This window comes from Panthera uncia, assembly GCF_023721935.1.
Source record: "Panthera uncia isolate 11264 chromosome C1 unlocalized genomic scaffold, Puncia_PCG_1.0 HiC_scaffold_3, whole genome shotgun sequence".
Taxonomy (NCBI): Eukaryota; Metazoa; Chordata; class Mammalia; order Carnivora; family Felidae; genus Panthera; species Panthera uncia.
This window is the reverse complement of record NW_026057584.1, coordinates 11956033-12072428: the sequence shown is the minus strand read 5'-3', so window position 1 is coordinate 12072428 and position 116396 is coordinate 11956033. Positions and strand designations below refer to the sequence as shown.

Here is a 116396-nt window from a genome sequence, read left to right as displayed (position 1 = left end):
CTCCTGCAGAAAACGAGTGAGGGAAGCATAGCCAGGGGTTCTAAACAAGATGTCCCTGGAGCAAATTCAGGGAGGGCTCTGAAACTGGAGAGGGGAAAAATTACTTCTTTCTTGTCATTGACCTCTGGCTGACCTACTCACCTCTAGCTGAAATTTAGCATTTCCTGCAGTTATGAAAGGAGGCAATGAGCCAGACTTACAGGAGCAGTTAGTTGCATGTGACTCTGTGGGCAACGCACAGCTCAGATGCTTTCATGCCGTGTGACCACACACTTCAAAGTTATGGAAGTGCGGACGTGCTCCTAGATCTCATTCTGTATCTTAAAACACATATGTATTACCTCCCAGATTTAGATTTGTGTTAGTATTTTGATAATGGCATTTTGAGAGAATTAATGTTGTCTACGGTACGATATAATTTCCTCTACTAATCCAATATATGTGCACACTGTATATGTATTATCTAATTTAAAAATATTATTCTGGGGCTCCTGGGTAGCTCAGTTGGTGGATCGTCGGGCTCTTGATGTCAGGTCAAGTCATGACCCCAAGGTCATGGGATTGAGCCCCGCGTTGGGCTCCCCGCGTTGGTCTGCTTAAAATTCTCTCTTTCTCTCCCTCTGCCCCTCTCCCCTACTCGTGCTCTCTCTAAAGAATAAAAATTAAAAATTCAAAAAAAAACATTATTCTTAGAAGGTGTCGGTAAATTTTGCCAGACTTCCAAAAAGACCCCTCAAAATCAAAGAATTTCTGCTTAAAATGAAGTGCCTCCATGTAGAAATGAGGGGCAGTAGAAACAAAGCCCCTCCCCCACCTCTGCACGCCCCTAAGAGGTGTTAATAAATAATAAATAACTGAATAATCTTGTCTCTCTGGGTTTGACGTCTCCTCCCTCCTTTCCATGAATCCTTCCATCAGACCTCTCAAAACTCAAGGCTGTGACACTGACATCTTCTTACACTAGACTGCTGGGTGGGAGATTTTGTTTCCTTCCTCTCCTGTCTTTTCTGATCACGATTTGCTTAAACTAGGCAAAAGTATTAAATGTGTCTTTTTACTTTTGCTTTATGTATTTATGCCCTGCCTTGATCCAAAAGTATTTTTAGGGATTCTTGAAATGCATGCCTTTGAGGACCGTCACACAGTAATATTCCTAACTATGGCCACTGGCAGTTCTGTGACTTGCCGATGCCCGAATACTGTGCCCCGCATCAAATTCTGCTTTCCGCACAGAGAAACGTGCTAGTTCTTCCCAGGGAAACAGGAAGGAAACTGCAGGCACCAACTATGAGGGGTGCTTCACATCTAAGTGATAATAAACAGATTTAGAAATTCTCATTTCAGACATACCACTTTGTATTTGAACTGCATATTTACGTAGGGAAGTTTCTTTCCCATCAAACTCAGAGTTTGTGGGTCTTTGCAAAAGACTCTGCATCACCCTGAGTGTCCATGACCAAGTAGAGTTCACACTTTTCTTCCCCTCACAAAACTCTCATTGTCCAACCAGGAGAAATTGACATTAAGAGAGAAAAAAAACAAAAACAAAACCCTAATGATCTGAAGCCAACCTGGTCTTAAAGTTTTCATGTGCATTTAATGTCTTATACTAGCCTCACTTTGGGAATTTCTTCTTATTATTATTATTATTTCATTAACAGCACAGATATTTGCTCCTAAGATTCAAGCCTTTGTCCCTTTTTACAATCATCATAAAATCCAGTTCTCCTCATTTATATACCTATTTTGAAAGCCTTTAGAATTTAATTACCTTTATCCCAAAACTCAGAAAAACGTATGTAAATGGGTTTCCTTCCCTATCTCTGCCAAATAAAAGCAATGAGCTGGTGAGCATGAGAACGTGTGGTGCATCCGGGTGTACCTGGGGATAAGCCCAGACTGCAACAAGCCTTTTTTGGGCACTCTGTAAGGAGAACTCTGTCTTGTCTGCCTCCTCCAAGAATCTAAATCTCCTGTGAACTTATCAATTGATTCTGCCCAGTACATACATGTCTAAAAATATCGGAACAGGCTCTTTCACTTGATACTTTATAAAGAGTCCGTTGAAAGCGATCAAACTCACGCTATGAAATAAAAAACTAGAGAGATTGACTTACTCATCAATATAAGCACGTGCTCACACACACGAGCTCGACCACAGCTGCCACACTATACCCAGAAAACAAACTGCGAACACTGTTTTGTGAAGTTCTGGTATTCTTTTCTAAGTGAATTCCTTTCTTACTGAAGGATTGGTGGAAATTCTTAGCCAGGTAAGATTTAGCCTGTCCCCAGCCGAGTTTGTCCCCACCCTCACCCGCTGTTGGAGTCCCAGTTCTGTCCCCTGAAGACTCATTTCAAGGGGCTCTAAACGTATCCTCCCTGATGAGCTGTTTCTTCGTGGCAAGATATTTCATATCAGCTACAAATGATTCTCAGTCTGCAATGCTTTCAGTGGTGATTTGGGGTGAGCAGTCTATCAACCTAGTGCCACGCCAGTTGCTTTCATTCAACGCCCTCCGAAAGGCCATCTCCAATCTGACATGTGCTTGCTGGTTCGCTTGTGAGGCCTCCCGGCCCTGCCTGTACTCTGCACCTTGAGTGATCTTGGCCACTGAGGCTCCTCCGTCCAGCCTCCCCCAAAGGACTGCAGCATCTGGGAAGGTTTTTAAAGCAACTGACTATAACTTCCAAGCCGGATCCAAACGGAAAGAGGTTTCCCAGACAAGTGGAGTTCCTGGTCATCCTGATAGTCCCTGGGCACCCCATTATACATGCTCCATGGGGCACAGGCTCAAAGCTTCAGAGTTTAACCCTTGTGTTCCCACAGACTCTTAGGCAATGCTAAGCGTTCTCATCCATGGAGCCAGGACACCACGTATACTAGGCATGAAGCACACTGGAAATAATTCATTACTGATGTTGGAAAATGATGGAGTGCTTTAATAAGTCAGAGCCTTTTCTAGGTTATTCTTATAAGAGAGGTAACTTCATTCACCCTTTCTTTAAGAAAGAGCTGCACCCCTCTGGCCAGGGAATAAAATGTTGCCTATGGCCCATTTTATCTACGCCAGGGGCTCTTAATTCTTACGATGATAAAAATCGTTAGTCCCTACCTTCCCCCCACTCCTAATTCGGTGTTTCAATAAAGTCTGATTACATCCAGTAAGTGTAGCACATGGAAATGTCAACTAATCATTGTAGTGGAGTAAGGAGGAGGGAGAGAAGAAAGAGCTACTACTGATCAATTTTATAATCAACCTGTGCGATATAAACCGAGAAATATCCATTCTAAGTATGACTCTAAGAAATGGCCAAAATTTGGCCATTTCTGACCCGCAAAACTAACAATTTCATTTGGTTTGATCTATTACTCACATTGCACTTAAAACAACCTGGGAGCAGACTGAGAAAAGTCATCCAGTCCTACCCGACATACGTGTCTGCAGTTGCTGGAAGGAGGTTGCCCGCAATGTTTTTATTCTGTTTTATTTTGTTTTGTTTTATTCCATTTTTACCCAAGAGGACTTCAACAATACACAGCGCTATAAATGCTTCCTTGTTTTTACCCATGTTTGGGAATATACATCTGAGAATAGCAATGGAATTTCTTCTTCAGCTCTGGACCCTTCATCACTGTAAGAAAAGTGCGTCAACAGAGTTTGTGAGAATGGTCCATCTAAGTCCTCTGGAAATGGAAAGCTCGTATTTTAAAGTTTCTGAGAAAGCATCCAACAGAGAGGAATAAAGTATCCTTTTACTTGAACTTTTCTGACTGGGTTTCTCCATCAGTAACAGGACACAATGATATCTGCCATTATAATTTGACCCCCAATACAAATACAAATGAGATCATGTGTGTGAAAGATTCAAGAATGATTGTATTCTTTTTAAAATTTTGTTACATTTTCATTTCTCAAGTTAATCTGTTGTCGTTGCAAGGAAGGAACTCACCAACTATATTGTAAGTAGACATTACCATAGTCAAAATCCTTCCATACGGGAAGTTTTATTTCCTTAATGTATTTACAGGTATATATGGAACCAGGTCATCCTCCATGGCCAAGAACGTAGCAATTCTATTTCAAAACAAAGATGTGGCTATTAGTCACTTAAACATTGGCAGCGTCCCTCTTCCTCCTCCTGGTATTATACTGCCAAAGACACAGAAATGCTTAACTTTGAGGCTTAACTTTGAGGGTTTTGCCAAGTCTACACATGGTAGAAATGTTTTATCAAGTGAGGACCAGTGCAGATCAGAATAAGTATTGGGAGCAATCTTTACCTGCTGGCATTTCCAAAAGACTTCATTCATCATGGAGGAAGGAGAAAAGAATATGGAGAGGAACAAAAATGTTTGGTGGGTCATTCCTGGATTACTGAACAATAACCATACAACTTATCTTTTCAACACAACAATGGCAATGCTAGTTGTATTCGCTGTCCTGGCTGCTATAGCAGAATACCATAGGCTGGGTGGCTTAAACAACAGACATTGATTTCCCACAGTCCTGGAGGCTGGGAAGTCCAAGATCAAGATGCCAGCAGATTTGGTTCATGATGAGGAATCTCTTCTTGGCTTGCAGACGGCCCCTTTCCACTCTGTCCTCACATAGTGCAGGGAGAGAGAGAAAGAGCAAGCACTCTGGTGTGTCTTCTGATGAGGGCACCATTCCCATCAGGAGGACCCTACCACCAGGAGCTTATCTAGAGGGCTTTGCTTCCCAAAGGCTCCACCTCCGAATGTGGTCCCCTTAGGGGTTAGGGCTTCAACATAGGAATGGGGTGGGGGTGGGGTGGACGATTCAGTCCACAGCCCTGGTTAATGACAAAAAGTACCTCTTGAAATTTTCTAATTCAGTTCAGGTAGTACTTTCTGGATATCTGAATTTTACAAATATTAATAAAATAACAGAGATGGCCATTTTAAAACGAGTATCCTCAATGCTCTAGACATACCTGGAATCCTTGGAAATTATGGCTACACGCCAAGAAACTTCTGTTACCTTTTCCTCTAAGTATTTATACTCCCTTCTTTCTACTTACTCTTGGCTTTAAAAAAAAAAAAAAAAGGAAGAAGAAGAAAAACAATTTGGTGAAGTGTGCTAAAAATAGCCTGGGTGCTCTGTTTCTTCTTTTAGCTTCATTGTTAGGAACTGATTTCTAATTGTCTGTCTGGAGACTCGGAAAATCTCACCTAAAAGGACTAAGCATATTTGATTGAAATTCATGAGGGGATTGATGGACCCTGGATTTGGGGCCCTAGTTCTTCTGATCCCTTCAACGGCTACCCATCCCACCCTCCTCAATCACACGCGTTTGGAATTCAGTTCGGAATTCAGTTCTGCCCGTGTAGAATCTGGGTATTAAATGCTCTGAGTTGCTATAGTTAGATAGACTCTATTTTTAGTTACAAACTGTTTCCCTGAGATACATACAGCTGCTCATTAACACTGGAAGCCTTTCTCACAAAACGTGGGTTCCCGTCCTTCCTTTTCAATGCCCAACAGGCTTATGCGGGAAAAATACAAACGCTGGTTATATTTAGTTTTCTACTCTGCCCTGTCAAGCCCTAAATGGACGAGAAAGTTATAAATACACTGCAAGGAAAATGCTCTCACTTCCTTTACGTACCATTTTAGTGCCACGCCGTGTTGTGGTATTAAAGGGGTATTAAAATAGGAGATTAAGTAAATCAAAGCTTGACTTTTTGTGAGAGAGAGAGAGAGAGAAAATAGGGAGGGGCAGAGAGAGGGGTGGACAGAGGTGCATGCTCCACGCTGCAGCACAGAGCCAGATGCGGGCCTCTAACGCTTGAACCCTGAGATCATGACCTGAGCGGAAGGCAGACGCTTACTTAACCCACTGAGCCACCCAGACGCCCCTGAAATATGAATTTTAAAATACATCGTCCAATACATGGAGTTAGCGTTCACCTTAGGTGGCTTTGAAGAACACCTGACACATAACAGGCTCTCATTCAATGTTTGTGGAACGTGGAAGGATGGGGAGGAGGTACTCAAAAAAGGTGGATTTTGCTTGAATGAATCATTTTGCACGGTTTACATAGATCCCTCGGAGATGAGAGAAAACATTCCCTGAAGCGGATTCCCTCAGAAAATAACCATTGCGAACCCACAAACGTCCAACATATTCCCAACAGTGGGTCCAACAGTCGGAGAGCGCAAGTTGTCTCCATTGTTTCTCCGTGGTAGTGAGCTTTCACTAACACGGATGCAACAAGAGGTGTTCCTGAGTTTGGATCTCCAGGCTTGTCAAAATTCTGAGACTGCTACCAGCCCCTTCTTCCATGATTGATCCCGGTTTGCTCCTCACCACCTCATCACTCACTTCCCGACAAGTAACAGGAACCACCAACACGCTCTTCAGCGGCCCTTTCCATCCCTCCCAAATGGCTCACACACATAATGACCACCCACATCTTCCATTTTTCACCTGGGGTCAGTGGAGTTGAGAAGACCGTTGTCATAATGGAAGGGCAGAGGCTTTGGCACTCAACAGGCTTGCATGTAAATCCAGACACATGTACCTTTGTACCTGGAGGTCAAAAAGCTACCTTGAGTGAGTTGTTTCATCTCTCGATTTGGGTTTCCCCACTGAGGCATAGGGGGAGAAGGTCTACTTCATAGGGTTGTCAGGAAAATTACAAGAAATGATCAATGTAAATAATCTAGCTCAGATCCTGGTGTTGGAAGGAAGTGTCTGTAAGTGGAGAGGATTATCATTCCCAAGTCCGTGAATTTCTCCTCCGGCAATCATCCTAAACTTTGGCTTTGTCCTTTCACTTTCTTTCAACTTCTGTCCACTGTATATCAGTCTCCGTTTTCCTCTCAACTTTTCTTTCTCTCTCATAGTTTTTTCCAGTCGCAAATCCACACAAGGCTACTTAATGATTCTAAGAGCGGCCCCGCTGCTATGCCCACAGACAAGAAAAGGGAAGCTATCAACTTTGAAATAAAATACTTGAAGTGAAATATAGGGCTAGGGCTAGTAAGTGCGAACACTCTTAAGATAAGCCCCGAATGGGAAGCCTGGATGGCTCAGTCCATTAAGTGCCCGACTCTTGATCTTAGCTCATGTCTTGATCTCAGCGTTGGGAGTTCAAGCCCCGCATGGGGTTCCACGCTGGGCACGAAGCCTACTTAAAAAAAAAACAAGCCCACAGTACCCCAGACACCTTCTTCAGAATGTCCCCCCAAATCTCCCTCTTCTTCTACATTTAATCTGCTTTTCTTTGACTAGCCAACACTTCAAAACAAAACAGAAAATCAACTCTTCTGCAATGTGTCAAACCTCTCAAGTATTTTTGGAGAGCAGTATCGAATAATTAACCTTGCTGTGTTTGGGTGTGGCTTTCCGTTAACAACCTGCACTCCGCAGAAGCATTTTCTCCTATTTTTTTTGCAAATATGCCATATGTCAACTCCATGATGGGTCAAATAGACTACCAGAGGTTAGCCTTGGAAGCTAGCCAGTTATAAAAGTGCTTCCATAGAGAACACGTTCCAGATTCCAAGTCAGTGAATTACAGTCACACATGGAATGACTTGGTAGCAAGTTGAAACCTGAATCGTAAAGCATTTTCCCACACCTAGCACAGCTTCCCCTCTCTGTTTTACTGTTTCGTTTTGTTTTTCTAAGCTGGGGCTTGGAAAGGAGTTCGACAGCTCTCCGACACAGATAAAAGTGCAGGAACCCAGCATCCAGAAATGAATGACAGTAGGAGAGTGGTCTGCTTGCGGAGACATTACTGCTTTTCATCACGGCAAATGTCTGGCCAAGAAATAATCATCGGTCCTTCCCAAGAGACACCTGTAACTTGAGCTTTTTTTTTTTCTTTTCATTTCTTTTCTTCTGGTTTTTAATGAGGGTGTTATCATATTGCAGGAATGTGTCTTGCTTCTATGATCGGCACTTCAGCTTCGTGAGAAAAATAAGTGGAAGCTCCCAAGCTTTAAAAACATACACCAGACATTGCATCCTTGAATTTTGTGTTGCCCGTGAAGCAGGTGCTCACAACACATCCGTGCTGCGGTCCCTCCAGAACCGTGCTACCCAGCATAGGATCCATTAGACACGTGAGACTACTTAAATTAAAATGAATTAAAAATAAGTAAACCTGGGGCACCTGGGTGGCTCAGTCAGTTAAGCATCCAGCTCTTGAGTTTGGCTCAGGTCATGATCTATCTACTGTTCATGAGATCAACCCCCATGTCAGGCTCTGCACTAACAGCATGGAGCCTGCTTGGGATTCTCTCTCTCCCTCTCTCTCTGACCCTCTCCCACTCATCCATCCTCTCTCTCTCTCTCTCTCTCAATAAATAAACATTTAAAAATAAAAATAAGTAACACTAAACTTCAGTTTCTTAGTCCCAGAAGCCACATGCGGCTTGTGGCTACCATATTGGACGGTGCAGACAGAGAACATTTCCTTCACCACGCAAGGTCTTTTATTGAACAAAGCTGTTGCAGAACGTGGACTATTTTTTTCATGGAGACCTGTACTATCACCGGGTGATGAATCTTTGGAGAGAAGCTTTGCTGTTCTGCAACAGTGTTCACATGAAGATTTCTCTATTGCACCACATGACTCTTTGGTACTGGCCACTGTATTGCACAAGAAAGTCGTCACTCTGCTTGTCTGACTTTGGGACTAGTTGCTTTAGGAATAGCTAAAGTCACGCACAGATTGAGACTGCCGACCTGTTACACAACTCAGCAGGCGGTGAGCAGTGAAGGAGTCAACCTTTGTTCTCAGCCATTCTGTTAGCAAGCAAATTAGGCAAGGACAATAACCTGGCTGTCATGTTCTCCCCCCATTACAACAGAGATCGTGAGTCCCTAACCAAGGCCATCATGCCGTTCTAGACATAAGGCCTCCTTAGTCTCCTGTGTGGCCTTTATGACACTTCTGAAAATGACTCTTGACATTTTCAAGAACCTCAACACGCAGACCGCCTGCTCAGAGAAGGAAGGCAGATAACAGAAAATGACTTCAGCCTTAGGAATAAGCCAGTCTTTCCCACTAGTCAGCTCAGTACAAGCACAGAAAATATTCTTCTGACATAAACCCTTGTATTATTCAGACGCTAATTTCCACCTTCTAAAACACATCTATTAAATTCGGTAGTCCAATAAGTGTTTTATTAAATGTGGGTTGAGCCGGCTTTCACTTAACTCTGCCATGAGCTTATTAAATTAAAAAAAAAACTGTTAAGAAGATCAAAGTTCCCTCTTCTAATTCCTTTAGATCCTTTGGGGAAACCAATGTTTATCTCTGTAAAGTTCAAGCCTGCATAACTAAAAGTCAGCCAAATCTGACATCCAACCACTGAATCTCGTAGAGGCCACTTCTCCCTCCCTCTTCAGTCTTGGGTTCCCATTCCCTGCTTAGACTACAGTTTGGAAGCCACTGAATGAATTCACAAGTACTACCATTTGCTCTTTCACGCATGGTTTAAAGGCAAAAGTATCAGGTTTCACAGCGCTTGGAGGAAGTTGGCAACCGCTTCAAAGTGATTTTGAAGCATCTATTACTTTATTAAGCAGGGGCAATAATGACCTACAAAGTGCCAACTTGCTCTCGTTCCCCTGCTCTTCCTGCCTTTGGTTGCAAATAGCACAGTTTCTTTTCCTGCTCAAACGCCAATTAGCATGTTGCCTTTAAAATTACGGATCTGGGCGGCGAGCCCCAGTAAAATAGCTAAGACCACATAGCTAGGTGACTTCTTCAGCCATGAGAACTATGGACGGGTAGGAAAGTCTGCGGTGAAATAATTCGTCTCTTGTCACTTTGCCTGCAGCAAAATGCACTGTATTCCCCCACTTGCTTTGTTTCTGCGCCGTATGTATTTCTACAGATATTGTGAGACCCAAACATACTTACAAATGGTTAGTCCTGACAGTGACTCAACATATTTAGCTGCCTGTTTCCAAATAGTCCAACACTTGCTAACCTAAGGGAAGACAGTACAAGTGCATCTTTTCTGGGCTATATCCAAGCAACACACGGTTTAGTCTTGGACAGAAATCTAACCCACCTTAAGCAGCAATGACAAATTATCGTTCAATTACATGTGAATTGTGGGAAATGAATTATTTTCCTCAGTCCCTTTCTACCTTAAAGCTCTATGTATTTGAGGACAGCATACATAGGGGGCTCCATGATGCCTTTCAGGCTGTCAGTCTTGTGGACATTAAGACTCAAGGTGACAATTGAACTGCCATTCCTGAAGCTTGACCTTGTCTCTTTTAACAAGGCTAGTCCTTACCAAGTGATCCCTTGCACTTAGGATCTATTTGTCAGCAGCTAGTGAAACTCCAGCTGATAGCGACACTTACCTCTTCTCTCTGATGGTCCGCCCTGGGATAGACGCGCGGAGGTGAATTCCTTTCAAAGTCACAGTGATCTGGTCAGCCTCTCGAATGTGATCGCATTAGCACATGGTCTTGTCAAAGTCTTCTGCAAGCTCCCATCAATGAATAATTTCTGTGGAAGCCAAATATCAAATGGGATTATTGGTCTTCCCATTTATATATAAAATAAAAATCGTTTGGTGATCATAATCCCTCTCCCACCAAAAACTCCAATGCTGAAGAACATGGAGATAGCATCTACTCAGGAAAGTGGAGGCAAAGTTTAGAGATTATCGTGCATACAGCTAGCCAGTCATCTGAGTGTTTCAGGACTCAGGCCTGAAGCCAAAGTTTGAGGCATATAGCTGGGTGTGGCAGAGCATCAAGGGACAGGAGAAGTGGAAGGGGTTACATGTGTCCCCAAACGGGCACTGTGTCTTGTTCACATGATGTGCCTACTGCCTAATTTTTCTCTTTTATTAAGGACAAAGTCAAAGTTAATTATCTCCTTTGACCACACCAATGATGCTCATATAATAATTAAATATGAGCTGAGTTTGTTCTCTTTTCCCTATGATTTTCTTGAGTCAGAGAGGTCATTTCTTGACATCACAGCTAATTGGTTTGATTACAGAAGCAAAGAAGACATTTCCATGTGCAAAGAGCCAGTAGAAGGAATTCAGAGAAATGAGAAAAGAATCCCTTTCTACAATTGTGGAAAGTGATGAATGAAGGAGTAACGTTGCTTTTTTAGCAATTATTTATCCAAATGAACAATGGCTTTCAAAACAGTCACCTTAGAAGGTGATTTACGACAGACACAGTTCTCCTCAACACATTTTTAACCCCCAACTTTAAAGGCAACCCTGAGTTGCCTTCAGCTCCAGTGTGGGAGACACATCTGAAAACATAGCCCGTTACTTTAAAATCACACTTCAGTTGAGGTTCAAACAGCATTGTCCAGCTTGATTGGTGCCGGTGTCTCAGTTCATCCAGGCTGCTATAACAAAATACCATAGATTGGGTGGTTTATAAACAAGAAATATTTATTTCTGACAGTTCTGGATGCCTGGAAGTCTAAGATCAAGGCACCAGCAGATCGGGGGGCTCATGAAAATCTACTCCCTAATTAATAGCCATTTTGTCTGTGTCCTCACATGGTGGTAGGAGTAAGGGAGCTCTTTGAGGTCCCTTTTATAAGACCACTAATCCCGTCATTAATCCCATGAGAGCCATCATGACCTAATCACCCCCAAAGCCCACCTTGAGCATTAGGCTCTCATAGGATCAAGCCCTATGTTTTCCAGGAAACTTTCCTCACCAACCAGCCTACCTTCAGTCCATTCAGCCAAGGCTGCTTACACACTCCCTGAGCTCTTTCTCTTATTCTTCCTCAAGACTTCATACTATTTTCCTGGGTTCTTAATTTTCCATGCATCGATAGCTCCTTCACCAATTACATTTTAAGATATTTGAAGGCAAAGATCTCTCTTGAGCTTCAGGTATTATCCAACACAACGCCTAATGTGTAACCAGCACTCAGTAACTATCGACTGATTAATTGCAAGATAACTTTCCTGCCTAACTTTTATCTACTAGTTTCTCCCTCAGAAGTGTTTGGCTATGCAAAGAATAAAAATAAAATGCATAGGCCATTAAGCGTGTCCTTAATTTTGTGCAAATGATAAAAGTCCTCATCCTTAATTTAGGTCAACAGATATTTTTTAAATTTTTTTTTTCAACGTTTTTTATTTATTTTTGGGACAGAGAGAGACAGAGCATGAACGGGGGAGGGGCAGAGAGAGAGGGAGACACAGAATCGGAAACAGGCTCCAGGCTCCGAGCCATCAGTCCAGAGCCCGACGTGGGGCTCGAACTCACGGACCGCGAGATCGTGACCTGGCTGAAGTCGGACGCTTAACCGACTGCGCCACCCAGGCGCCCCAAGGTCAACAGATATTTACTGAGCAACTTCTATGTGAAAGCCACCATTCTAGATGCTTAGAATACGACTATATAAGAACAGTGCTTATATTTCCAGTGAGGGGAGAGAAAAATAGTTGATTAATAATAATAACTAATAAAAAGTAAAATATATATTCTATCTAAAGGCGAGAGTTGCTGGAGAAAAAGCAACAAAGCATAGAGGGGCGCCTGGGTGACTCCGTCAGTTAAGCATCAGACTCTCAATTTCAGCTCATGTCATGATCTCATGGCTTGTGAGTTCAAGCCCTGCATCTGTGCTGACAGCATGGAGCCTGCTTGGGATTCATTCTCTCTCTCTCTCTCTCTCTCTCTCTCTCTCTCTCCTTCTCAAAATAAATAAAAATTAAACAAAAAAGAAATAAAGTACAGAAGAAGATTAGAGAATACGGGGTGGGGGAAGAGTGATCTGGGTGGATGTGAGCTAAAGATAGATTTTTAAATCTGATAACCCCAGAAGACCTCAGTAGGAAGGTGGTATTCAAGGAAAGACTTAAAGAACACGGATTATCAACCCTTGTAATATGCAGAGAGCATTTGGGAAACCGAAGAAAATAAGAACCCATATAGGTAGTTATAGAAGTCTTTGGCATTGCAATGGTTGATATTCTGAACCTGATATTTTATGTCTGGAGCCCCTCAAAATGGCTTTAAAGCTTCCTCAGCTTACTTACACCTAGACATTAATTACAAGTGCCATTAATCTTTTATTATACGTCTCTCTCAAGAGACGGTGAGTGATTTGAAGGCAGGCGTTATCTCATTTATCAATACAAACCTCATAGTATTTAACACAATTCCTGGCCAACATTGAGAAATCAATAAATGTTTGTTGAATACCGAATAAATCTTCATTCTGGCAAACAACGCATCTCGTCTGAATTCCAAGCATAGCTTATCCTAATTTGAGTCAAATAGTGTTTGCGTAGATATATTTCTTTTTAATGTAAACACTTGGCAAATGTCTTTTAAAATACAGAATTCAATTTCTTATAAAAATCAAGAAAACCTGGCCCCATCACCTCTTTTGACACCGAACTATGGAGAACTTGCCAAAAATGGATTTAAAACTGGGTAACACACTTGCTACCGTTCAATAAAGGAGGAACAGCTAGTACCAGAAACAATGGTGTAGGTTCCCAATGGAAAACTTTAAACTAGCACACACAGTACTAATTTAGCCCTAGAGTTATTAACATGAGGAAAAAGTAAAGTTGAAGCCATCCAAACACTCAAGGGCAAATAAGACGACTACTCAGTCTCTTTGGCATAATCATGGTAGTGTGAAGACAGAACTTTCTCTCTGGCTTTTAAGGTGAGAGAGGAAAGGTGAGGAGTGCCAGTTTCTTCTTACCGGTGGTCTACAGCCCATGGAAGAGAAGTTTCCTTTCTTTCTTAACCCATCTCCAGTCCTCCCCTTATTGACTGTGTGAGCCCCGGAGGCAGAGAAATCTAGCACTCTGTCATCAAGTCATCTCTTCAGAATGGCTCTTCACCTGAAAAAGGCCATCTATTGAGCAGTCCTGAAGGGTAACACCAACTCGCCTGTTGATGAGCTCCCTGGCAACCAGGCATCATGAGGAAGTTTGTTCCAACCAAATAAAATCTATTGTAACTATAGTTGATATAACAAGGCAAACAAAATGTTTGGTATCACTCAATGCTCCACTGTGAGCCTTCCACAGTGTCTCCTGTTGAAGGACTTAGAGAGAGAAGAGATGACTCAGGGGTCCTGTCATACTCCTTGGCCCTGAGCTGGTGTGGCAGTTCCAGAGAAATCTACTGCTGGCTGCTGGCCAGCCATGATCCTCTTTACCAGTACAGTTCTAGTCATTTCATAGTTGGCAAGGTCCAGATGTTGCTTTTGATGGTACCTCTCTGCTATCCCCAGAAGTGACAACGTGCCTACAAAAAGTTGCTAGAGCCACTCTCACAACTCAGGCTCCATTTCCCTTCCACTTCTAAACCCTGGACTCAACTGGGTTCCTTCCCATTGTCAGGACTTTCTTCTGATGGATCCTTCAGATGGACAAACCAGCTGGATAATTCGATCTGATTTTGTTTCCAGATGCTGCATCTGAATGGATGCTGCATCTTCGGGCTGTTCCTTCAGTGAGTGAGAATTAACACCCAAGGGCATGAGATAGCCATCCCTGGCCCCCTCAGTACCATCCAATAAGTGTCTCAGCTCCTGCTCATCTAGGAGAGGACATAGATGGAGTATCGTCCATTACCCCACACCAAAAAATAAATATAAAACATATGAAAGAAAAGGAATGTACTTGATATCTGTGCCACAATATAAATCTGTCATTCTATCATCCTAAGGCACACTTTTAACCAAGGAATAGTGTAAAAGGAATCAATATTGACTCCTAGAGGCTCTCAGCTTGGGATATGTCCAAAACATCAGCAAAAAATAAAAAATAAAAAGATGTGGTGTCAAGTTAAATGGGCAGAAGGCAGACAGGAGCCAATTTTTTAATAATTTTTTTTATTTATTTTTATGTATTTCTTTTTAAGTTTTTTATTAATGTTTATTTTTGAGAGAGAGAAAGACAGACCGCAAGTGGGGGAGGGGCAGAGAGAGAGGGAGACACAGAATCCTGAGCTGACTCCAGGCTTCGAGCTGACAGCACAGAGCCCGACCTGGCGCTTGAATTCAAGAACTGTCAGATCATGACCTGAGCTGAAGCCGGACGCTTAACCGACCGAGCCACCCAGGCACACCTATAAAGAATTTTTTTTTTGAAAGCTAGTCATAGACTATCATCTCAGGGATCTTCCAAAATCTTATATTTGCCTGTGAACACAAAATTCTGCCTTTAGAGATCAGGGAATACTACCTGGTAGCCTAGAGATCACGTCTCAACTGCTAAGCAGAGACCCTTGAAGCTTTGATTTCAAAGAAGACTGGAGGGGCGCCTGGGTGGCTCAGTGGGTTGAGCATATGACCTCGGCTCAGGTCATAATCTCATGGCTCGTGGGTTCGAGCCCCGCATCAGGCTCTGTGCTGACAGCTCGGAGCTTGGAACCTGCTTTAGATTCTGTGTCTCCCTCTCTCCCTGTGCCCCTCCTCCACTTATGCTCGTGCTCTCTCTCTCTCTCTCTCTCTCTCAAAAATAAACTTAAAAAATAAAAAGTATATCAAAGAAGACTGGAGCTGGGTTTGAAATTATCCTTCTTTATTTTAGTGAAAAACCAAGACCTTGTGAAGTTGAATGGTGAACCCAAGACCTCTGCTGGAGTTCACACATGGTTCATACATGGTTCACACATGCCTTGTACATGCCTCTCTTTTAGTCTCATCTTCCTCCATACTCGATCTGATGATGTTGAATATGCCTTCTCTGAGAGAAGAAACACCATGTGTTAAGAAGTGAGTAAATTACATGTAGTTCCCCCAAGTTTATTTCAAAATGAACTCTGAAGTCTTTCAACTCAACCTTCTCAGATGGTGCTAGACCTTCATAGGTCTCAGTCTGCCCCAATCAACTGTAAGCCCCATAAAGGCAGAGACTGTCTTCATCTTGCTTTTCCCAGGGTTTGTACATGATTCATTATGAGTGTTCCATATGCAGTTTTTGAATAAGTAATAAATCCTTCTAGTGTTAACTGTAGGGCAGTCAACATGTAGGCATAGTGACTTCACTGTCAGTATGTGACTAGTAAGCTACCTTGGTTGATGCTTGGTTAAACGATTTCAGGAAAGTCATGGTTTGTTTATCCTTTTAACTGGTTACCTATGTTCTGTCCAAAGAGATAATTTAAATCTATAATCTCTACTAGTCCTCTTGAAGGTGGGCACCATAAATGCAAACTCATTTGTATCAAGGTCCATAAATATGTTTATGCTGTTTAACTTGATATTTATACTTTTAGGAAATCAAATTTTAGAAAATGACTCCCAAGGCAAGTGATTTATGATGTGTTCAAAAGCATCCCTAGTAATATAATTTATAAAAGAAAGAAACTGCCCATAAGAGTAAACAAGTAAATTAGAGTACATTCATAATAGACAGAACCATTCAATAGCTATCAAGAGCCTACTACGTCCAGACACTATCCAGACAAACATCTCTGCCACAGTGGAGTTTACATAATTTAAAAATTATGTTCTTAAGAGTTTTTAGTTATATAGAATATGCTTAACATTTGTTGTTAAGTAAAAAAAGCAGAATACTAAATTACATGTTCAACAGGATCTTTATATATTTATATATCCACAGAAAACTATTTTATAAGTCAGATTCTGAATAGAAGTTGTCTCCGAGTTTTGAAATTGAGTTATTGTCATTTTATTTATGCTTTTATTGATTTCCATATTTAAAAAATTATTTTCAATAAGCAACTTTTATAATCAGATAAACAATGGAGTAGGCCGGACCATGAGTAACACAGCCACAGGAATCTGAAATCCTTGCTCCAAAAATTCCCACTCTGTGTTTCTAATAAGTAATATCATTTTTTTAAGTGTAAGTTTACCAACCTACAAAGCCATTTTTAGCATTCCTTCATCTGGCAGCCAAGAAGAGGAAGAAATAACCTGCCGTGAACAATGGCTGCTCAGTGTTGTATGTTTAGGTGTGATAAGTTAACACCTGATGGGTCAATGTAAATTGCATTTTGAAATATTATATATTCTAATACCTTGGAATTATTTATATAATACTACTTGTACACAAAGTAGACTGAGCATCTGTAAGAATCTCATACACACACACACACACACACACACACATCCAACCAAGGGTAACAATACAATAGTGCTCAAGTACTGAAGATTCTCTAAAACAGTCCTAATGTCATAGAATTTTCTTTCATCAATACAGCTAACTTTTAAACTAAGCATTTTTAAATTTTTATCCCCTTGTAAACTGGACCAAATACATATTTAAACACAAGAAAAAAAAATATACCACATCATGTGTCCTAATTTTTGCTTCAGAATCTAAGGTCACCTAAACAAAGAGCAGTATATAAATGTTCATGGAGCAACCTAATGGGGAGTCTTACATTTTAATCCCAAACAGATTACCAAATGTGTGCAAACATCCTATCGTTCAACTGTCATTTTGGTATATATCTGCAAGTCTTATCCATATGCGGGTGCGTGAGCACGCGTGATGTTGGGAAGGAAACGATGCCCAGCAGGAGGAGGGTGCTGTGAAGGCATAATAAGTTAGGTGAAAGTGACTAACAGGGCAACGATATAAAGATCAGAAATTATAGCATCTCAACTCTGATTAGTGGATTTGGGGAAGGTAGCATATGGGGTCAAGGGAGATTTTTCTCAACTTTGTCAAACTAATCAATCAACATCTCTAAAGGAACAAAAAAAGCCTCAAATGCTTCACTAATACCCAGAGCATAAGAAGTTTAAGATTATCTGTTTGACCAAAAGATGAGCTTTCAGGTAAAGCTAATGACTACACGAAGGGGAAGAATGGTACGTTCACCTTAGACTCCTCACGACTTGTACAAGAAGTAGTGACATATCAGTGCTCTAATGCAGTGACCGGCAGAAAGGGGTCACCATGGAGAAATAGCACTACAAAAGACTGAATTTTGCTCTAAATTGGTAGCTAAAAGAAAAGCAATCTCTTTTATCCCCAAGGTCGAAAGAGTTTCCCAACTATGATATATGAACAAGGCAGGCTTCGAAAAACATTGAGGTGTCAGATCTCAATGAAACAGGGCTCTGAAGGGCTGGATTCCAAAGACACAGGTGGTAGGAAGAGGCCAGCAGTCCCTGGGGAGTGTATATATATATAGATTCCATTCCCTACATAGCTCCACACTGCCCTATGTGAGGAACAGGGGGAAGAGACAGCGACTCAGATTGTGTTTTTCTGTTGTGTTCGTTTTTTCCCATTTGTCTTTGTTCTCTTGGGCTAATTTCTTAACATAACAGCAATACACAGTAACACGTGCATTGTAGAAAACACAGAGATGCAAAATAACACAAAAATAGAAATAAATGCCCCCTCTAATCACATCCTCCAGAGATACTGAAGATATTTAACATGCTGACGTAGCTATTCAGCTTTTTTTTTTTTTTTTTTTTTTACAATGCATGAAGATGTTTGGGTTTTTTACATCAGAGATCATTATGAACCTACTGCTTTGTAACCTACCTCTTAAATTTTAAACAATGTCCTGATCATTTGGCAGTGTTATTAAATATTCATTTAAAACGTGATTTTTAATGGCTGCATGAAATGCTATCATACGGACACCCTCTAATTTAACTATTACCCTACTAACGTTTCACTGATTGCGACCTACACATAGTTTGTGAATGCATATCCCTCACACATAGGTCTGTAACAAATCTTTTTTTGTTTTTCTTCTAGATGATTTCCTAGAGGTGAAGCTGGGTGAACACATGGGCATATTTTTCAGGCCTTTGAAAATTGATATAAAATTCTCCCCCAGAAAAGTCTGCTGACCTATATTGTACCAGCAGTGTTAGACTGCCTATTCTCCCCACATCCCTAGTATTAAATATCACAACATCACCGTAAAAAGAATCTGCTGGGTTGACATTTAAATATAAGTATGCATTATAGTTTTAATTACAATTTCTTAAATTATGGGTGAGGGTGTCCTTATCCTTTTTCACTTCTTGCATCTTTTTTGTTTTTAAGTTTATTTATTTATTTTGAGAGAGAGAGAGAGAGAGAGAGAAGCGGGGAGGGGCAGAGAGAGAGAATCTCAAGCAGGCTCTGCTCTGCCAGCACAGAACCCGATGTGGGGCTCGAACTCACAAAACGTGAGATCACAACCTGAGCCGTAACCAAGAGTCAGTTGGTTAACTGACTCAGCCGCCTGGGAACACCTACTTCTTGCATTTTAACGTTAAAGTAAAACCAAAATGCACTCGTTCCTAGTGCACATCCCTGTACACAAAAGCAGATGGAGCCTCCATATTTATGTCTCTTCCGTCCCAATTCCTGAGGTTCCTGTTTTCCTCACTTTTTTCCCCACTAAAGTGACAGTACAGTGGTTAATAAAAAGAAGAGAGGGGACAATGGTGGAAGAGGACATCACAAAGTTTGAAAACGATGGACTTAGCTTTCAACCTCAGTGTCCCTAAAGGAGAAGACTCAGCAAGCAAGTGAATTTTTGCCAAAGGATATTGGAAACGTCCAGAAGTCGGTGTTAATAGTTCAGTCCTCTCATTTCCTCTTCTAACCCATGTGGCCTGACAGATGCTCTCCCAGGGGAAGATGGTGGGTGGGTATCTAGAAGGTGGTTATACAGCCAGCCCACTGTGATCGAGCAAGGACACTTGACTGGCGTTCCATCCTGTTTAGCATTTGTCAATCCCAACATGTCTTGGCTTGGACAAACAAAATACACAGTCACTGTATTGGGTTGACTTGTGTTCCCCAAAAGACATCCACCCCCAACCTCAGAATGTGACCTTCTTTGGAATAATCTTTGCAGATGTAATGAAGGTAAAGATGCCTCGAAAGAAGACCTGTTTTGAATAAAGATGGATCCTAAATCTAATGAGGAGATCCCTTATCAGAGACAGAAAGGAGAAGAAAGAGACACAGGCAAGGGCCGCGTGACAACTAGAGACAAAAATGGGGTGATGTAGCCACAAGACAAGGAGCATCAAAGATTGCCAACAGCCACCAGAAGCCATGAGAGAGGTATGACATGGATTCTCCCTCACAGCTTCCAGAATGAACCAGCCCTCCCAACACCTTCATTTGGGACTTAGAGCCCAGAGAACTGTGAGAAAATAAATTTCTGTTGTTGTAAGCCATCCGCTTTGCGGTACTTTGTTACATATGGCAGTCCTGGGAAGCTAATACAGTCACCTTGATCTAGAAAGACCATCCCGGGGGTTGAAGGAGTAAGGATCTCCTGGATAGAGGATGGTAAAGTGGAATGTACATGCTGAAAGTTCTGATAACCTTCATCAGCCTGCTTTTCCTACTTAGCTCCAGAACTCAATTTCCAGGCAGGAGATAGGCAGAGGTTTTCCTGGGGCAGGCAACTGCCCTGGCTAGTGCCCGTACTGAACCCTCTCCTGTGAGACCCATGAGTCAACAGTCTCTGCCCATGCAGACACAGCCTCCAATCACATCTCCATGCAACACTCTTAACTATAAATGGACACCAAATAATCATAAATGGAAACAAATTTAGAGAATGAAGACAATGGTGTGCAGAGATTTACAAGTGATCAGACGACCAAATTCTCTACCCCTGTCCCTCTATCTTGCTCTGGATTCCTAGAGTCTGATCTAGCTGCCTTAGTCCTGTGGCATTTATGAGAACTTTTATATCTATTTCACTCTCTCTTGCAGATGCTGAGTTCTGTATCTTATACACTTCTGTCTTTCCCATAGCACTGACTTCTGTCAAGAATCTCCATAAATATGACCAAACAGAGGATTCAGAGTACGGTACATTCCCCCCACCACCACTGCCGCCCAAACACACACACACACACACACACATTCAGCATAACCTTGGGGAATCAACAAGCAAATCCATGCTCTGAAAGTCTCCGTGGCTGGACACATTATTCACAAGTGCTTCCACAGATTGAGTGCTTCTGGATGCCAGCCATTGTGCTAAAAGCTTGACTCAGGGGGCGCCTGGGTGGCTCAGTTGGTTAAGCGTCCGACTTCAGCTCAGGTCACGATCTCACAGTCCATGAGTTCGAGCCCCGTGTCAGGCTCTGTGCTGACAGCTCAGAGCCTGGAGCCTGCTTCGGATTCTATGTCTCCCTCTCTCTCTGCCCCTCCCTTGCTCATGCTCTGTCTCTCTCTGTCTCAAAAATAAATAGAAACATAAAAAAAAAAAGCTTGACTCAGATTATATTATTCAATCTTCCCAGCAAACGCAGAAGCTAAGAATTGCAATTGTCCCCCATTTTACAGCTCGGAAAACCGAGGCTCCCAAAGGTTTCCCACCTTGCCCAGGATCACACAGACCAGATTCAGACCCAGGAAGTCTAACTCCAGAGCCTGGACCCTAAAATCTTAAGCCAGATGCTTCTTCTGACATCGTCTGGATTATTCATGGTATCCAGCAATAAGATTCACTCACCTCCTCCACCATCCATAGCTTCCCTACCTCCAGAGGTTACAGGCACCCATACCTTAAATCTTAAGGCTTATGTCAAGTAGACTGAGAGAAATATCACTGGCCAGTGTCATAGGTGGGGCTCCCAATTGCACAGTGGAAAGAAACCAAACCCAGAGCCTGACACGGGACCCTTCCAAATCCAGCTGAGGTCCAGTAGGGTCCCAGACAATAAGGCTTCCAGTCCTGTGTGGTGATAAGACTTGTATTTGGAAGAGAGAAGAACACTAGAGGAGAGAGGAATAATCCTTCTCCTTACCGCCAGCCAGATCTGCACAAATGTAAGCAAACTCAGCCTATATAAAGAGTAGTAGCTGTTATGGATAAAAATTTAATCCAGTTCCAAAGCCCCTTCCTGAGTGTAAATTGGGCCTTTAAGAAAGTAGATGAATTTCTGTGGGCTTCTAAGATCCACTTTGGCACAGTGAGTGCACCCAATGGCCCTGAAGAATTAATTATGCTTAAAATTACGCTCAAAAGCAGGGCTCATGTGTACCCTTGAGAAAGCTTATTGGCCTTGCAAACTCTGGTCAGCTAAATAATGCAATGCCCTCCACCAATATATTGAGGGTGCAGTCCTTGAAACCTGTGAATGCTACCTTATATGGCAAAAGAGACTGCAGGTGTGATTAAATTGAGAATCTTGAGATGGAGAGACTACCCTGGGTTATTCAGGTAGGTACTAAATGTAATCACTCCCTAGATACTCAGAGGGAGCACAGTCCTGCTGACATCTTGATTTTGGCTCAGTGAAACTGAGTCTAGGCTTCTGACCTCCAGATCCATGGGAGAATAAACACGTGCTGTTTCAAGCCATCAAGTTGGTATTTATTTGTTATAGAAGCGACAGGAAGCTAATACACAGACTCATGCTTATTAATGAATAACCAGTTTGTTCTGCATTCATAGAGTGTGCCCAACTTTCTTTTTATTGAATAAGTAGCAAACAATCATCGGATGCTTTATGAACAAAGAACAGGCAGCAGCTGGTCAATCACATGCCGCTCATGACCGCTAGAAGACTCACTTCTCATTTCTTCTGGCTTTTGGTGCATTAGCTTGGATGAAGGTGTGATTATGGGGCAGCCTGCAACAGGATGCACATATCCCAAACTCTGTTAAGATCATCTGCTTTTCCTCAACAATAGTAGACAAGGTAAAACACCGCAAATTCACAGCAATCATCATGATGCTATGGTCCCAAACCACTGGTCCCTGAAACTCCATCTCCCCTACGTGTATCAAAGCAGAAATCACAGAGTTGCAATGATGCTCACAGATCAACAGCAAGTCGAGAAGGTTCCTCTCTCTCATCCTCAACAGGAGGGCAACAAACCTACAGGACAGAGTGGACTTAGCTACTCCAACTCCATTCCTATTGTTTCGGTCAAGTTGACTTCGCATAAGAGCTTTGAGGAAACTATTCAAGACTTTTGATAAGTGGTGTTTGGCTGCATTCGGGCACTTCTGATTTTCCATCAGCATTGGGTGGTAGAAAGTAGGCTGGTCTTAGAATTAGACAAACTCACCTTTGACACATCACAGCTGGGCCTCAATGTCCTCATCTATAAAATGGGAGAATGAGATCAGATCATTGCACCCCAGCTTCCCTTATTTATTGACTTCACTGGTCTGCACTGTCAAATAGTTTCAAATCATCACTCAATGTGTAGCTTACAAATAGTGCTGTTTTTTTAAGAATATAAATGCAATGAAAATTATTTTTCCCTTTATAGATAAAAATGTATAGAATAAGCAGCATTCTGTTTAAAGCCTAAATAGAGATGATTATTTTTTGAAGGGAGTATTTCAAGAGAGCAATCAAAATCATGCCAGCTGGCATAACTATCGTATTTGTGGTCGTCAAGTTTTATGCCATTTAACCGAATACTGTATTTAAAGCCCGTTGTTTGACCCTAGGTACAAACATGTGTCTGCACTGTAAGATCCATTCCTGAACTTTAATGAATGGTATAAATGTGTAGCATTTATCACAACATACACTTTGTCTTTAAGCATCTCCTGAAATAAAATCATGAAGTCTCTAAAATCGAGACACTCTGTAGAAAGTGCTGATCATTACTCATTAAAGAAATTAATTTATGCAGTACCATAGGTGAGAAAGTGCTTATCGGTGAATATTTTCTTCAATCGTAAACCTGCTAAGAAAATGCATTTGCAGCTCATCAGGCTGTTAGCTCTGTTATTTACTTTGCAAGGGCTTCCTCTTTTTCTTCACCTTTCAGAGGGAAGCATTTAATTTGCTGGAAGGCAGAGCCGGAAGGTTGACAAGACCCTCCACACAAATGAACATTTCCCAGAAAACTTGGGAGGTGAGAGTGATTCTGTAGGTCTGCCCAAGGCCACACTTTATATCCTTCTCGTCTAGGTGAGAGTCAGTTGGGTTAGGAATCCAAGAGATTCTGGAATATATCTTTTGAAATGTGCATATGGTTAATTTTTTCCTAGGTAAATTTGGTATCTGACATTTATCACATCCTTTTGTAAACTGAGATATAATTTAGAAACCACAAAATTCACTAAAGTGTTCAATTCGGTAGATTTTAGGATATTCATGAGGTTGCACAATTATCCTCTCTAATTCCAGAACATTATTATCATCCCCAAAAGAAACCCCATATTCGTTAGCAGTCACTCCCCATTGCCCCCCTCTCTGCAACCCCATGGCAATTACTAATCTACTGTCTGTCTCTATGGATCGGCCTATCCTGGACATCTCATACACATGGAATCATCCAATATGTGGCTTCTTTTACTTAGCATAGTGTTTTCAAGAGTCATTCGTGTTGTAGCATGTATCTCTATTTCATTCTATTTTAAATTCCACTTAACATACAGTGTAATATCAGCTTCAGGTGTGCAATACGGTGATCCAACACCTCTGTACAACACCCAGTGATCAAGACAAGTGCGCTCCTTAATCCCCATCACTTATTCCACTCATCCCCCCACCAACCTCCATTTTGATTGAATAATACCATCGTATAGGTGTAACACATTTTTTTTATCTCTTCATCAGTTGATGGACATTTGGGTTGTCTTCATTGTTTTGGCTCTTAGGAGTAATACATACAAGTTTTTGTGCGGACATCTGTTTTCAGTTCTCCTGGGTATAGACCTAAGGTTGACATTGCTGCCTTGCATGGTAACTCTATGTTGAAACTTTTAAGAACTGCAAGGTATTTTTCTTTTATTTTTTTTTAAGTTTATTTATTTATTTTGAGAGAGAAAGCACACACGAGCAAGGGAGGGGCAAAGGGAGAGGGAGACAGAGAATCCCAAGCAGGTTCAACACTGTTAGCACAAAGCCTGATGTGGGGCTCCAACCCACGAACCATGACCTGAGCCAAAGGCAAGAGCTGGACGCTTAACTGACTGAGCCACCAGGCACCCCACAAAACTGTTTTTCAAATGGCTACACCATTCTACAATCCCAAATGTATGAAGGTTCTGTTTTCTCTACATTCTAATCAACACTTGTTACAGCCTGTCTTTCTAATTGCCGCCATCCCAGTGGATGAGAAATGGTATCTCATCGTGACTTTGATTGGTATTTCTCTAATGATACTGATGTTAACCATCTTTTCATGGGCTTATTGGCCATTTGTATATCTTCTCTGGGCAAATGTCTATTCGAATATTTTTCCACTTCTTGAGTAACTTGTCTTTTTTATTGTTGGCTTGTAAGAGTTCCTTCTATATTCTCAATACTAGACTTATCAGATACATGACTTGCAAACATTTTCAATTCTATGGGTTGTCTTTTCACTTTGTTGATAGGGTTCTTTGAGGCCAAAGGTTTTTAATTCTGATGACATCCAATTTATATATTTTTCCTTTGTTTGCTTGTGCTTTAGGTGTCACAGCTGAGAAATCATTGCCTAATCCAAGATCCTACAGATTTACAACCACGTTTCCTCTTAAGAGTTTTATCATTTGAGCTGTTACATTAAAGGCTTTGACCCATTTTGAGTTCATTTTCATATATGGCGTGAGCATTTATTTTATCTTGATAACACATGAAAACCCCCAACTCAGCATCCTGTTACATAAGTAAATCAATTATATTTTTGTAAATAAAATGTGGCTAGAAAAAAAATCTATGCCATGAAAGAAAAATATTTTATGTACTTTAAAATATTTATTTGTTATAAAAATTAAAATGTGTATTGGTGTGTATGTATATTATAAATCATCCATATGTATTAAAAGAGATTTCCTAAGGTATTTATTAGGCAACAAATTATTGACTTTATTTTACTTACGATTTTTACTTAAAAGCCATGCAAGTGACATTTCTTTAAAAGCCATACTGCATAACTGAATTTGAGTTACTCAAATACTCAATAACTAATTTCTCTAAGAATTTCTCTCTATTACTCTTGTGCTTATCTCCTCCATTAGCTCCATGTTAACAACATATTAGGACTCAAAATCACTCTTGCTAAAGTATAGGTACCTGACGAAGAGAAATAACCTTGTAGCATTCTGATATCTTCTTTTTTTAAAAATGTTCCATTTATTTTTTTGAAAGAGAGCAGGAGTGGGGGAGGGGCAGAGAGAGAGAGGACAGAGGATCTGAAGCAGGCTCTGCACTGTCAGCAGAGAGCCCGATGCAGGGCTCAAACCCACAAACCATGAGATCATGAACCCACAAACCGTGAGATCACGACCTGAACCGAAGTCGGAGGCTCAACTGGCTGAGCCACCCAGACACCCCCATTCTGATGTCTTCAATAAAGTTTTTTTTTTTTTAATGTCTGTTTTTGAGACAGAGAGAGAGGCAGAGACAGAGTCCAAAGCAGGCTTCAAGGCTCTGAGCTGTCAGCACAGAGCCTGATATGGGGCTCGAACTCACAAACCACATGATCATGACCAGAGCCAAAGTCAGATGCTTAACCAACTGAGCCACCCAGATGCCCCTTCAATGAAGTCTTAGATAAGACGAAGTGTCCAAGAGCAGAACTGTTGGTAGACTGCCATCAGAGCTCATTGCATTCAGAAATTCATGAAAATATAAAGATATTTCCAAATCAGTGGGTCTGAGAGAAGTGGAAGGAAACCAGAGTCAGAGATCTAAAGAAAAAAAAAGAATTCCTTATGACAGAGGCATCTGAGAAACCATGAAGGATGTTGATTCATTCAAGAGTTAACCTTCATTTGCCTGCAACTCAATTCCATTTCTGACCAGTTCTGACAACCTGAGAGACTTCACGTCCGCAAGCCTCAGTTCCTCCCTTGTGAAATGGGTTCCATGACAGTATCTGTCTCCTAATATTGTTAAGAAGATTAGATGAGTTAATACAGGTAGCTCTCTTGCTTCCTTGCTTATAGAGAGAACCCAATAAATGTTAGCTAAACTATTTATTATTGTTATTATTCTAGGCAAACAGAAAGCTTGCACAGCATCGCCAAATTACTGAACGTTCTTGACTTACAGAATCAAATCCCTATTCTTGGGAGGTATAATGCCATACCTAACTTCAGAATAAGACCACAAAGAAAATGTTCCTGTATACAGAGGAATTTAGTTATCACTCCAGTCTTTGGCCATGAATTTCAGGGATCTAATTCCCTATTGGGGAATAACAAACTTGGAAGAACCATGGAGTAGTTATTACACAATTAATACTAAGCAAGAACCAACTAAGTAGAACAGGGGACTTAAAATAGCCTGAAAGGAATTGTATAAATGATCACTACATTTGCCAGGGAATCAATAGGAAAATGCAAGCTGTCTTAGTTCTAGCTCGCTCTGACAGTAGGTAAAACAGACCACGTCATGTCTCTGGTCGTACGTCCCACCCTTGGCCAAAGAGATTTTGGATTTCCTCAGATGATCATTCCAGATTTAAAAGTGCTACAATTACACTCCCAGCAACATTGAAAGTATTATCATTTTTTGTGAGAGCACAGATAATCATAGTAGCACAAACTTGTAACTTCTTTTTCAAATTACCTACTTAATATTTTGAATATGTAATAGATTCATGTGATCCCAGAACTAAAAGTATGAAAAGATATACTATAAAAAGGCTTTTTTCACCTATTTGCTTTCAGTTACTCCCTCACAACACACACGCACATGTGTGCCGCACCACTTACTATGATTTCGCCTTCTTGTTATCTTTTCAGATGATATTTATAAATTTATACATTCCAGATAACACAAACATATCTTTTCTCTTCCTTTCTACATGCTGATAATATGTAATGCTCTTTCCTCTGCACCTTGCTTTTTTTTTTTTTTTTCACTTAACAATGTATCTTGGAGATATTTCCATACCAGCAATGGAGATGTTCCTCATTCTCTCTCTCTCTCTTACAGGGACAGAACAGTCCATTGTGTGTATGTATCATAATTTATATACTAGTCCTCATTGATGATTACACAGGTTTCCACTTTCTATTTTACTACAAAACCTTTTTAATTAAAAAAAATGGACATTGTGGGGTGCCTGGGTGGCTCAGTCAGTTAAGTGTCCACTCTTGATTTCAGCTCAGGTCATGATCTCGTGGGTTCGTGGGATCGAGCCCCACTTGGAGCTTTGCACTGACAGCGTGGATCCTGCTTGGGATTCTCTCTCTTCCTTGCTCTCTGCCCCTCCCTCACTTGTGCTCACTCTCTCTCTCTCTCTCTTTTTCAAAAGAAATAAATAGGAGCACCTAGGCGGCTCAGTTGGTTAAGCATCTGACTCTTGATTTCAGCTCATGATTTCACGGTTCCTGAATTCGAGCCCTGCATTTGTTTTCTCTGCTGTCAGTGTGGAACCTGCTTCAGATCCTGTCGCACCCCATTCTCTCTCTGCCCCTCCCCCACTGACGCACACGTGCTCTCTCTGTCTCAAAAATAAAAATTTACAAATAAATAAATACATAAACATTTTTAAAAATGGACATTGAATGTTATCAAATGCCTTTTCCACATACATTGGGACAAATGACTCTCATAGCTTTAGCTACTGACTTGCTAAATTATGTTAAGCATCTTTTTATTTTTATTTTTTTAAGTTTATTTATTTATTTTGAGAGAGAGAGAGCATGCATGTGAGTGGGAGAGGGGCAGAGAGAAAGGGAGGGAGAGAGAATCCTAGGCAGGCTCCACACCATCAGTGCAGAGCCCAGTGTGGGACTCAAACTCAGGAACAGTGAGATTATGACCTGAGCCAAAGTTGGATGTTTAACCAACTGAGCCATCCAGGTGCCCTAAACTTTTTGTTTTCAAATCATCCTATGTTCCTTAAATAATCCCCATGTGACTATGATTTATTTTTTTAATAAAAAAGAAGTTATTCTTCTTGCTAGAGTCCTGTCTGCTAGTATGTCATCTAGGATTTTTGCATTGATAGCCATGTGATATTTTTTATGGCTTTCTTTTTGTGCTCTCTCTGTTGGGTTGTGAGATCAGTATTATCCTTGCCCTGTAAGAATCACTTAGAAGCTTTCCTTGTTCTGTTCTACAACACCCTGAGTAACCCAGGAGTTACCTGTTCTAAAGATTTGGTAGAACTTCTTTGTGAAACTGTCTGGGCCTGGGGCTTTCCAAGGATTTGCTTTCACAAACTGCTCTGTTTTATTTATATTATTTTTCCTGTGTACATTTTAGTTTAGTTTAGTTTAGTTTTTTTAATGTTCAGGAACAGAAGGTTGGGTTTATCAGACTCCTCAATTCATGGTACATCATTATCATGTGTTTCACAAGGACCCCCCCCTTTCCAATTTTTAAAAGCATCTGTTCCTGGGGTGTCAGGGTGGCTCAGTCAGTTGAGCGTCTGTCTTTGGCTTAGGTCATGATCTCACGGTTCGTGGGTTTGAGCCCCACATCGGGCTGTCCGCTGTCAACGCAGAGCCCACTTTGGATCCTCTCTCCTTCTTTCTCTGCCCCTGTCCCATCTGTGCTCACTCTCCCTCTCTCAAAAATAAATAAACATTAAAAATTTAAATTAAAAAAAATTTTAAAAGCATCTGTTTCTTTTACCCCTCACGTCCTCTCCCATCCTTTTCCCCCTAATACAGGCAACTATTCTAATATGTTGAATGAGGGTGATGGGCATTGAGGAGGGCACCTGTTGGGATGAGCACTGGGTGTTGTATGGAAACCAATTTGACAATAAATTATATTTAATAAAAAAATAATATGTTTAATGAACGACTTTCTACATATATGTGTGTGTATATATATATAGACAGATATCCTCGCAAAGTTCATTTGTGTGTGTGTGTGTGTGTGTGTGTGTGTGCAGGCTTTCTTTTATCTCCATAAATGGTGTTGTGCTATGTGTTTTATTCCTTTTGTTACCTTTTTTCTCAAGCACTATATTTTAAGACCCATTCATGTCACTTTGCAAACATGAAATCCGCTGCTTTTAACTGGTGCAATAGATTCCAAAGTGTGCATCCTCTTGATTTTAAAATACTGCCCTCTTCCAGCAATGGGCACCCAGGTGGTCCTCAGTGCCCCACCTTCCACCATCAAGTGGCTCTGCAGTGTCCTTGTACCTGGCCTCCTTGGAAACCAACGTGAGAATTCACTGGTAGAAAGGCCAGGCCACAGGGGATGTCCTGTTTCATTGAGTAAAATAGCTGAGCAGCCTACAGTCCTGCTAACAGTGTGTAAGGACTTCTCCTCTTTGAATCCTACTGATTGTCTAGTTTTCTAATTGTTGTCCGATAGGTACACACCAATATACCATTGTTACTTTAATTTTGCTTTTGATTTCTCTTCAAATACAAGTTATCCAAATACTGTCCTCTTCAGTGTCCTGTCTTTTCATATCCTTTGCCCATTTTTTCTAACGGACTTGCTCTAATTTTCTTTTTGGTTTTCAAGGGTTTCTTGATTAATCTGGATATTAGTCCTTGGCTTTAGACAGTGCAAATGCCTCTCTTATTCTGTCCTTGATCTATCCACTTTAGTCATGATGACTTTTGTGGACTAGCAGTCTTTAATGTAATCAATTTTCTCAGAATTTTCACTTATGGTCTTGCTTTTGAGGTTTTATTGGAAAGTTTTTTCCTGCTAACTTTCTGACCACCAATTCCAATTCAGGGTGGGGGGGGGGGGGATGGGTGTTGTCCTACACATCCAAGCAATTCTCTGGCACCAGCTGAATATCCAACAGTTCATCTCCATTGTGACCCCATTCAACTGGAGATAACATCAGATCCCACAGCTTAAGGGCTCAGTCCCACAAGACTGCTCCCCACTTGAGGTGCCAGTCTCAAGAACAGGTTGTCAACCTGTGCTTCCGACTGCCTGGCTCTAGATTGGAGGTTCCAGTGACCCCCTCCTTAAGCCTGATTAATTTGCTAGAGCAGCTCACAGGACTCAGAGAAATATTTTACTTACTAGATCACTGGTTTATTATAAAAGGGTATAATCAGGATAGCCCAATGGAAGAAGTAGAAAGAACAAGGTACGGGAGAAGGGTGTAGAGCTTTCATGCACCCTCTGAGTACTCCATTCACCCCAAATCTCCATGTGTTTATCAACCCAGAAGCTCTCTGAGCCCCATCCTTTGGGCTTTTTGTGGAAACTTTATTCCATAGGCATGATTAATTAAACCACTGGCCATGGGTTATTGAAACCAGTCTACAGCCTGTCTCCCCTCCCTGGCGGTTGGGAAGATGGGGCTGAAAGTTCTAGCCCTCCAACCTCAAGGTCAGCTCTCCTATAACCAGCCCTCCACCCCCTTAGCTTACCTAGGCACTTTGCAAAAGTCACTTCATTAACATAAGAAAAGACACCTCTATTGCTTTCATCACTTAGGAAATTCCAATCGTTTTAGGAGCTCTGTGCCAGAAATGGGACAAAGAGCAAATATTTATTTATTATCATAAATCACAACATCATACTTGCTCGAGGTAACAAAGATATTCTTCTGAATTTCCTTCTATCAACTTGTTTGTTCTTTTTTTCTTTGATATTTAATTATATAATTAAATCCATTTCAAGTTTACCTTTAGGTGAGATATTCGGGAAGAATCTAGTTGGATTTTCCTCCAAGTTTTTCTAATACCAACTTAATTGGATATGTAGTTATGATGGTTAACTTTATGTGTCAACTTGCCTGGGCATGGTGTTCAGATAAGTGGTCATACATTATTCTGCATGTTTCTGTGAGGGTACTTTTGGTTGAAATTAACACTTAAATGACTTGAGTAAAGCAGGCTGCTCTCCATAATGTGAGTGGGTCTCATGCAATCAGTTGAAAGCCCAAAAAGAACAAAAGATGGACCTCTGGGAAGAGGAAACCCAGCTCTTCTGTGGGTATCCAGCTTCTGTGGGTATCCAGCTTGCTGGCTCACCCTGTAGACTTTGGATTTGCCAGCCTTCATAATCATGTGTTATTACTTTGTTAAATTAACGTTTGTTAAGCAGAGGCCCAGAGAGCTGGGTGGTGAGTCCTGGTTCATCGAAGACCACAAGAGACATCGAAATCAAGAGTTTTATTACTCACGGGTGCCAGAAGAAGTACACAGCATTCCTCAAAATTCCACCATAGGAAGGTCAAGGGAGGGAGCAGGAGAGAAAGTGATGGGATCTGAGGCACATGCCTTTATCAGCATCTGTGGGTGAGGTGCTTTGGGGGTTCCCCAGACTAAGGCAAGATTGAAATTCAAATTTAAAAAGCAGGGTGTTTGTAAGCTGCATGAGGATTCTATCTAAGCAATGCACAAGGGGACATTTGGGAGTCTGAGAGACTGTTTATTACAAGGCCTTGGTGGAAGTCACATCAATAACCTACATTTACTTGTGACCTGGAGGGTGTTATCTAGAACATGGGCTTGCATGAGGGGCAAGAGTCAGTTTAAGGCCCCCAGTGGCTGTTTGGCCAAATTAAATGGATGCCAAGGCAGCAGTACCCTGGAGTAGTTTATCTATCTATCTATTTTTAATGTTTGTTTATTTTTGAGAGAGAGAGAGAGAGCAAGGGAGGGGTAGAGAGAGGGAGACAAAGGATCTAAAGCAGGATCCGAACTGATAGCATTGAGCCCCACGTGGGGCTTGAACTCACAAACTGTGAGACCATGACCTGAGCTGAAGTCAGACCCTTAACCAACTGAGCCACACACGGAGCCCATACCATGGAGTATGGTGTATATATACACACACATATATAGTGTATATATATGCATATATACACACACATATATAGTGTATGTATATGCATATATATGTGTGAGTATATATGCATATATATAGATAGATAGATAATAGATGATTGATAGATACATAAATACATACATACATACATAGATGTCCTATTGGTCTGTCTCTCTAGAGAACCCTACCTAATACTGTAGTTTTACCTTTAAACATAATTTATTAAGAATCATACATTCAGGGCTCTGTCTTTAAGCTCTTTATCCTGATCATTGGAATGATTTGCTATTAACACTCCTTTCATAAAACTAAACCTGTGACTTCTGTCATAACACCTGGTAAGACAAATGTCTCTCTTTGTCTCCTTTTTTTTGATTGACTTAACAATTTGTAGAACTTTATTCCTCCAGGTACATTTTAGGATAAATTTATTAAGTTTCTTTTTAAAAATCCAAATGTAAATTTGATGAGGGTTGCACTGAAATTATAGGTAAATTTGTTGCAACCAAGAACATGAGTATCTTTAGCATCCTTATTTTTTAAATCTTCCTTGTTTCCAAGTAAATTTATCTCAAAGTTCTGCTTTGCTGCCACACAATTTTAAAAAACCAACTTTATTGAGATCAAATTTAAATTGAATTCAGTATAGTCATTTTAAGTGGACAGGTTGACATCTTAACTTATGTATCCCACTGAGTAACCATAGTCACATTTCCACAACCTTCCAAAACGTTCCTTCATCCCCCTTGTCAGTCTTTCCTGATCCTTCACCAAAGGAACCACTGATTTGCTTTCTAGTACTATAGATCAGTTTTGCCTTTTCCAGAACTTTATATAAATGGAAACATAAGCTACTATTTTATGCCTGGTGTTATTTACTCAGCGTAATGTCTTTGAGGTCCATCCCTGTTGTTGAGTGTATCAATAGTTCATTCCTTGTTATTCCTGAGTGTTATTCCACGGTATAGATATACCACAATCTGTTGAGCTGTTCACCTATTAGTGAACATTTGACTTGTTTCCAATTTGGGGCTAATATGAAGAAGTCTTCTGTGAACGTTTTGTACAAACACGTGTGTTGTCTCACAAACTCTGAACTATGGTATTTTCATATCATTCATTACTAAATACTTTTTGTTTACAATTTTCACTTTAACTTGAGAGTTATATAATTATATGTTACCTAGTTTCCAAAAATATGAATTTTAGGCTTCTTTCTTGCTATTTTCTAATATTTCCAGTTCCCATCTATTCTGGGATCAGTTTTTATAACTCGTCCTAGAAAACGTATCCATTACAACCAAGTTCACACATTTATTTTTATGGAGTGATGCAGTGTATTCTCTGAGAGACTTTTAATCTCCTTTCCTGTGTTTCTTTTCTCATTATTAGTTTATATAGTCTTCATTTTGTGTCTTCCTTTTTCACTTATTTAAATTAGCTGACGGTTTTGTTTTGTGTTGCTTCTTTTAAAAAAAACAGATTTGGGTTTTTCATTTTCTACTGTACTCTTTATTTTCTCAATTAATTTATGTTCTTTTTTTTCATACTTTCTCTTACTTTCCTTTGATTTATTCTCCCCTCTTTGTTAGTTTATTTTCATTTTTTATTACATGTAAATGGAGTAGAGTAGAATTCATACCTTTATAACATGGTTCTGATAGGTAGTGTTTTTGTTTTCATTATTTCCTAAATAACTTCAGTTCTGCAGTCTCGGTTTTGAATCCCTGTTTGACCCAAGAGTTACCTAAGAAAATTCCAGTCAGTAGAGCTTTTGTTGTTGATTGTTTTCTTCTATTTTTTTTCCATTTATGAGCAGGAGATGATTTTTGGACAGGTTGGACTTTGCTTAGTTTTCTCTGTGTACTGATATGTGGTCTTTTTTTGTGAATGTTCCATGGACACATAGGGAAAAAGGTATGGTCTGTGTTTGTGAAACAAAGTATGAGATATACCAACTAGATTTTGGTTGTTAATTTTGTCGTATAAGTATTTTTCTGTTTTTATTACTTTTTATTCACTTGATCCACCCTGGACTAATAGAATGCATGCAAGTCTTTTGCTAGAAAGTATTTTTGTTTTGTTTTGTTTTTAATTTGTTAATGTTTTATTTGTTTTTGAGAGAGACAGAGCATGAGTGGGGGAGAGGAAGAGAGAGAAGGAGACAGAGAATCCAAAGCAGGCTCCAGGCTCTGAGCTGTCAGCACAGAGCCCAATGTGGGGCTTGAACCCATGAACTGCGAGATCATGACCTGAGCCGAAGTCAGACACTTAACTGATTGAACCACCCAGGCGCCCCTAATTTAGTATTAAAAAAATGTTTTAATGTTTATTTATTTTTGATAAAGAGAGAGAGAGAGAGGAGGAGAAGGAGGGGCAGAGAGAGAGGGAGACAGAATCTGAAGCAGGCTCCAGGCTCTGAGCTGTCAGCACAGAGCCAGATGTGGGGCTGGAGCCCACGAACCATGAGATCATGACCTAAGCCAAAGTCAGATGCTTAGCCGACTGAGCCACCCAGGTGCCCCTTGTTTTTGATTTTAGGGAAAGAGAGAGAGTGTGAGTGGGGGAGAGGGCAGAGAGAGAGAGAGAGAGAGAGACAGAGAATCTTAAGCAGTCTCCACACAGTGTGGTGCCCAACATGGGGCTCAATCCCATGACGCTAGGATCATGACCTGAGCCAAAATCAAGAGTCAGATGCTTAACCAACTGAGCTACCTAGGTGCCCTTATAAAGTAATTTTGCCTGTATCTTATATTGAATTTTTTTTCTTTATGAATATTGATACTGTGTTCTTAGGCTTCTGTATATTCAAAACCATTAGATCCTTGCTCTGAATTGCACTCTTTATCATACTAAACTGTGATATATTATAGTTATAAAGGCAACCAATAGATCGGAATTATTATAGTTCTATTTCTGTCTCCCATGGCTCTTTCCTCTGCTATCAATTTTGCTTTGTAATATTGAGTTTTACACTTTGAATATACGTTTACTTCTACCATTTGGTTTATCACCTATAAATTATGTTTTGTCTCTTCACCTGAAAGATCAGGAAATCAGCACATCTACACGACCTCCTTCGCATCACACTGTAAAAATCACATCGACATCATCTCTTTCAGTTCCCTGAAAACACACTGGTATCAATCTAAATGGAATCTACTGTGACTGGCAGGACTTTTGCTGTGCTTTCGATTCTAGTCGCCAGCCCTCCCCCAACAGGTCTGAGACTCAGAAGAGAGGAGGCCTTTGTCCCCGTCCTGTGAGGACCACAGTGTATAGGTCCAGTGCCGGGAAGACTAAGGGGAATGCAGTCCATTTGGGGACTGGGAATCTGGAGCCATAGGCAGGGGACTTGGTCCAAAGCACGGAGTCCAGCAGCAGAGAGAAGGCAAAGCAAAGAAAACAGGAAGGACTTGTCTGTGAACACAGCCGATGTGTCCCTGAAAACTCGAGGAAAATCTGGTCAGAGGCATTTCAAGGAACATAAAACCTACTAAGTAGATGGGGACACCAAATCATGAAAACTTGGGTTTAAGTGGTAACGTGGTCATATGTGACCCTCCCCCCCCCCAAGGCTAGATAGGCCTGGGAACATTTAGACTACATCTGAACTGAAGACATGACTCAGGAAGAAAATATATTTTGTTTTGTAGATAAATAGTGAGGTTTGCTTAAACAGAAATGTGAGATAATAAATGTTTATTTGAAGCTCTTACTCTAATAGATACAGATGTGTGCTTTTGTCTTTAAATAATAATCAGAGTTAGAGCTGGAGACCAGAAGAAAATACTCCCTATTACAAGCACTAGCTTCCTCTGCACTGAATTTAAAATCATCTTGTCGTTCTTGCCTTTCTGCCCTCAACAATCACGTGCGTGCTTGCGTGTACGCACACACACGCACACACACACGCACACGCAGCCCTCTGGTGTTTGACTTCAACCCACTCCAACTGTCCAAATCCCCCCGCCTCTCTCCCTTGAGTCATCAGGGGCACAAGGCCAGCAAAACAAAATCACCTTGTCACAAGCCTTCCCTGTTGCCCTCATCCAGAGGCCACTTCTTCCTTCTTTGAATTCCCATGACATTTTATCTGTGCCTCTCATGGAGCTTATCTCTTCCTGGCTTGTATGATCGTTGTTTACGTGTTTTAGACATCACGGTCAAGAGGAAAGAACAACCACTGGCCGTAAGGTCAGACTGTCTGAGGATAGATCCCAGGTCTGTCCCTCACTAGGTAGGTGGTCTTGGGAAAATACCAATGCTTGGAAGCCTCATTTAGGGGTGGGAGGGCAAAATATAAGAACGATATTCTCTCTCAGAATTGTTTTGAAGATTGGGGATAGCATCCATAAGACACAGTGCTTGGGAAAATCCCCAGAGAAGTCAATCATTGTTATCATTATCATTATTTGTGATGCTATTTCTTACATCCCCTACTGAAGTATTTATTTATCCACTTATTCAACAGATATTTATTGAAGACGAAGTCTGTGTCAGGCACTGGGGGCCACATGGAGAAAAAGACAGAGGGTCTGCGGGATAAAGGCAGAAAATAAACAAGTAAACAAATAAATACAGAGATAATTGCAGATGAAGACTGCACTGTGAAGAAACTAAACATGTGCAGTGGACGGCTAGAGAGGCAGGGGCGATGAGCCAAGGCCACTCTGGGAAGGGAGCGTTTGGACTAAGTGGTGTCCCGGGGGATGAGAAGAAAGCACCTATGAGAAGTTCCGAAGCCAGGCATTTTGGAAGAGGGGGCGTGAATGTGATGGCTCTGGGCGGGGAAGGAGCTGACAGCACAGGGAGTGAAGGGAAGCATGCAGAGGTCAGGTGGGAAGAGACAGGCAAGGGCCAGTCCCTCAGGGCCAGGCTGGCCCCGATGAAGAGCACGGATTTTATTCTCAGTGCATTGGGGACATTCTGGAAGACATGGCTCACTGGCTTGTACTCAGTGTTATATCTGCCATTGTGCTTGGAGAGCTGTTACCCAGCAGCCAGCCCACAGATTTTTATGAAAGGTAGAGGAAGGGAAGGGAGGAAGACAGGAAGGGAGAAAGAGAGAGGAGGGAGAGAAGATCCTAGTAGACACCCACACAGATGAATCTGATGGTTCTCCCCCTTGTTGGGGGCTCAAGGACAGACTGAGGCTGACCTTGGCGGGTGGAGAAAACTTCTATCCTCCTGTGAACATTTGTTGTCACACTGGTCTCTTTCCTCGGGTGGTCCCAGATGGCGGTGGGGGCTGGGGAGCTGGGAGGTCTTCGAGAAGAACAGGCTCCTGGCTGCCTCTGGCTTTCAGGTCACAGATAACAACTGTCAGATGGTCTCACTGTGAAACAATAAGCTTCCCCAAAACAAAGAGGCCGGCCCAGCTCCAGAAGAGCTGCAGTCTGGACAAAACACACAAGCCTGGAAAAAATTAAAAGTTCATGAGCGACTGAACAAAGCACCTCGGGGAAATGCAAGGGGTTAACCGTAAGTAAGCACACGATGTTCCCGAGCCCCTGAATGCACGGTGGAAAAACAATCGCGCATCCTTGGTAAAGGGGAAAAAGAAACCAGCAGAGAGACAAGTCCGTGTTCCCGTGCGAGAACTAAAAATAATGCTGTGTGAGGTTGGCTCAGCCCTAAAATGGAGGGAAAGAAACGAAAGGCAGGAGAAGGGATGAAACATGGTAAGAAGAAGTTGGCCAGAAGCAGGGTCTGCTCCGCGCTGCCTGGCTCCTTTGTCTTGGGCAGTATGCTCTCTCCACAGCGTGGGGTGGCTGAACCATGCCATAGCAGGGTCCCCTGGACACCCTCCTCTCTAAGAGCTCTGTGACAGAGACAACCCGCATTATAAACGAGGCAGAAACAGCCTCTTCTTACATATTTGTCTTCATTAATTTTGTTTTTTTATTATAATTTATTGTCAAATTGGTTTCCATAAAACACCCAGTGCTCATCCCAACAAGTGCCCTGCTCAATGCCCATCACCCATTTTCCCCTCTCCCCCACCCCCCATTTTCTTCATTAATTTTGATCTTAAATATAAAAAGAGTCGAACTTAAGCCTGGCCAACCCCAAAGGCCAAAGGGTGCAGTGGCTATTTGCTAATAGACAGGCACCTCCAAAAGAGGGCTACAGTTAGAATGAAACAGCAGTGTTTGCACGAGCGGAAAGCGTGAAAGGGTGACACTCGGGAACCATATTTGAATCCAAGGGAAAGGTTACCATGCTTGGCTGGGAGGAGAGTGTCCAGTCCCCACTCACGTCTTGAGGAGAGTAACGCAGTAGTTGGAATGGAAGGTAGAGTTAGCTAACGTTGTTCGTTGTTCTTAATGCCCAGTTTCCTCATCGGTGCCAGTTTTGTGCTCAGAGACTGCCTGAGTGCATTTCTGAGAAGCAGCGCCATGATCACCCAATTCTACCAGTGGCCCTGCCATAAACTTTCCTTGGAGCCTGGGTCTTTTTTGCCAGAAATACAGAATGAAGACCAGGCAAGGAAGACTTCCTGTGTCTACGGCCTTTTAAACTTTACAGATATAAACAGATAGATTGAACTCTTTCGGCACAAAAGAAGCGCTATTGTCCAAAAGTTGTAAAAATGTTGAGACTCAAAATTACTCTATGGGGTCTACATGTATCCGGTACCAGCTACGGGTGAAGCGCTACTTGAAATGCACTGGGAATGACAGGAGTATCTTCAATGCTTAAGAAACCTCTTCAGGGTAAATAGCATCATCCCCACGTTACAAATGGTAAAACAATAGCTCTGGGAAGTTAAGTGATTTTCCCATGGTCTCTGAGCTAGTAAACAGCATTTCCCAGTTGGCCTAGGACTGTCTAATTCCAACGCTATAGCATAGTTTTTCTAGAAGAAAAACTTACCTCTCCGTGACCACCAAAGGAAAAGTTAAATGGCAGATTTCAACTGTGTGGTCATCTGTGTTGAAAATCTTTGACTGTAGGTTGTTTTCACTGGGGCTCAACATTTTTATGGAACATGCACAGGGAGCATCATCTTCATACTTGAAGTACTATAGTGTGGTTTTCTAGAGAAGATGTTGGGAGTTGGTAAGTTCCAAAGAGAAATGCTCTTTCTAAATTTTTTGGCTGAGGGTTTCTTTGTGTCATGAAGATCAACTCCATTGCTGGGGCACGGAAGAATAAAAATAGATTTCCTGTTAGTAGCAACAAGTAGGAATTGTTTGTCTGCCAGAAGGAAATTCTTTCATTCTTTTCCTGCTTCAGTTCTTTCCCTGCCAACAAGTAAACAAAGTTCATCGTTAAGTGAGTCACAGCCAACTTCACAAATGGCTGGTGTAGGTGGTCACCTACCAGAATGACCTCAGAGACGTGAAGACAAGGGGGTTGAGCCCAGGAAAGGCTTGAGAGCACCAGCCAGGCAAAGACCCTCCTTTCACCCCAAAAACAAAGGAGGGAAAAAGCTTAACTTTGGTGAACTTACCCCAAATTAAACTTATACAAAAAATCTAGAAATTAAGGTTATCATTAGCAAACATGCATGGATTATGTCATTGCCAAAGTAAAGTTTTATTTTAATAACATGTAAGAGAAGGGGATTACCTCATCGTACTCCTTTCCGAGGCTCAGTGCCTATAAAGTATGAAATCTGATTCAACTAAACTAAACACCCCTTATTAAACATCTCCCCACATGGTTACCTAAAATACCACCATTAGCAATTAATTCCTTTTTGCCAAAGTGTTCTTTTCCTTCTGGATATGTTTTCTTTTTTGAGCCAAATTCTCTGAGGGCTAATACATTAATTTCATATACCTGTGGGAAAAATAGTTTATCAGATGTGTTTTCTCCACTCCAGGAACCTGGGCCCCCAAGAAAACATTTGGCAAAGGGGGTGGTAGGTATCCAACTTCAACCAATGTGTAGAGTTGAGGGGAGAAAGCACTAGGGGAAATTTGTGCTGGTCTAATATTTTTGCCAGTCCCTAATTCTATACAAATTGCTAGAGCATCCTACCAATTGCGAAATTCTGTGATTTCAAGAAACCATCTCTTTGCTTTGGATCTTTGGTGAATCCAGCAGAAATCACAGTCCCTTCTCCCCAGGGGGAAAAGAATGCACACAGCCATCCACATGAAAAACATTGCACCAGATTTTAGTGTTGACGGGTTCCTGAAACCCAGGTTACAATTAGGTAGCCCTCATATTTTATAAACAAAGAAGTGGAGAGCCAGAGAGAAGTGCTTTGCCCAAAGTCACACAGGTAGTGGCGAGGCAAAGACAAGATTTGAAGTATTCACACAGCCATTAAAAGAAATTCCACCCCCACCTCCATCAGATTCCCATCTGTCAAACATTTCAGCAAACACAAATGGTAGAGTTACTCTGTTCAGGAAGAAGTTTGTTTAGCTCAGACCAACTCATTTTATTTTTCAACAGATGAAGTAAACCAGATTCAGAGGTCTACATTTTTTTTTTCACATATGGGGCATGGGACCCTGCTAACTGGAATAGTTGCTGTGTGGTGGAGATGACAGGGGGATGTAAAATTAAATGGACAACTTGAATTTAACCTAGAAACATGCTGCTGATATAAAAAATAAGTTGGCTGTTTGAGATGCCTCATTAACATTTCCTCCTTGAATTGTGTTTGTGTGTGGGGCCTGTGTGTGTGTGTGTGTGTGTGCACGCACGTGCATGAGTGGTGTGGTATGCATGTGTGTGTGCATTTGTCTGCCATCTTCTGTGACAAGCAAATTAGAAGCTGCATTAACCTGGTGAGGAAAATCGCTTAATTAAGAATTGAGTTTCAAGAAGCTGAGGAACACTTTCATCTGGACTTAACTGGAAACCCTCAAAAGCACTAGAGAAAGTTGGACTTAATGGGGGGGGGTGTGGAGGAGAGGGAATAGGTTGTGTCTGGAGAATTGAAACTGTAAATCGAGGACTTTCCATATGGCATTTTCTGACAACCGAGGGTCATAAATGTATACGAGGATTTCAAAGAACGTGGATTTTTGTTGTTGTTTCCATGGCTTTCAATTATTGAAACTCCAAAACAAAGCTCTGGAGTTAACTGGGCTCAGCTGGGATTCTAGCTCTACCTGTACCCACTGAGTGACCCTAGGCAAGTTCTTTTTCTAGACCTTGATTTTTTTTTCCTCTGTAAAATGGTGTTTTATATAATATCTACAAAACCTTTGGGATGAAGGGTTACATGGGCACACACGAGCCGATCCATGACCAGCCTCAGACATGTAGCAAAAATGCCACTAAAGGTGAGCTGGGGGTGTTGCTTGGATTTTCACCATATTTGATCCAGGGGAAAGTTGCGAATTGATGGGCTGGTGTCTGGGGACCTTAGTTTCTTCACATTAGTTGAGTATAAGGAGTTGCTCCTGATGACAGATAAAGGACTCGGCTCCACAGCAACGATTTGTGATTCTATGATGCGTTCTGGTTTTTTTGAAAGATGGCTGTGGGAGGCTTTCCCCACCTCCTTGCTCTCACTCTCCTCATGCCAGCTTTCTGGTCCTCACCACTGCTCCATTTCAGTGCTGTACCTATCTCCCACTTTCCACCTAACCGGCTATCCAGGTCAACATCAGCAACCATCTAAGACATGACTTCTCAAATCTGTGCACCAGCTTCACTGCACACCGGGCCCTTGAAAGAACCCCAAACACTCGCTGGGAGGGGGGTGTTAAGGAATCCATTTAATCAACTGATATAAATTCAATTTATTTTATTTTATTTTATTTTATTTTATTTTAGAGAGGGAGAGAGAACATGAGAAGGGGAGAGGGGCAGAAGGAGAGAGAGAGAGAAAGAGAGAGAGAGAAAGAATCTCAAGCAGGCTCCAAGCCCATCATGGGGCTCCATATCAAGACTCTGGGATCATGACCTGAGCTGAAATCAAGAGTGGGATGTTCAACTGACTGAGCCACCCAGGCACCCCATTAATTCAGCTTCTAAAATAAAGTCACATTCAGTGAGGGTGGGACTGAAATACAGTTTCTTTGTACATAAAAGAAGTGGTCCAGATTTGAGAGTACCTCCAATGACAGCTCCAAGGGGACAAGAGCTGGGTTATTATGAGGGTATCTCTTACACATAAGACATAATAGTTCCTTGATAATATTGTGGGTGAATAAATATTGGGACTCTATAACAATGTTAAAAAGTACCAAGCAATTGCCTTCCTAGCTAATGACTCAATTGATGACAATGGTTCTTCTTTTTTAATCCAGCAATTCTCAAATATTTTCTCTTTGTCTCGTAGGTTTCCAGGTATTATCTTCCTGACTGGAATTCATGCTCTTGGCCCTGGTTTCCATTCTCAGCATGACAGTTGATGACAAGTTAGAAAAGGAGATTGGAAAAGGATGCCTGTTTATTGTCTCTCTGATTGGTTGAGGTCCTGCTGTTCTGGATACCACAAACTACTTTGAACTCCCCTTGGAATTCTTGAGGAAACGCAGCCCCCTTTGAAAAGGACAAACTTTTAATTTGTTTCTACCTTTTGTGGGGGAGGTTGGCTGTTAATCTAGAAATACTGAGGCACCAAGAAGAAGGTATTATCCCAGATTTACCCTAATTCAGCTGTACATGCCTAACTATAAATAAGTATTTCAGTGTAAGTGACATTTAAAGAAGTCCTTTTAGCACTTCAGTGATCAACTGTACAAGGACTAAGAAGCTCTGATAATATGATCATAAACTCTGTCCAACAGCAATATAGTGGTGGCCTCAGAGCTTCTTGACACTTTTTCAGCACACTGGGGAGAATTTCAGAAGCCCAGGGCACAAAACGTTGCTTCATCCCAAATATGACTCTTGAAAAACATCAGTTACAGGGATCAGCAAACATTTTCTATATAGCCCAGATAATATTTTATTTGGGGGCCATTTGGTCTTTGTCCCAACTACTCAACTCTGCTGTTACAGTGTTAGAGGCAATAAATAAATGAATGAGCATGGCTACATTCCAATAATACTTTATTTACAAAAACAGGCAGCTGGCTGGATTTGGCTCACAAGCCATAGCTGTCTGACCTCTGACTGATTGATCATGGCATGGTGTGATGTATGGTAATATTGACATGTGGGATTCACTGAGATTCCCACCCAACCCCCTTTGTGCTTTTTTAAAATAATATTTTGCTTTGTTTAACATTATGGAAATAAGACAGGATCATTGTAAACACAGAAAAATAGAAAAGCTAGAATTAAAATCATCTATAATGCCATCAGACATACCACTTCTTAATATTTGGGGATATTTTGGTTTTTGTTTGTGATTTTGTTTTATAGAATCAGAAGAATGCTGTATAACACTGTAAGTAAAAATTTACCTAATTCCTTTATTTTTATGCTAATCCCTATGTAAGTTGAAACTAATTTCTACTTTAGAGACTGTTTTTTATTTTTTCTTTTGTTTTCCAGAAGCAGTGAGGATCTCCAACAATATCGTTCCTTCTCTCCCATTTACAACTAAGAACATGATGCTTGAGATTTGGGGCAATATACATGTAGGACAGAGCAGAAAGGATAATGCTTATCAAGCACCAACAACACATTCCTTTAAGGTCAGGGTGTAAAATAACCCTGGAGAGATGTGTGTTTTGGGGAAACAACTGATTACTAATACAGTGTCATGAGGTCTTTGTTAAAATCTATTTGGTAAAAGCTCTTCAGGAAACTCTGTAGTTTGTGTGTAGTTCAAGCTTTGAGAAGCACTGTGGACTGGTGGGGTTCAAAGTACAGCAACTTGGGGCGCCTGGGTGGCTCAGTTGGTTGGGCGTCCGACTTCAGCTCAGGTCACGATCTCGCAGTCCGTGAGTTCGAGCCCCGCGTCGGGCTCTGGGCCGATGGCTCAGAACCTGGAGCCTGCTTCCGATTCTGTGTCTCCCTCTCTCTCTGCCCCTCCCCCGTTCATGCTCTGTCTCTCTCTGTCTCAAAAATAAATAAACATTAAAAAAAATTCAAAATACAACACCTTAGCATATTAAATATTTTAAACTGAAGGAGTTTAAGAAAACAGCAGAAGCAGGAAGATCACTCTGACCTTCTCCCCTGGAACATAACATGCTCACGTGAGTGGTGCCTGCCCTATACCCACAGGAAAAAAAAGCATACTTCTCTCCAAAGACAAAGGGGTGTCTGGAAAGAATCTGAACAAGCAGGCCTTGCTGTTTCCCTGTTTACTACCATAACCTCATACTCCTTAACCTTTCACCTTCCTCCACAATTGCCCACTTTTCATCAAACCAAGCCTAAACATCCCCATCTAGCTGTTTCTTTGGGTCTTTGTTTCCTTAGGAAAGCTCCCGTGTTATGCAAAATTTATACTGAATAAATTTGTGTGCTCTCCTCCTGTCAATCTGTCTTTGTCAGTTTAATTTTCAGACCAAGCCAGGAACCTTAAGAGTCAATGAAAACTCTTTCCTCCCCTGCAGGGTATAGCAGAGAGGGAATTCCTGTATTGGAGGAGTTTCCACCATTCTTTCACTTCACGTGAGGCCTTGTTCTTCAACTCGTTGAGACTCAGGCATCAACCTGCTCACATTTTTCCTCTGGCTAATCTCTGTCATTTATCTGATCATTGATAATCCGTAAGAGAGAACCTAAGAAGTTCTGATTTACCTCTATTTACAGAGGTAATATGTAAAGCCTAATGCCCAAAAACACAGTGGTTTGGATTTTATGCGGCTTTCACATTTCACCTGCTGCCCATGTTCATTCCTAAAATAAAGCCAAATATTTCTATTCTGCTGCTTTTGAAAAGGGGCATACCTATTGAGAAAAACAAGAGGGAACCAGAAAAAAAGACTTTTGACACAAATAAACGAAGCTAGACACAAAGGTAAAGAATGGAAACAAACCTAATAAGGCCCTGTTACTTTCTAGGGTGAAAGTTATTAAGATGAATAGAGCTTCACTTTCAAGCTCCTATGAGATCACACTCGCTCAGCAAATTTGTAACACAAGGCAGCTGGAGCAATAAATGTTTTTCATGTGCAGAACTCAAGTTTTGTTTAAGTACTTAGAAACCAAAGACTTGCAGTGGCGTTGATGAGAATACACACTTGGCCATCAAGTCACCCTCACTGCAGGGGCTGCTCTGAAGCATCCTAGCCAGTGACACACATGTGCCCCTTCTCGCCTCTGCTTCCACATCTGGGAAACAGGAATACGGATAATACCTACCTCTGGGTTGCTGGAAAGATGAGGTGAGACAATTGATGTAACTTCCTGGTACCTAACCTAGAATGAATGCAGAGTAATGTCGCTTCAGAGAGAATACCAGATACTCGATTATTAATGCTCCAAGTCCTTTCATCCACCTTTTACGTGCTCTGGTTTATTTCTGTGTATGTGTAAAAGGCAATAAGACAGTTAGGCTATAAATGGCACCATCAATTCATTCCAACTAGACTTCCCTCAAATTACTCCTAATTAGTGATGTTCACATATAATTTCAATAGGGGCTAGAGTGATGTTTGGTGTGTAATACTACCGGGAGGGCAAAGTCAGTTGCTGTCATTGTTTTTCTTTTGAAAATAAATGGACAAAGTTAATGTAAAGCAAAGATGAACTAATGACGTCAAGCATTTATTCAATCATGTTCTGTGCTGCTTCTTAGCAATGAGGATACCATTTACAATGTAGGCAGAGGGAAGAGCGTGCTAGCCTGTTGCACCAAATAAAACTCAGGCTTTTTACTCTCAGTGGAGTATCAGCCTCATTAAAAAAAACATTTTTTAAGTTAATCTTGAGTCTGCTCTAACAATGTAAAACACAACAATCACCTATTTAAATTGCTTAAGTTAGGGGTACCTGGGTGGCTCAGTCAGTTAAGCATCCAACTTCAGTTCAGGTCACGATCTCATGGGTTCATGGGTTTGAGCCTCATGTCAGGCTGTGTGTATTGGCAGCTCAGAGCCCACAGCCTGCTTCAGATTTTGTGTGTGTCTCTCTCTCTGCCTGTCTCCTGCTCACACTCTGTCTTTGTCTCTGTCTCTGTCTCTCTCTCAAAAAATAAACATTAAAAAAATAAATTGCTTAAGCAAGAAAGCTCAATTTGGGAGAAGGTAGAGGAGTTGGCTGCTTCTATATTGGCAACATGCTTTCTTATTTGCAAAAGTCATTGGTGTCCTATCTTTTCTAGTGGTGAAACAATCCAAAAGGTTCCACTTGCACAGAAATCAGGATTTCTCACTCGCCCACCATGAGTCACCTGTTTAAACACACGTTCCTACACAGCTCCAGGTAATCAGCATTTCTAAGTGACTTTAGCAATCAGATACTTTCCCTGTACTAGTGTCCTATACAGTGTAAAAAGTGGTGGCAGTAACCACGGCTGATGCCCAGACCCCATTCCAAAGAATCAGCCATCTTTGGAGTGGGTCTGGCCATTGATGTTTTTTAAAAGCTATCCAGATGACGGCAATGTGTCACCAGTGCATCTCTGGCCCCGTCCCCATAACCCATCAATGACAATCTGCATTTGAACAACCTCTTGGGGGATCCATGTGCACACTGAAAGTTTTGACAAGGCTGTTCCAGTGCCTATCAACAGAACGTCTATCTTTCCATCCCAAGGAGAATGGATTTTTGCTTCCCTCTTCCCATTTTACCACCACCAACAAAAGCAGCTTAAAATCTTTCCAGGGTCTTTTTCTTTATGCTCTTGGCCACTGAAAGCCAACTGACGAGGGACAGTGTGAAGCAAACCTATCTGTTCCAAAATCATTTATTAAAGTATGTTAAATGGTGTATGCTGCTCTTACCCAAATGCCCCAGCAACTCTTTTAATTGGCAGTTTTGTTTCACATCCCATAACCAAAAACATTAAGGATCACTAGCATTCACATCCGTGAATTCATTTAGACAATTTTCTTTAATTAACAATGAAGACACTACAGTTCTAAGTACCAGACAAAATCGGGGGGGAGGGGGGACCGAAAATAAGCATAACACTATAAAGAAAACTAGGAAAAGTGAAACACTTCTAAATAAAAATATATACCTGGCCTGGTACCCATTACATATATACATAATACATATGTTATACACATATATACAGTAAATGTTTTGGTAGCAATACAGACCATGCATTGGTCCTTTTGTACACGGATGAAGTAGCACCATGGACAGCACCACCATCTTAAGATGATAAACCAAACTGCACATACATTAAATGAAAAAAATATATATATATGTATTTAATTTGGCCCACCCTGCAGCCAAGAGGTGTAATGAAAGAACTTTGTAAGGAAAATTGTCCTGGGAACTACATTCTTAAGCCAAATAGCAAAGTTCTAAGACAAACAAACAAAAACAAACAAAAACAAACACAAAACAGCACTCAAGAGGTCTATACAAATACAGACAAGTTTTCCTGTTTACTGAATTTGTCCTATTATGTGGCAGACTGGTTCACACCAGGGAAATTAACAACAGAAGCAAGGAGAGATTTAAATGCCAGGTGAATGGCAAGGGTTGAAAACACCAGAGCTCTTGGTGTATACATCACAAATGCCAAGTCATCAACAATGAAAGGAAGGCAACTCTCCAGCTGAGTCATTTTCTAATCTTATTAACTAATTATAAGCTCTCCATTACTGATACATTCCTTAAGAATGGGGTCAAACACCTTCACTATCTTTCTACCTCTTCACCACATCGAACTAGACGCTCTGGTTACAAGAAGTGGGAAACCCAACATGCCATCCGACCCATGCTTTCTCTACCCAGGTGTAGGAGACACGGACATACAGAGCTACACTAGGTAGGACCTCCAAGATCTTCTATGGCTTGGTTTTGGAAATGATCAAAGGCACCGGTGTCTAACCCTCGATGTTCTGACTACAGGAAGGCTGTTTTGCTTTCCAGAGTGGATGTCTTTCTCTCAGTATTGGTGAGGCCAGATTTCCTCACATCCCAAGAAATGCATCCTTCTTCCTCTCAACTTTTTCAGCAGCCTTTATGAATGCAGCATTACCCCCACCTAACACACACGATGTCCTGGGAACACTAACTCCCCTGTCAAGTCATTACAAAGCAGCAATTTCATATGTGGCTTCCATCCATCTCCATATTCCTCCCAAGGGGTCCTCCTGATCTCCCCAATCAAGGTCTTACTTCCCACAGTGTCTCTGGTTTCAGCACCTCTTTGTGTGATGGACTGACCCACAGAGTTCTGCCAAAGCACTCAGAGCATTTCACATCTCTCCCATTTTTCATGGCTCTACTGTCAGTGGACGATGAGCTCCCCTCCCATTTTTAAACCACCTGCAGTAAACAAAATTAAAGTTTTCAACTACATGGTGTATTGCATTCAGGATGCGAGATCGAACAAAACGGGCTTCAGTGTTGTAAAATGCTGTTTCTTACAGGACAGTAAAATTGTTTCTTAATATGTTAAATGTCCCAAAATCAAGTTAGGAGACAACAGAGGAAAAAAGGTTAAAAATCTCTACTTTTGGCTAGATGGTGTTCAGTAAACCCACTTTTGCAGTCAACCTAGATTAGTTAAGAAAGTCCCTGACCTTTGAAAGTTAGCGAGAAATAGCCACAAATGTAACATCGGTACTGAATTGTCATTATTGACTCAGGTGGTTGATCATTAATGGATTCTCTTCACTTCTAGCTGGTTCTAGGATTTTTTTTTTCCCAGAATGAAGATATTCTCAAAGTCATGAAATATATTTGTTCTTTCTACAAAGGAGAATTTTAAAACTCTGCCTAGGTCTCTAAGAAAGAACACTATAAAAGGTTGGTCTCATGAGGAAAAGCCACTAACTTATAGGTTAACCAGAGGCCACTAGAAGCCCCATTAATGTAATTCCTTGGCTGGCCTACAAATACTTGGAAATGGATAAAAGCCAGCTCTCAATAGGAACTGAACACAGGGATTTAGCAGCTGATGTTGCTCAAGGTCAACCCCTCTGTAGTCAGAGCATGAGTTTTTGCCTTAAATACCAGCAACTTCCAGTTTTAAATTGATGAGGTTGGATACCACCACCAGACCCAGCTCAGGGACCCCTAGAAGCAGCTTCTATAAGATTTTCTAACTTTATGCTACGTGACTCAACAAAGCATCAGAGGAATTAACCAAGAGATGGCTTTTCCAGTCTGTTCATTTCTGTTCTCACCCAAAAGATGTCGATACTCCACACGCAGAGGTATCTTGGCAATACATAGTCAAAACTTAGCTTCCTTGAGAAATAATAACCAGCTTCACAGGAAAAGTGGTTGGGGCTGACTTTGTTCATTGATTTCTCTTTAACTACCTATGTCCCCAGTAGAAGACAGCAGGACAGCTTGCTTTCTTCCTACACTAGCAAGAGTATGAGTCAGAATACTTGAAACATTTAAGTTAGTTTGACAAAGAAAGTCTTTTTTATAAAAGTGTAAAAAAAAAATTTCGTATCAGATTTTTAAAATCGGTAGTGTCCTCTCCTCATAGGAAATGATGTAATTCAGCAAGTTCCTTGAAAACAATGGATTCTTACGACCACAGACCTATCCATCTTAGAAATTGATGAGCATGCAAATGATTGGAATCTGCCACAATGAACACTGTACAACAATCTGTGAGGTACATGCTATCCGGCTGAGTTAACAGAACGCAGGCCTTGCCAGCGTGAGGAATTCCATTTATGTCCACTCCCTTTTGAGTGGTCCCCCGACCAGTTGACGAGGGGCAGCGGCCACTGCACTGGCCCCAACCCTGGCCCCTTCCGGGTCGCCCTTCCCCCACCCAGGGAGCTCAACCCATGGGAGAAATAAAATGTTGCTCTTTCTCAACAGCAGGGCTGGCAATTTCTGATAGAGAGTTTACACGGCCTCCGAAGAGCCTGACATTGGCATTAGTTCACTTAACCTTTAGGAAGTTCCCTGGCAAAAAAAGATTAAAAACACTGTAGGCAATAGCTCGAAGTTATGTCCACTGCCTTTTCTTTTTCATAAGGAAAAATTCCAAGATGTGTGTACTTTCCAAATAAGAGGAGGATTAACCTCTTCACTGCTGGCTAGATGTTTCAGTAGCTGGTCATTAGGCATTGACATGCTCTCTGTACACTGGGTTTTATTAACTAAACACCAAAAGGCCAGTACCCACCAGGGCAAATGGGCCAAATTACATTCAATTAAATAATGTGGCACGGGATGTTCTCAGAAAACAGGAGATAAGGGTCTTATGGAAAGTGACATGTAGCCCTGGTCATGATAAAAAACATTTTTCTGGAGTTTTAATTTCTGGTTAGAAATGAAAGACAAGTACTCACTTGTCTTACCATCTTTCCCGAGACAATGCAGGAAATAAAAGATCCTAATGTGTGCACAGAAAAAAAAAAATGGTAGCAATGGAGCAGGAAGCTTACAGAAGTGGGGGGAGGGGGAGAAGAAAAGATCAACAGTCTCTAGTTTATTATGAATAGAAAGAAATTTCCAGAATTTACAAACACCCACATTGTTCATTCCAAAGAGAGCTTTTGATTTAAAGGAATCACCCAAGTCTCCTCCTCTTTACAGTATATACAATGGAAGTCTTTGATTTCTTTTCCTTGTGATTTTACTTCCATCCAATTGCCAATTTTAAGCTGACACTTGAAAATACCCAGTAGAATATATCCTTCTTCAGTTTAATTAACATGGCCTATTGCCTTACAGGAAAAATACAAAATTAAGGTCAATTCTTGTAAGGATCTCAGCTCAACATCAGGGCTATATTACAAGAGATAGTATCAGCAAATAGAACTATACAATTGAGAACCATCTAATGGTACTATGATTCTTATTATATTATTTTTCTGAATTACAATCTTAAAACAAGGATCGTACCCTATTCTACTCTTGTTAGCCTCGTTTTAAGTATTTGCTCCACTCTTTACAACAGAACATTGTATACCTCAGTTCCACATCCAAAAAAAAGATGTGCTGTAAGAAAAGTTACATTTTAATTAAAAAAATTACACATATAAATCAAAACCTATGTTAAATATTTAATACTCTCTCCACCCAAAGCGAACAGTTTTGTATGAAATAATTTACAATGATGCTTTGTCATACGCAGTTTCAGCAGCAGATGAAATGTATCTTGTAAATGCAGTGAGAGTAAACCCCTTCTCTCGTGGCATGGAGGTGATCACATCAGCTCACGTGGCCAGCTGAGTCCTTAAGGTTGAAGATGAACTTAATGCAGACTCATTATTCTGGTGTCACAGTGCTTTTTTGCTTGGCACAATATAGTACGTGCAGTTCAGTCAAGGAACTCCTGAGGATTGTAGAAAGTAAACAAACTGAAATGGATGCATCGTACCATCTACTGAGGAGGAAGATGTGAGGTCCTGGTTGTGAATCATGAAATATTCAGAGTCTGGGTACCCATGAGTTAAGGGAAGATTTGCTGAGGTCATTCAGGTCTTCATTCTGAAAAGAAAAATAAAAAGAGTCGTCAGCAAAGGCATCTCAAACCTCATATTCCATCATTTTCTAAGGGTTTTTCTTTAAAAAGGAGGCAGAACCAGATAAGCCGAAGTTACGGGCACAAACAGTACTGTGTACTTAAATAAAATCAACAGACTGTATTTAACTTTTTTTTTTTCCCTTTCAAAATGCAAGAGTCTAAAGCAAATACAAACTCAAAACAGTCAATATTAAGTCAGTAAACAAATCGATCTGATTTGGAGGTTTCAGAGTTTAACAACACAAAAACACAAAATACTTGGATGTTCTTAGGATCAGAACAAAAATGTGAATTACAGTTATTGTGTAAAACTACTATAAAATATGGTAGGCAGAGTCCAGCCAGGCCACACTTCATCTTCTTTTGGTTAAAAGTCAAGTGTAGATTTTAGAATTTGAAGCCGGAGGGCCTAACGTTAACAAAATCCGAAGTCAAGTTTTTAATGTGCCATTGTTTGACATGAGATGAAAATTTCAGATGCGAAAGGAGACCCAGGTGAAACAGACCCAGTTAATCATTAAATTAAAAAGGGAAGGGATTCTGATTTAGATCTAATAGAAATGTTACTCTGCAAGAAGCACATTTCTTCCATGCAATTCAAGAAGGCAGACCTCATGGGGCATTATCCATTCCCTTCCAGAGAGGAGACACTTTTTTCAACGTTATGAACCCTCCTTCGCTCTCAAGTGTTAGCATTAGACAGTCCTTCTGAGGGCCACATTCTTTATGCATTCCACGGTTATTTATAAATACCAATATTTACAGAATGTCTTCAGTAGTATATGGCACCACACAAAAGAGGAAGGAGGTAAATCCCCTGGTAAATGCACAGGAAGGAGGTAAATCCCCTGGTAAATGCACAGGAAAAAAGCTCTCGCTGCACGGAAAGAATACTTCTAACTGGGAACAGAAAGGAAGTAATCCACTGACACATATGGCTTGGTCTGGAAGGAAAGGGATAGTCTGGGGATGTGGAAATGCGATCCTATCTATGCTGCTTTGGGGTTGCCTCTCCGGAGCTCAACACAAGGGCTGGCACACAGTAAGTACTCACTAAATATGAGTGGAACGAATGCAAGGGAAAAGGCACAGTTCCCACCGTGAGCACACGATAAAACAAGGTCTGGGGAAGAGAGTGCGGCCGCGGAAAGGCCAAGGGAAGAATATAGTCGTGTTGCCTCACCAGGTATGTGGAAAGGGGTCAAGGAAGTAAACCTGCAAATGTAGGTTGGGTCGATGAAGAACTCTGAAGGAAACCCCAAGACACCTTTAAGTATAGGGACAACAAACACATGCTTCATGATAACTCAAGATGTGGTAGTTATAATAATCCATATCCGTGGCAAGGAAAGGACAGAACAGGTTCTACAATTCGTCCCAGTGTATATGTTGACCGATAGAACTGTTTCTCGCTCTCTTCTCTCGAAGGAGAGTATGGCCGGGACCCGTGAGCCTTCCCTATTTACCTAATGGCTTTCAGGTAAGTCGAAATGTACTAAACGGAGACTCTAGCTCGATGAGGAGATTTCTGTTTATTTCGAAATATTAACCCCACCCCTAAATGGCAGGCAAACAGCCTATTTTTCTCTAGACAAATAAAGACGTGACATGGAGACACCAATGGGAAAACAAGAGAGCGCTCCAGGCCTATCCCTCTCGTCGCCAGAGAAACAGGACTTACCCTCTGTGGTTCCCACAAGTGTCAGGAAAACCCATCCCTTCAGAAACCCCGGAGAACCATCGCCAGATCTCCCATGGGCTTGCAAGGTTCTCCTGCACTCACACCGCAATCTATCCGAACGTTCTGACCAGAGTATCCAGACGCAGCTTCACAGCTCTGGGCCTAAGATGAAGTGGGAAGGCCCCACTGTACTAAAGGGCTTGAGACAAACAAACAAACTGCTCATTTACAGAAAAGGGGAGGGGAGTGTGTGTGTGGTGGGAACGGAGGGCACGCGGTATGCTTGTCATTTTATACCTGGCTCTCGGCCAGAAGGGTTGAATGACCAGCTCAGCACAGGAACACACTGTATCCAGTTTTGTAGTCACGTGTGCCAACCTGCATGAATGCGGCGGGGCAGAGATCGGGGGCCCTCTGAAAAGGGAAAACACTCCGGCTTCGCCAGATGCTGAAATCTGTTGCTTTGGGGCCACTCCGAAACCCTCCCTGTAGCTTCCCGCATGCGTGTGTGTTCAAAGAGCAGGAAATAAAGGATCTGTCAACTGCACCGTAAACTCTCCCTCTAAAGTCTCAGCACACTACTTTTTAAAGCCCTTTGTCGTAAATCCTGATCAGCACACGTCTCAGCCACCAATGCTCCCTTCTGGTGCCATCACCTTGGGGATCTCTGAGAAAGTGAAAACAAGTGGGGAAAGTGGGAGGGTCTGCTGACCGTGAGTATGGGGACAGAGGCTATAAACAGGCAACAGAGGCCCAGAAAAACTTAAAGGGAAAGTCTGAAGTTCACATCTGTTTATCTCTGTTCAAGGGTGTGTGTGTGTACGTGTGTCTTTGTGTCTGTATGGACACACAGAAAACTTCGTTCCTGAGTAAATGATACAGATTTCCAACAGGCACGCCTGGGTGAGAACTGTCCTTCATTCCAGCCACCTTGGGGTCTGCATACTTATTCCAATCAGGCAGCCATTGTTGGAAGAAGCATTTTTGGAATGCCTTCTCAAGTTCCCATTTCTTTTTTTTTGCACCCGCCTTCTCAGCCTCGGGCATATTCTTTTGAAGGATTTCTATAGCAGCCAGTCTTGGCCCTTTGAGGGCACATTTGATCTTTCGAAACAGCCAAAAAGTTTTGGGAGCCAAATAGGGTGAACACAGGGGCTGATCAAGCTGAGTAATGGTTCCCAGTGAGGCATTAGCTAAAGGCAAAGAACCCCAAAACTAAAGTTCCGAAAGCATAGCTGTTCACAAATGCTCTGAGGAGTTTTATTGGAAATGAACTCTGAGGACATTACAGACAGACCTCAGCGTATGTTCCTGGGGCTTAAGTTCACTTGCCTATATCCCCGCCTCTATGCAACTGCAGTCAGGAAGGGCTGATTCTCAATAAAGGAAGTCTCTTGAAGGAAGACAAACACATGTAGTATACATTTTTGGAATATATTTTTAAAAAGTCAATACCCACAGTAGGTTCCAGCACTCATTCAATTCAAGAAACATCTGTTAGTGACAAATGAAAAGTCAGGGATAAAGACTATAATCAGCACCAAAAGGGAAGACAGGGGTATAGGTATGTTTAATACACTTTATATATACAACCCCAAGGGACTCCCACCAACCGTATGAGGCAAATATTGCGACAACGTTTTACAAATACAAAAAGTCATTTGTAACATCCATAAACTGGAAACAAAAGAGCAAAAACACTTCCTTGGAGAAGAGCTGGGCAAATACCAAATGGTGACGTTCCTATGATATTTTCTGTCTAGTTACATCACTGGGGAATAACTTCTGAACTCAGAAATACCATGCACCTGTCATGAGATTTAGTAGCAGGAAATTACATTTTGATAAAATTTCATCACCACATCAGCATCTCTGGTACCTTTCCGTGTGTCTTGTCGTAAGATAAAACCTACCTAATCCTGTTGCCAGTAATGAAAAATGCAATTTTTAAAGCATTATCAAGTAAGTCAACACTTGAGCAATGCTGCTTGAGACTTATGGATTACTGCATTATTGCATCCAGTAGGAATTTACATCTTTTGGACTCGACCCACTTAAACTATGCCTACCAAAGCTGAAAAACAAATAAAGCTTCTGCTGCTTTTCACACTCAGCCTGATTAACCTTCACCGTAAAGCAGCTGAAAACAGCATCAGGCTATATGATATGTGTACAATGAAGGATCCATACCCTTCCAACGACGAATTTTTAGTCCAACCCATTGACTAAAAGTTTTCTCTTGTTTTCAAAGGCCTTGAAACCTCCTTCCAGTTTGTTGAGTCAACTGCAACACTGTTCTAAATACCTGGTTAAAGCAGTCCTTGCAATTTCTACTTTTAGTAAGAAAACAGGAGTAAAATGTTATAAGTTGCCGGGCTATTGTCTTATACCAGAATGTAGCCAGAACGTAACTCTTCCTCACCCAACTATGCTTAGAAAAAAATGACTGTAACTACAGTAAATGGCTCTTCTTCGGTGGAGATCATTGTTTGAAATCTCATATCGTAGATCAACTAGAAAAAAAATTTTTATAAATAAATTCCTCCACTTAAAGGCATGTGTCAAAACAGCACATTTTTCTTTCACTTAACATAAACAGCTATGATTTAAAAAAAAAATTCTCGATCACAATATAGAAAATTTATACAACACAAAAAACGTAAAGAAGGAATAAACATTTCCTGAAATCTTGTCAACCAGGTAAAAACCATGATTCAGCTGTGGTTCTAAGTTCACTATTTGCTTAAAGGACTTGAACTTTTAAAATTCTACATTTAATGTCAAAATTGTTTAAGTAGGACTGGAAAATAATGTTTTCATCATATTTCGATCTTCCCCATTCTTAAAAAAAAAATCTGTGATGAAAAGATATTTGAAATGTTAACCAACTTTTAAACCTTTTCGGTATTCTATCCCTTTCCCTTCCTCCCAATTTATCGTGTATGGGGATGGGGATGGGAGTTTGAAAGTAGGAAAAGCCTCTGGCTTCTTGGCTTTGGGGTCCAAAAGCCCAAGTCCTTACGGGAATGGGACAAAGCATATAGAAGAACAGGAGGGGAGGATTCCTCTCAAAGGAGAAGACAGTTCCCTTCACCTGGGAATAGAGAGAGAAATGGTGGGCATGGTGGGTAGCTTTGTACTTGGCAGAATGCCGAATATGGAGCCTGTGACATCTCTCTAAATCTTGTCTCTCCTGGCCTGTTGACTTCTTATTTGACACAATTATAGTCAACTGCATACCACTACTGTGACGGCAGTCCATTTCTTCAGCCACCTCACTGTTGCCAACACAATAATTCACGGTACCACTAATTTAGAGAAGATCGAGTCTTCTAGAATGCCAACATATTATTAGTAAGGTACATTATAAAACACTGCCAAAGTATTCTGTCTTTAAGCAGACCTGATTCTGGCAAACAGGCCAGTAAGTTAACACACACACACACACACACACACACACACACACACACACATCAGTATTAAATAGATTCATAGTTCTGGGAGTATATGTGTACTCTAGATTTTAACCTTCACACTACTCAATCTCAGATGGAGAAAGGAGACTGCTGATCCATTTGATGGACTGTGAAACCCTTGTTAAAGACATTTCCTGGCTTAGAGTTTGGTTCTACCACCGAGGGTTGGATGTCAGCATTTAGGGAGGAAACAGAATTATCAGCCGTAATAATCACCCAAGTAAAATAAAAGAAAAGCTAACTCCAGAGAGTTTCAAGTTTGGGACACAGGGAGAATCACTCTGCTTTTTACAAGGTACAGCTGGGAAGTGTGGGGGCAAGCTGGGACTCTAGCGAAGGACAGACCTAAGTGGCGGAAGGAAGGAAAGAAGGAAGGAAGGAAGGAAGGAAGGAAAGAAGGAAGGAAAGAAGGAAGGAAAGAAGGAAGGAAAGAAGGAAGGAAAAGAAAGAGATAAGAAAGAAAGAAAGAAAGAAAGAAAGAAGAAAGAAAGAAAGGAGGAAGGAAAAATCAAGGTAGGATTAAACTAAAGAACTCAAGTTAGAGGAAAGACCAAGACGTTTGCTAGTTTCTGTTGACAAGAAGCTAAAGAAAGGAAACATCTTTGAAAATAGGCCAGAAGGGAGCTGGAAAGACTTGGTTTCACGGTCTTAAAAGGCAAAGGGTAACTGAGCAGCCAGGCCAGTGCTTTAAAGGAGCTGCTTAAATAGCACTTTTTCCTGGTGCAAGTCACATGGGCGAGAGCTGGGGAAGATAACAAGGTTGCTGGCCAGCCCTTCCAGCACACGGGGCTGCCAGGGAGGACCATTCAGGGAAAGCTGCCAACATGTGAGAGGCCACCTCGCTCCAGTTCCCCTTTTGTCCCAGCGAAAGACCTTCTGGCAGGGCCGGTGACTTCAGGAGACCACCAGTGAAGAAAGGCAACGTGTATTATGAAAAGAAAAGAAGAGGGGCTGACCCAGGAGCCGGCCATCCAGCCTTCGAGCCTCCGCTGTGGTCCACGGGGTGAATCCTGCCAGCACTGTGGACCTCTCCTGTCCCCAAAAACAAAGGGCAGGGACTTTTCGAGAGGGTTGGAAATTTATGGAGAAGACAGATTAAAACCACTACAACAACATATGGTTTGCAACAATTAAAAGTATTCTGCCAGGGGTGGCCAGCTGGCTCAGTGGGTACAGCGGGTGACTCTTGATCTCAGGGTCATGGGTTTGAGATTACTTAAAAATAAAATCTTAAGAAAAAAAAAAGTATTCTGCCAATGATGTATTAAGGAACTCTGAAGAAGCATTCAGAAATCTTTTAAGCCAGGGGCGCCTGGGTGGCTCAGTCAGTTAAGCAGTTGACTCTTAATTTTGGCTCATGATCTCATGGTTTCTGGGATCCAACCCTGCGTGGGGCTCTGCACTGACACTGTGGGGCCTGCTTGGGATTCTCTCTCTCCCTCTCTCTCTCTCTCTCTGCCCCTCCTCCCCCCTCTCTCTGTCTCAAAATAAATAAATAAACATTTTGAAAAATCTTTTAAGCCAAAGAATATTCACTTCAGTTATTTCACGGATTATTTCTTCTTATTAATATGGAGCATGCTGAGAAAGCAAAAGATAAAGCAAACGGGGGTCATCAACACCGTTAAGAGACCTCCCCCATCCCCGCGAGGTAAGTCAAAATGTCTCAGATCTCTCTTCTACAGGAATCAGAATGCATCCCCACATACGTGACAGTCAAGGTAGGGGAAACTCAGAAAAACAACCCCTCTACATCACAAGTCAGACCACATAATGTGGGACAGGAAGCTTTAATTTTAACGGAGCTCAACCAAAATAAACCTGTTGCCTGAAGACATGAAAGTAATATGATACCTTCTTCCCTACCTGAGAAAGCAAGTCATAAAATTCAGTCTTTCTTCTGCTTTCACGGGAGCTATTTCTGCAGTTTATTTTCTCTCCTAGGAATTAAATTCCAGCTCTGAGGTTTATAGTTTATACTGTCGCTTCGCATCAGTTTTTTGGTTTTGTTTTGTTTTAATGTTCAGAAATACAGGAAGTAGGTTTTATTGGTCTGGCTTTGATCCAAACCAGTAGACATAAATTCAAATCACAACTTAGTTTACAATGTGGTGTAGAGACAGTAAAAAAGTGTTTGCAATACCATTTCTGGAATTAGGCAAATGGGAATGAGGCAGACTCAGCCTAGTGCTGCTGCCTTTAATATTTCTGCTAAACACTAAATAGATTCCGCATTCTTTCCTCTCTCCCTGGAGTCATATCATAAATTGCTTCAAGAAAGCAAGGGCCTGATTTTACATTTGAGTAATTGTCTGACTACCCAATTGTTTCTTATCAACTATCAGCAGCTTTTCCCTAATAGCATAGGAACCAGAGCACAGAACAAGCATTCACACAGAGGGCCCCGAGTCTGCAGCGGGCTGAGGTAAGGATCATTAACACCACTGACATCACTTTTGGCAGCCGGGGAAAAGGGAAAACCTGTGTTTTTAATCTACTTCCTACTCACCACAAGTTTTTAGCCGGAGTCCCCGATAATATGGGTTTGTGGCTGACTGTATGGAAGAATCTGGTAATGCAAGAAAAATGCAAGTACTGAACTGAACAAGCATCTTTAACGGGAGCCACGAGGTACCTCAGCTGTGTGGCCCTGATCTTCCGTGGTATTCTGATCATGAAACGGGCCTCCCGGAGGACAGGGCCATGCCCGACTGTTCCTAGTAAGGTCAAGCTCAGTAGAAGACTCTCTGTACTGCACACAATCTAAGTGACATGTCCTGGAAACCATCATCATAAATCACAAACAAAAAGGTGTTACCCTTTGTCTTCCCTCTTGCTTTGAGAATACTAAGGGGGAAAATGTGGGGGAGAATTTAATCCAGATTCTTGGAAGTTACGTCAGCTGTTGTTGTTTATGTGCTCCAAATGATGAAAGAAAACTCTCTGAAACCAATCGAAACTGGTAGAGGGCAGCGTATTTCAAATGTATTCAGAGCACAATTGTGACTCATTTTACTGGAAGCATTCTTTCAAAAATTTTTTTAATGTTTTTATTTAGTTTTGAGACAGAGAGAGACAGAGCATGAGCAGGGGAGAGGCAGAGAGAGAGGGAGACACAGAATCCGAAGCAGGCTCCAGGCTCTGAGCCGTCAGCACGGAGCCCAACGCGGGACTTGAACCACGAGCCGTGAGATCATGACCTGAGCCCAAGTCGGACGCTTAACCGACTGAGCCACCCAGGCACCCCAAGAATTCTTTTTAAAGAAATGCAAGTGATAAGACTTCTGGGCTAGGAAACCAAGTCTTTTTTTGTTCGTTTTTTTCTTATGTGTTTTTTTTATTTTTCGAGAGAGAGAGAGAGAGAGAGAGTGTGTGTGTGTGTGTGTGTGTGTACGCACGTGGGTGGGGGAGGGCAGAGAGAGAGGGGGACAGAGGATCCTACGTGGGCTCTGTGCTTTGAGCAGAGAGCTCAATGTAGGGCTTAACTCATGAACCATGAGATCATGACCTGAGCTGACGTCGGACACTCAACTGAGCCACCCAGGTGCTTCTGTGAAAGCAAGTCTGAAACAAAAGTCAGTTAAGGAGGATGGAAAAGAGTCCCATCCATCTCAGGCTACCGAAGGCCAGGGGTGAGACCGCTGTGTAGCTGGGCTGTGTTCAAGGTAAGCTGTAACCCTGCTTGCAATAAAGTCATGCGATAAGTAGGGCTGTCACCATCTGAGTGAGGTGTATCCTGTAGGGACTTCTGAATTCTAAAATATAATTTAGGAAATTAAATCCCCAAAAAAAAAGTTATTTTGAGAACGAAGATGGTCCTACCACATGGCTGTTAACACTTTTTAAAAACTGGTCAATTTTAACTCAAAACTTATTTCCAAGTTAAAATGTGAAAGGAGGGGTGCCTGGGTGGCTCAGTTGGTTAAGCGTCCCACTCTTGATTTCGGCTCAGGTCGTGATCCCAGGGTCATGGGATTGAGCCCCACATCAGGCTCCATTGCTGGGCATGGAACCCGCCTGAGATTCTCTCCCTCGCTCTCTCTCTCTGTCTTTCTCCCTCCCTCTACCCCTTTTTCCCACTTGTGTGCTCTTCCTAAAAAGAAAAAAAAAATTGAAAAGGAGACTAAGAATTTACACGATCTCCTCTTCTCTCATTCTTTTCTCTGTGATTTTGGACAAGTTAGTAGCCCCTGTAAATCACAATATTGTCATCTGTAACACGGGGATAACAGTACCCATTTCATAGGGTTATCCTTAAGCTTATATGAGATAATACACGAAAATTTTCATCATTATGCCTGACACATATGAGCCCTCAAACATTAGCTCTTATTGTCAGAACTCTTATCAAGAACTAGATATCCTTGGGGGCGCCTGGGTGGCTCAGTCGGCTAAGCGTCTGACTTGGGCTCAGGTCATGATCTCACAGCAACTGAGTTTAAGCCGAGTCGGACTCTGTGCTGACAGCATGGAGTCTGCTTAGAATTCTCTCCCTCCCTCCCTCTCTGTTCTTCCCCCACTGGTGCACCCTCTGTCTCTGTCTCAAAACAAATAAATAAACATAAAAAAAAAGAAGTCCTAGATGTCCTTGGATCTCCCATCTTTTCCTGATACCTGAAAATACACACCAACCAAAGATGCTCTGGTGGAATTTGCCAGCAAGAATAAATCCATAGACCAGATACCAGCCAAGGGCTGAGGCTGAAGCCAAGATTAGAATGAGTCTCGGGAAGGGAGACAAAATTATTTGCGAGGGGGGGTGGTATGGAGGAAGTGCCAGAACAAAAAGAAAAGGTAAAAGCAGTAGTGATGAAGCTAAAAATAAGACCCTGGGATAGGATTTTAGACAAAGACCCGTCTACCTACACAGGGAACAGCACAAGGTAAATATTGGGACGGAAGGCGTTAGCGTGTCTTTGGCGGATCTTAAATTAATGCTATCTACGGAAACACCGTTGAAAGCCCACTTCTCTTGCTTTCTCAGAGGAATCAGAAGCCTGAAGCCCCCAGCCCTTCTAAGTCAGCCAATGAAAGACTTACCATGCTACACGAAACGATTCACAAAGAATTCTCCCGAATAGACTTAAATGGATGTTTAGTGAGATTCTTACGCACTATTTCCAGGTTCCAAAGCATGTTTCTAATTGGAGGGGGAGGGAACGGGCGGCTTTTGTTTCTGAATTCTTGTCCCCAGTCTCACATCTGAAGGAACCGAACGGGAATGTGACACAGCCAGTCAATGCTGCCTGACTTACTTGACAAAAAACTGAAATTACAGCCAGATGCACACGTCGAAGGGTGGGCAGCTGGAAGAGGAGGGGGAAAAACACTGGAAAGATCATCCGAAATTATTGACAATGTGTACATTGCTTGCATCTCTAAGGCCTTTGAAGCAGACAATGGTGCAGATTTCTAAGCGACTGCAAACACTTCTCTATTGTCCAGGATCAGGAAGCAAAATTCTTCCAGCTGACAAGGAGCAGCTGACCTTTCACCCGCTGACCCCGGGTTCATGGTCTCTGCTTTCATGTCTCAAGTCTCACTTCCACTTTGCTCTTGTTCCTCTTTCTTTTCCCCATTATCTGACATCTCAGCCTTTGGCTTTTTAATTTGGAGACAGCGTTTGCGGAGAAGTTCCCTTACCAGCCCTCGGAATTGAACCCCATCATGTTACTCGGCTGCTGAGCTGCCTGCCTGGCTGAACTAGAAGCCTCCTGAGGACAGCTGTGCCAAATTCTTAATTAAGAGGTGGGGGGGGGGGGGGTGGCGCCTGGGTGGCTCAGTCGGTTGAGTGTCTGACTTCGGCTCGGGTCATGATCTCACAGGTAGTGGGTTTGAGCCCCGTGTCAGGCTCTGGGCTGACAGCTGAGAGCCTGGAGCCTGCTTCAGATTCTATGTCTCCCTCTCTCTTTCTGCCCCTCCCCTGCTCGCTTTCGCTCTCGTTCTCTCTCTCTCTCAAAAATAAACATTAAAAAAAAGAAAAAAAGGAATAATGGAGTGCCTGGCTGGCTCAGTTGGTTAAGTGACCGACTCTTGGATTTCAGTTCAGATTCTGATCTCACAGTTCGTGAGTTCAGCCCCACATCAGGTTCTGTGCTGATGGCAGGGAGCCTGCTTGGGATTCTCTCTCTCTCCCCCCCTCTCTCCCTGCCCCTTCCCCTCTCCCGCTCATACGCATGTGCGGTATCAAAAATAAATAAACATAAAAAAAAAAAGACAATGCTGCTCAGTGACCCTGAGGGAATTACAGTCCCAGGGGAGATAAGGGGGTCTGTGAAGGTAAGCCACTGGTGAGCCAGGCAGGAGCCATGTGGACTCCACTGGAACATGCTCAGGGGACTAAACCCCTTTTCTCTGCACAGACCTTCTAGCTTCCAAGCACATCACTAAATCTCTCGTTCTCAATTTGGGTGGCCAGGAGTAATGTCTCCCTGCAAAAGGTATTTGGCAATGCCTGGAAACATTTTTGGTTGTCACAACTGGGGTTGGAATGAAGGGGGAGAGAGGCCGTTGGCGTGTGGTGGGTGGAGGCCCCAAATCCTATTAAACCTCCCACAATGCACAGGATGGCCACCTGCAACACAGAACTATCTGGCCCCAAACATCAACAGTGCTGAGGCTGAGAAACGTGCCGCCAAACGTGCCCGTTAACTGTTTCTGGGGTCCATGCCAATTCTATGGAAGTGCACGCGGGAAGAGGTAGGCGTTCCCATTTCCAAGACCCTCTTTTATTTATGACTGCCACACCGTGGCTTCAGAGTCCGAGTGGGTGAGCACTCCATGCTCACAGCCTTACCTCTGCTGTGTCCCCTTCCCTCCTTTTTTACTAGAAGATGGCCAATCTGATTAACCAGTCCAGGCCCATATTTTCACATGTTCCTCCTCCAAAGGAGAACGAGGATGTCCGGATGTGACACAAAAGCAAGGACTAAACCGGGGGGAGAACACCAGGCATCATGGAGGCCAAAGTAACAGAGTGTGGGGGAGACTAGCAGGTGCCCTGTGCTCCCCCTACATGGACCATGAAAAAGAGATCAACCCCACAAAGAGTTATGCTTTATTACTTCCAGGTTTGTATCTCATCCAACTGAGCCAATACTTTCGGGATGGTCTGGGACAAGTCATTTGACCTCGCTTTGCTTCCACAATTTCATAAAATGGAGAAAATATCTAGTCCTTACGATCATTTGTAAAACTCACTGAGAAAGAAGAGACTTTCCTTATGTTATTTGTGACTATTAGTCGTGCCCGTTGGGCTCCAATATCTGGGAGTAAAATGAAGTTAAGAATTAGGCCCCCTTTGTTCCAGAATTAGTCAACCTTTTTTTTTTTTAATTTTTTTAATGCTTATTTTTGAGAGAGAGAGAGAAAGAGCAAGCAGGGGAGGTGCAGAGAGAGAAGGAGACACAGAATCCAAAGCAGGTTCCAGGCTCTGAGCTGTCAGCACAGAGCCCGACGCGGGGCTCAAACCCACAAACTGTGAGATCATGACCTGAGCTGAAGTCGGACACTCAACCAACTGAGCCACCCAGGTGCCCCTAGTCAACCTTTTAAAATAAATCCACTAACTTTGTTCTCTAAGAGGCTATTCCTAATTCAGAATACTAGTTCCTACAGATTTTTTTCACCTTATGAAATACTCACCTTGGAAGGGCATTTATTACTATATATATATATATATATATATATATATATATATATATATATATCAAAGTACAAGATAGAAATTCCAGTTGCTGTTTCTAAAAGTATTTTTTTAATATTTAAATTTGTTTTATGTTTATTTTTGAGAGAGAAAGAGAGAGGAGGGGTGGGGGAAGGGAAAAGAGAGAAGGAAGCAGAGAGTCTGAAACAGGCTCTGTGCTGACAGCAGAGAGCAGGATGTGGGGCTTGAACTCATGAACTGTGAGATCATGACCTGAGCCGAAGTCAGACACTTAACTGACTGAGCCACCCAGGCGCCCCTAAAAGTATTTTTCTTGAATGTTTATTTATTTTGAGAGAGTGCAAGCAGGGAAGGGGCAGAGAGAAAGGGAGACAGAGAATCCCAGGTAGACCCCTTGCTGTCAGTGCAGAGCCCAGGGCAGGGCTCAATCCCATGAACTGTGAGATCACGACCTGAGCCAAAATCAAGACTCAGATGCTCAACCGGCTGAGCCACCCAGGGGCCCTAATTGCTGTTTCTAAATATAAGATGGCTTCCCAGGAAGATACATTCAGGGTCTGTTTTCCCTAAAACTTAAACTTGAAAAATGCTGGCGGGTGGGGGGTGGGGGACGTGGGAGGGTGGGGGGGGTGGGCAGGGCATATATACCATCATCAACGAGAGTACACAGGATTCAAAGTTCTAAAAATTAGACATTGAACAGAAAGAACAAGTTGATTTCCGGGTGGCTAAGTATGAAGCTTTGCAGATTGAGCCCAAAGGTAATGGTAATAAGAGCTCATCCTCCTTAAATAAAGCCCCAGAAGCTACTGTGGTCCTCAAGTATACAAAGAAAACAATAGCTTCTATTCTTCTACACTGTAGCCTGCGAAGCTGACAAAATACCTTCAGAATAAAACTGAACCACACAATTTCACCATTACTACCCAACGGCGACAGGCTATAATTAACATTTAATTAACTTCCCTATGATGAGCTTTGCTTAATTCTGCTTAAAAACTGCCTGAAGTTTTTCCCATAAAACCATGTCACGAATGGGCAACCGTCTACCTCTTCATTTGGTTACCCCCACTTTCCTTCCTTAACAGTATAAGGGAGAGCAAGACCACGTAAGTGTCCACATCAAATGTGAGTCTTAGGAGATGCTTCTCTTCCCTCCTGTCCTTCCACCCTGCGCTCTCCTCACTGCCAGCCATCAGCGGCACCCAAAGAGCCCCTAAACATAGCCACTGACTTCACATATATCATTTCTTCTGCATCCTCCCCAGAGAATTTCCAGTAGAGACAAAGGCCTTCCCGCAGTCTTCCATATAGAGGTGCAAGGATTAAGAGTGGCCAGATCCTTACTGATGTCCTTTCTAACACACAGCTGGAGGAAATCAATAGGAAGGTGACTAGTGAACCATTTGATACAAGTCAATAAGCTAGCAGTAAGGACAGTCCAAGGACTCACCAAAATATGCATCTGGATGGTAATTATTCCAACTTCTGTTTTAGATGCTCCCTTTCCATTTCAACAGGTGACTTCCACGGCGTGCCCAAGTCATCATAGGAAGGGGTTCACAGATTTAACATAAACAGAACGATCAAAGCAGTCCCACGCCTGGTATTACGGAGACTTCCTTGATCATGTGATTATTGTCAAGCGTTGGAATCGCGCTGCCCGAGCTCACGAAACTGGTCAAGAGTACCACTGAGGTAAGATCCCACTGAGACATGGGGTGTCCTCACCCGAAAGAGTACTCTTTCTAACCAGGAATCATTAACATCTTAATAGCCCAAGTCTTCAGAAAAGAAAAGAGCCCCACTCCCCTGGCAAAAAATGAGAAGTTCCCAAAAGAAGAGGAAAAACAAGGTGGTACCCAACATAAGCACAAAGCAAGATATTAGCAGCCAAGTCACAATGGGGCCTTCCATTAGGACAAGGGGGCAAATGTATAGCACAGGGAAACCCCAAAAAGTCTCTGAAGGCTACAAATGTATTGTAAATGAAGAATACACATTAATTTAGTTCACACTTGTTGTAATATCACAGGTAGTAAATTAATAGGGGCTTGAGATACAGCAACACCGGCGATATCCACTATTACGTCAGCGTGTCCAGTAGGGGTCTCCACTCTTCGGGCAAACCAGAGAAAAGTACAGAGAAAATAATAACTCAACTTCGAAGGGATAAAATAAAGTAGTGCTTCTCAAACTTTAAGGTGCTTCGGATCTCTTGGAGATTTTGTTAAAATGCAGACTGGGATTCAGTAGGTCTGTGGACAGGCCCAAGATTCTGCACGTCTAACCTGTGGCCAGGTGCCACTCAGGTTGCTGGTCTGAGGACTGTATTCTGAGTAGCCAAGGAGTAAAGAACCTTGAAGGAAAGACTCCTTCACTGGGGACTTCGAAGGAAGGCCAGGCCATAAGCCATCTGGGCTCCATCTCAGCAAGGTAAATGAGGTTAGGTTACAGAAACAGTTTTACAGTGAAACACAAAGAAAGACTTCCAGGCGGAAAGGTTCTAAAAGAGCGAACTGCAGAAGAATGAGAAGCCTCTGCCTCAGGGCCCTTGAACAAACAAGATCTAGATGGCTGCAAAGAAGACCCTGGGGAAGACAACGGCAGACTCCACACGGAGGGGCTTTTACCTGCTTCGTGTTCAGGCTAAGGGAGGCTACAGACAGTTGGCGTGGGAAAAGGGGGATGGAAACTGTGATCCGATACATTTCTATCTCTGTAAAACACCAATGCAGATTACTTTGAAGTCTGGAGGTCCTGGTCAAGAGGAAGTGAGACGGGCCATGTGTGTTAGCTCACAGACGACAGAACCCAAATAAACAAGCATTCACCAAACCTCGACGAAACACATACGTACACCCTGCCCTCCAGCAGGTCTTTGGTTTGGGGTTTTTTTAGTTTATTTATTTTGAGACAGGGAGAGCGGGGGAGGGGCAGAGAGAGACAGAGAGAGGGAGAATCCCAAGCCGACTCCGGGTGGTCAGTGCTCAGAGTGCGACGTGGGGCTCAAACTCATGGGTGGTGAGAGCACGACCTGAGCCGAAATCAAGAGTCGGACACTCCGCCAGCCGACGGAGCCAACCAGGCGCCCCTCCAGCTGTCTTTTACCAAATAAACCACAAGGCACAAATGGGAGGTTAGTTCCTAACTCCCTGGCTTCATTCTTTGAGTGGACCAGCAGCAGCGAAAGCCACCAAACTGCCAACTCCGATCCCATCTGGCATACAAGAGTAGAATCGACGTAACAATTACATGATGACGACACCTTCAGCTTCGAGGTATCAAAACTACTGATATAAAAATATGCTCCCATTTTCCCACGGAACATTAATTTATCCCCATAATGTTTCTGCAGCATCAAGCAGACTCTATGTGCAAGTATCAAATCCCCAGAACCATAGATGCATGCAGAGGAAGATCCAGAGGCAGGCACACTTTGCCTCTGGGGAAGAAGCAAAGCCATAGTGGCTCAAAGGTACCAAAATTTGGAAAAGACTACAAATTTAAGCACAGAAGCATGGTGCGTGTGTACTAGAAACTTCCATTCACATCGACAGACCGTAGCCAAGTCATCTGCTTTCTAGGAGGCACATAGCCTGAGTCAAGAGCATGCCCTTCAGTCCAACTGATTGGCAAGTTAGTGACTACGAGGTTCCGTTTTCACGTTAATGAACTTTTACAGCAGTACAAAGGTCTTCATTATTTGACCGCGGTTTCGTTCACTGGGCCTGACCCTGTGCTCTGACTAGGAGGTGCAGCTTTAGTGGTCTGGGAGAGAAGCCCCAGTGAGGCAAGCATAGGTTTCTAATGGCTTTAGGAAAATGATGAGGTGGCCAGAGATCTTCCCCAAGAGCTAATTCTGAAACCACTGCCGGGTAGCGCAACTCGCATGCTGTGCGATTCACGGGAGTTGTTTTCCTAACCAGCTGGGACAGGATGAAAATACATTTCACCAAGGGTTATGGGCTACAACAGGAGTGGAAACTGCCTGCAAGGCACTTAGGCTTGTGGCTTTCCGATGATGGTAAGACCCTCGCTCCTCTGTGGCACTTACCGGTACTCAGGCACTGGATCAACCTCAGTGAGGTGCCAGATGAAAATGCCCACCTAGCTCACGGGGTTGTTGGCAAGGATTAAATGAGATGGTGACCGTAAAGCACAGCGCCCAGACCCTGACAATTAAGCAATTACAAAACAATCCATGCATCCCATCCAGTAGCAAGAAGCCATGGGAGGGAAGGGCAGAAAGGGGAACAAAAAGGAAATGGAAAGGTATTTGACACTGATTGCTCTCTGCTCTCTGCAACACTGTTCATGTGTTTGCAGGGAGGAGCACCTCAAAAAACGGCGTCAGCGAAACCCCAACAATGACACTCATCGTCAATAAGGAATACTGTTCCAGGGGCGCCTGACCGGCTCAGTCAGTTAAGGGTCCGACTTCAGCTCAGGTCATGATCTCGTGGTTCGGGAGTTCGAGCCCCGTGTTGGGCTCTGTGCTGACAGCTCAGAGCCTGGAGCCTGCTTTGGATCCTGTGTGTCTGCTTTGGATCCTGGATCTCTCTCTGCCCCTCCCCTGCTTGCATTCTGTCTCTCTCTCTCACTCTCAAAAATAAACATGAAAAAGAAATTTTTTTAAAGGAATACTGTTCCATTTTTTTATCACTGGGTGTGGAGGTGTTTCCTATTTTGCTCTGAACTTATAATTTTAATAGTTGATCCATCATTTAAAATGGATTGTTCTTAGCAATTCTAAAGCACCCTAAACTTTTATAACCTGAATTTTTATACTTCATTAGCTCAAAGGTAAAAGTATATCTTGGCATAGTAGAATCATACTATATTCCACATATGCCATGAAATCTCATTTTCTGAGGCTGTCAATAAAACTTTCATTTGATTGGCATCATTTACCAAATTGTTCTCAAGGTTTGTCACTCTCCAGCTCTGATTTATCATTGTGTTTCATACATAACTGGCACTCAATAAATGTTTATAGATATAAAGGTATACATATGAAAATAAGATGCCATACATACATAGTCTAAGGTCCATATGACCTGATTAAGGGTAATTTTAGGCAAAGAAAAACAGGCTCTTAAGTTTTTGTGGTTTCCCTTACATTTAATAGTAAGTAGGGGTTTTGTTAACCTTTTAAAAGCGTTATCCCCTTTTGATAAAATTTTTTTTAAAAAGCTCCATCTATTTTTAATACTACAAATTAAGCAGGACTAAACAAATAAAGCAAATTTTACACTGATTATAATTGTTTTCAAATTTCACTTGTATCTTCCTCCCTTCCCCAAATAGTTGAGTAAAGCACTTCTGGGGTGAGGTGGTGATACGTAAGCATGTTACACACACACACACACACACACACACACACACACACACACACAGTCCCCACCAGCAATAGGGCCCACATTTGTTCCTTGGTAGCACTATGTTATGAGTTTTAACATACATTATTTCCTGTAATCCTCATGACCATCTTGAGACTATATTACTATTTCTGTTTTAAAAAATGAGAAACTGAGATTTGGAAAGAATAGTAAATTCCTCAAGATCTCAAAGCTGGTACCTGGGGCCACTGGGATTCAAAATCCAGGCTGGCGACCACACATTTACAGACAATGCTAGAAAAAGCATGGGTGGAAGGATTGTCAAACCGCTCATCTAAACAAAGTCCACCGGAATATACAAAGTTATTTTTATACCAGGAGATTGGGGTAAGCTTCGTGTTTACAAAGAGCAATGAGAAATTACAGAGTGAAATGCCATTCTGATAAATCTAAACGAAATCAGCTAGAACACTATTTCACACAATAGGCACCCAGATATCAGAAATCCCTCCACTTCTGGAAAATCATCTGTAAAAGACATTGCCATCATAAATGCATGCTTTTATCCCTTATTATGTGCCCTCCTGTGAAAACACTAAATATGAAATCTCTCATTTCTTGAAGAGTCTAGACAGTGGTCAACACAAGCAACTGGGTGTGACTAATAGACTCTGACAATCACACACACACACACACACACACACACAGCGCCGAAAGATAAAGCTCATAGCCTGACATTTATTGGCCCCATAAAATAGAAACCCTCTCCATTCTAGGACCGTAGGCTCTTCTGGCCCAGTGCTTCCAGTGCAAGACCCAGTCTGTGGGGGGGATATTTTTATCCAACGACTTTTTCTTCCGTCCTTCCGTCCTTTATTTAGAAAGCCGAAATAAAAACCAGAAAAAGCACACTTATGGTCCTAAGCCATACACTATCATATGTAAAGAAAAGTCCTTTGACATTAGAAGCCACCAAAGAACAGAAGATGAAAAAGTAAATCATAAACAGCTGCATCTCTCCTCCCAACTGTTTACATTCTTAGACGTCCACTTTTTAAAAATATTCCCGATGTAGATCAAAACATGCTGTACTTGGGAAGGAGAAAACAATGACGTTAGCTTTAAGATATTATACAGTTTACATAGAAACAGAGCTTCTGTGTCATTATTTCAGTTGGCAGCAATTGATATAAAATGGGCTCAAGTGGAGAGCTGTTATTGTGTTAATGATGTCTGTCTACAGAAAGCTCCAAAATATATCTGTAATCTTTAAAATGGGATCCAGCTCCAGTGTATGTTCCCTGTTGCATGGTAGGGGGTACAAGTGGCTTAACAAATCAAAAGACGCTAAAACCTTGGTTCGTGAGCAGAATTCGTGCTGGAAACATGCTCATAATCTAAAGCATTCGTATATTGAAATGAATTTCGAGAACTATCGGCTCAGTTGCGATCATGGGATGTTCGGCGTCACATACTACTCGGATTGCAAGACAGTTCAGTCGTTTCTCAAGTTAAATTTTATAAGACATGTTTGCTCGTCTAGTGGAACACTCACAGAATAAGTCACTCGTAACCCAAGGTTTTCCTGTGAGTCAAAACTCTTTGCACTGAACTTGGGTGGCACCGGGCCTGGGTGACGGTGGATGCCATTATTGGGGGACACTCTGTGCCTTCATCCCTTGTTTATCTCCCTCCTCCTCCCAACTTTTTTTTTTTTTACTTACCCTTAATAGCTTCTCCCTACCAATCAGTGCCACCCATAAATCCTTATCGGCCTGATCATTGATACTCCGGCTTAGAAAACCAGGTGTCCCCATCACAACAACCAGTTTTTAAACTCTTGTCTTTGAACATTAACGCACGAATGCCACAACAAGCGAACCCGAAAAGCATGAATCTCTGCATCCCAGCCACCTGGTAAGTGGGAAGGGGGAAGGGAGGAGCCAAATCTCTCAAACTCTGTTACATTTTCAGGAGATCAACAGTTGGCAAAAAGTCTTTAAAACTCCATGTCATCTACAGGCCTCGCGCATTTACTTTCAATCGTCCGTATAAAGGGAGAGACTTCATTCTAAGTCCCTTTTAAACTTTAATACAAGCACACTTCCATCAGGAGCAGCCAATTAAGATCAATGGTAACAGAGTCAATAAGTTCAGGCAGATAAAAGATTTGGCGGCTCTGAACTATCATTAAGAACGCATTTATCCTATACCCACATGTCTGAGGTATGAGCCAAGGTGAATCACCAACTTCATCTTACTGAGAAAATCCTGATGTTAAAATCTGGCATCGCTGATCTCACTGAATCAAAACATATGCACCACGAAAGGCGGTGAAACAGCCCTGGATGTGCTTCCTGTGTCAGTGAATCGTCGCCCAAGAGTTATAGGTGCTGTTTGTTAAACGTTAACCATGCAACTAGAAGTCAATGTCTTGACATCCAAATATCCAAATATATTCCAATGTCTTGACATTCCAAAGGAATATATTTTTCCTTTAGAATATAAGTAGAGAAGATAGTTTTAGAGATCAGATGACTTATCGATCAATTATATCCTTATTGATGCATTACAGTAACAGTGTGATCAGATCAACTAGGATAGAATTATAGGGAAGCCCCAAATTGTCTCCTTCAATATGATGGCTCCTCCTTTTCTTAACAGGCTTCTGAGAAGGCAGCCATATACATACAGCCAAAGAAAGGTCTAAGTGCTGTGCGCTTGCTTTCAGTGATGAAGGGCATGTGTAAGAATAGCAAATATATTTCTCTACTTATACAGTATTACAATTAATGGATCAGGACAAAGACTCCAAGTCATAGCAATATTTGGGGGAACCTACAATATACAAGGTAAGAAGCTTCCATTAGGGAGGATGGTTGGTGCCCCCAAATTTGTGCACTCCAACAGACCCAGTTCTGGCCAGACAGTAAGCCAACAGTACCAAATATGTTCTATGAAACATGAGCTCCATGACAAAGAAGGTTCCGTGGCCCATGACATTTAGGAAATATCTCCCTCTTGACATTAGAGCCTTCACATTTTGTTTAACCCCGTGTTTCCCAAACTTATGATCAGAAAGTATGTTGATCTTATTCCACACTAACAACTCAAACACCCTGTGAAGCACACTTCGAGAAAGGCTGCATAAAATTTCTCCCCTCCGAAAATCATTTCTCCCTGAACTTCACTATTCAAAGAGCATCCTGATAAAATCCTGGGCAAAATATACACCAGTAGAAACAGGAGAAATTTTAGGATGGAAAAGTTGATAAAAATTAATTGAACGCAAAAACATACTTTGACAACACCATATTTGTTTTTCTATTCTTAAATTCCTACTGTGATTTGTAGTCAGTGAGATGTTAATGCACCAATAATTAATAGTTTGGAATACAATTGATATACCAAAAGAAATGTTGGCTCCTCAGATTTTGAAGGACAAATGGATATGAGGGTTGTTTTGAAGATGTTCTTGTAAATTCCCCTAACAAAGATCCTCGGGCACTTTACAAATTATTTGATCCAGTAACTGTGGAATAAGAGAGGCTCTATAATTATACATTCACTTCTGTTTGTGCCCAGAAGATGACTCAGAGAGGCCCAATGGGGGAATACTGAAAAAATAAGCCCTAATACCCCAAAATGCCTGTTTCAGGGGGAACAATATCACACAAGGGCTCAAATCACAAGTAAAAGTCACAACTAGCAAGTAATATTCATTAGGCAACCATGTGGTCTTGAAAGCTATATAAAGCTGCTGTATTTTTATGATGCCATGTTGGTAAACAGACCAGTTCTTTCTAAAAAGCAAAACAGTTTGTCCAGAGAAAACTTTTATGGAGATCTGGAGCAAAGGAACTTCTAAACCTGGCACCTGCGTTTAATAAAGGGGCAAGTAAGTGCTGGGCTCTTGAGTCTGAAGTTACAAAGGTTTTGACATGGCCAGCAAACCAAGGCAGTTGGCAAATTTCCTGAACCATTAACCACCAACAGCAGCTGAAGCAAGTCACATTCCAAAACTCGGGAGCACTTCCTATAATATCGTAAAATGTTGATATGCAACGAAATTTATTTCTTCACAAAGGCTGAATGAGACTACGTGAGCAGAAAAGGGCTATTATGATCCAAGCAGATAATACACTTTCGAACGTGTTTAAAAACAAGGAAAAGCAACATAGAAACTTCTTCTTTCAAAAATCGTGCAAAGACAACCCAAATCCATTTTTTGACTGTAATTTAAAATCATGGCACTTTCTATACACTAGAGAAGACGCAAGAGAACCGAAACTCACACTGAAATGCAAATATGGCACCAGTACCATGAATAATGAAACCATGAAAATACGCTGAAATGCTTTGACCTCAGTCTGTTAGAACATGTACGTAGGCTTGGATGAGAAAGAAAAGTCACTCGCAGAATAAGCCCACCCTTCAAACAAGTTTTTTAGTGTATCTGCACAAATTAAATTTGTTTTATTCCCTGCATTATTGTCTTTTGCCCTAAGACAAGCTTAACAATTAATTTTAAAACCAAGATTCAATAAGTGGTTTTACTAAAAGGTTGCCTGAGGGGTGCCTGGGTGGCTCAGTCGGTTGGACGTCTGACTTCGACTCAGGTCATGATCTCACAGTCTGTGAGTTTGAGCCCCGCGTCGGGCTCTGTGCTGACAGCTCAGAGCCTGGAGCCTCCTTCGGATTCTGTGGCTCCCTCTCTCTCTGCCCCTCCCCCGCTCGCACTCTGTCTCTCTCCCCTTCAAAAATAAGCATTAAAATTTTTCTTTATAAAAATAAATAAATAAATAAATAAATAATAATTTAAAAAAAGGTTGCCCGTAATATTATTTCCACAAAAGGTGACATTAAGATTCTACTTTCTATTCCTTGGAGAGAGTTGAAAAATACTCAAGAAGTTTATGAAATATCAATAAGAGAGGATCTCACAAATAGCTAATCTAACAGTGTCCAGTCCACACTTCAGTACAAATCTGTGCAGTCATACTTTTTTCCCCCGCTCTTAATCTGCTGTGGCTCCATTAGTAAGCCCCTAAAAATGTAACCTGGCATTTACACTCTTCTCCATCTGGAATGTCTCTACGTCAGAGGAAAACCCTCACCCCTGTGAAAGATGAAGAAGTACACAGCTGATAGAGATCTGGGCACGTAGGAAGGAACCCACTTATGTGCATGCGGACACTGGCTAAAAGGTTAATCCCTCCAGCACCCTCTTCTTCCCCCTTTCAGATAAAGTTATTAGCGGGAAAATAAGGTGTATTTTTTTAATTCAATTCTGTACGTTCATCACACACCAGATAATTCCTTGTTGAAAAGATGTTGCAAGAACAAAGCTTGAAAACTTGCCATGGAAGCTGTCTGAAATCCAAGGCGCTGCCTTTTACCGGCACTAGAAGCCTTGGAAGCAAATATGCATAATACGAAGGCCAATCTTGTGACGGCAGCGTTGTGAATCTTCACCCTGCAGCTCTTTCCTCCCCAGGGCAGCGGACTCATGCATGTGTACTTCAGCGTGGATTCAGGAGTTGCTGAGGTCTTCCACACTGCTTCCATGAAAAACAATACTTCTAGGTTTCAGGGCTGGCTCCTGACAGGAAGTTAAACTTAGAATCAAGCTGGGTTCTGCATCAGGCTACACCACACCTAATTAGCAGGAGTGGGAACCTAGAGACAATTCCAGTTCTAAACTCTCAGTTTTAATGAGCGAGGCAGGGCAATAAAACCCAACTCTCCAGATAATCTAACTAAAACAACAACATAATGGCTTTGGAATGTGTTTTGGTATTAGTTTGGCTTTTTGCTGTAACCGAGGTGAGGGCAGTACAACTACAGGGGGCGCTGTTTATACCACTGTCTGCGTGAGAACAGCCCTGCGAATTGCACCGTACACAGCCCGGTGGTTGTGAGTTCCATTAAGCCATTCGAAACCACTTGCCAAGCACCATGCCTCAGAAAAAGCTGGAAAGTAGCCATCTTGTCCCTGGTACTTTCCTATGTACTTCTTTCCAGTCGCCTCCGCCACAGCGGTCAACTGTCATTCACAGTGTCAAAGTTTTGCTTCTTATCACACCTCCCACTGAATAAAGGCTTTTTGAGGTTTCAAAAGGCTTTCTCCTTCCCACAAAGATCCCCAACTACAGATGATACACATTCTAACATTTGAACAGAACTAAGATTTTATAGGTACATCAATACACCTGAAATTCTCCAAATGCATGGAATCAGCCCAAGGAAGAGCTGTCTAACCAGACTAAAACACAAATTGTGAATCTTGAAGAACTGTTTCATGAGTGTAATTTAGAAGCTATGACAGGGCCATAAGCATGGTCACGAATAGAAGCTGTCAAATAACAGCACTTTCCCATGATCATAAACTATACAAAAATTAGTTTCCCATTAATTTTAGCAAAGACCCCTGATCAGTCACTTCATTCAGATGACTCAAAAAGCATATAAAACAGGACTAAAATGACTAATCAATACAAAGGGCTGATCTGTAGCCCTACACCTATCCGCTCCTGGCTCACTACAGAAGCACTCCCAGTACGAATTACGAGGAGGTTCACTTTCTTTGAACAACTGGCGATCGTTATTTTCCAGAAACGATCCATTCAAATTTGGCATGATTTATTAATTTACTTAGGCTTTTTAAAACCTTGCTCTTAGTGACTATAAATATGCACTATCACCATGTGAATGTGGCATCCTGACTTGGAGTCACGGTCCAGGATTCTTTGGGAAGTCATAATAGATGTCACCTTGTACTGACAAAGACACCTAACTCAGGCCTCCTGTGATACAATCACCTAACGCACCATGAGACCATAGACACGCACAAAATAGATAGAGAGCAATCACAATGTCAAGTTTTACCTACCATCTGTACCCGCAATCTCTGTTCAAACAACTCACTTCTGCTGTTCTAGGTCGAAAGCTGCCAGACAATACATAAAGAAATGGGGTGGCCAAATCCCCATTATAACTAACACACACCCACGAAAACAGGTGACGGCCAGATTTTAGCCCACAAGCTCTACTCTGTCAACTCCTTATCTAGCGTTAAGTAGAATTACGTGTTTTACTGTAAAGTGGGAATAATACAAAGAGGACTACACATAAAACCCAAATCAACTCAGAGGAACAACCCTGCAAGTATAAAACACCTTTCTGATGCAAGGAATCAGGCAAGAAAATAGTTAACAAGTGGTCTGTCGTGGATAAATATGCATTTGCGACTCTTACAAAAATATTGCGATACTATTTTGACCATCCAGAAGAGAATAAGACCAACTTAGAGCATTCTGTGTCATCATCTTCTTTTAAATGCTTTTCTAGTAAAGAACGTACGGCAATTTTCTGAATGGAAAGACAGAAGGAGGAAAGAGACAAAGCCCTTGAAGGCAAGGAGGGAAGATGGTTTGTGTGAGAGATCCAGAAAGTGGAAAGAATGCATGACAGATAGGCTTCCACTGGAGGGTCTTGTTAGTTTTAACTCCTCGTTCCCTAAACACTTCCCTTACCATCCTATTTTGGGGTCCTTTTTATTCAAATTGCTACATTTTTGGGGTTTTTCTTTTTATGCCGTGGTTTCTTTGGTCCTAAAATTATGCACAATTCTAAGAGTCCTGTATTAAGGTTCTCTGGATGGCTGCTCGCCACATTTCTGACAAAAATATTACAAACGAAAGCCACAAGAAGTACCATAGATGCCACATCCCAGATCCCAGTGGTTACCCCCTTGAATGCCCACGTGAAAATGAAATGAGCAATCCAGAGAGCTTGGATTTCAAGGGTATTTTTAAAAAGATGCCATCTGCTTTTCAAAAGCAAAACGGCAGCAGAAAGAGTTTTCTTCTTCCCTAGCGCCAGTAATCCAAAATATTTGATCATAGTGCGTTTGATTTCTAATGGCCAAGGTATCAACATTTTTGTGGTCTTTCTGTCTTGGTTTCTAGGATAGAAGTCAAGCTTTACTCCATCTGGAATTATTCATTATCCTCACAAACATCCCAGGTCCACTTTAAATGCCATCACAAAAGACCCTGGGTAAATCCTCCATTCACAATTTGAATCAAATTTCTCTTGAGCAATACCCAAGCTACTCTAGTCAATACCAACAATAGGTCTCAGGGCAATAATATGTCCTACTTCATACAATAATCTTTAGGCCAACCACTTGGGTTAATCAGGGCTTCAAAACTCATCTGTATCAATGTTTTACAGCAAATGAACTTCAAACACTAATAAAATGAAATCCCCTATACATAACTCTGTAGTTCGTGCCAAATGATGAAAGATGGAACATGGATGAACTTGAACAGCACACAATCCAGTACCATTTCTATTCCATTTGAAATAAATTTTATGATTTCTCCCTATGCCAGATTTTCTAAACAATATTTTGCTTCTGCTTTTACTGCATTAATAAAAGCATGTGTTAGTTTGGCAATAACAGAATCACCCAAAGAATGTGACAAAGAATTGAATTTTGAAGTATGGACTTTTAAACTGCTATGGAAAGCGCTCTATGAGCCTGAAACACAAAGACCAGGAAAAAGAGAATGACTAACGAGGATGATGTTATGAATCTAGAAAAAGGAGTTCAAGTAGATCGTGGTGGTCATCCCGCGTCATCATCTCTGTTCACAAATGATACTACAATTTATGCTCTGGGTTGTAGTTCTTAAGGTCTTCATCTTCATTTACGCGTGAGCAGATCAGAAACTGGACAGCTGCCCAACTGACTTTTTTCCTACAAGATTTGATTTTTTTCTACAAGACACTAATTAAGTGCTCCCTGGAAGACCTAGCAGTGCATAATCACACTAAGGTGGTGGTTATAGGAACAGCATCAATATCGTGCTTAGAACTGTAGCAAACAAACTTCGTTTCTTGATAAGTCTCTTCCCAGCCAAGAAAAATCTGTGCATATTTCCATTTCCCTCCTCTTGGATTTTATCGCTACCTAGCCCAACCTCCCACTATGGATGGCTTCATTGATTCATATTCCTTTCTTAGAAAAAAAAAAATCCACTCTAACTCCGCCTCCTTCAGGAAATATGCAGTTGAGCTGAAATGGGAATTAGACATGAGAAGAAACCCTTAAAATTTTAAATTTTATTGACTAGCATCAGCAAGCTTTTCATGAATGGCTATCTGTTGTAAGACAAACTTCTTAAGAGGCTCCTCTCTGCGTAGCCTTCTTGAGGACTGATCCATATCTAGCTGGAAGGGCCGGGAAGAATTTTTTATTGGGACCCCGTGGAATTGACAACTTATCTGTGTTTGCTACAACGTTGGCGAGCATCGCTCCGTTCCAATGAGTTTTCAAAACCATCCGTGAGCACTAATGGTCTTTCTTGGGCTCACCAGAGTGAATTATCCCTGGAGTTTTGCTACCCGCCTACTCAACAACTGGTCTCAACAACTGGACTGACACAATGAGAAACTCCATTCTACTCTGCAAAATTTGGGCAGGAAAAGGGAAGGGCTCCTCCCCACGACTATCATATGCCACATGCATAAAAGAAATACACAGAACGTCATTATCAGCTGAACGTAACTGGTACTAGCAAAAAGCCATTTAAAAAAGTAAAATCGGGGCGCCTGGGTGGCGCAGTCGGTTGAGCGTCCGACTTCAGCCAGGTCACGATCTCACGGTCCGTGAGTTCGAGCCCCGCGTCAGGCTCTGGGCTGATGGCTCGGAGCCTGGAGCCTGTTTCCGATTCTGTGTGTCTCCCTCTCTCTCTGACCCTCCCCCGTTCATGCTCTGTCTCTCTCTGTCCCAAAAATAAATAAACGTTGAAAAAAAAAAATTAAAAAAAAAAAAAAAAGTAAAATCTGGGTGCCTGGGTGGCTCAGTCAGCTGAGCATCAGATTCTTGATTTCGGCTCAGGTCATGATCTCATGGTTCATAAGTTGGAGCCTCACGCTGGACTCTTTCCTGAGCGTGGAGTCTGCTTAGGATTCTCTCTCTCTCTCTCTCTCTCTCTCTCTCTCTCTCTCTCTCCCTCCACCCCTCTCCCAACTTGTCCTCTCTCTCAGAACAAACAAAAAAAAGTTATAAAAAAAGTAAAATCTACTTAAAAGATAGAGCCCATTTTTCTAGTAAAAAGCAGTTTCAATGGAATTTTATATTGGAAAATTAGAGTACTGTAAATATTGAAACTAAAATAGATGGAAAAAGCTATTTTGCCTGTACTTAACAAAATGTAAGTCAGCTGCCTCTCCTGGCAAAGTCTTAGAATGAACAGAGTGTGATCAAAGTGTTCATTTTTTAAAATACTTTTCCTGCATATTTCATCTCTTTGAGTTCTTCGGTTTTTATAGAACAATCATAAAAAAAATTATTCTATAGAAATATTCATAGGCTTTATCAATTTCCCCATGGGCCTCTCTTAATCCTATATTTTTACCATTCCCTAAAGGAGTCATTATCTTTGATTTGTTTCCTCAGTAGCTCTCTCATCTAATTCTGCTAGATCTAGACTTGTCACTGACTACTTCGGAATCTCAGTAGTTCATTTTCTTCTTTTTTTTGAGAATTTTATTTTATTTATTAAAGTTTATTTATTTTGAGAGTGTGAGCAGGGGAGGGGAAGAGAGAGAGAGAGAGAGAAAGAGAAAGAGAGAATCCCAAGCAGGCTCCAATGGTGTCAGTGCAGAGCCCAACATGGGGCTCGAGCTCATGAGCCGAGCCGTGAGATCATGACCCGAGCCAAAATCAAGTCAGACACTTAACTGACTGAGCCACCCAGGCACCCTTTCAACGTCTTTTCCATTGACTTCATGAAATTCTGCATCTTTTGCAAAATGCACACTTTCAATGTTGAATAAAGCAGATAGAGGAGCCATCCCTGGTAGTAAGTATAGAGAGATAATAAGCATGGAGAGACTCTCGAAGTGGTTAGCTTATTAGTGAATATTTTTATAGCTTCTACTTCCCTACTAAATCCTTAATAATGGCGGGACCTCAGATAATGAAGGTCACTCTCCCCCTGCCACCTCCCCCTGCCATGCGCATATTTAGGGTCTCATCAACCCATGAGCATGTCTCCATGAAGCCACTACAGCCAGCTGTCCAGAGCAGCTCAAAACAAGAAAGATCACAGAGTTAACACCTCAAAGCAAATGGCATATCCAAAACATCATTAAAAGTGAACTCGGCCAACATTTTCCAGGAAGTAGGTAAAATCCAGTTAAAAAAAAAAAAAAAGCAATAAAAGTCAAAGCTAACTCACTCTACCTGATTGGTGCCATATGTTTCCATTACAGCTTTTAAATGTCACAGGAAAAAAAAGTGCTCTGAATGTAGGTGTTAGAGCAGACTAGTATCCAGCATACAGGAAGATCAAAGGATTAAAACGAACTAATACTGTACTTCCTAAAACATACAGACCTCCACTCAATGCCAGTCCACTAGCATCCAACTGTTATCAGCAAGTCTAAATTTGTATCCCATAACCTAAAAACCACTTAAGATAAAAAGAGGGCTGAAATAAACGTAAGCACTAATAAGGCCAATATGTGAACGGGTCATGTCAGGTGACATGGATTCCAAAACAAAAATGACCAAATCAAGGTAGATAAAAACTGGCTTAAATTATTTGCAGCTAGAATGCTTGACGGAGGCTTCAATCAAGGACCCTACCCTAGATGAAAGAGGCTTCGCCATTCTCCAAAGAATTGTGATCTGGCTGTAAAGAAACCAGAGTAGGCGTGCTTTGCCAGGAATGTGTCAAGGATCATTAGGTGGGTGGCCGAGCATCCAGAAAGTCTTGGAATGACGACTAAACTGTAGTGACAATATCCAAAGGGGCTGGTTTGGCCCACGGGCGTCTCAGCGGCTTGGGCAACATGCTGCTGTGGCAAGACCGAAGATGAAATCTCGTGGAGGTACCCCTAAAACGTGCCTAAGCAATTCTAGGAACGGATCTATGAAAACCTAGGTTGAAGGTGGCTTTAGTTCATGGAAGAGGCCCCAGCTGACTGGCTCAATTGAAAGTAAAGAGGTGACGAGTAAGAGATTATACAGACGAACTCCATGTCTCTCCAGTAGAATCCTTGGTAGGCAGGTAGGGTGCTCCTGGCACGTATGTTAACCTTCTGACTGGGCTTTCCATCTCCCAAGAATGAAATCCAAACCACTCACCACGACCTATCAAGCCCTCCAAGGTCTGGCTCTAACCTACTACTCCTGTTGCGTCTGCTACCCCTCTCTGGGCTGTTCTGGATGCACTGGAACGTACTGGGATTGTTCCCTTTGTAGGACTCCCATCTGCTGCTCCTCAGAACACTCTTCACGAGCACATAGGTACAGGAGCTTCTCTTTCACTTCACTCAGGTGTTTGCTCAAATGTTTCCTTTCTGACTACTCTTATCAGAAATAGCCCGCCCTGGGGCGCCTGGGTGGCTCGGTCGGTCAAGCGTCCGACTTCGGCTCGGGTCACGATCTCACGGTCCGTGAGTTCGAGCCCCGCGTCGGGCTCTGGGCTGACGGCTCAGAGCCTGAAGCCTGTTTCGGATTCTGTGTCTCCCTCTCTCTCTGCCCCTCCCCTGTTCATGCTCCGTCTCTCTCTGTCTCAAAAATAAATAAACGTTAAAAAAAAATTATAAAAAAAAAAAAAGAAAAGAAATAGCCCGCCCTACCCCTTCTTCTCCATCACTGTACACGATTTAATTTTCCTGGTAGGTCTTACTCCATGAAATTATATGCTTTTGTTTACTTGTTTATCATTTGTCTCTTCCACTAGGGTAATATATATGTCATGATGATAAAAACCTAATTCTGCCTAATTTACTGGAGTCTCCATCTTCCAAAGTAGCTGGGTACATGGTAGGTTAGTCAACAAGTAAATACCTATGCAATGAATAACTGGACATACATTAGTTGCCTTGATACAAATATATTTTATGAAATAATGAGACAGTAATGGATATAATAAGCAAATAACCATTGATAAGATGAAAATAAACCAAACCAAAGCCAAAGGGCTAATCAAAGACTTAGGTGTTTGTGTACTACAGAGAATGTCAAGAAGTGATTGGTAAAATTGCCTTCAGTATTCCTCGATATTTGCTGACCTTCAAATCCATTTGGAACTAAGCTCTCGCTGTTACCAAACCAATCTGGAGGCCCTCAGAAATTTACAAAGACCTTGATTCTTCTTTAAAGTCATCAGAGCTGACTGATGTGTTGTTTGCATAATGGGACTACTCACATTCTATATATTTTATGTGACTATATTCAGTATACTTCAAAATTGTTTACACCACTGGAAAAGCCATCAGAACCTAGAAACTGATATTAGAGAGTTCTCCTAATTCAACACTATCACTATCACCAAATTGCTCTGTGGCCACAAGTATGCTCTTAAAGCACAGAAGATATGCCAAAGATTGCAGTCAATGGAGCACGCTCAGAAAAGAGTCATGAACAATGAACTGAAGACAATTAGGACACAGGCCCTTGACCAGCCAAGAAAGGACATGGGCCATGAAGGATATGGACACTAAAATCAGGAGGATCCAGGTTCAAATGATCAGCGACCGAAAGGAAAAAGGAGCTCAAGCCAGGCTACACAGAGGGTTTTCAGAAAGTCCAAATGTTACACCAAAACAATGCAGGTCCCCAGCGCCCCATGGGACCAGAGAGCCATTTCTGGGCCTGTCCTTCCAGCCAACCAGTTTTTGAATACAAGACCTAGACCTGCAGGACATGTCATTTTAGGCTCCCTAAGAGTTTCACAGGAGGCTGGAGACTTAACTTCCATTTCAGAAGCAACAACTTATCAACCATTACCATAACATCAAAGTCACTTGACAAAGGGATCTGTGTAGTGGGGAAAATAGGCAAGGACTACTCTGGTCATTATCTCCAGAAAACTCTTTATCTATAACTGTGGGGAGAACAGGTACCTATAAAAATAAGTCATAAGCCAATGAAATAAGAGTCTTCCAACTTTTCCCAAGGAACCAGGGCTATTCATTGATAACCAGCATACATTTATCTTAGTTTAGACATATCATCCATTGATTGCCTTACTATTATTTAAAATAAGTCCTTCCAAGTTATAAAAAACACAGCGTCACCATTTTCAGGGCTCTCCTAGATGAGCAGAGCAGTGTAAACACTGGGAAATCTAGTCCTCTCCTCCCCCAGAAAGGAAAGAGGATGCTGAAAAAAGAGCACTAATAAATTCCTGCCAGTCATAAATGCATTTTTAAAACTTTACGGATAGGGCTGGCTAAGTCATGGATACAGGCAGTTAATTACCAATGCTCATGAACTATTTTCATGGAGGGTTAATAATCAAATACTCTGCATATAAAAGAGGAAACTTCATTTAACAAGCAATCTTTTAAATCCTTTAATTATTGTCATAAATTATAATTTTTCCCCAAACATGTCTTTGAAAACCCAAATGCTTCTTGCCCAATCGAATTTTTCAAAACGACCTCAATAACAATAAATTAAAACTAAATTTGAGTGTGGTCCACTTAGCTGCTTTGATAAACTGATGATGGTGCGTTTTGCCCATTATCTCCACCCTGCTGGATTTTACCCGAAGAGTACCTACCACTATCAGAAATAAATGTATCTGAAATAACTGTATCTGTTTATTGGTCCCACTAGAATATAAACTTCATGAGGGCAGAAACTAGTTCTTATTCCCAGCTATATTCCTAGCACCCAAAACAGTGCCTAGCATTATTAACTATTTGAGGAACAAATAAATGAACAATTAAATCTACAGTGTATACCCTCTGGGCACACATATATGTATGCAACATGTGTAACATTATATATACATAAAATCAACAAGGCACTATATGCATGAATGTCTTTATGCAGTATAGCATGGCAGGGGGCGGGGCGAGAAAGCATCAAGCTGGAGATAATATATTAGGGTTCTCTGCTGATTCTACCATGAAACAGCTGTATCATCTTAAACAACTTAACTTCACTTCTCTGGACCTGAATTTATTTAACCACAGAATGAATGTTTGAAGTGTTATCATCTTTAGGGACACTTTCAGGCCTAGTATTTTTCTTACTAAATTCAAAGATTCATATAATAGTTCACATAACCCACTCTACGTGGAAAACAAAACAGTGAAATAACTAAAATTCAAACTCCTGACCCCTGGGTAATTATAAATTAGTAATTAACTCTGGTCAGTGGCTGTCTACAAAACCGCCACATGAATTTTACTCCTCCTCCAACCTACCCTTTGTTCTTCTCATTTTATCTCTGTTTGTCCTTGACCAATGGAGCCAATGCTCTGAAATAATTTTGGAACACATATGAGCCCAGTGAGCCACTGACATAATTACTCTGGAGAGCTGGCCAATGTCATACACTTGAGGACAGGAAAGGGGACCCAACTGTAGACTCCTCTACGGCCATGTGTACCCTATCATCGTCATCCTTCCCACAAACCTGTGACCTTGACAAAGGCAAGTCAGGACCAAGAATGAGCTCACAACTGAATATTCACTCTCCTCCATAAAAACATGGCACCCTTTAAAATCACAACACAGCCAACACTACAAAAAGTCACTTTGCAAGAGCAGGAGTGAATAGGAGATGATTTAGCTGGTTTTTGCTCTCCAAAGCTCCCTTTCTTTAGGAAGAGTAAGTTATGCCATCGAGAACCTATGACCAACCTTTACGTAAGTACGTTGAGTGCTATTGGCTTTCCTTCACCCATCTCTTTAGGATGGCTGTCCCTCCTGCTTGGCACAGCGCATCGCACCAGATCTCTCTGGCAAAGAAGGCACAGGTTCAAGAGCAAAGACATTTATCAACTCGAGTGCTGTGGAAGTAAACATTCAGTGCTACCCAGTAATACTTTTATTTTCCATATTTAGTATATAATTAAATCCATAGGAACTATAAAATGCATGTACATACTTCCTTTTAAAATGTAATAAATACGTTTCACTCTTTAATCCTGATTTATACTTACAGCTTATAAAATAATTTAGCCCATATGTAGAACTTTGATTTTTCTATGCCAAGCTAATAAATGCAACGCAGCTCCCTAGAATTTAACAGCACAACAGACTCCTACTTCATGAAACAAATATCTCCACTAGAGAGTCAACATGGATGCATCTTCTCAGGTACAATCACAATATAGTCGTCCAGCCAAGAAATCTAGGAAGCTGACTGAATTTGAAACATACTATTACTAAGGAAGGAACATGAGTCAAAAGTACCCTCGTGTCCTACGAGCTAAAGGGGAGTGGTGGATTTAAGGGAAACCACTATAAACCACAGGCTCCCAAGGCAATTCAGCTTATAAATGAGCTTCCATATATGTCTTCACTTGCTCCTTGGAACAACACTATCAGATTGATTGGGGAACTATTATTACTACCTCTAATTTTATGCACCAGAAAATTAGGTCCAAAATGGTAGATCCCAGGAAGTGGCAGGACCAGGAATAAAATTCCCATCTCCTCTTTTCTTATCCATGCTGGTCTATCCCATTATCCAGCCTTTCATGGGCCACAGTCAACCCAGCCTTGCATTACACTAACCTGGAATCGATGCCATATGCACACACATGCAACAGACAGAGCCAAGGGAATGAGCCAATGGTGGCATAGTTTTTGTCTTAGCCTACCAAACACTACTGAGTGGCTGGAAATGAAAGACTCTTCTCAAGACAGGAAAAGTCATGCTGGTAAATTCTCTCCCCGTACCCTGCCCCACCGGCAACCACCACATTTGTACATTTCCCTATATTTATTATCATTATTATTATTATTATTATTATTATTATCTGTAATCCTCTTACAGGAGCTGATTACAAGAAAAGAAATCTTGGGATCAGAAAAGCAGAACTGAAACCTAAAGCTTATCATAGTGATAAGGATACTTACACAGGAAGCAATAAATTACCACTGCTTCCTGTTTTAAGTATTCTTATCTGTAGGGCACTAAATTTTTTCACCACAGAACCTCACATTTAGGACACTTCCCAAAATAGAATCTTCTGATCTTCAGCTGTCAGCTGAAGTTGCTTCATAAATAGCCCAGTGTGTGTACTCTGGAGGGTTGCTAACACTCTAAATGCAAATATAGTCCAGGCATACTAATTCTTTTTAGACGCTGGTGACAATCTGGAATGTGCAAAATCAAGCAGCACCAGAAACTCTATGGAGGATACCATGACTGTCTCTAGTCAATGACCTGTGGAACGCTCTTTGGATATTTCTGGGCATTTTGAAATCACGGGCATTAGCAGGTACACATGCCTGTTTTCAATATAAGGTTAAAAAAGGGCATAAGATGTATTTTAGGTCAGTGGGTTTTTAAACGGTTTTTAAAAACAACTTTCATCCAGGTTCATTTTGGTGAAAAGGACACGTATAAAGAAACCCGTGAGTCTCCTGTACTTCAAACAACTTTTCCAGAGGCTTTCACAGTCAACAAGTACAGGCAACAAAACTGATTATAAGGGAATGTTTGAAAAATTACACATGTAACCCAAGGTTAAATATATGGAGAACACACACACACACACACACACACACACACACACAGATATAAAATACGCCTAGCAGTAATCTTTATGATCTAGTATGTCAGGAATTCTATTGCCAGAAACACAAGTTGAGACAATTTCAGAGGGTGAGAAAAAAATCAATGTCTGTGTTTTTAAAGAGAAGATAAAAAAAAAAAAAAAAGACTGTAGGGAATAAGACTATGAAACATAAATGACCTGGATTTTATTTGTCTTTTGTGTCCTAGCATTTGACCCAAACATCTGTGCCTTTCTGGCTCCCCTGTCACTCCCCCCTCTGAGTACCTGCCCCACAGCACACCTGCTCTCCTGGTGGGTAGGAAGCACTGTTGTCTGGGTCAAGGGTAGCCACCCCAGGAGAGAGTAGCCTTAAGGCTGATTACACTTTGCTTGTAGTAAATGATCAAAAAAACAAAACAAAACAAACAAACATACAAACCCCAAAACCAAAAAAAAACCTGGTTGAGTGTTAAAAGACTCTGTAAATACGATCTGCCGAGCCCCTTTCGGCCAGTTGCTAAGTAGCTGCTTTGTTCCTGCAAAGGTGATAAGCACCAATTTACCACAAAGTGGCCTTTTTAAGCCCAGAAACAGTTTCCTGCAGTCCAGCAAAGAAAGCCCTGTCCCCAGAGGACAAATTCAGATGGGGCTGAGCCCTGTGGCTGCCTCCTGTGACCCACGCTGTTGTGCCCAGCCCAGGCAGCACTGTGTGGCCAGTTCCAGAGTCCCACCGGGTGTCTAGGAACTGATGATGACCAGGCTCAAATTAACTGTATTAACTCGTTTCCTTGAGCCCCGTCAATCAACTACGGCAAAGTAAAAGTGAAGATTTTATAAATATCTACAGTGAGGCAAGATTACAAAACAGGGTTTTTAAAAGATGACCAGTAGGAGGATTCAAACAACACAGTTTCAAATGCCCAAATATCTAGACCTTTCAAGGAAGAAAGCTGAAACAGGCTGTGACAATCACAGTAGCTCCAAGGTGGTACAAAAATCTATAATGCTCTGTGGCTGCACAAATAAATACTGACATAGAGCAGATTAAAATGGGAAGAACGTGGGGGCCCCTGGGTGGCTCAGGTGGTTAAGCGCAGACTTCAGCTCAGGGTCATGATCTCACGGGTCATGGGTTCAAGCCCCGCGTGGGGCTCTGTGCTGACAGTTCAGAACCTGGAGCCTGCTTCGGATTCTCTCTCTCTCTCTCTCTCTCTGTCTCTCTCTCTCTCTCTCTGACCCTCCTCGGCTTGCACTCTCTCTCAAAAAAAGTAAACATAAAAAAAGAATAAACCTTAATGTCTGCAAATTTTTAAAAATCATTAGGAAGTCAGTGATCACAGAGGCGCCTGGGTGGCTCAGTCGTTGAGCGTCCGACTTCAGCTCAGGTCAGGATCTCACACTTCGTGAGTTCGAGCCCCGGGTCCCACGTTGGGCTCTGTGCTGACAGCTCAGAGTCTGGAGCCTGCTTCGGATTCTGTGTCTCCCTCTCTCTCTCTACCCCTCCTGCTCATGCTCTCTTCTCTCTCTCAAAAATAAATAAACATTAAAAAACATTTTAAAAAATATTCTAAGGGATCCTACAAAAAAAAAAAAAAGTCAGTGATCACAGGTAGAACACAGAATGGGACAGAAGAGTCAAAATGTATTACAAACACATGAAACTACCTCACTAAAGGGGGCCAAGGAAGAAGATACTGACTAAAGTAACTTTGGAAAGGAGGGGAATCTGTAGGACTCAAGGCAAAAGAAACTATACATAAGCACCACGCTCCGGTTGATCAAGTTGTTTCCTATAGGACACAAGTTAACAATTCTGAACCTGGCATGCATATGCATGAGGTAGATTCCAACAAGGAAGTGAATGGAGGGAGGATGGTGAGAGCAAAGTTTCCCACTGTTGGGAGTGGGAGGTGACAGATAAACAAGGGGGAAAGCTAGAAGAATCCATATGGAAATCCATTAGAGTTAAGAGACATCAGTATGAACTCATGTGTAGTTTGGTATAGATCCAGATGGTTACATATAGAAATATTTGTAGGTATGTCTGTATCTATAGGGTGTAGTATACCCACACGTGTTTCCTCGCTCTGGCAACTGGGAGGGCAGAAAATAAATGACACCCGTAGCAACAAACACAGCTAGCGCCAATATGTTGGTCCCTAATACAATTCACCAAGGAAAGGATCCAGGGCTTCTTGGAGAAATGGAAGATTCTAGGGTTAGGGCAGAAAATAAATCAGATGATCCTGGGGCATCTTGTAGTGTCACAAAGTAAGGGAACACTTAAAAAAAAATACTGAGTTAAAAATGAACGATGAAACAAGTTTACTTGAAAAACCGAATTATATACATATTCAGCAGCTCTCCCAACTGGTTTTCAAACACCTTTAAATCTCCTGGCCACATAAAAGAACCCTAAATTGGGGGTGCCTGGCTGGCGTAGTGGGTGGAGTGCATGACTCTTGATCTCGGGGTTGTGAGTTCAGGCCTCATGTTGGGTGTAGAGATTACTTAAAAGTAAACTCTTTAAAGAGCCCCAAATTGTAATTGCACTGGGTGCACTGTTGTTACTGGTAGAAAAGTAAATTATAAAATATAAAATATTTCTTAGAAAATACATAACATAAAATATAATAAAAAACAAAATATAAAAAGTTTCTTTCAGAAGAATGTGACTCTATCAATAAATTTCAGCTAATGAATATATATCATATTTGAAACCCAGAAAGTCATATCCAGTTTAATGAGCATTGTCTAATCACTTATGAAACATTTTATGTTTACGGCTATTTTCTTTGAAGAGTTGGTTTAAAATCATTTCCGGCCTTATTTCCTCTTTTAGCAAACTGACTAGTACCAGCACCAAGGTTATTGTGATTTCCTGTATCATTTTCTGCACATTTAAACTTAGCCATTAAAGGGGCACCTGGGTAGCTCAGGGGTTTAAGTGACTGACTTTGGCTCAGGTCACGATCTCGAGGTTCGTGAGTTCCAGCCCCACATCTGAGCTCTGCTCGCGGTCTCTTCCCCTCCCCTGCATGCATGCTCTCTCTCAAAAATAAATAAACATTAAAATAAATAAATGTAGTCATTATGTTTTATTTTTTAATTTGTTTTTACAACCTTACTGTCCTTTACAGTAGATTATACATATATATATATATATATATATATATATATATATATAAACCCTCTGATAAAAATAAAATTTACATACCCAATTAAAAAAAAAAGACAGGGGTTATCACTTCTCACCACTACTAAAATCAGAATGAGGGAAATGCTCTCCCTTGAGAATAAGGGACTTAAGTCAGCTATAAAGAAATCTCACCATAAAAGCTTTAAACCACTAGAAAATGTTCCCTGAAACTGTGGGATTTCCTCTTGTGATCTGTGGTTCTAACAGGAATATGCTTGAAGATCCTTACTAGCAAAACACACAATAATATAAAAATAAAATCTTTCTATATAGGAGTAGTTTCAAGATTTTGGTCTTTCCTCCCAAACATTCTGTACAAGTAATAAGCATAGAGAAAGTATACTAAATACTTTTCCAACAGAATTTCCAGACAAAATTTCAGAAAAGGATTGGTATTACACATCACCAGTGTTGTGTACTGGTGTTCAAAAGAAAAGTTTTGACACCCAGGGAAAATTACTGACATCAACATCGCAACATGAGCTATGGTTCGTTCATGACACCAACACCCATCTGTGGCCCAACACACAATGGTGGCCATACCTATGGCCAGTTCCCATCTTTGCCATGACCCCCCAGAGATATCAATACCCCTCACCCTTTTTCCCTCATTGTCATCTGCTCCAGATCTTGACTATACGTGTGAGACCATCTCTTCCAAGCAGAGACACATCAGCTTCAACTCTTACTTCCTTCTCTCTCATACACAGCCCTATTACAGCAGAAAAATCGGACTTTGCTGCATTTGTGAGTCACAAGGTAAACTCAGTCATGACTGATAAGCCACAAAGAGTCCAAATGACGTATTTACTCCCAGGCAAAAGGACTGTGATGAGTTTTAAGGTAAAAGTGTGTGTACAAATCAATGTTGTCAACCTCTCAAGTCCATAAAGGGGGGGCCAGAAGCCCTTGTCACATCTCTCAGTGGGTCTCCTTTGTCCTCTGGGAAAGCGGATCCTTGACAGCTTACTCCCTCAACCTGTCCTTGAGAAAAGAAGCTCTACAAGGGCCCGAATTGCTGTCTGTTCTTCACAGCTGTGAGTCCAGAACTTAGGACTATGCCTGGCACTCAGCAGAAACCCACTAACTCCTTGTTGTATTAACTAGAACATTCTCTCATGTCTGGTCTACAAACATTTGAGCCTTTGGCAATTCCTCACCACTGTCTTCATGACCAGTTATGCTTTCTTCAAATATCCAGGTTTGCTAATTACAACAGCTTGATTATGGAACGAATGGAAACATTTAAGACAAGTACCCGCCAAGTAAGTGTGAGGCCGTGGCAATGGAGTTGAGAAACACTCTCTGTCCTCCTGAACAGAATATGATTCTGGTCTACAGATAAATAAAGTGCTGGCATACTTCCCATACTGTGGTTTAAAAACATATGGCCCCACATTCATTTATTCAGTATCGACAACAAACAGTATCTACCAAATGCCAAACTCACTGCATGAAGCATTCGAACCCAGTCAACCACACTGGTCGAGCCAGAAATAGCCTAGCCCAATACCAGATGCATATACCTGCTGGGAAACACTGCAAGGTTTTATTTAGAAAGTAGCATAAATGTCAAATGACTGGCCAAGAAAATGGAAATACTCTTCAAAATAAAACAGAAGGCATTTATATTACAGATTCCGGGTTTCAGAACAAAGGGTGACAACTGGTTTTGCTAGGTGTAAAGTTGCTTAGATTCTAAGTTTTAGCTTCATACTTGAAATAGCAAAAGCAATGTTGAAGAAGAATTGCTCTAATAGCTGATACACTAGTTTACAATACACGTTCTAGAACTGCGGCCATCAAACCAGCCCAGCCTCAATGGAGTGTGGAAACAGAACCCGGGGGTGGGGGGGAGCAGTTTCCTACCTTGGCAATTAGGTTCAACTTCCCAGACCCAGGATAACATTGTAGCAGAGTAGCTAACACGTGCCACACTGGCAGAACCGACTCATTTAAATTTAATTCCTTTCCCCAGATCGTCCCAGTATTTTAGTAGAAGGGCTAATTAGCAAAGATATACTCAGGAAGAAGAAAAGGAATAAGCACAGAGAACAAACTAGCCTCTTTGTAAAGGCAGAGGTAATGGTGATACAATAATTATTTTTCAAATAATTTTCTCGTTGCTTTTGATACTTTTAAACCTCATCAGTGAGAATGCTAAGTAAGCTCTGACCTAGATTAGTAAACTACAATTAACATCAGAAGAACTCTCTCAGCAGACTAAAAGTTGGTTAAACTCCTGTTGGAAGCGGAGAAATAAATCTTGTCAAAACAAAGCAAAGTTTCCATCAATCTTTAAAAAAAGGGTTTGGGGGAAACAGAGGAAGCACCCCAGCATTTCAGACATATGAATGATGAGGCTGCAATTAATTTCACCCGAGCTTTTCATATCCGGTCATATCAGATTGCAAGAGCTCCTGTAATTTGGTTTGATTATTTTTAACACAATGGTAAATCTGAATTTGATTTTTAAGATATCTGGGGAATGAAATGGTTGGAGGCACTCAAAATATACGCACAGCATTGTTTTTGTTTGAGACTTTTTCTAAAGTTATCCCCTGCCTTGATTCAATAACTGCTCCCTGAACTGTTGACGAACAAGTTTTTAACCTGGCCAAGCGTCTTGTGGGCCCTTCCCTCTTCAGATACTGGAGTCTACGCTCAAAGAGCTCACAATTGTTAGTAGGTAAGAGTGCCCGAGTGTCTGGACACCAGGGTTTTCCCACCATCACAGGAAGAGGGAAAATTTCTGAAAGAAAGGAGAGAGGGAGGGTGCCAGGTACACTTGAACCAGGCAAATAAAATACTCTACGTGTTTTCTGTGATCACTTAAATGTACTGATTTTACAATGCAACCTCAATCTGACTTACCTACAGTGAAAATCTATTCTCAATTCCACAGAGCTAAGAACTCTTTACCTTCCGAAATACCACTGCCACTATTTTTTTTTAAAGTAACTTTCCCCAATCCCCAATCCCCACTCCCCCACCCCCACCCCCAAAAAAGGAAGGCCTCAAGTTTCCTAATCTAGTGAGTCACTATAAATCATCTCAACTGGGGTAAAGAGGGAGCAGAGGAATGGGGCTGTATTCTTACAGAAGAGACACATTAATTTAAAACCCACCTAAAAGTAGCCATTGAATTAGATCAAATTGGGTGGCACGGGCTTTTGTTGTATACTTGATCATGCAAAGACGCTTTCCAAGAACCCATCTAATACAGCGTGGTGGGAAGCAGGCTTTGAAGACACAATAACATTCTTCCAGCTTTCAGGCTAGAGCCTAAAAGCAGGAGTCATTCCTTTTTCCGTCTTGAGACACATTCCTCACACAGTTCAAAGGCCCGAGAATCAACAAGCCCATACACTGTCTGAAGGTTGTCCCTTGTAGGAACTTGTGACGGACCAAAGGCTCAGGCTGCAAAATATTTTTGAAGACCTAGTTTTAGGAATGTAACCCTTTTTATTGGAATGTAGTTTCCACTCCCCAGCCCTCCTCGCCTCCAAACACACACACACACACACACACACACACACACACACACACACGAAAAGCTTAGCAAAAGGGAAAGTTTTCATTATAATCCCAATGACTTCCAGGGTACACTACCAGTGAAAGTAAACTATTTTCAGAAGTAAAGTCATTACCCATTCTTTAGGGAAACAAATGTAATATGTATATACCTTAATCTAACCAGAGGGAAGGAGATCAGCTTTGAAAGGAAGGTATTGTTAACGGTGGTTCAAAGAGTGTGCTGGAATTGGGAAGGGGGCAGAGGGCAAGCCAAGGAGGAGCTGGGGGGTGGGTGCAAGCTGTCAAGATCAGGATATAAATACACCACTCAACTAGCCCCTCAAAACACTTTAGGGATCTCCCTTCCCTCCTCGCGATGTGACATATGTTACCCAGTGTCCCAGTTTTGTTTTGTTCTCTGACCTCAGGAACGTTTAAGGCATTCGAGGCTCTGGTGTAAGAAAAATGGAAATACTGCCTGGTAAGAGATCTGGGACAGGGTTGGCCTTCGGATACTGCCAACCGTCAAGCATTTGCTTCCCAAGAGCCAGCAACTCTGCGTTACCAAAGTCTACGTTTGTGCTCAGGTGGGAAAATTCCTTTCAAACCGTCGAAAAGTCCTGGACTCCATTTCACCCGTTACTCTCCACCACTCCCCACTCAAAGTCTAGTTCTCTGCACAAGCTCTGCTCTGGTCCAGCTTGCCACATGCGTGGGGAGAGGGTGGTGTTGGTGAAGGGGCAGAGGGATGATGCCTGATGCCCTGTGGCTCTGGGCCCCTCTCTACTACCCCATTTCATCGCCAAGACTGTGTGAACTGCCTGAGGACTGTTAGAAACTGTAGTCCACAACAGCCTCTGATACTAGAAACCTCAGTAGTCATTTGTCATGTTTTTCTTAGAGGTGAACTTCCAGCTTTCACTCATTCCATAAGAGGCCTATCTCAAGGGGGAAATCAAACTCTTAAAAAAAAGATCCGAATCTGCACCTGGCCCCATGAACACGTGATATAAAAATATTTGCTCTCCTTTCACAAACCTCAATGATAGAACCATATTATGTACTATTTTCTCAAATCATTTCCTGTCCCCACATTTAAAGTGGTTTCCCATTATTCCACTTCGTAACACCGTGTCCTTCTTCCTCATCGTACCACATTGTGCAGCAATGAAATTCACTGTTTACTTCTTTGTTCTCTGCCTCCTACAAGCACCAGGAAGGCAGGGGCACACCTATTTCCATCCCCAGTGCCGGGTTCACAGTACGAACTCAATAAAAGTTTGTGGAGACCTTCTAAGCTTTTGTGTTTTTCACAAAAGAAAAATTAGAAGGAACAAAGTGATAACACTTCATACAAAGGGAATCAGGGCTGTTTCACCCAAAGCTAGGCATGCTCATTATACACATTTAAGAATAACTTTATTCTAAATGTTCAACATGCAACTGATAAATGGTCAATGATGGTATGAACAACTGCACGTATACATACGCTCATACATTGTAGAAGTCAGAAACAATGGCTTCTCCCATCAAGAAGTAGTGTCTATTCTCCTATCCCTTGAAACTGGGCACGGCTTTGTGACTTGCTCCGGCCAATGGGAGAGCAGCAAAAGTGGTGTAAGCAGAGCACTGAAAAGTACTTGTGCACTCCTGCCCCCCTCTGGCTGCGGCTGGTTGCTCACCCAAGGACTGCGCGAACTTTGGGTTAGCTTGCTCTGGTTCAACCAACAGCAGGCACCAACGGTCAGCATCAGCCACCAGACAAGTAAGGGAAACCACTGTAAACCAACCAGCCCTCGGCCAACCGTCCACCAACTGCAACCACAGGAGTTTACCCAGGTGAGACAGGAACTGCCCGGCTGAACGCAGCCCAGCTCCCCAGCCCTCAGGACTGGGATCTAACAAATGACAGATATCTTAAGGCAACAGGTCTTGGGGTGGTATCTTACAGCCCAAACGATACGTACACCTAATGCAGGCAAATGATGCATACACCTAAGAAATTAGCTTGCTTCCTATATTAAATTCTTTAACAGCTGTTTTAAAAGTTCCTGCATGCTGGGGGCGCCTGGGTGGCTCAGTGGGTTAAGCGTCCGACTTCAGCTCAGGTCACAATCTCGCGGTCCGTGAGTTCGAGCCCCGCGTCGGGCTCTGGGCTGATGGCTCGGAGCCTGGATCCTGTTTCGGATTTTGTGTCTCCCTCTCTCTGCCCCTCCCCCGTTCATGCTCTGTCTCTCTCTGTCTCAAAAATAAATAAACGTTAAAAAAAAAAAATTAAAAAAAAAAAAAGTTCCTGCATGCTGTATTTCATCCCTCACTCCAGAGGATCTGGAAGAAAACCCGGTATTATTGCCTTTAGCATATTCTTATTAACAAGTCACCAAAAATGATAAAAATATTGGTAATTATGACTTAAATGTTATCTGTTCTCATGTTCTCAAAAGTTTCTATTTTATAACGAGAACTGCCCCATCCTATTCATACCGTACCTGGACCACAATCAGGAAGGACATCAGCCATAAATGTGTCTAACCATTAGGCTGCCTCACTGGTACAAAGTAGAGATCATCTCTGTCATACACACAGTGATACACATTTCCTCAGGAGACGGAACAGATTCCACTCACTTTCTCCAAAGTTACTAGGAGAGGAAATCACGAAAGCAATTTATTGTATTATTTACATGCGATTATGATGTCTAAAGTAACCTGCTCCCAGAATTTGAAATGGTTTCCCCAATCTTTCAGACCATTCCAATAGAAAGTATTAATTCTTTTGAACTCTCACCAATAGGAGACCTGGGTGACCAGAAAGCCTTCAAAAGGATCGTTAACCTTTATAGTTAATCCTACCACACTATATTAAGAACTAGTTGTTCATTCCATTGGAGGGGGCGGGGAAATGCTGGCCAGCTCCCATGGAAGTGCCCCGAGGAGAAAACAGAATAATAAAGACTTGCACTTTGAAGACTGAGGCCCTTTTCCCTTCATAATCAATTTGCACAAACGCTTCAACATTAGAAAAGCAGATCATTTCCTAACTAATGCGTTCCCTCCATCACTGGGTTACACTAGATTACGCTTTTTATATTGCGTCCCGAAGAGTCACAAGAGGTAAGGAAAGGAAAGAGTACTTTTCTTTTTTCCTCTTAACAAAAAAGGCAGTGAGTCTCTTGTAAGAGGCATGCTCTCTGCTGTGTTTCTTCGGTGCCAACACAGGGGATCTGAGCATGTTCTTCCATGGAAGACTTGGAGTAGTTGGGCATTTAACCAACCCCCTATTACTAAGCTTCAAAATTTATGAGCAGTTCATCTCTGGAAACATAAACAAAATCCAGCATTGATGGTGGCCTAGGGGAAGGCAACCTGGGGAGCAAGAGCGGGAGGGAAGCTTAGTTTTCACTTTCTACCTTAAAAAAAAAAAAAAAAAAGATGTTTTCAACTGCTTGAAACTTAGAGCACACGCACGAATTACCCACACCGACACTTTTTTTTTTTTTTTTAAATAACGTGACTAGATCCGGCAAGCTATCCTAAGACTTGGTGGTCTTAAAAAAGAAATGCCTTTTTGTTCCCGTAAGAAACGACTCTAACCTTAAAAACAAATACGGCTGCCCATCATCAAAGCAGAGAGAGTGCAAGGGAACACGCAGAAGAAACAGCAATGACAAAACCTCAAAGGAGATTATACTTCCAGCCAGAAGCAGGCACAGGAACCAGAGGTCAGAGGGTTAAAGCCTGTCACTACTAAAAATAAAAACCACCCACCCGAAGGGGGGGGGAAGAAAAAGTCCTTGAATGATAGAACTTCGAAGACGGAAGGAAAAGACTTTTACAATTTCTTTTGCAGCTTCCACCTTCACCCCAGGCTTCGTAACGCGGCCCAACCTCCAGCAAGTCCTCATGAACTCCGGTCCCTGTAACACCTGGACCCCCCTCTCCTGGCCGCTTCGCCTGCACACAAGAGCCAAAGAGATCTTTCTCTTGCTTCTTGCTAATATTACGTTTGCCGGCTGAATATCCAAAAATGGGCCACTCTTCCGAATAGTTTCAACAGCCTCATAAGCTATTTAATTATGCTGGTGTTACTGCCAGCCAGGAAGGCAGGGTTAGAAGGGCTGAGAAAAGCATAATCCTTTGAGGTAGATGGGCACATTCACCCCGTAAGGCTATGAAAAAATGCTGACTTTCATGGATTTCATGTTCTGAATCTTGTTTTTTGGTTTGTTTCTTTTCCCCCAGATAAGCTGTGCCGTAAGAAGTTTGGTAATTACTTGAACTGCCTTCACCACCTTTCCCCCCCTCCACTTTCATGGGTCCACCCCCATCGGCTTACAAGAAAATACGTGCTATTGGAACACCGTCGGTGCTCAGTGGTGTATGTTGAGGAAAAGAGGGAGAGGGGCCAGCAAGAAAACATGGTCTGGGGGCTGTTAGGCCGAGGGCAGATCATGCACGTTGAGTTTGGGAGGTAGGCGGCCTCTGGTCTTGTACCAGAGAAGCTAAAGTTCTTCTGATTATCTCCACAATCCCTAAAATTCAAGAGTAAGTATGATTATTTTCTGGTATCCTAATGAGCCCTTCAGATAATTTGAAAAGGGAGCAGGGAAATGATCATGAGAGAATAAAAGACGAATAATAGTTGAGGACAGAGTAACTAATGAATATTTTGCAGACCTTTAACTGTCATATTTTTATAAATGTCTTTTCTCAAATTTTTCCCCACCTCGCATGGATTGTAACTTTCCTAAAAAGAAGCATCATGACTTTTTGTGCAAAATATAATTTGTTTGCCACACTATCCACATTCACAGAAAAAAAAGGGGGGGGGATGTCTCTTTAATCATTTCAACAAACATAACGCAACTATCAATTTCTCAAGATTAAGTGATACTGTTCATTCAGCAGCATGACCTAAATATGTCAGGGCAGATCAGAGAACTCGCATCCAAGTATTTTTTGGTCAATAGAAAACAAGGGGGAAAAGTTTATGAACTTGGGTTTACCGGCATCTTCTTTACAGCCCAACCAATTAGCGTCCAATGTATGTGGGTTTGGCTCAAACAGAACCAGGAGTAGATGGCAGAAGGTATGACACAGAGTGGGGAACAAACAAACGAGCAAACAAGGAATGGCAAAAGGAAAACAATGAATGCTCACTCAGTAAAACATTACTCAATAAAACATTCAGGGTGGGGGTAATAAAACCACAAAATTTCCTCTCCGCTTGAAGACAGATGCAATGATCCAATTAAAATTATAGCCTGACCCACATATTCAATTCCACTGCCATCATTAATGAAAATACAGAAAGAGGGTTGAAAAAGAAAAGCAGCCTTTTCAACATCAACACATCATTTTTAAAAGCTCTATTATTCAAAGATCACTGGCTCATTGAGGAAGCACAAATACCGTTTATCCAACCAACTCTATTTTAACAAACAGATTATAGCAGAGCCTGAAGCAAGAATATTATTAAAATGGGAAATGTTCCTTTCCCCATAGATGACAGTACCTTATACCCATCTAATCTATCTTTTCCTTTTTTCTGTGAATCAAGAACGGGCAAGATACTCCCATCTCCACCTTGCAAGACAAGAATGGAAGTAAGTAGATGATATTTCCTAGCTATCATTCAAAAAAGCTTTATGATAACTTTTTGGGGGGCAACTATTTCATTAGTTGGCAATTAGCATACTAATATTATATCCCATACCAATACTAGAATGTAATTCTGTTAAATTAAAATTAAACGTGATTACAACTTCTAAACATGTTTCAAGAACATTTTAAGAAGAGCTTTTAGAGTCTGACGCGTAGCTACGGACTCATAAGGAAATAATAAATCAAGTATATAATTGTAGATGTGGCAAAGAGGGTTGCAGAATCTTTAGTGGGAAACTGACTTCAAACTGAATTCACAAGACACTATTTTCCTTGAATACAATTTCCAGTAACTTTGTAACATGAGGAAATGATTGAGAGAATAGCTTTCTTTAAAACAAAACCTTGTAATTGTGAGGTGTCCCATTATCCTAAAGTTACCAACCCACCAAAATAAAAAAAAAAACCCATTAATATACTATACAGCTAAGAAATATACATGATAGGTAGCAGAAGGATTGGAAAAGAGAACACACAAAAAAGCTAGATGAAACTCAGGCTGCCAGCAAGAGAAATACGGGGCCTTTTCACACACCTAACAAGGCTGAAACAAAAAATTGTAAAAGATTTCCTATAGTCCTCACTTGCCCTCTCAGGTTTCCTCTCTGATACCTCACTGAAGGATTCTGACGGTACAAATGAGAAACACTATCCATAAGCAGACCACCCACATAAGAAGGGGTGATTTCCAAGAGAAGAAACAGAATAATGTCATAGGCATCGACTGGTTAAAGCTTGACCTGTACTGTGGGGTGGGATGCTTCCAACAGTTGACCTTAGGAGGCAAGAAACTAGCAGCCGACTTGCATTCCCACACGCATTTGAGTTTTCAACAAGGAAAGAGGAGGAGGAGCCCAGTTCAGTCTAGAAAAGTTTCGAAAAATTGAGACTGGTGCAGTCTGGAGGTCTTGTCTTAAGGTCTGTTAAAATCTGCTCCCCTCCAAACCAGAAAGGTTAAAATAGGTCCTGAATCAAAACTATTAAGAGTGATCCAAAAGCCAGAACAGGACGAAACAGAATATTCTCATGCACTTCATTATGACCCCATCAACAGCTTCTTCGGAAAGAATCCTCATTACAACTGACCCATTAAAGAATATCAGTTATTGTCTCCAAAATACTCCTATGTTTAGTGCTGCAAAGGAGGTCAGAATAATTTAGAACAAAACTCTCGAGTTACCGATGAGGAAATAGGTTCCGAGAAATTAAGTGACTTGCCCAAGGTCGCTTAGCTAGTGAAGGGCACAGGCTGTGTTACAACCCAAGATCTCTGGCTTCCAGGAACTGTTTTTTCCATTCCATCATTAAAGATAGCATAAAGCTATTTTCCAGAAATTTTGATAACCTCCCCACCACTCCGGGGGTGGGAGGGGGGAAGCAAGGGTCAGGGAAGACATGAACTTTTGAATTGCAAGTCCTTTGTTGTAGGCAATATTGGAGATAGTCTTCATGGGGGGGGGGGGCAATCAGAGAAACGACTAACATATATAGAATTTTTTATGGATTTATTTTTTTAACCTAAAATACTACTTCAAGGAGAGCAGAGATTAATAAGATTGTTAGATGTTCAAAGTTTTCTGGAACAGAGAAACTCTCCCACAGCTCAGAACAGCATGAGGCATGGCATTTACACCAGGGCGGTGCTTCTTCCTTACATTTACACCTACGGAAAAAACGGCTGCCTTTGGGGCTTATGCTGCAGTGATGCATGAGGGATGCTGGCTGGTGAGAGGGGAAGGGGAGGATTTCTTTTATTTTCCTTTATTTTAGAAAGGACAGATCTGAACACATTTTCCATCCCCTCAAGTAATACATCTCATATGCTGTTGGTTATGTGAGGGCCACAACACAAACCTAGCAAGCTTTAGGAAAGGTAGCCAGTCTCCCCTGATGATCTTTCACTGGAGCTGTCACTGGTCAAAAAAACAAATCTGGTTTTGAGAGCTTAAGCAGCGTTTCCCCCAACCTCAGTACCAAACCCTACCCAGGCCGTTGCAATCAATCTCTAGATTCTCATGATTTGCAAGCTATATCCGGCGTTTTCATTTCACTGGGAGCTCCCCTGGGCCTAGAAGGGTCAGTTTTTGTTGATCTTATCTGGCTCCATGCTTTTCGAACTGCAGCCGCTCGATATACAGTGTTGACCCTAATGCAATTTCCAGCCAAATGAGTTTTTCCTGAATGATTCCCCAAACAGTGCCAGCCACAGCACTTGTACTTCCTCCTCCGTTTTTTTCTTCCCCCTCCTCCCTCCCATTAGTAAGGGACGTAAATGTAAGAATCTTGAGCCAACCCAATCAATCCTACAACCACGTGCTCCTGGATTTCCAGACAGGAAGATGAAGGAACGTGGCGTCGTAGTAAACCGTAGTAAAGAGAGGAGGGAAACAAAATGGGGCATGTCACATGGTCATGGCCTGGATTTTTCTCAATTAAAAAAAAGAGGAAGTGTGTGTTTCCGGCCTCTGTCAGTGGGCTGGTTGGACTTTCTCATTCTTGGGATTCTGGGCTGGAGGCACGAATAAGGCTGAGAGCATAACATCCTCCGGGCGTGGGGGGGGGGGGGGCGGGGGGAGAGACGCGCATCTGGCTCAGCTCCGCGGGCTCCAGAGGGAAGAGGTGGAGGGACAGAGGTAGACGACTGGCGCCCCCGATGCCCAGCCCGCCGGCTACCGCGGAGACCCCGGACGGAGGCCGGAGCCCACCGCCCCCGCCCGACCCCCGCTCGAGGCCCCACCCCACGCCCTCCGCAGTCCTGCCAATGCTCGCGCTGATTGGCTCTGGCGGGAGCCAATCCGCGCCCGTCCGCCCCGCCCACCCAGAGCCAGTCCTGCACCGAGGGGCCGGGGCTCAGCAGGCTCTCCCGACCACCACGCGGCCGGCGGGGCGGGGACGGGGCCAGGCAGCCCGGCGCCCCCAGGCGACCGGAGGTGGGCGGGGTGGGAGGTTTGTGAGGGCGGCCTCAGCCCCGCTGCAGATTCCCCAACCCCCGGCTCAAGGGGCTCGGAGGAGGGAGGGGAGCCAAGTGCCAAATAAATAGGGAGGAATGCAGGAAGCGGAGGTGACCCGGGAAACGGGAAAGTGCCAGAGCTGAGACGGTATGCGCCAGACAAAAAGGCCACACAGGGAGGGGAAGGGAAGGAGGGAGGAGGAGGGAGGTAGTCGTGGAGGTAGGAATCCTTGAAATCCCAAGGAAATGCAGTGAAAGAAAAGAAATGCTCCCCCCTCCCTTTTTTTTTGAAGGGATCATAACAAAATGACCAAAAAAGAAAAATAAGGGGGGGGGGGGACCTAAAAGGGGTGGCTTGGGTCTGTGCCTTTGCCAAAGCCTGATCTATGTGCCCGAGCTGCAGTTTCAAAACTAAAAAACAAATTGAAAAACTGGGCTGCTGTGTCCTTTCTGCCTTCTTTCTTGGGCTCTCAACCCACTCTGCAGAGTAGGCCACAAGGACTGCGAGATTCTGAAATGAGGCGCGCGCGCACACACACACACACACACACACACACACACACACACACACAAAACAAGACAACGCCAGAAACAGGAAACAAGAGATGGGAAACAAAGAACAGGGGAGAAGGGGATGCCGGAAAACAACTAAAAACAGAACTCCAAGGAGACACAGGTTGACAAAACCCGGTAGCTGCCATGAGGTCAATCAGAAGGAAAACCACCAGTTCTGAGCTCCTGAGCTGCCTCACAAATGTTCTCCTTTAATAGAGAAAAATACTGGAGAAGCCGCAATGTTTAATAAAACGGGGAGGAGGGGGTGAGGAGGAAGCGCGCCTCATTACTTCCCAGTTTCGGGTTTTACCTGAGCAACAGCAAGGCAGGCAAAGACAGAAATTGCCGAGGGAGTTAGGAAAAGGATGTTTTTACAAAGCAGCATACTCATTCCTGGGAAAAGTTGTTTGCCAGGGGCGGGTCCGCTTTTGTGTTTCTGAGGAGAATGGACTGTCTTTAAACTCAACAGGGCAGAGGCAGGTGAGCAGAATTCACGATGGGAAGGGGGCCAAGCAGCATTCGGTGCCTCAAAGAAAACACACCCGCACACACCTCTCATCTCGCCATTTACATCGTACAATATGCACTGTCGAATTTTTCTGCCATGGTGCTGTGAAAGCATGGTGTGCTGCTACTCCCAGATTATTAGGGATATGACTATATGCGTGTTCCAAAATATTATACTCTCCCTAAGAAAGCTCAGAAGATCGTTTGGCTTTGGTTGGTTGGTTTTTAAGGTACCCTCCACGTAAAGGGGATTGCATTTTAAAGCCCCTTGAAAAGATGAAAACTCTATTTGGTCATCAGTTTCTTTTAGAGCAAATATTATTTCTTCTACTCTACATAAAAAGAGACCGGTTCGACCGAAGAAAGCAGGTGAGGAGAATTTCTTCTTTCCTGTCCTCTTTCATCTCCCCTCTGGCCACAATGTTGGTTCTGCTGGGTTTTTTTCTTTTTTCCTTCAAACTCTCATTACTTTATAAATGAAACACTTTGCAGCATAAATGGTTAAAGGATTAGAGGGGTTTTCCCCTAAGCATTTTTTTTTATCATTTAAAAATGACCAAAGTTTTTAACTGATGTTGATATATACAATTAAATCTCTCGTCTAGTGACTCATGAAAAGAGAGGTTAAATACTGATCAAATAATGCTTTGTGTAATATATCCTCTAAAATCTTAGTCGGAATGTTTTTATATCTATGTCTTGTTCTAGAAAACAGAGAAGGATAGGGGTCAAATATTAGAGGCTGTTAGAATCAAGGAGACTGAGGCCACATGATAAGCAAATACCTATGAATAGAAACCCAATGCACAATTTCTTATGAATGGACACACATTACGAAGAATAATGCTTTTAAAAGCTCATTCTGTGAAGCATATATCAAAAAGACTATCACAAGATAATCAGTTCGTCAGAATAAAGTGTTTCCAAATGCTGGAAACTTCTACATTGCCAACTCATCACATTATTTGCAAACTGCACTCCTCTCTTCTTCCCACAATTATGACCACCAGAAAACAGGCTCAACGGAATGAAGGACAGGCTGATTTCCTATTACAAATGTTTTTCATTTTCAGTAGAGCCTTAGCCACAGAAGACGTAACAGGCTAAGTTTCCACATTTACTGAGGTGTCTACTCTTGCCTTTAAAGACCAACCAGAAATGCCCCCCAAATGAAGGGGCTTTAACATTCAATGCAAAATCAAACCAGACCCCCGCGCTCCCCTAGCTCAATACTCTTTCTCTTCCACACACAAAAAAATGTTAAGTAATTTTACAGAAGATGTGCGGTAGTCCTCAAACGATCTGGGTGATGTCTCCCTGAGGCCTTTGCAAGAACAGACAACGGTAAGGCAGACACGCTGGGGTGGATTTCCATAACTCTTAACTAATAATGGGTCTCAGACACCAGCAGACTTCACTGCATCCCCTGTATAAAAACAGCCATGCCTGTGAGGTGGTGGGTCGGTGTGTGAATAATATTTCACAAATCCTGGTTCGGGAACAAAAAGAGAATGTCACCCATAATTACTTTCTACAGAGAGTCACAAACAGGCAAGTATGTCTCTCTAAATATGTAAGCCTGAATAAGCTCTTCCTCCTGAATCGTTTTAGGGCAGCAGGAATAAAAATTGATGTTTCCACTGCTATTTATGTTGCCTTGGTATTGTGAAATCACAGAACTAAAGGACACAGAGCAACTTGATAAGATCACCCTGAAGAGCTCCAAGAAACTATCTCAAGTGGAGGGTTTGGTTTAGACCCTGTATTAACCAGTATTTTTGTCGTCTGTTCCTTCTAGGGACTGACCTAAATATACAGTCAAAAGAAAACTTCAATAAAGAGAACAAGGTTCTTATATAGGGACTTCACAAGCCTCAGCACTGGTGTAGGGTATATATTTTTGAAAATCATACGGTTAAGTATTTCACTTGGGAACCTCAAATGAAAAAGGCCTCCTGGGCCGCTGCTCCAACAGGTTTATTTGACCACCAGCCAAGTGTCATGGGGGGGGGGGGGGGGGGGGGAGGGGGGCAGAGCACACCTTGTGTGTCCTAACCTCTCCCATCCTGGGAATGCACCCCCTAAGGAAGCAGTGGGAAGGAGAGGAAAGGGGGCCTAGGCAAAGAGGAAGAGAATTCCAGCACAGGGTTCAAAGCAGTTTTGTCTTCTGACTTTGTCACCATGAAACGCACCTGCTGTGATGTCCAGTCGAGCTACTGGAGGTCCTCTGGCTGCTTCTGGAAACTGATGCTGGCATAGGCGCTTAAATCCTCGCTGGAGCGGCGGGTGGAGCTGCCCTCGCTGCTGCCCAGAGGCTGATGAGGGGGCAGGGGCGGGGGCGGCTGTGGTTGAGGGGGGCGCTCCTGAGGGCGCTGTTTGAAGTCCTTGACCAAATCCAGGTCTATGTAGTTAAGACCGTTCTCCAAACCCCCGGCGGCCCCGCACACTTGGGCCGGCTCCTTGGGGGCTCCCCCGAGCTCCCCAGGCCTCAGCCACACGTTCTCGAAGGAAGCAGAACTGTGGCGTTTCACCTCCTCGGCGCTGCCGTTGCCACCACCGCTGCCCCCTCCTGCAGCGCCCCCTCCGAAGGGCACCGTGTTGCCCGCCCGGGTGGCACTGGGTGTCGAGGAGAAGGTCTCAGAGCTGTGCCGCCTCCGGCACCCTTGCGGGTCCGCACGGATCACTTTGGCACTCTGGTTCCGGTTGGGGCTGAGGTTCACCCTGGTGAAGGCGCTCATGCCTCCGGGTCCCTGCGGGCCCCCCAGCAGGGAAGAGCGGGCCACCAGCTCCCCTGCTTTTTGAGGCGCAGTGGGGGAAGCCGAGGCCCCCGAGGATGAGGAGGGAGCGGCGGCCGTGGCCCCCGGAAGGCTCGCCTCCTCCACAACGAGGCCTGTCCGCATGTCAGCATAGCTGATGGGGGCAACTGGTGAGGTGTCCACATAGCTCTGACCGGGACAGCCCATCTGCATGGTCATGTAGTGACCGCGGCTGCTGGGCACGGCCCGGGTGGGCCTGCACACGCTGGCCGCCCCAGGAGGTGTGGGGCCCACTCTGCCTGGCTGGACCCCGGCACCCTCCTGCCAGGTGGCCCTCCTGCCCGGCCCCAGGTCCATGTTCATGTACTCTTCAGTGCCAGTCTCTTCCTCTCTGGGGGCTGGCTGGAGCTGGGATGGGCACCTGACAGAAGGCGAGCCGCGGGAAGCCACGGGACCAGATAAGTAGCCCGGCTGATCCCCCCCAAACTCAATATTCACATATTCCCCTGGGCTCTTGGGCTCCGGAGGGTGCAGCAGCGGGGGCTGTGGCTGCTGCTCTCGGACCCGAGGTAAGGTGCTGGCCTTGGGATCCCCCAGGGACAGCCTCGTGGGCCGAGCCAGGCGGCTGTTGGTCTGGGCAGCCGTGTCCACCTTTCGAGGCAGATGGGGCTGCAGGACCTGATGGTGGATGTGCGGGAGGCCAGAATCGGGCCTGACCCCACAGTACCCGCCGCCCAGGCTGTCGCTGCTGGTAGAGGAGGAGGAGTCTTCTGCAGTGGCGGCATAGAGAAGGCGACCAGAGCTGGAGGAAAGGCGGAGGTGCTGGTGCCGGGCACTGTCCTCCAGCTCCCCGGGGCGCTGGGTGTGCTTAAAGGACCTTGGCAACGAGTAGTAGGAGAGGACTGGCTTGTGCTGGGGGTCCTCCGGGCCGTAGTAGCAGTCGGAGGGGCTGCTGGTATTGGAGTCCCCCACCGGCGACATGTTTATGTAGTCACCGGTACAAGACAAGAGCTTGCCGCCACCACTCTCTACGGGGAGTTTGGGATGTGGCAGAGCGTGAGGGTGGTGGCTCCCGACCCCGTTGGTCCACAGCTTCCCGTAGCTGCTCCCAGAGGGGGCGGCGCCACTGCCGCTGCTGCTGGGCCCACCTCCGATGTCAGGAGAGCAGCTGCCGCTAGGGGACATCATCATGTAGCCATTGGGGTCCACCCTCTGGGGATGGCGCCTGATGGGGTTGATGATCTGCTGTGGCGCAGACACGCTCTTGGGGCTCATGGGCATGTAGTCCCCGCTGCCCTTGCGGCTGCTGGGCACTGGGGCCACTCCTGGGGACATGGGCATGTAGCCATCATCAGTGTGGAGAGAGGAGGTGTCTGGGCGGTGGTGGCCCCGGTGCACCTCCAGACCCTCCTCGGGGTAGGAGTGGGTGGGCACGAAGGCGGAGTGCCGGTAGCCGGGCAGGCGGCCTCCGCTGCCACCTCCTGGCGGGTAGGCAGGCATCATCTCCGTGTACTCCTCAATGGAAGCCACCGAGGACTGCGATGGGGTCTTCTGGTGGGAAATGGTAGGGGACGTGCCGGCCGAGTGAGTCCGCTTTCGGAACCGATTATCCAGATCGGCTGCACTAGCTCCTTCATCCCCGGCCAGGGCTGGGCTGGTGCCCAGGCCGGCCCCGGCGACGTAGCGGTGACCATTGCCACCCCGAGGCAAAATGTAGTGACCATTGGGGGCGGTGAGGGTGGAGGAGCCTTTGCCTCCCATGCAGATGTAGTTGCTCAGCTCCTCCTCCCCGCGGGCCGGTGGGGTGTGGCCCAGGGAATCCGGGGTGACACTGCGGAAGGAACTTCGGAAATCGCAAGGACTGGAGCCGTACTCATCCGAGGAGATGAAACCGCCATCGCTGGGGGAACCGGACACAGAAGCACTAGAGCGCCGGGGGAAGAGGCAGTCCGAGGTGGAGCCGTGGCCACTGGTGCTGCTGGACGACAGACTGACCGGGCTGGTGGCAGAAGGCGAGCAGCGGGACGAAGGCATGGGGATGGAGCGGCTGTGGTTGAGAGGCGGGTGCAGCCGGGAGCTGCCGCGATGCCGGTGCGCGTGCGTCCTGTTGGTGCTCGGACTCACGGGGCTGCCGTCCACCGAGGCCGGGCGGGACATGGTGCCCTCGCCGTCGCTGGACGCGCGCACGCGGAAGGAGCCCTGCTTCCCGCCCACCATGCTGGCCGGAGAGGTGGCGGTGATGCTCTCGGTGCGAGAGCGGCGGGTCAGCCCCACCTGGCTGGGTGGCGGGTTGTTGAGGTGGTGCCTGCGCAGGGGGACGCTGATGGGGTTGGAGCAGTTGGAGGAGGACTGGCTCTTACTTCGAGGACGGAACTCGTCGCTCATGGCCCGCATGGCCTCCAGGATTGTCTCGTGCATGTTCTGGGCCACCACAGAGTCATCCACCTGCATCCAGAACTCCCCAGGTCCCGTCACTGCGGAACGGCCCACTTCGATGAAGAAGAAGTTCTCGGAGTGGCCGCAGCGTCTGATGTTCATCAGCTGCAGCACCACGGCCGCCGCCTCCGAGTTCAGCTTCACGAAGCTGATGGTCTTGCTGGTCAGGCAGAGGCGGTAGATGCCAATCAGGTTCTTTGTCTGACCCAGGCCCTTGGGTTTCAGGATCACCTGCCAGACCTCCTTGAACGCAGGTCCTGGGGGCACATCCCCGTAGCTCAAGTCCTCCCCAGCCTCGCCGAGGCCCGAGCTGCCACTGCAGCTGCCCCCGCCGCCTCCTGCCCCGGGGGCCGCGGCCCCGTCGTGGTGGCTCTTGGCCCGGTTGTGCAGCTGCAGGAGGGCCTGGTACCAGCTGTCCTGCTCCGCCTCGCTGTCCGCCGCGATGGCAAAGTGCTCGTCCCGGGTGTAGAGGGCCACCAGGTGCTTGTTCTTGGAGTCCGCCCGCTTGTTGATGTTGAAGCAGCTCTCCAGGGGGATCGAGCGTTTGGGGGCGCTCGACTTGTGCCGCCACTTCTTCTCGTTCTCGTAGTACTCGAGGCGCGCCGGGCCCCCCGCCTCGCTGGCCGCCCGCAGCACGAAGAAGCGCTTGTGCATGCTCTTGGGTTTGCGCAGGTAGCCCACCTTGCGCACGTCCGAGAAGCCTTCGGTCTCCGGAGGGCTCGCCATGCTGCCGCCGCCACCGCCGCCGCCGCCGCCGCCGCCGAGGAGAGGGAGGCGCTGAAAAACAACCGGGTGGGGGGCGGAGGCTCCTCGCCGCGGCCCCGCACATGCAAACAGGGCTGGAGGCGGCAGAACCCCCGACTCCAAACACCACGCCGCCGCCCGCGCCGGGGAGGGGCAGCCGAAGGGGGACTCAGCGGCTGCGCCAAGGAGGTGGCCCCGGCCGGAGTTTACGGGCGTTTCATGCCCTGGGGGGGGAGGCAGTGCGTCCGGCGCTAGTGCAGCCCGGATCCTCCGAGAGCCAAGTCTCCTCGCAGCCGCCGCGGCCGGGAAGGAGCGAAGATGCATCTCTCGCCGCCCGGGCTGGAGTCTGGCGCAGGCGGGCGGCGGCGGCGGCGGCCAGGGGTCCCCGCGTTGCCCCTCCAGGCGCGCGCGCCTTCCCTCCTGAGTTCCCCTCTGGAAGTAGCGATTCCCGAGGCAAATTAAATATCCTTGGGCAGGGGGAGGCGAGCTGCCAAGTCCCAACGTTGCACGGGGTTCTCCCTCCTCCTCCTCCTCCTCCTTCGCCTCCTCCTCCGCCTCCTCCCACCCCCCAACCGCCCCGCCGCCACCAGCCGCCCAAATACCAGCTCAATCGCAGAGACCGCGGCGCTGCGGCTGTTGCTGCTGCTGCTGCTGCCGCCCGCGGACGGGTCCGCTGCAGCCCCCATTCGGGCCCATCTCGGCGGACGGAGAAAGTGCCTTTTCCACGCGAAACGCTACTAGGCGGCCGAGGGAGCTGGGGACGCGCCGGAGGGACAGGCTCATCCCTGCCCCTCGCTCCAGTCGGCAGGGGAGGAGGGGAGGGGACGAGGGCGGGAGGCAAAGGGGGAGGTTTGGGAAGGAGTCGGGGAAGACGCCTCTTCCCCGGGAGGCGCTGCCTCTGCAGTTACTTCTCCCCTCCTCCCTCCTCCTCCTCCTCGGAGAGTTGCCGAGAGCCCCAACCAAAACAAGCGGCGGCGTCTGGCTCTGCGCGCCGGCCCCCGCCGACCGCGCCGCCGTCTCACTCGGAGGAGAAAAACACGTGACGGAGCCTCCGCGCTCCGCAGCCCGGCCGCCGCCGCCGCCGCCGCCGCCGCCGCCGCCGCCGGGAGGCTCCCGCCCGGGTCTCTACATTCCCGGCCGAGCCCGCCCCGCGCCCGCCCCTCTCCGCCCCCCGGCAGTGCCGCAGCGGCGCCCGCGCTGGGCCCCCGCGCAGCGCTCGGGCAGCGCCCCTGCGCGGCCGCCCGCCCCGGCGCAGAGCCGTCCTCCCCGCGTGCCACCCAGGGCGCCCCCGGCCCGCAGGAATCCCCGCCGAGGGTGCGGGCGGGTGTGTTTGGGTGGCTACCCGAAAGCACGAGGGGAGTCTGGGAAAACGGCGGCGGGGGGGGCGGGCTCGGGAAGACGCAGGAGTGAGGGTGGGGGGCGGCGGGGGGGGGGGACTGCGGCTACGGGGCCCCGAGTGGGAGGACCCAGGGAGGAGGGGGCGCCGGAGCTGGGCTAGATTCTTACCTAACAGGTAAGATCGACCCCTCGAGAGGGTGGCTTCTGGTCAAGCCTCTTTCCTCCAGAAAATAGAGAAGCCAGACTTCAGTTTCACAGTGATAGGCCACGGTGAGGAAATCTGTGTTTTTATAAGGTCTTCTAAGGGACTTCTGGGCCAGCCTTCCACCTTGGAATCCCCGAAACCACTGCAGGGAGAGGTACCTCGAAGGGACAGAGGGACGCCCAAGGGCATTTACTGGGGGATTCTGGTCACTCCAAATGAGAAGAGGGATCCGGGTAGAGTGTTCGAAACCCAGCGCTGTGGGGTTACTGCTGAGGAACTGGGGGGAGAAAAATGTAAATATCACGGCTTCCCCCTACCTCCTTCCTAGCGAGGGGGCGGGGATTCACGGGGGTGAAGGCTGGGCGAGAAAACGAAGATGTCCTTTATCATATTCCGAAATGTGTCTGTGTTTTAAAAAAGGATGTTAGGGACCTACAGAGGGGTTCATAAGGCCCAAACCCTACTGTGTAAATATTGGCTTAAGTGTTTGTTTCACGCACCCATTGAACCACCACACCCATTGAACCACCCCATAAAATTTTTACCCTTGACCACAAGGATAATCGGGAGAAAACAAGGATCCTGCCAGCTCAACGCTACGGGGAAAATGGGTACTTCATGAGTAGAACAGGTCAGCATCCTGGATCTGCTTGCATAGTCTTACAGTTATCTTGGGGTCTCCGTCTCACCACATGCCAACGCTCCCCAAAGTTGTTTTTGTGAGCTGACCTATGAACAAGCAGTTTGTCCCTTGCTCGCCCGCCTGGCATTAAGAACCCTACAAAGATGACGTCTGTCATTCAGGGTAACGCTGTCTTAATTATCCACCCCATTCCTGGCCAGTGTGGGGTTTCCGCCCCCTCTCCACGCCGGAGACCCTCCTCTGCCTCCAGCTCGCAGACACTGCGGGATGCTCGCGGGGAAACGCAGCAGTGGAAGCGCTGGGCATGCTCAATGGCCCGGCCGGCTGGGCCGCGGCGGAGCGCGCCTGGGCCTAGAGCTGGGGTGAGGGGCGGGGGCTGTTTCCAGGGGAAGCCTGCTGATTGGTAGGGCTGCCTGTCTTTCAAGCCTTGCATAGCAGGAGGGGAGGTGGGGACAGAGGGTGAGGGTACCAAGGTAGGTTGCAAAGCGTAGTAAGAGAGAGAGAAAGAGAGAGAGAGAGAGAGAACCATAGGCGCCATTCAGTGGCGTAAGGTATGTAAGTTGGGAGACCCGGCATCTGCGGAACCCTGGAGCTTCTCATTTCTCCTCGTACCTTCACGTTCCCTGCCATCATGCAGGCTCATCTAAACCTGGTTAATCTGTAATTTGTGTACACACTGTTGAATTGAAAGCCCGCCCTTCTCTCCCTCTGACAGCTTGGTGATGAGGGCACACGTGCCCACTACAGCAAAGCTATAAATAGCAGATATTTGGTAATGAGGCTGCAGCGACAGGGACCGGGATTCTGGGGGCACAGCTTGCTTCGTGGGGAGCAGAGAAGGGGGCTGCGGAGCAGGGAAGCCTGAAGTTCATAGCAAAGTGTAATTGTGTGGGCTTTTACCCTTGGCAAGAAAAAAGTGAGACGAAAGGGTTATTCGTTAGTAACATAATCTAAGGCCAAAGGGCTTTTTGCAAGTTTGATGGTTAGCGCGGGGTGGGACTGGAGGGTATTTATCATTTTGTAGGAAAATAATCCAAATCCATAGAATTTTACTTTTCAAATGATCCTCTTCCTTTCCCCACCTCCCTCCCCCCCCCAAAAAGCTAAATAAAGGAAATATGCCTTTGTGGAAAACAAAATACTCTTTCCTAAAAGGAGGAGAAAGCCAGAAGATCAATTTAATTGCAAATAAATATTCTACCCTAACCTTCACAGAAAGGTTTGGATTTTAATCATATGAAACAAATTATTACATAATAATACAAAAGCTTTTTTGTCTTAGTGAGAAATGATTTCTGCCTTAAAAATTGAATTTCAGTGGCTAAAACTTCTATAAAAATCATGACATAAGCCAGATTGCCGCGACAAATTCCATTCAGACCAGCAGGTTTCAGGTGGAAGGTTACTGCTGATCACGGGATGTTATTGCCATTTCTTCCTATTTGCTGATGTTTTACTACCAACGTTTAAAATGGTTAATATTTATTATAATTGTACTATAGTAAGTTCATTTGTTCTTCACATTTTTTTTTATTAATGGGTTGAGATTACTCTGGAAATGCACATTTGGTTCATATAAGATACAGAAGAGAAAGAGATGCTTTTGCGGAATCTAAGTAATTTGGAGCAGGTACAAGTATTATTTTGTCACTGTACGTGCTAAATTAGTCTTGTGGCGTGCTGTAATGAAATCACACTGTATGAAAAATTCGGCTCTAGCTGAAAATTCACAGAAACCAAAAAGCAAACCTATTACCAAATATGTTGCTCAATGCTGCCATCTATAGGATAGTTAGAGATGAGTTGTGTGGTAGACTAGAGTGGATTTTAAAACTAAGGGCTGAAATGGTTCATCTAAACACGGGAACAGTTGTGTTGATATTCACAAATGCAGTGATGATTCCAGGAGCTAAAACTTCACATGCCATGGATGCACTATTGGGCAATATGTCTACACTTAGCTTGAAATGAAAATACTGGTCTATGTGTAATGCTATCAGGGACATCGTAAAAACTTCGTAAATTATTACCTATGTCCCTAAAGTGATCTCTAAGTATAAACTTATTTTGGTTATGAATTAATCTGCTATAAATTAAACATTTTATATATTGTCAACAAAGACAAGTATAAGTCAGTGTCAGAAATAACAGAAATTAGATTTGAATGGGCTGAAACTACAACTAACTGACAATTAGAAAGCATTTAGTATTTCCTATATCAGAACATGTTCTGCTTAAGAGAAATAGCTCACAGGGATGCCTGGGTGGCTCAGTCGGTTAAGGGTCCAGCTTCGGATCAGGTCATGATCTTGCCATCCTTGGATTCCAGCCAGCGTCGGGCTCTGTGCTGACAGCTCAGAGCCTGGAGCCTACTTTAGATTCTGTGTCTCCTTCTCTCTCTGCACCTCTCCTCTCTCTCTCTCTCTCTCTCTCTCTCTCTCTCAAGAGTAAATAAGCATTAATTTTTTTTAAAAAAAAGAGAAATAGCTCACAACTGGAGGAGCTGTTTAAATAGTCATCTCTAAAATTTTGGCCGTTTAGAATAATGCTTGAAGGAAAATAAAAACTTGCAGATTTTCTCATTTTAATGTCTATTTTTAAGATAGCTTAATAGTAACAAATATTTGAATACCTTCTCTTCAAGGCAGTATAAAATATATAAAAGAGCTTCTTACAGCTTTGATGGGATAATAAGAGATACAAGATAATGACGAATGATACCTAAAGTCCTATGTACATATGTTAAATGTCGAATAAGAAGTATTTACTTAGAGCAGATGGAGAGCATGGTAGATGAAATATCTAAAGAAATCTTTGTGAAGGAGAGAAGCCTTAAGCTTGAACTTGAAGGGTGGCTATCACTGATAGGCATTTTTTTTTCTGTTCAGGTGCTAGGGTCACCTCTTTTGTCAGGCATTAAGCAGGGCACTGAAGATTTAGATTCCTGAGATACGATCCTGCCCACAGAAAGCTTACAGTGAAGGTGGGGGACGAATTAATACAATTCCAGAACACTGTGATCTCGTGAAAAAGTAGGCACAGGGCAAACAATATCCCATGTCAGCCTATTGGCCTCTGATTTAAAAGTCATCAATCACAAATGGTATGATTTGGGAGCCTGGAGATGCCCCTCCCCTTAATAACCTTGTTCTCGTGATTAAAATCTCTCATCCTTTCAGATTAAAAAAAAAAAAATGTGAGGTAGGGAAACTGAAAGTGAGCTGGAAAGTGACATTTGGCTCGAGAATCTGCAAGATCAATGCTTCTCAAATCTGATGGTGTTTGTAAAGTGCAGGTTCTGATTCAGAAGGTCTAGGGCAGGCTGATGTCCTACATTTATGACACACTCCCGGTGACACCATTTCTGCCGGGTCCATGCGGGCACCATCTTTTCTGTGACACAGTTTCAGATTGGCTGAAAGGCACAACAATATGCTGCTGTGAAAGGCGAGTACTTGCATTTCAGTATTATATGCATTCCAAGAGAACAACAACAATGAAAATTCTACTTAACTGAGGCATTATTGCGTTGGAGCTTCTCTCTTTTCATTCACAGGTATCAAATCTTTCAGACAAGTGTGAAGAATTATTCTGTCTCTTAAAAAAACATTTGTGTGAGTGTTTTCCAAGGTGTGATTAAAAATGTAGAGTTCCGGCTACATCCAAGTCCTACTGAACCAGAGTGTCACAGAGAACTCTAGACCCCCACCATCTGCATTTTTAAGTAGCCGTTATTATGATAGGAAAAGAGAGGATAAACTAGGCAGAGAGGGGAAGGATAGGACCTGAGGTCACTGGGTGGGGAAAAACACGTATTTTGGAACAATGCTGGGAGAGTCTGATCCCAGCAAACCCCCTCCGGTGAAAGGTTCCTCTTAAGAATGTAACAGAACCCCTACTCCCCTTCAGGTTTTCTTCAGGAATTTGATGAAAGACCTAAGAGTGGCCATAGGCCACCCCTCTTACCATGGAAACAAGCCATTCCGGAATGGGCAACCCAGCACCTAGAGCTATCAAACCAGTACGTTGTAGAACCTGAGAAGGAACAGGGGGGAAGGGGAGGGGGTGGGCTGCCCAGAATTTTCTACAACAAGGACCCTTGCTTATAGTCCTTGGG

General features: G+C 43.3%; 1 protein-coding gene across 1 annotated transcript; it reads right to left on the bottom strand.

The window, feature by feature from the left end:
• Nucleotides 1-47629: 47629 nt before the first annotated feature.
• IRS1 (insulin receptor substrate 1) lies at nucleotides 47630-110419 on the bottom strand. Its single transcript, XM_049614789.1, has 2 exons — nucleotides 106350-110419; nucleotides 47630-52012 (listed from the first exon to the last, which is right to left on the bottom strand). The coding sequence occupies exon 1, from the start codon at nucleotides 110415-110417 to the stop codon at nucleotides 106371-106373; it is 4047 nt and encodes a 1348-aa protein (XP_049470746.1). The 5' UTR covers nucleotides 110418-110419; the 3' UTR covers nucleotides 47630-52012; nucleotides 106350-106370.
• Between the last annotated feature and the right edge of the window lie 5977 nt (nucleotides 110420-116396).

Excerpts from the sequence above, each read along its gene's own strand:
- IRS1 (XM_049614789.1), bottom strand. The coding sequence starts at position 110,417 with ATGCATCTTCGCTCCTTCCCGGCCGCGGCGGCTGCGAGGAGACTTGGC.